The 126014-nt window shown below is 49.8% G+C and overlaps 3 protein-coding genes across 4 annotated transcripts; 2 read left to right on the forward strand and 1 right to left on the reverse strand.

Annotated features, from left to right (window-relative positions):
- The first annotated feature begins 11708 nt into the window (after window positions 1-11708).
- Window positions 11709-69316, forward strand: Rhpn2 (rhophilin Rho GTPase binding protein 2). The gene is made up of 15 exons (XM_021641994.2): window positions 11709-11859; window positions 31363-31478; window positions 37883-38011; window positions 40351-40426; window positions 47509-47586; window positions 47864-47988; window positions 48760-48926; window positions 53015-53202; window positions 53621-53777; window positions 55294-55413; window positions 57772-57966; window positions 60866-60942; window positions 61457-61603; window positions 61995-62150; window positions 67588-69316. Exons 1-15 carry the CDS (start codon window positions 11791-11793, stop codon window positions 67846-67848), a joined length of 2061 nt encoding a protein of 686 aa, XP_021497669.1. The 5' UTR covers window positions 11709-11790; the 3' UTR covers window positions 67849-69316.
- A 50-nt stretch (window positions 69317-69366) lies between these two features.
- Window positions 69367-74681, reverse strand: Faap24 (FA core complex associated protein 24). The gene is made up of 4 exons (XM_021642505.2): window positions 74147-74681; window positions 73193-73332; window positions 72907-73059; window positions 69367-70068 (listed from the first exon to the last, which is right to left on the reverse strand). The coding sequence occupies exons 1-4, from the start codon at window positions 74250-74252 to the stop codon at window positions 69808-69810; spliced, it is 660 nt and encodes a 219-aa protein (XP_021498180.1). The 5' UTR covers window positions 74253-74681; the 3' UTR covers window positions 69367-69807.
- Window positions 74682-74949: 268 nt separating this feature from the next.
- On the forward strand, window positions 74950-120461 carry Cep89 (centrosomal protein 89). 2 transcript variants are annotated; one of them, XM_021642007.2, is made up of 19 exons: window positions 74950-75092; window positions 77614-77720; window positions 80959-81117; window positions 83580-83772; window positions 86655-86754; window positions 92254-92282; window positions 93285-93324; window positions 94979-95197; window positions 95524-95666; window positions 97332-97382; window positions 98316-98399; window positions 101021-101124; window positions 106043-106158; window positions 108923-109103; window positions 109585-109752; window positions 111079-111220; window positions 114647-114736; window positions 117272-117441; window positions 120107-120461. In XM_021642007.2, the coding sequence occupies exons 1-19, from the start codon at window positions 75054-75056 to the stop codon at window positions 120345-120347; spliced, it is 2376 nt and encodes a 791-aa protein (XP_021497682.1). In that variant the 5' UTR covers window positions 74950-75053; the 3' UTR covers window positions 120348-120461. The 2 variants fall into 2 exon arrangements, with proteins under 2 accessions (XP_021497682.1, XP_021497689.1); XM_021642014.2 differs by lacking the exons at window positions 114647-114736; window positions 117272-117441; window positions 120107-120461 and adding an exon at window positions 111954-112441.
- Window positions 120462-126014: the final 5553 nt, after the last annotated feature.

Genomic DNA, 126014 nt, shown 5'->3' on the forward strand with positions numbered 1-126014 from the left:
GTCCTGGAACTCACTGTATAGACCAAGCTGGCATCCGCCTGATAGTGATTTTTGTGTGTATGTGTTTTGTTTCATGTAGGTGGACAGGATGTTGACAGGGTCTCACTACCTACTCTTAACCTAGAACTTGATACGCAGACCAGGCTGGCCTGGAATTCACAGAGATCTGCCCGGAATTAAATGTGTGCACACCACAGGAGTCAGCTGTGTTCTGGTGCGAGGATATAAAAATAATAATAATAATAAAGAAATAAAAAGGAAAGGTCATGACTGCTGCTCCTAGGTATGAGGGAGGAGAAAGTTTATTTTAGGTGAAAGGGAGGACGTAGCCAGAGGAAGAGACATTGGGGAGAGTCCAAAGTGGACATGCCCCTGAGCCAGGTGAAGAGAGGAGGAGGGGAAGGAAAAGGAGAGAGAGGGGAGCCAGGTGCCAAGAAAAAGGACAAAAGGTAAAAGAGGGCGGGAAGCCAAAGTGGCTGGATTATATAGGGAGGAGCCTCTGGGGGAAGGGCAGCCCGCCTCCTGGGCTGCAGACTGGGCGAGGGGGAGGGGGAGGGTAGAGGGCGCGGTGTGCCAACCATACCCGGTGAGAAGTAGGGACTGAGGGCTGTTTGGAGAAGCTGGAGGCCAAGTCCGCTTTGCTACGTTAAATAGGTCGTGTGGTTTGAGCGAGACTAACGGGGTTGGGGGGAGCCACAGAAGATGACCATCACCTGTAGCGTTCCGGAGCCAAGCCTAGGGGTTGCCCGAACAGCCCCTGGAAGAAGCGCCTAGCCCTAGGCCCGGGTTTTCAAAGGGAAGGCGAAAAGACAGAACTCTTGAGCTCTCGCTAGAAGGTTCCTCTCCTCCGGACTCCACCGCAGGCAGTGCGGCCCCTTTCCGCAACGGGGACAACTCCGTGAGTGCACTCAGCTGTCTCTCTGCTTGGAGTGCCCTTCTTCCGAGTCACGCCTCACTGCCTCATCCCCTTCGTGTCTGTGCTGTAAAGGTTACTTTGTCTGAGAAGCCTTCGTTAACCCCGTTGGAAAGAATATTCTTGGCTGGTGTGCAGGACAGGAGCACACAGCAGCTGTCAATACACGCCGAGTGAATAGGTCATGGGTTTTATCCTCCCTGATATAAAATTAAAGTGCAAAGCAATCACCCTATTCTCCCGTTTCCACAGCATTCACTACCTCCTCACATACTATATAATTTAATGATGCTGTTATTACTATTCGTTTGTTAAAAGATGTGTTGTTTGTGTTTTATGTATCTGAGCGTTTGCCTGCATGTGCGTATGTGTACCAAATGTGTGCCTGGTGCCCAGGGACGCAAGCGAACTGTATCAGATCCCCTGGAACTGACGTCACAGGTGGCAGGGAGCTGCTGGGAACTGAATCCGGATCCTCTGTAACAGCATCAAGTGCTCTTCACCACGGACGCATCTCTTCTGCCCAAATCTATTCAGTTGGTATTTTTCTTGTCAGTCTCTCTCCTATGATATGTCAGTACTTAGACCTTGCAACAGAGTTAAGTTAGCTTGTTGTTAGCTGTGTGTGTGTGTGTGTGTGTGGTGACACCTTTTAATGCCACCTTTTGGAGGGAAGCAGAGGTAGGAGGATACAAACTTGAAGCCAGCGTGATCTACATAGCAAAGCCTCATAAAAACCAAGGCTAAGTAAGATAGCCATGATGACTCAGACCTGTACTCCCAGCACTCTTATCCACTGGGTAAGAGTGGAGGCAGGAAGATCAGGAATTCTAGATCACCTGTGGCACGACACCCCGTCTTAAAAAACATACACAGGTGGGGCTGGAGAGACGGCTCCGTTTTTAAGAGTATTTGCTGCCCTAGCGGAGAACCCAGGCACCGTTCGTTCCCGGCACCCACAAGGTGACTCACAACTGTCTCTAGTTCCAGAGGACTCAAACTTTTTGGGATTCCCTAAGCACCAGGCAGCCAGCGGAGCTCATACACATATGCAGGCAAACACCCCTACACATAAAACAAGGATAAATAAGTGGTAAACACAGCCACACAATCAAATGAATGAATGTTTTTAAACTGACACATACGAACATTAAAAAAAAAATAGAGAAGTAAATGTGGTACCGTGTGCTTTTTCAAGGATGTATTTATCTACTTTTATGGGCGTATCTGTGTGCCTTTGTGTGTATGAGCCATTGTGTGTGCCCTCTGCAAGAGCAGCAAACGCTGTCAGATGCGGAGCCATCTTTCCTGCTCCAACCTCACCTCCATCCTGGAGTGACACAGGAGTACATTGTATCGTATTGTCTGTGTCTTTAGTTTACTTACAAAGGTATCTAGTATACTATATGAGTTCAAGAGTTCAATCCATTACATTGTGTAATTTACACATTGTATAATTTACATATTGTATAATGTGGTGTAAATCAGTATAGACGCATCTATCGTCCCAAACATCTGTCATTTGTTGTTTGTTTGCTTGGTTGGTTTAGTTTTGAGACAGGGTCTTATACAGATCAGGCTAGCCTGGAACTTTCTGTGTAGCCATGACTGACATTGAACTTCCGTTTTGTTTCATTTTGGGTTTTTTTTTGGGGGGATACAGGCTGTCTCGGAACTCACTCTTTAGACCAGGTTGGTCTGATGCCAATTACTGGCCCTCTGTGTAGACCTGCTTAAGTCATTACACCTGATTGGCTAATTAAACAGCCTATACCTGAGCAGGCAGAATGGGGTAGGCGTGGCTAAGGTTTCCAGGCTTTCGAGAGGGGAGGAAGGAGCAGGCCAGCATTGGGTTAGCAAGGAGGGAAAAACCAAAATGGGACAGGAGAAAGGGCTCCAGTGATGGCGTGGAAAGGCCCAGATAAGGAATAGAAGCAAGTACCATGGAGTCATGGATGAAAGGTAGTCCAACTGAGGAAGAATAAGGCGGATGGCATTGTGTGGGGGCTGGGAGATGAATGGTGAGGATATTGAGACAGCGCAGGTGAAATATCTGCCAGGCCCAAGGTAAATAAGGCAATTATAAATCTAACAGGTGTCTGTGTCTGATTATTTGTGATAGTGGGTTAGATAATCTTAGGGCAAATAATAATAAACATTTTATAGCCCAACACCCATTTTACCTTAATCTTCTACAACACTGCCTCTGTCCCCACCCCAACCCAGTGCTGGATTAAAGACATGAGCTGCTATCGACTGGCTTTTTTTTTTTATTATTATTTTCTTGGGGGGAGGGGCAGAGAGTATTGTGTTTTACCTGTATGTGTGTGCGCTGTGAGTGCATCTGGTAACTGTGAAGCCAAAAGAACACATTGGAACTGGAGTTAAGGACAGTTATGAGCTGCCATGTGGGTCCTCTGGAAGAACAGCCAAATGCTCTTAACTGCTGAGCCATCTCTTCAACCCTTGACTTGGAATGTTTGATCCTACTGCCTCCTTCCTTCAAGATGAAAACGTTCCAAAAACCCTTTCCCCCTAGTTTTTTGAGATGCACAGTATATTATTGTTGTCTTGATTAGTCAGGCCTTACAACAGCAGGTGTTCGGGATCCCAGTGTAGGCCTGAGTTTTTCTCAGGGTGAGCTGTTAAGCGTGAAAAACGTGTCCTGAGTTGACAAACTTCAGCTAACAAAAACAGCCAGAAGTGTAGCTACAGAAGCCAAAAGGCCGGGTTGGTACATTTAAAGATTTTCCCAGAAGTATGGACTTGGGTGGATGAGGTGTTTGCTTTCACTTTGGCTGGTGGTGCTGGCTACATGCTGAGTTTATCAGCCTGTGTGGCATTTCCACCATGGAGTCAGTCGTGCTAAGCTCTGGGGGCTTGTTACACAGCAACACACTGGAACTTCTTGATCCTAGCTAAGTGTACCTTAGTACCAGCCTCTCCCCATATCACCTCCTCTCACTACTCTTCCTTCCCGGGCCTCTAGTAACAACTCTTCCGCTTTCATTTTCAATGAGATCACTTGTTAGGATTCCACGTATCAGTAGATCTTGTGGTACTTGCCTTTCTGTGTCCGCCTTGTTTTATTCAACAAAATGCTCCCTGGTTCCATACACACTGTTGAAGATGTCAGGATTTTTTTTTATTCGTTCATTTGTTTTTATTTGAGACAAGTGTCCTTGAACTCACTAGGAAGCTGAGGATGACTTTGAACACCTGATTCTCCTGCCTCCACCTCCTAAAGGGGCCCAGCAGAATTTCGTTCTTTTCTTTGTTTTGTTTTGTTTGAGACAGGGTTTCCCTCTGTAGACTTGGCTGTCCTGAACTCGCTTTGTAGACCAGCCTGGTCTCAAACTCACAGAGAACCACCTGTCTCTGCCTCCCTGAGTGCTGGGATTACAGGCCTACACTACCTCACCCTGCTTCTTTTGATTTACTTTTTTTTTTAAGATTTATTTCTTTATTATGTATACAGTGTTCTACCTGCATGTACACTAGCACATGCCAAAAGAGATCTCACTATATATAATTGTGAGGTATCATATAGTCACTGAGAATTGAACTCAGGACCTTTAGGAAGAACAGACAGTGCTCTTAACCTCTGAGCCATCTCTCCAGCCCCATCCAGCTTCTTCTTTTTTTTTTTTTCTTTTAATGTATTTATTTTTATTTTATGTACATTGATGTTTTGCCTGCATGTGTGAGGGAGCTGAACCCTCTGGAACAGGAGTCACAGATGGTTGTGAGCCATCATGTGGGTGCTGGGAATTGAAACTGGTTCCTCTGGAGGAGCAGCCGGTGCCCTTAAGCACTGAGCCATTTCTCCAACCTCCCCCACTTCCCTGGAAAGACAAGGTCTTATATGCAGTTTGAATGAGAATGTTCCCCATAGACCCGATGTTTGAATACGTTTGAATATGTGGTGCCTATTTGGTGGCAATGTGTGAGGAAGGTTTGGGAGGCATGACCTTACTGTGTGTGAGGAAGGTTTAGGGGGCGTGACCTTACTGGGGCAGGTCCGTCACGAGGAAGTATATCATGTTCAGGTTTCAAAGCCCTGTGCAGTTCCCTGTGTGCTCTCTGCTTCCTGCTTAGAGTTCAAGGTGTAAGCTCTTAGCTAGCTGTGTACAGTTACAGTCCCAGCACTCGGGAGGCAGAGGCAGGCAGAACTCTGAGTTCGAGGCCAGCCTGGCCTACAGAGTGAGTTCCAGGACAGCCAGGACTACACAGAGAAACCCTGTCTCAATAAACAAACAAACAAATAAATAGGAACCCTGTCTCAATGAATGTATGAATGAACAAACAAACAGACAAAAATAAATAAATGCAACAAAACACTCTTTTACCAAGACCTGCCATCATGGGCCAAGTTTATATCAAGACAGTGAAGAAGGCAGCCCAGGTCATCGAGAAGGGACTGCAGGGGCCTGGGTATGGCTTCCCGCCAACAAGGTGCGGAGTTCGCCAGCCATTTCCCCCAGCAAGCATCTCTGCAGCAAGATAGCCAGCTGCATCGTGCCTCCGATGAAGCGGATTCAGAGAGGTCCTGCAAGAGCTTTCTTTATCAAGTTGCAGGAAGAAGAGAGAGAGGAAAGATGATTACGTTCCTGAGGCTTCAGCCCTAATTTAGCAGCTCGCTGAGGTAGACCCTGACACCAAGGGAACGCTGAAGCTCTGGGCTTTGGCAGTCTTTCCAACCCGCGGGTCACTCAGCCTATAAAACGCCACGTGGAGTTGTTTAAACCTGTTGCGTTTTCAAAAAACAGGAAAACAGAAAACAAAACAAAATGGGGATGAGCATATGTGTCTGTGGTACACAAACACGTGTGCAGGCAAAACATTTATACACAGAAAATAAAGTTTAGGTGTAAACTCTGCAGTCTGTGCTGCCTTTCCTAGCCCTCAGGAACCAGAGCCTGGTAGCCTTTTGTTTTCTGTCAGTTGCCTTGGTAGCAAGAGGTTTTACCACGGCAACAGAAAAGTTAACTATTGGCTGGCCTGGAACCCAGAGAGATCTGACTGCCTCTTTGTCCAGAAGGCTAGGATTGAAGACACACGCCAACATGGCTGGACTTCTTTTTCCTTTCCTTTTCCCCTTACCTGATTTCCGATAGGATTTCTCTGTGTAGCCCTGGCTGTCCTGGACTTGCTTTGCAGATCTGGAACTCACAGAGATCCGCCTGCCTCTGCCTCCGCCTCCCTGGGTGCTGGGATTATGAGCATGCCCCACAGCACTCGGCACGATTTCATTCTTTTCACGGCAGGATAGCATCCGTTTGTGTATCTGCACCACATTTTCTTTTCAACCAAGAATCTACCGATGGGAATGTCTGTCGTTTCCACTTCCTGCCCAGCGCTGAACAGTGCAGCAAGGAACACAGGAGGCAAGTCCCTCTGACACCCTCTTCCTTTCCTTTTTAATTTTTTTATAGTAAATATGCATGACTGCTGTTAATTATAAGTTATAGCAGTGACATTATAAGTACAAACCAATGTTAATGTAACGATTGGAGAATAAAAAGAAGATAAAAAGAAGAAATATTTAATTTGGGTCTTCTGTTTACTTGAACACATAAAACCTAGGGAGAAGATGCAGAAGTGAATCACAGAAGTCCGGAACGTTCCAGGCACCTTCTCTTCTCTTCCATGTCGGTATTTTCTTTGCCACTTGACAGAGGCAGTCCAAAGCAAGAAGCCCCTGGTGGTTTTCTGAATTCTTTACTTGTATTTATTCCAAACTTCGTGGTTCTCATATTAAATCCGTCTTCATCTGTCATTGATGAGACATGCTCCTGAGAGAGGCTCTGTGAGATGTTCTCACATTATTGGGTGGGTTTTTGGGAACCATCTTCACTCAGAGCTTTGGTTTCTCCCAAGTCTTCTAAGGAGGCTTCTCCTCCATTTTCTTCCAAAAATATGCTCAGTCCATTCGCAATTTCTTGCCTGCTTCTTAACTTGTCCTTCATCTCTCTAATCTCCGTCCGGGGAGCCAGAGCCTCTCTGTCACTGTCTGCGTCAGCCACGTTTATCTCCTTGGCTTCTGAACTCAGGAGGGGATCGCCGTACCATACCATAGACCTTTAACTTTTCAATGTTTATTTAATTTATGCAAACCAACCTTAGGGAGTCAACTCTCTCCTCTACACTTCCCTTTGGTTCCAGGAATTGAGTTCAGGTTGCCCGGCTTTGAGGCAGGTGCCTTTACCTGCTGAACCCTTGTATAGTATTTTATGTCTGGCTTCCTTTGCCTGGCGACACTGGTGTGAGATCCCCTGTGATTCTTTACATAAAAGCAAGGTGTGGGTTTTACTGTTTGCAGTTTTCCATTAAGCGACCTTGCTGTGCCTCACCCAACTATTATTCCACTGTGGATGGACTGTTAGGAGGTTTCTTGTTAGGGAACTAGATAGCTTCTCAGATAGCACATTCAAGAATATTTTATTTCTCTTTTTTGTGAGTGTTTACATATGTGTGGTACAGGAACACACGAGTGTGTGTGTGTGTGTGTGTGTGCAGGCCAGAGGCTAAGCTTGAGTGTTCTTCAGGAAGACTGCCCACCTTGTAAGTTTTTGTTTTGTTTTTGTGACAGAATTTCAGGAAGCCTGGACTGGCCTTGAACTCACTGTGTACCCAAGGATGACTTTGTATTTCGGATTCCCTGGTTTCCAGTTCCCAAGAGTTAAGATTTCAGGTATATACTACTGTCCCCTGTTTTATGTGAAGCTGGAGATGGAACACGAGACCTCCTGTGTACTAGTATGTATTCCTCTGCCAAATGAATACAGTTCTAGTCCCCACTTTGGTTTTGTTTTGTTTTGTTGGTTTTTTTTTTTTTTTTTGAGACATTCTTTCTCTGTGTAGCCTTGGCTGTTCTGAAACTCACTATATAGACCAGGCTGGCCTTGAACTCACAGAGATATGCCTGCCTCTGCCTCTGCCTCCTGAGTGCTGGGATTAAAGGCATGTACCACAACCAACCAGCTTCTACTTTGGTTTTTAAGACAGGGTTTCTTACTAGGTCCTGGGGCTCACCGATTAGGCTAAGCTGGCTAACCAGTGAGCTCAGGGACCTTCCTGTCTCTGCTTCCCCAGTGCTGAGATTACAAGCGTGCTCCACCATTTTCAGCTTTTACTTGGGTTCTAGGGATGTAAAACAGGCCCTTGTGAACGGAGCCATCTCTCTACTCTTACCTTGAACTTCTCATCCTCCTGCTTCTACCTCCCGAGTGGGGATTTGAACTCTTGATACTCTTGCTTCAGTCCCCCGAAGACCTGCCCCACCTTACACAGTTCAGTGCCAAATCTTTGTTTCATACCAGTTGGGACAACAAGGAAGGCTGCTGTCTCTTCCCTATTGGGTCAGCAGTAACAGGTCTCATTTCCTGGTCACAATGAGATCAGGGTTATGGGAGAGAGATACCTGTGGGATGCTGTGCAGTGAGTCATGAGTCGCTGTCTGGCTGTCTGAAGGTACTTCGTGGGGATGGATGCTGGGCGGAGGTCGTTTTAGGTGGGCTGGTATGTCTCTAACAGCCAGCTTCCTTCTCTTTTTCCTTTTTTGTCTGTCCTATGCTAGGCATTGAACAGGGCACCTCACGTATGCAAACATTCTACCACTGAGCTACATCCCCAGATACTTCTTCCTTAACAAACTGAGGCAGCAGGAGAGGAGGGTGATGTCAGAGAAGATTAAATAATAGACTTTGGTTTTTATTGCATTTACTTTTTACAAGTCTCTCTTTATGGGGCAAAGTACAATTGGGTTTCCTCTTACGGGGATGACGTAATTGCCTTTAAAAATAAAAACTGAGTCAGTCCTGGTGACTGTAATTCTAGCACTTGGGAGGCTGAGACAGTAGGCCTCATGGCCTTACCCAGGGAGTTTCAGGACAGCCTGAACTATAGAATGAGAACCTGTCTCAAACAAAGATGGTCCGAGTATCTCTCTAAAAGACTATAAAGGGCCTGGAAGGACGGATCAGCGGTCACTACTTGCTGTTCTTGCAGAGGAGACTTGGTTTCCAGCACTCAGAAAGAGTGGCTCACAATCATCTGTAACTCCAGTTCCGGGGACTGAGCACACACACATACATACAAGTAAATAGAAATCTTTAAGAAGACTACTAAGTCAACACCAGTATGAGTTGGTTTGTATGGGCAACAATCTGCGAAGGCGATCCGAGCTAGGCTTGGCGGTGGGCACCTGTCATCCTAGCTATCCTGGGGCTACACAGTATGTCAGTATTTAAAAAAAAAAAGGCAACTTGAACTTCAGTCTAATAGGAGATGGCATTAAGCATGACAGGGAAGAGAGGAGTCTGCAAGCCTGGGGTGCGGGAGGCACTAACGGGGAGGGTGTCCTTGGCCACTTCTGTCTTCTGACCAGGTCTGTCCCCCTCAGGAATGAAGATCCTTTAAGTCTGGTTATGTGCAGAAGCGTTCCGGGACTGAAGCCCGGTATCTGTTTAACTTCTGGTTAGAGCTGAGGTTATAGTATTGCTAAGTTTATGAGAATTAACGTGGTAATGTTTTGACCCACTGCTCTAAGAGCCTGAACCAAAGTGGCTGCTTTTAACCCTCGGCCCCAGGCCAGCACATTTCCAGGACAGTGCATGAAGCAGTGCATGTCCCAAAAATCACCTTGATACTAGATTGACTTAGGAAGGAAGGAAAGTTTTTTAATTAGCCCTTTCCAAAGCACCTGCCCCAGAGTCCAGCTGGTTAGGACTCTGTAAGATTTCTTCTTTTCATTCTTTATCTTCTAATCTTCTGTCCTTTCTTTACTGGAATATGGACACAGGGTCTTTCCACTGAGCTCAAGTGTGGTGGGTTGATTTTTTTGTCAGTCTTATACTAGGTAGAGTCATTCTGGAGGAGGGAATCTAACTGAGAAAATACCTCCTTAAGATTGGTCAGTAGACAGGTTTTGGGGGTGGTTTCTTAATTAATGACCAGTGTGGGAGGGCCCAGCCCACTGTGGGTGGTCCTAATCCTACCCTGGTGGTCTAGAGTTGTTTAAAAAAAAAAAAAAAAAAAAAAGGGCAGGCTTCGGGCCTGAGAGGTGTCTCAGTGATTGAGCGAGCTCAGGCTGCTCTTCCAGAGGTCCTAGGTTCAATTCCCAGCACCCACAGGGTAGCTCAAGCCATCTGTAACTACAGTCCCAGGGGATCTGGCACAGGTATGTGACCTCCATGGGCACATGCGTATGGTACACAGGCATATATGCAGGAAAATAATCATAAGCATAAAGTAATAATAATTAAAAAAGAAAACAACAACAACAACAACAAAGCAGGCTGTGCAAGCCGTGGGGAGCAAGACAGTAATTTGTGCTTTTTCACAGCCTCTGCTTCATTTCCTGCCTTGAGTTCCTGAGCCGCTTTTCCTCAGTGATGGATTGTAAGGTATAAATCAAATAAACCCTCCCCACCCCCACCCCCGCCCGCCAAGTTCTATCCATCAGGTTTTAAATCACAGCAATGCAAAGCGAACTAAGACATCAGGCTAGCCTCGAACTCAACAACACTGCTGTTTCGGCTTCCTGAAAGGCACTTGGGCTCACAGGTGTGAGCACCTTGGCGTCCTCCGACAGGATCTTTCTTAGCCCTTTCCTCCGGGCTAGGCGGGTTTAAAATTGTTATTTATTAACCTATGCTAAGCTGCCGCCGTTGTTTGTTTATTTTAAGCACCGACTGTAAAACGACCCGGGGATGGAGCCCAGGTAGTCAGGTTGAGCGGCAGCCGCTCTATCCGCAGACCCAGCTCTCCAGCCACCCTTAACACACTTTTTAAAGGGCACGGAATAAGGCTGGTTAGTTTGGAAAGCTGACGGTGTCTTTACCTGACCCACCCACCGCCAAAGGCAGCAGACAGGTGTTCCTCGGTGGTGACGGCGAGGGGCGACGCGGCTCTTCGGGCTGGGACCTCTAGGCTTCTGCAGCCGGATCGTAGCCCCCTGTGCCACCAATACCCAGACCCAGTCCCCCTCTCTCGGTGACTTGCGCCACCCACTACGGCTGTGGCCGACCCAAGCGCGTGGCTTGGCAGTCTCCCCTCCTGCAAGCAGCTTTCCTGACCTCCCGGTCAGAGCCCAAAGCTGCCGAACAGCGGTCCTGGATTCTCCCCGTGCGTCCGAGTCCCCTGGGTGGGAAAGCGACCGTGAATCACCCGCGCACTCTCTGCAGCCACTGCTCCCCCGGGCTCCTTTAGAGAAAGGGGGCAAATGCCAGTTTGGGTTTCGCTACGGTCGCTGAAACCCCTCTCGCATCCGCTGCACCACCTCGGCACTCACAAGGTAGAGCTGCTAACCGCGCGCGGATTAAAATCGGAGGCTCAGCAGGCAAGCGGCGCGCCGGCGCGCCATCCTGGAGCACGCCGCCGGCAGGCTCCAAACAGCGGCGTGGATGCTCGGGGCGTGGCCTAGGCGCGCGGGGGCGAGGCTGGAGGAGGACCACGCGTGCGGAGGGCGGGGCTCGCGGAGGGCGGGGCTCCAGAGAGACGGGTTTCGGCCTCCCGCAAGACTGGAAGGCGGAGAGAGGGCGGGGCCTGGACGAGATGGGGCGTGGCTCACCCTCACTGCAGGGGCGCCGGACGGCTGCAAAAGCCCGGGGCCAGAACTCCAGGGCTCGGGATTGGCCTCTGGCGGGGCTGAGGGCGGGGCTTAGGTGGCGGAGCGGAGTTCCTGGGACCCGCCTACGGCCGGGCCTTGCCGGGAGGGGCGGAACTCCAGATATCTGGCGCTCTAGGGCTGGGGCGGGGCTGCAGCGGGGCGGGGAGGCCAGCGGGGCGGGGCGGCGCGGGGCGGGACCGGGCTCCTTCTGGGGCTCCTGGTAGCCGCTGCACCTCAGTTCACCGTCGGCTCCCTCGCCGCCAGCATGACCGACGCGCTGCTCCCCGCGAGTCCCCAGCCGCTGGAGAAAGAGCGAGACGACTACTTTCGGAAGGTGGGCGGCGAGTCCGCAGACCCCCCCCCCCCCGTCCTCTCTGTGTCCGCACAAGCTGCGGAGCACGCTTGATGGGGCTCGCGGCCGGGGTCGGCCTGGACCGGAGGGGGAGGGGAAGGGGAAAGGAGGGGGCGCGCGGGAACGGTGCGGGCCGCGCGGCGGGGAAGGACGGCGCGGGGCTGGGCGCCCGGAGCAGATGGCAGCCGAGCCGGGGCGCGCAGGTGCACGGGCGGGGCGCGCGCAGGTGGGAACCTGGAGGGGTGATCCGGGTGGCCCTGCCAACCCTCTCGCGCCGGTGGGGAGAGGACCTGCCGCTGGCCACGCTGGCGAGCTTGGTCTCTTCGCGCTGCGACCGGAGCGCTTCCCCATGGTGCAGGCGGAGGGCGAGTTTTTGCTCTTTCGCCTCCCAAGGCTTCCCGGTAGGTTTAAGGGAGGGTAACTGCCGTGAGGGGAACCTCGGGCGCGCCTTGCTCATTTGTCCTCGCGTCGCCCCAGAGAGCCAGAGAATCGGGAGTCTCACCCCTTCTGTATTTGGTTGTCCGAGAGACCGAGTGGGCGAGACTGGGCTCTCCGAGTTTGGCATGTCCTGGCGCTCCTCGGCAACTTACCCGATTGCCTTTCGCCCTGGAGCTCAGTTCCTCAAGAGCGACCCCAGCAGGCGCCCACAGCAGCGCTGGGACTGGCTTACAAAGACGCTTTGCAGGTGCGAATCACGGTGACAGGCTCACCTTCCTTTCTGGTCCCTAGTGAGTCTAAAAATAGCCTTTGGAGTTTGGCCAAGAATCACCTGGTGGATTGAGAGATCGTCGTGGATATTTTTCTAACTGATACGATCGAAGGCACAGTGAGTGATCATGAATAGGGAAGTGAAACTGCTTCCCACAGAGCAATCAATTCTTAATTGTTCAATGCTACTTCGTTAAATGGGCTTGGCAGCTTCCTTCTCCCGCGGGACATTGCCGTCTTAAAGAGTTTTTTTTTTTTTTTGCTTACTCGTTAAGAAGTTGAACAGGAGGGGAATCTGGAGACAAGTGGGGACAGTGGGCAATTTTTAAAGTTCCTTTTGGCATTAAAAAAAAAAGTTTTAAAGTATAGTTAAGTTGAAAGATGTCATCATGGAATTACAGGATTATAACTTCTAATTATGTGTGGCATTTGGGCCAGAGGATCACAGACCAGAATTGCAGGAGGTTGGTTGGCCTGGGAATCTCAAGATGTCCAGCCTAAGGCCCCTAGGGCCTGACTGCCACCCCCACGAAATTGCTTTACAGCCTTCAGCAAGTTGCTGCCTCTTTCTGCAACTTCAGTTCTTGCTAGATTGTTTGGTGGGCCTGTGACAGCTTCGTGGGGGGCGAAGGGGGGGGCAGGTAGTCAGGATGAAGCGTACCTGGGAGGTTATCAAGCCTTTCAGAACAGCTTCTCCTGTGGTACCCTATCAGGGCTGAGAGAGAGAGAGAGAGAGAGAGAGAAGGTGTGGGGGGGGGGGCATTGGGGACATGGGTGGGGAAGAGAAAGAGAAAGGATTGGAGCCTGGATGTCTTTTTAAAGGCTTAAGTGTTCCAGCGCACACGCCTGCATCTTGACTCCAAGGCACCCTAGCAGTGATTACCCTAGGAGAGGACTCAGGTCCTTGTGAGAATCCACTTGACGAGGGTGCTAGGAACCGAACCTCTGCAGAAAGCACTTTTAACCGCCCACCCATCTCTCGATGTAGCCAGTCTTTGCTACTCTGGGCTCTTCTTTTTTCCACCCATTATTCCCCCCTCCTTTCACCCCCTATTTCTACAGAGGAGAGAAAGAAAGATGGGGGAAGGGAGAGAGATCTTGCCTTTTGTTTCTTCTTTGAGCACAACTACTAGTAATCTTCAATCAACCCCCTTGAACGACCAAAAAAAAAAAAAAAAAAAAAAAAAAAAACACCAAGCACCACCTCCCGAGGCCCTAGCATTTGTGTGCCCTCTGAAAAGTTCCCAGAATTCCACATGTCACACAAGCTCAGAGCAGAAACTACCTGCAGCCGGTAGGACCATGCCTCTGCTAGTATCATAGTCAGTCAGCTGCTGCAGACAGCCCGAAGCCGCCCCACATCCCCACGCCTGGGATTAAGACAAAAAACACTTGTAATATTTTCTGTGTTTTTTAAGGAAACCGAAATTCCAAAATTGTCGCTACCCTCTTAGGTGCAGTTTCTCCGACACAGACAATGATGAATCACTGTCTTACAATGAGAAGCATCTTTCTAAAAGCAAAACAGCTGTCAGGATGATTGCGTTGTGCCTAAGTCGTAGCAGTCTGAAGAGTACTGTCCTTTGTGTGAGGCAAATAAAAAGTTTTGGAGCAACTTTTTGTTTTCCCTAATCTGTCACCTGAGACAGTTTGGTGTAATGATGAACGAAAGGTGGATGTTAGACCATGGAAGAAGATTGGGGAGGAGCACTGGAGGCGAAGGGAACAGCCCGGGAAAGGCAGAGGACCCTCAGGGAGTAGAGGTGCATTTGGGAAGCCGGCAGTTTCAGATTACGTGTTTCCTAAGGAACTAGGGAACGCTGGAAGTCTGTGGAAACATTTTGAGCAGGTTCAGTCATGTGGGATTTGTACTAGGAAAATCATGTTGGCTACCTGAGTGGTTAGCAGTGAGTGGTGGAGAAGCAGAGTGAAACTGGGCAAGAAGGAGTTGTGCTCGTTTAGATCTGTGGTTCTCAAACCTCCCCAATGATGCTGAGACCCTTTGATACGGTTCCTCATGCTGTGGTGACCCCCGACCCCGACCGTAAAACATTTTCGTTGCCACTTCACAACTGTGATTTCGCTGTGGTTATGCATTGTAATGTAAATGCCAGATACCCAGGATTCACAGGGTGAGAACCACTGCTTAAGCCACTGTGGTCCCAATGTCTTTCTCTTCCCTGCTCTTGTCCAGGCCACTGATGGCTTTGGTCAGTGTGCAGTCCCATTTCTGGGTGGGGATGTAGCTCAGCGGGTAGAGCACTTGCCTAACACACATATGATCCATCCTCTGCACTTTGAAAATATAGATTAAAAAAGCCTTGTGTCAGCATACTCAGGCTCACCACGGCTTCTACTCCTAACTCAGACCGTGCATCCAGACTGAAAGCTGGGATGGCGGGGAGGCCAGTGGGGAGGCCGAGACGATGGGTTGGGCCCTAAACTGCCAGCTGAGGACTGGCGATGCCATTTGGGGAGTCACCCGTGATAGACATCGTGGATACTGAGTAAAGAAGGCCGGGACAGAAACACCTGGATTAAGGGAAGGAATAGGGAGAAGATAGATCAAGAAGGCCAGGAGGCTGGCAGCATGGAGGAAGTTGACAGAAGAGGCTGACGAGCCTGAAGAGTGCTGGAGAGGTCTAGATTATCCTTAATAGCAGAAAGGAAGTGATTGGGAGGTGGGAACAAAGACCAGTGTGCCTGGTTGCTGGAGAGGATGCTGCAGGGAGATAAGTGAAGAAGATAGGATGCTGTGTGTGTGTGTGTGTGTGTGTGTGTGTGTTCCAAGACATGGTTTCTTTGTGTAATACAGCCCTGGCTGTCCTGGAACTTGCTCCGTAGAACAAGCTGGCCTCGAACTCACAGAGATCAACCTGCCTCTGCCTCCCTAGTGCTGGGATTAAAGGCCTGGACCACCACCACCCAGTCTGAATGTTTTTTTTTCAATTAATTAATTTTGTTTTATGTGCATTAGTATTTTATCTGCATGTATATCTGGGTGAAGGTGCCAGATCCCCTGGAACTGGAGTTACAGACAGTTGCCATGTGGGTGCTGGGAATTAAAGCCAGGTCCTCTGGAAGAACAACCAGTGCTCTTGACCACTGAGCCATCACTGCAGCCTCCCTTGAATGCTTATTTTTAGAAAGATTTTTTTATGGTGCTGGGGATGAAATTTGGAGTCTCTTATACACCTCACATATACTCTATTTTTGTCTGTCTTTCTTTCTTTTTTTTTTTTTGGATAAAGAGTTTGAATTCTCTATTGTCTTTCCCTCCCAGGTACTTGGTTTACAGGTATGGACTTCCTTACCCTGTTAGAGTCTTCTTAAAGTTTTGTTTTTCTATATACAGCCCCCAGGGCTTGCTCCTGCCTGGTTAGTACTCTATCTCAGCCTCCTGAAGCACTTTAAAAGCTGAGAATGAAGAGAAAGAACACAAAGCAAACTTGTTGCCCCGAGGCCCCTCCTTCTAAAAGGGTGGATTTAGCTTTGCTTTCTAAGATAAACCTTGATTAGTTGCTAACCAGACAAAACCAAACAAAAGTGCGGGGAGATGTGATAGCGCACACCTGAAATTCCAGCAATCGGGAAGCAGACCTGCCCGGTCCGGGGTGAGTTCCAGGCCAGCTTGGACTAACTTGCCAAAACCCTGTCTCTAAAGCCAATCTGAAAGAAAGGGGAGAGTGAAGAGGTCAGGTGTGGGGGTGCTTTGAGATTCAGGAAAAGGATAAGCTGGCTGATGGGAGGGAGGTGTGAGGTTTGGAAGTATTGGGAGGGTGAGCCAACCAAGGGGAAGGGAATGGGCACCTCAGAACTGGAAATGTAATCAGGACCTTATACAACCACCCTCAGGTCACAGTTCTCCACCCATGTACTTGTGGGATGGGGATTAGATCCTTATCTGCCCAAGACAAACTTAATTGCTTATCAGTTCTTTGTCATCACTTCCTCTTGTCTTGTCTTTCAAATGCCGTCCTGTTGACTATGGACAGCTACAGCTGTTGCCAGTGGCTCATCCTAGCTCAGGGACAGACAGTTAGAGCCTGATTCCCTGAACGCCCCCCTGACCCCTGGGACATAAGCCTAGAGCAGAGTCAGCAAGCTCTCCACCTCAGTGACAGCTCCAGTCCCTGGGCCCTGCTGTTTAAGACAGGCCTCATTTCCTGTGTTGCTGAGCAGGGCTGGGAGCTGAGCCTCTGTCTGCAAAGTTTAGGCGGAGCTTGACAGGGGGCTGTGGTCAGCTCTGTTGTGTGTGACCTGCACACAAATGGGAACCTAATTGCTCACAAATCCTTATGCAAGTTGGTTGTGGATTTAAAGCATGTAAGGTAACAGGGAGGGGATTCTCTGGTGCACCAGGGGCTCTTCGGGATTGAGTGGAACCTGGCTGTACACAGAACCCCAGGACAGGACATCTCTGTCCCTTTGGTCTGGAGGACAACTGGAGGCATATCTTAAAAGACACAGAACTTTCCGGCCGTCTCGGTGTCATGTTTTCTCTTTCTCTGGCTTCTCACTGGGCTTTTTTTTTCCTTCTCACTGAATTTTATGATACGTACATTAAAAAAATGTGATCTTATAAGATCACAGGAGATTCCCTTTTCTGTTTTGTTTATATACTAAACTTTTTGTACTGTTTCTGTTTTTATTTATATACTAATTTTTTTTCTTTCTGTCTTAAAAGGATGAGATCAAATTGCTGCCCCCTCCCTCCAGATGTTTAATTCTCCGGTCAAAAATGCTTCAAAGAAAGTGTGTTTAGACCTGCTGTTAATTGCAGAGCCACGTGAATTTCTGTGGCTGATAACAGACCCCTTCTCTGGGGCCTCCCCCCCCCGCCCCCAGGGGCTGTAATCCTAAAATCCCCCAGAAAACCTCTTTCAGCTGGGAGAAAAACAAAAAGGAAAATACAGCAAACCTTTCCCCGGGACTTTAGAATGGCTCCAAGTGGGAGGTGTCAGGCCTGTGTGCCTGGTGCTTGTGGACAGTGGGGCTCTGTCCCCTGTTATCTCTCCGCCTCTTCTTCCCCAGGGAACAGTGTCCATTGTTTTTACTCAAGAGCTGTAGGAGCAGTTGATTGTTTGTTCTCTAAACCTGCTGGCTGGACAGGGCCCCAAGGTCCACTGTGTCCTGGTTTATGGCCCTTGTTTACTCTCTGAGCTTCCTGGAAGCCCCAACTGGAAAGGAAGGAGGAATAATCCTTCATCTTCCTTCATTCCTTCTTCTTCTTCTTCTTCTTCTTCTTCTTCTTCTTCTTCTTCTTCTTCTCCTCCTCCTCTTCCTCCTCCTCCTCCTCTTCCTCCTCCTCCTCTTTCCTCTTCTTCTTCCTCCTCCTCCTCCTCTTCTTTTCAAAACTGAGACAGGGTCTTACTATGTAGTTGTGACCAGCCTGGAGGTCACTATGTAGACCAGGCTGGCCTCGAACTCAGAGATTAAAGGAATGACCCACCATGCTGGACTTTTTTTCTTTTGAAGCCCAGACTCCTCTTTTTTCTGTGCATTAGGGGATCTAATTTCAGAGGAGGGGCATAGGGGGAATTCTTGTTTCATTGTGTTGATGTTGATGCCGGAGGACTGAACTTGGGGCTCTGGTGTTGGAGGCAAGCACTTTACCACTGAGCTACACCTCTGTCCTGTTCACTTTTTATTTTGAGGTGAGGGCTGGCCTCTCCACTCTGTATCTCAGGTAGTCTTTGAACTTCGAATCCTCTTGCCCCCGGGTTGGCTTTACCAGTCACAGGGGATAGCAGCTCCAGTCTTATAGGTTAATGGTATTGTCCAGGCCCTTGGAGCCGTTGTCTTTTCCCAGGTGAGGGAGGAGAGAGGAAAGAGAAGTGGTGTCTACCGTTTGCCGAACCTGTTTCTCACTAGCTCAGTGCTAGAGGGCTTGCAAGGACAAAGTCCTGGGTCTGGTCCCCAGCGCTATAAAACAAATGAAATACAGAAGATGCAAGCCCTTGGCAACCAAGGCCCCCTCCCACTCTTACTATGGATCTAAAGGCCAGGCTGGATGCAGGCTGACCATGGCCTTCACGAGGGTCCCAGCTTGCAGGTGCGCTCGCACAGTGCAGAGGGCCTGGCAGTGGGATTGTGGCCAGGAGGAGTCCCCTGGCAGAAGGAGAGTTTTCAAGTGACTCAGAGGAGAGCCGGTGTGATGAGCCACCCCACTGTAAATGTCCCTTGTTTCCTGGGGCTGTTTGGCCAGTTGCCAAGGCACCACCTGATGCTGCTGGGCATCAGCTTTCGCTGGATCAACACTTCCTCCTGTGGCTCAGGTGTGACGTCCCTGGACACAAAGGCTGCATTGGAAGTGGCTACAAAGAACAGAGGGCGCTCAGGTGCCTGCCAGCCACAGGACCGCAGCGTGGGCAGCGTGGGCTGTCTGCGGTGCGCCAGGGAAGGAGAGGAGGTGGCGAACCCTGTGAGTTCCAGCTTCCTCAGGGAGAGCTGGGAGCCCATGTGGCCCCTAAGGCTTTGGAAAGCTCCCAGGTTTCCACCTGCTTATAAAAGAGAACACAGGGACCCAAACAGCCTGAGAGGGGCTTTGCTTTTCTCCGTTGCTGTTTGCATTTTACGGTACCATAAGTTGTCATAGAGAAGGCAATCACAGCAGCTCACAAGTTCAAGGTCGTAATATCCCCTAAACCCACCCCCTGTCCCCACCCCACAGCCAAACTGTTCTAAGGACTGTTCCTGTGGTGTGATTGCCGTATTGGTTAGAATAAGTGGCCATGGGGTGTTTCCGAAAACTACAGTTCATTTGTGGACATTTTGATGATGGTGTGATGGACATACAGTAGATGCTGATGTGGGTTTTTGGATCTCGCTGGCAGGAGCTTGTAGTTAATAGTCTTTTATTTTTTTTGAGATTTATTTATTTTTATTTTATGTATATGAGGGCTCTATCTGCATATACACCTGCACGCCAGAAGAGGGCATCAGATCCCATTTAGATGGTTGTGAGCCACCATGTTGTTGCTGGGAATTGAGCTCAGGACCTCTGGAAGAGCAGTTGGTGCTCGTAGCCACTGAGCCGTCTCTCCAGACTCTCTGTGGGTGCTCGGAATCAAACCCTGGTTCTGTAGAAGAGCAACCAGGACTCTTAACCAATGAGCCACGTCTCCAGCCCCACAGGAGGGCTACTTATAAAGTCAAATCCCTGTTTTCATTTTGTGTTATTGTCTCATTGGTTTTTTTTTTCTTTTGTTGGTTTTGATTTGTTTTTTTGAGCCCAGGTCTTGCAGTGTGGCTCAGCTTGGCCTCAGACCTAAGATATTCTGGTCTTACTCTCCCAAACAGGGAGATCACGGGCCGGCACCATTTATTTGTTCCTTTGTTTATTTTAGGGATGGAAATCTAGGCTCCCTACCATCCAGTCTCCAGCGTGGCGAGAAGCGAAATGAGCTGTGTGTAGATTGCAGAGGCCAGTTTGCTATTTCCGTACTTTCTGGCTGACAGCTCTGGCAAAACCAGAAACAAACAATTCTTGTTTTCCAGATTTTAGTGGTTGAGTAAGGGATTATGCAAGCAGGAAGAAGCAGGGAAGGCAGAGAAAAATATCCTTGCTGGAGAAACACGCGTGCCCTGTGTCTCTCTGGGGTCTCTGGCTCTTCCAGGCCCACCCTGTCTGTCAGTCTTGGCTGCTACATCTCGAACTTGCGCATTGCCCTGAAATTACCAAAACTTTTATATGTACAAGCTTTTTCTGGAGTCACTCATGCCTTCCAGATGAAATACCTCCAGTGTTTTCCCCAGGCAGTACTTTAAAATAGTGTTTTACAGGTGAACAACCTTGTGAGTCATCAGAAAAAATGAACACACCACGGGATAGCTCTACAATGTCTGTCTGTCTGTCTATGTATGAACGTATGTAGGTACATATGTATCTATCTATCTACCTATCTACCTATCTACCTATCTATCTTCAGACCGGGCTTCCTCTGTAGCCCTGCCTCGCTCTTGCCTCAACCTCCTGAGAGCTGGGGCGCCAGCGTGCACCATCATGCTTGGCATCCCGAGGTGGAATTTTACTCGGCAGGAAGGAAGGAGCAGATGTTGGTGAGCGCAGCATCATGGACAAATCTCAAGACGTGTTGTTGGGCAAACTAAATGTACGTGTCTATCCCATTTATGGAGTTTGAGAACGCACAGAAAATGTCAGGTGGTAAGAAAAAGAGTCAGGCCTGTGAGATGGCTCATCTCTTAAAGGCTGCCAAATCTAGTGACCTGTGTTTAATCTCCAGAATCCACAGGATGAAAGGAGAAATGATGTCCCTCTGCCCTCTACACAAGTGCTATGACATGTGTACACTCACATATGTGTATGTATATATGTGACTATATATATGCTCATTTGCATGATTGAGAGTGCCCGCACACATAAAATAAAATTTAATAAAAACATTTTAAAAGAAAGCCCTGTATTGAGCTGGGCATGGTGTCACAGACCTTTAATCTCAGCTAATCCCGGCACTCTGGAGGCAGAGGCAGAGGCAGAGGCAGGTGGATCTCTTAAATTCAAAGACAGCCTGGTGTACAAAGCAAGTCCAGGTTAGCCAAGGTTACACAGAGAAACAAAACAACAACAAAACAAAGCACAGTGTTGATGGCCTGGGATCATGGATGGAAATTTTTAAGATTTTGGGTGGAATGGTGATTGTATGTCTGTTGTCCAGATGCATTGAACTCTGCCTTTAAGATTTGAATGCTCACTAATGTGGAAATTAAACTTCAGTTAAAAAAATAGCATAGGCAAAGAAGGTAACAAACTGTAACTGAGAGGTTACAGAGCAATGGCTTCAGGTCTGGCTCGATCTGGGGTACAAATGCTGTCCCTAAAGTTTTCTTCTGGTTGCAGGGCAGTGGTGGTGCATGCCTGATAGGGTTAAGCTTAGCATTCTCTGTGAGTTCTAGGCCAGCCTGGTCTACCAAGTGAGTTCCAGGGCAGCCAAGGCTTCCTCTTTCTTTGTAGGTTTCATTTCTAGGGAGACTCTCTCCTACAGCGTCTTAGTCCCCTCGCCCCCTTTTGAGGTATGGTTTCAGTGTGTGACACACAGGGATCCTCCTGCTTCTGAAGTGATTAGGATTGTAGGTGCACACGCCACACTCAGCAAGGGCCGCTTGTTGATGAGCTCTGATTGGCATCCCCGGCTCCTGTACCTTTTCCCTGATCCAATCTTCGTTCCAGGGACTTGATTTCCAACCACCCAGGCATGAGTCTGATGTTCTTCCTCCTGGGAAGCTGGTGGGAGAGCAGGGATGTATATCCCTGAGCAGCCCAGGTTCTGAGGAGGGGGGCGCTCCCCTATACAGTGTGAGGTGAAGCCCAGAGGTCACAGGGTTGGCAAGTAGGCTGCCTGAGCCCCTCCACAGCTCTGCTGTCACACCACCTCCCAGCTTATCTGAAAGGGGCAGGAAGGACCGGGCTGAGGCTCCATTCCAGCCTGCGCCCCACCACTGTTTGGGGGGCCGAGGGGGAAAGGGGGCTCCAGCTGCCCACTGTCCTCTCTGCTTTCCCGTTGTTGGGCCCCGGGTACCGTACCAGCATCCGTGCAGGTGGCCGACACCTGGGAAATGGCCCTAAAGCTAGCAACGAACACTGTCTGATGAACATTCTCTCTGAACTTGCTTTTTTTTGGGGGAGCTAGCTATCTGGCCACCCTTTCAAAAATTTTAAGGCTTGCTTTTGTTTGTTTGTTTTTGAGACAGGGTTTCTCTGTGTAGCCCTGGCTGTCCTCAAACTCACAGAGATCCGCCTGCCTCTACCTCTCTTAGTGCTGGAATCACAGGCGTGCACCACCACATCTGGCTACTTAAGGCTTATTTTTACTTTCAACTGTGTGTGTGTGTGTGTGTGTGTGTGTACATGTCTGAGTGTGTGTGTACATGTGAGTGTGTGCTGGAACTAAAGGTGTGTCTTCAGCAAGAGCAGCAAGCCCTCTTAACCACTGAGCCATTTCTCTGGGACGCCCTACATGTTTTAAGACTAACCGAGCCAGTTGCCGGTTGCAGTGGCACAAGCCGGTAATCCCAGCTCTCAGGGAGGCAGAGGCAGACAGATCTCTGTAAGTTTGAGGCCAGCCTGGTCTACAAAGCAAGTCCAGGACAGCCAAGGCTGCACAGAGAAACCCTGTCTTGGGGTGGGGGTGGGAAGAAGAGTGACTGAAATGTCCAAATCTAATTTTTGAGGGAACTAAATGCACTTGTGTAGGACACTCGCTTCTTTGAAGGTCTCTTTGTGGCTTATTTTAACTTTGTCTTTTAAAGGAAGCCCTCTGAGGTAGCACAGGCTGGCTCTGTCCTCTTCCCTTGGCCTTCCAAGTGCTGGGGTTACAGGCTGGCACCTCCGGCCTGGAGCTCACCGTAGGCAGGGTTCTGAGAGAGTGGGGACTCTTCATGAGCAACAAGACAGGTGAACCCAGCTGCGTCTGAGTTCTAGGCCAAGCTGGTGAGAAAGCTGGCCCTCTGGTGACGTGGAAGGGGCAGTGAGCTGGTTGGAAGCCATTTGTCCAGAGATTCACTATCAGACAAGACCAGAGGGCCAGAGTTGTTCCTCAGGGGTAGTGCCTCAGATCCCATCACAGCCACCAAAACACACATGCACACACACATGTACATATGCACACACACAAAGGAATGAGAAATGAGTGGTGGGTTTCTAAACCAGGGAAAGGACTCACCCACATGCAGTAGGGGTTCCTGGGTGGCTCAGCCCTTTGTGAGTCCAGGCTTCTTTTTTGCGGGTCGGAGGGGGGGTCTTGCCTACATTTACCTGTCAGGGAACTCCACAGGCAGCCAAATGGGTGGTTTTCGTCAGCTGCAGCGGCGCCCAGCATTCCTACCTGTCAGCGGAGGTTTGAGTCCAGTGACTCATCCAGTTCAATCCCCTGCATTCCTGTGCCTTATCTAGAAACTGGACCCTACGTTTGCAGGCTGCTTAAAGCAGAGGCTCCAGAAGTTGGTTGAGGGATGGGAACAGGACAAAAACGAAACAAAACAAAACAAAACAGTTCTTCATAAAGCGTCCTTAAATGCGATAGCGTTGGCACGTCGGGGCCTTCCGAGGCAAGACGGATTTTCAGCCCCCTCCCCTCCTTCCCAGTAAACACATTTTCCTTGGCTGGAGAAAGGCTTAGCAGCAAGGAGCACTTGCTGCTCTTGCAGCAGACCTGGGTTCAGTTCCCGGCACCCATGGCTGCGTGTGACTCCAGCTCCAGGGGAGCTGACCCCTCTTCTGTCCTTCACAGGCACTGCACGTTTATGCATATACATAAGCAGACATTTGCACATGGGAAATGAAGATAAGCAAAACTGAAGATGTCTTAACAGTTTGGGGTGTATGAGAAAGACATTCTGTGCCCCTTGAAAGGGTCCCATGTAGCCCAGGCTGCCCCAGAAATTCTGATCATCTCGCCCTCCCCTTCAGAGCGTTGGGACTGCAGGTGTGTGCACACGGGGCTTCACTCATGCTAGGCTCAGAACGCCCCTCACCAACTCAGACCTGATCTCACCCCCCCTTTTTTTTTTGTCATGGTCTCCCTGTCTAGTAAAGGCTGACTTCAAACTCACTGTGTAGCACAGGCTGGCCTTGAACACCGAAACCTTGTGTCTTTTAGACTCTTAAGTGCTGAAAACAGATCCCTCATTTCAAGTTTAAAAGTCAGGAATAAATAAATAAATGAATGAATGAATTAAAAAAAAAACTTGCTTTAAGATCCACTCCAACTCAGATTTTTAATATCTTTGCAATTTAGAAGGTAGCTATAGGGATGGAGAGATGACTCAACAGTAAAGAGCACCGACTGCTCTTCCAAAGGACCTGGGTTCAATTCCCAGCACCCGCATGGCAGCTCACAGCTGCCTGTAACTCCACTCCCAGGGAATCCGACACCCTTACACAGACATACAGGTAGGCTGTACAGCAATCCACAGGGGGGATAAAAAGGCAGCTGTGTGTACCACCATGTGATATGAGCAATTTGATTTATTTTAAATTTTATTTACTTTTATTTTATGTGCATTGGTGTTTTGCCTGCATTGTATGTCCCTTTGAGGCTGTTGGATCCCCTGGAACTGGAGTTGCAGACAGTTGGGAGCTGCCATGTGGGTGCTGGGCGTTGAACCTGGGTCCCCTAGAGGAGTGTTCTTAACCTCTGAGCCGTCTCTCCAGCACCACCACGCCAGCAACTTGAATACGGGGAAAAGCATCATTATGGAACTGAAACCTGAGTGGGGTGGGAGGGTGGAATCTTTGTGCTGGAGGGGTGGTAGTTCCCTCTGGGAAGAGAGAATGAGACACTCCCAGAGAAGGAAGGTAACTCACTTCTCTCTAGTCCAAAGGCCACATTCTGGGGCCCCTGAGCAGGTTGGGCTGTAGATAATTTGCCTCTCCCTCCCAGGGGTCCAGACTGTGGGTGCCGGGGTGTGGGTCTGTGTGTGTGTGTGTGTGTGTGTGTGTGTGTGTGTAGGACAGGAAGGATTGTTAGGTGTGAGGTTGTTAGGTGTGAGGTTGTTAGGTGTGAGGTTCCTGAGTTACCCTGAGAACACTGTCTACCAGAACACTCCCAGGGAGTCGCCACTGGCCCCACAGATAAGCCTCACCAAGGAATGTGGTCCTCACTCAGACCCCGCCCGTCCCAGCTAGGGAGAGGGCCGTGAGGTTTAAAGGAAACTGTTTGCCGATCCGAAGCCTGGTACGCGATAACGCAGAGACCCTAGGAGGGGCTGGTTGTAGAGCACTTGCTTAGTCCGTTCAATTGCCAGCACCTTGAAATGAAAAAGGAAAATAACAAATACCTCAGGAAATCGCAGGCAGACACGGATACGAAAATCTAAGTGATCAGCGCATGAAAAAAATGTTTACCCAATAATAAGGCCCGAGTCCTGTGAGGCTGAGTTTCTGGTTTTTCAAAGGTGAAAAATAATGCCTTAGGGGTAGGTCAGAAGGCTCAGCAAATAAAACTGATTGTTGACAACCTAAGATTGAGTCCCAGGAAGAAAGAGAGAACTGACTCCCCAAGTTGTCCTCTGACCTTTGCATTCGCATCATGTGACACCCCCCTCCCCCACTAACAATAATAAATAGTACTTTTGGAAGCTAGGTATGATGATGTACACCTATAATCTTTTTCTTTCTTTTTTTTTTTTTTTTGACAGGGTTTGTCTGTGTAGCCCCAGCTGTCTTGGAACTCTTTTTGTACGCTAGGCTGGCCCTGAACTAAGATTCCCCCTGCCTCTGCCTCTGGAGTGTTGACACCTTTTAATGCCCAGGAGGCTGAGACGAGAAGAGGGATGTAAATTAGAAGCTGACCTGGGCTGCATAGAGAGAGCCTGTCTTAAAACTAAACGAGAAACACATTGAAAACAATGTGTTGAAACCCAACAAATAAGATAACCAACCCAGTTTCAAAATGGGCGAAGGTTTTCAGTCAATAACTTCCCAGAAAAAAAAAATGTAGAAACAGCTACAAGCCCATGAAAAAAAGACTCAAGGTTTTCTGGACCGGATTTCCACATTGAGGGCCACCTAGGGAAGATGACATGGGATGAGAATTCTCACTGACTTAGTCAGGGCCTGAGGCCTCCAGCGATAGTCTCTGCAGTGCCTAGCATGATTTGATTTGATTTTCTGTAGCGGAGGTGTGCAGCACTAGAATGGGACTCAGGCCTGGCACATGCTAGGAAGGCCCTCCGTTGTTGAGTCATCTCCCTAAGCCACGCCAAAGAAACAGTTGAGTCACGGTGATACACCACGCACACACCGGGATGGTATGCTGGCTGGTTTGATGTCAGTTTGGCACAAACCTAGACGTATCTGGGAACAGAAAATGCCACCATCAGACTGACTTGCAGGCCAGTCAGCGGGGTGTTGCTTGATTAATGATTGAGGATGCCGCTGGCTTCCGCTGTAGTTCCCACCATGGCGAAGAGAGTGATGATGGATTGTGACCAGAGAGTTACAGGATGAAATAAAACTTTTTTTTCCCACGTTGGCTTTTGGGCATGGTCTTTTATCACAGCAAGAGAAACCTAAGACAGATGGCTGCCAAGCAAACAAACAAACAAACAAACACCACCACAGTAGGTCTGGGGCTGCAGTTCAGTACCTGATTTACCAGAGAAGGGCTGGGCCGTGTCTTGGTTGTAGAATACTTGATAATGGGAATATAAAATAGTGTAATGGCTTTGACAAATTATCTGATAGTTTCTCACACGGTTGACATAGCGTTAACCACATAACCCCTAGGTAGATATATAAAAAAAAATCAGCAATGGCTATTTAAAGAACAACTTAAATAGAAAATGTTATTTTAGGGGCTTTGTTGTTGTTTCTTTTTCGAGACAGGCTTTCACTGTGTAGACCTGGCTGTCCTGAAACTCACTCTGTAGGTTAGCCTACAACTCAGAGATTGGACTGCCTCAGCCTCCTGAATGCTGGGATTAAAGGTGGGAGCCATCACAGCCCCGTACACACGCGCGCGCGCGCACACACACACACACACACACACACACACACACACACACACATACACATACACAGAGAGTGTGTGTGAGAGAGAGAGTGTCCAGCGACTGGTGAATGGTTAAACAGAACAAATGTTGTGTGCTTATGTAAGGATGAAAGAGTAAATTGGTTCAGGCTGTGATCTGGGTGAACTCTGAAAACAATATGCCAGGCAGGTGTGGGGCCCTGGGCTGTAAATCCAGAACGTAGGGAGCTGAGGCAGGGGGACCACAGATTAATGCGATAATTAATACCCTTTCAAACAACAATGAAACAAGGATGTGGTAGGGGAGGGAGAAGAGAAAGCTAGTTGGCAAAGTGCTTGAAGGACTAGTGCCCGTATGTACACATGGGTGAGCGCGCCCCCCTCCCCCCCATACCGAATAGTCCCATTTATGCGAAATATCCACAATGAGCAAGTCTGTACAGACCAAAGACAGCTAGCAAAGCTCGGGGATGAGGAATGGGTGCTAATGGATGCTCAGTTTCTTAAGGGAATGCTAAAATGCTCCAAAATCAGAAATATGTGACTGCCGGGAAGATGTTTAAAAAGCAAATGAAAAACACTGACTGCTCTTTTATTTACTCAGCTGGGGACTGAACCAGCTGAGCATGTGTTCCCTTCTGAGGGCTGACTCCAGGTCCTGGGTGTTTTAAATGGTTAGGTGGTGACGTTTTTTTCTGTTTTGCCACAGGTTTTCACTGACACTAGGTTCTGGAACTCTTGACCCTCCTGCCTCAGCTGTGCTGAGATTACAGGTGTGTTCAGCCATGACTGGTCAAAAGGTCAACTGTAGACTTCAAAAACAATGAAGTCTTTCAGCTCTGTGACTGGATAGTATCAGAGAGGGAACTATTTACACGAATGTACCTGTACAGTTACTGGGTTTTGTTTTTGTTTTTGTTGTTGTTGTTTTGTGTGTGTGTGTGTGTGTGTGTGTGTGTGTGTGTGTGTGCATGTGGTTAAGAGCAACTAAAATCTCATTTCTCGGGAATCTCAGATACAGTGTAAATCTTCCCTGTCTCTGTGTTATATCTTTTGGCTTTTTCAAGACAGGGTCTCACTTTGTAGCTCTAGCTGTCTTGGAACTCATTATGTAGACTGTCCTCAAAGGCAAGAGGTCCTCCTGCCTCTGCCTCCTGAATTCTGCCCTGCACACTGGCATCTTTTTAGACTCTTGATACACGACTGAGCACTCTCCAAATTGTTTCATTTTCCAGCTCCACCATGGTTGACTTCACTTATCTCTGTGTGTGGCTGTGGGGTTCTCCATATACCTGAGTTCTTGCAGTGCTTCTCTTCGTGTGTTTGTCGTGTCTGTCCTGTGGCGAACGACAGGCTCTCCTCTGATAGTGCATTCCAACGTCCCATCTCTTTCTTTCTCCTGAATGGGTGAGTGCTACAGTGTGTGTCTCTACATAAAGGAAGGAAAGGGAAACGGAGACGTAGTCCAGTGACGGTGAGCAGAAGGGTGACCACAAGGGTAAATCTGTGCGCTCTTCTTTCCTGGGGGGTAGTTGGCTGGCTCTGGGGTAGCGTTAACGCGGGTCTAGACTGACTGCCCTAGACATACACCTTAGAGAAAACACTCAAGACTTGTAAAAGACTTTAGGAGGGCACCTGCCTTGCACACACACAGATCCCGCCCAGCTTGGATTTCCAGCACTGATAAGTGATTTTGTTGTTGTTGTTGAGACACGGTCTCATTCTATAGACCAGCTTGTCTTCCAAATCATGGGGAATCTGCCTGCCCTGCCTGGAGCGCTGGGGTTAATGGCATGCACCGCCATGCCTGGCTCAACCCATGTTTTTAAAATTGGAGACTAAGAAATAATCTGATAATCCAACTATAGGGAAGTTATAAGTCTTTCATAAAAATAGGCAATCTTGTTTTGGATTTTTGTACAGTTTTTTGAACATTTGTTGTTGTTATTTTGGTGTTGTGTGCGAGCTATGGTGTGCCTGTGGAGATCAGAGGTGGTGTGGTTATTATTATGGTGTTGTCTGTGTGCCGTGGTGTGGCCGTGGAGGTCAGAGCTCAACTGGCAGAGGCTGGTACTCGCCTTCCATCACGTGGGTCCAAGGGTTTGAACTCAGGTCCTTAGGCTGGGCAGGAGGTGGCTTTATCCAGTGAGCCAGCTCACCGGCGTCTTTGCCTTTATATTCTATTTGTTTGTTTGTTTGTTTGTTTGAGAGAGGGTCTTGCTCTGTAGCTGGGGCTGGCCTCGAACTCCCAGAGATCCTCCTGCCTCCATGAGTGCTGGGATTACAGGAGCACGCCACCACCTCCTTGCGAGAACACTGTATTCTAAGGGGGATTTTTTTTTAAAGATTTGTTTATTTATTTATTATTTATACATCATTCTTCCTGCATGTGTGCCAACATGCCAGAAGAGGGCACCAGATCTCATTGTAGATGGTTATGAGCTACCATGTGGTTGCTAGGAATTGAACTTGGGACCTTTGGAAGAACAGCCCAGTGCTCTTCACCCCTGAGCCATCTCTCCAGCCCCTAAGGGGGGGGGGTTATTTACTTATTTTTTAAAAAATTATTTTTTAAGTCTGTGAACGGGTGTGGCCATATGTGGCGGTACGTGCACATGAGGGCAGGTGTCTGTCAAAGCCAGATGAGGGTGTTGAATCCCCTGGAGCTGGAGTTGAGAGGCGGCTGGGAAGTTGTGTCATGTGGGGGTGCTGGGACATGAACTCAGCTCCCCTGTAGCAGCAGCAGCACAAGCTTTTAACCTCCATCTCTCCTGCCCCGAAGGGGAAATCCCTGAGAGGACAGTGAGAAAGTGCAGCAAGCTGTGAGTGCCACAGGCTGTTTTTAGAGCAGCTTGCGGTGGGCTGGACTGGCCCTGGCTGGGGTCCCGTAGCCAAGCTATTAGAGGGACTGGTGAGGTCTGTGCGCTGTGCTCCGACTGGTTCACCATCACTGCTTTCTCTGTCCTGGATTCTGGAGATGTGGCCTGTGCTGGACAGTGGGGATCTTCGGAATGAGCTCTCGGGGTGTTGGTTTGAGATGCTACAAAAACACATCTACAAACCAGCCAACCAAAGTTGGTGCTTTTTTTTTTTTTTTTCCTTTTCCATTTTTTTCAGAACAGGGTTTTTCTGTGTAGCCCTGGCTGTCCTGGACTCGCTTTGTAGACCAGGCCGGTCTTGAACTCACAGACATCTACCTGCCTTTGCCTCCCCGAGTGCTGAGATTACAGGTGTGTGCCACTGTGCCCCGTTACGTTGGTGCATTTTAATACTGGGGAAGAGGGTGGTTTGTGCCACTGTCCTAGTGGCAGAGATGAGACTGGGGCAGAAGACACCAGCTCCCAGTGTCTGTTTGGGGGCTGTGTTATTATGATTTTTATGTTTATATTTTATGAGTTCTCTTATTTCCTACACTGTCATTAAAAAAAAAACAAAAAAAAAAACAGTTTTTGAGATTACAACTGCCACATTTCTCCCTTCCCTTTCTTTCCTCCAAACTGTCCTTTACGCTCCCTCCACTCTCCTTCAAATTCCTGGCTACTTTTCCACTAATTGTTATTGCAAGCATGTATGTATATGTACACACATTTATATTCCAAAATATAACCTTTTCAGTTCATATGTTACTGGTGCGTGTATATGTATATGTGTATATATATATATATGTATTATATAATAATACATAGCAGTATATATTATTATAACATATCATATATATTTATACCATTTTATATAATTAAAAATATATATATGTACATACACACCCTCTCTGCCTGAGCACAGAGCACCAACTTCACCAGTCCTTCTAAGAGCTGGGCTCCCAGACACTAGCCAGGGAGCTAAAAGCACCTGCCACATGCCACACCTTCTCTTTCTGGGCTCTTACATGTGTATCCTCAGAGCCCTAGACCACACCCCTCTCCATGCCAAACGGTTGCCAGCTGGCAAAGACCACGCCCCGCAGGAGGCAGTTATCAGCTTTGGACAAACTAAAGCCCCAACTAAAATGCCTCACTTGGGATTGAACAAAAACATATTTACATAACATAACTGAGTTTACAAAGAACCCAAAACTTCCATTACATCTTTGTGTGGAGTTGAGACCTCCCCGGCTTTCCCCTGTCCACTTTGGCCTGTCCATTGATGTCCTTGTTCAGCTCATGTTTGGGCAGTCATGTTGGTGAGATATTAGGGGTTGCTTAAGCATATTTTTCCCTGTTCTACAGAATGTCATCATTTTTGGTGTAACCGATCTCTGAAGGGGTGTCTCTTCTTTCCCACTCAGGGTTGTAATCCCCTTGCACAAACTGGCCGGAGCAAGTTGCAGAATCAAAGGGCTGCCTTGAACCAGCAGATCCTCAAGGCTGTGCGGATGCGGACAGGAGCCGAAAACCTTCTCAAGTGGGTACCTCTGTCCTTGTTGCCTCGGCCAGGAGTCCTGGCTCTCCTGAGGGCCTGTCTGTTTGATGGACAGGCAGAGCCAACATCCTCGCCTGGTATCTTGCTTGGGTCCTCTGCAAGAGCAGCCAGTGCTCTTAGCTGCTAAGCACATGTCCAGCCCCCAGTGGTAGCCACGTTGTTCAGAAGTCCAGTTACTGTCTTAGCATTTGTTTCTGGGCACGACTCCCTTCCCCGCTGCCCAGAGTTGTGCCTGGCAGGGAGAGTCGGTGCCTGGTGAATGCGTGTGCGGCCTGGATGAGGGCGGGGAGGGCCGAAAGGAAAGAACGTGGCATTTACATCCCTAGCGTCTACCTTTCTAGTGAGAGGAGTCATAAACAGGACTCGCTGGCATGGACCTGTGATTCCAGCGACTTAAAGGGCTGAGGCAGGAGGATTGCTTGAACCCTGGAGTCTGAGACACCTGGGCAAAGCAGCAAAACCCTGTCTAGGGAAGAAAAACAAACAAACAAACAAAGGAGAGTTAATGAGAGAGGCAGAGCCGTTGTATTGTTCGCACTGCCCTGCCTGCCATGGGGATAAAATAGTTACCTATCAAGGCAGAGCCCGGGGAAGCTGTGCAGGCGTCTAGACAGCTGCCAACCCTCCCCACGCCCTTAAGTGCAGTGTGCCAGCTGCTACCCGTGCAGTCTCTTCCCTCAGCAGACAGCCTTGGGCTGGTGGCTCTCGCCTTCCACCTTGTTGAGGCAGGGTCTCGTTTCTGGCGCTGGGAGTTACGCAGCGAACCCAAGTCGTTAGGATCGTGTGGCAAAGTGCTTTCAGGACCTCCCGGGGTAGTCCTTTGGTTTTATGAGGCGGGGGGTCTCATCCAGCCCAGGCTGACTTAAAGCCTGCTAAATAGTCAAGGATGACCTTGAACTCCCAACTCTCCGCTTTTACCGCTTTGTCCTTGTGTGTGAGCATGCGTGCGTGCATGCTAGCTAGCGTGAGTGTGCCCATGCGCAGAGTATAACTTTGCTCAGACAGTTCCCCCCTTCTGCCATGCGAAATCCTGGCGGTTGAATTGTCAGGTTGGCAGCAAGCGCCTTTCCCTGCTGAGCACCTGGCCAGCCCTGTTGGGGAGCTCTCACGGCAGAGACGAGGGCTGCTTAACAGCACCAGCTACAGGTTCTCTGAGGCCCAGGCCGGTTGGTGGAGGGTGGCAGCTGGTAGGACAGGGCGGTAAATGATTCTCCTAGAGACGGCTAAGTTTAAAGCACCCCGGTTTAGAGACTGTTGTCAGAGGAAGCACTAGGTATTTATTAATCGGACCCGACTGACAGCAAAGCTTCCTGAAATCGAGGGCATCGGGCCAAGCCTCGCTCTGGGCCCACGGATGTCCCCGGCTGCCGCTACTAGCAACAGGTAATTACTGTCATACTTTGGGCACGGCCGTCCTGCCCTCAGATTGCCAGATGTCCCGCCGAGATTTCGAGATGATGCTAGAACAGTTACGACACGGGCAAGCGGGCATTTGGGGAAACGTCCCCAGAAGCGCGGGCTTGGAAATGAGGGTCCCAGCCATTCGCTGTACAGACTTGGCCGAGGCTGGGCTGTGCTTGGAGCGGTTTCATGTCCCTTGAAGGTCCTCCCCTTGCCTGCTCCACATCAGCCAAGAATCGGTGAGCTTCCTGGAGCTTGCTGGGAGATAGCGGGTTCTTTGAAACATCGCTCCCGCCTGGGCGCTGGCAGTGTCCCGCCTCCCATTTTCTTTCCCTCCCTGGAGAAAGGTGAGGCAGAAACCAGATTGTATTTCCGAGACAGAGAGATGAGAGCAAGTTACCAGGTTGTTCGGTTCTAACTGACTAGTTTTTTTCGTTAAAGAATAGGCTGTTGAACCATTCTGGTTAGGCCTTCAGGTTGCCTTCCTACACTGCTAGTTAGGCTCAACCGGGAGTGCAGCCTCACTCTGAGGCCTCTGTGTGTCCGTGTCCAAGCTGGGGAGTGAATGGGCTGCAGGCAGTGCTCCATGATGGGAGCTGTGGGGAATGCGGCGAGTACCAGCATAGAGCCCAGGCTGGCCTGGGACTTGGGAGACTGCCCTGTCTCAGTCTCCTTAGCGCTATTACAGCACACAGGCAATTTTTTTTCTTATTTTTTCTCCTTTCTCCTTTCTTTTTTTAAGATAAGGTCTCACGGTGTAGCCTTGGCTGGCCTGAAAATCACTGGGTAGCCCAGGCTGGGTCTTGACGTTGTGAGGGTCCTCCTGACTCTGCCTCCCCGGTACTGGGGTTACAGGTGTTCCCTGCCACACCCAGGTTTCATGGATGGGCAAGCACTCTTGCCAGCTCAGTCCTGTTTTTTGTCTTTGTCTTTGTCTCACCTTGTATCCCTGGCTGGCCTGGAACTCAAGATTCTCTTGCCTCTGCCTCTCCAGATCCTGGGTTTTATGCCTGGGCCATCATGCTAGGGTTTTAAAATCTTAGGATTGCTGTATTTTTAAATATTGGCAACCAGTTAAGGGGTGAAAAAGCAGCACACCGACAGCCAAGCGAACAAGTCACTTTGTGACAGTCAGGCCGAGGGTCAGCCATCTGGGGTCCTAGGCTGTAGTCAGTTAATGACTGCTGTTGTGGCCAGCTCCTCGGGTCTTGAGCATGGCTATGCAGTGGGTTCTGGAGTCTCCTTGGTCTTCAACTGATGCCTGAACCTGTACCTGCCTTCTTCCCGCACTGGGGACTGGTCTGGATCCTTTGGCCAAGGGTCTGTATAGGGTACAGCGAGGCGAACGCCTCCCACACACATACACACTTGAACCCCTGGCAGAGTTGGGATGTGGGAACAGCTCTGGGGGTAGTGGTTAAGTTTTCCCAACATGGCCTCTGAGGCACTCGAGAGACTTGGAGTCAGCGTGGAGTCTGTTCTCAGAGGGACAGTTTTACGAAAAGGTTTAGAAGAAAATGAAACGACCCTAAACCAGAAATAAAGAGCTAATGTCCAATCATAGAGCTCTGTGTACCACATAAAAAGGAATAGGGGCACGTGGATTAGAATGTGAAATTACCATTTAATTTTAACATTGCTGTGATAGATACCTGAAAACAAAAACAAAAAACAACAACCATAACAACAACAAAAAAACTACTTCAAAGAGGCTGGATTTAGCTGGCGATGGAGGTGCATGCCTTTAATCCCAGTGCTCGGGAGACAGAGGCAGGTGGATCTGAGTTTGAGGCCAGCCTGGTCTACAGAGGGAGTTCCTGGATGGCCAGGGCTACACAGAGAAACCCTATCTTGAAAAAAAAACAAAACAAAACAAAAAAACATCGAAAGAGGCTGGATTTTGCTAGCTTGTTGGAATTTCAGTCTGAGGTCAGCTGGATGCGTTGATTCTGGGCCAAAGGAAAGGAAGAATTAGCCTGGGTCAGGTGCCTGTGCCTTTATGGCAGCTGGGCCATAGAGTGTGATTGACAGGACAGAGGCGGGGACAGGATAACATCTTTCAAAAGCATGCACCTAGAGACTTTCCTCTAACCAGGCCTCGCCTCCTAATGTTGCCGCCACTGCTCCAATTTAAAGTACCTTTTATTCACCTGATTTAATTGTCATCTTGAAAGCTTACTGCCTCTGTCTACTAACCTAGACCTAGTCCTGGAAGATTCTAGCTTCCATAAGAATGTAACCTAGGCCCAGAATGCTTCAGCCTCTAAGACTTATTGCTGAGTGAGCTCACTCTTACTAGTTCTTTCTGAACTCTGGCTGGCTGGTTCAACTCAGCTGGTCTGGCTCAGACTCCTCTCCAAACTGACTGATTCACTCTGGCTTCTCTTGATTTCTAACTGAATTGCTTTGCTTGGCCTCAAACTAACTCTAGCAATCTGTTCTAATCTTCTGGCTCCTTCTCATCCTCTGGCTTGTTCTATCTTCACCTGTGTTTAGCTTATTCTCTCTTCAATCTCTCTCTGTAAAACTCTTCTGTGCTTCTGAATTCCACAAACTGAACTGTCATGAACTTAGCTTCACTGCCCCACCTCTCAACTTACTGAACTGCCTGAACAGAACTGACTAGAACTCAGAGATCAGTATGTCTCTGTCATGCTCTGTGTGTGATTAAAGTGTATACCACCATGCCTGTACTTGAAACTTGCTCTACACCAGGCTGGCCTTGAACTCAGAGCTCTGCTTGCTTCTGTCTCCTGGGATTAAAGGACGTGTCTGTATTCCAGCTAGATCACACAGAGACCTAGAAGGTCTTTGGATGTGATCTCTTGCCAGAGCAGCCATGTTCTGAATTGATGTTCCTCTACAGCCCCAGAATCCCATCACATTATGAGTCTATTGGTGGGTTAATGTTGATGAAGTCAGAGAGCTGATTCCTACCCTTGTGACACAGGTCACAGGGAGTCCTGGTGGTGGTGGTGTACCTTTTCTGGCCAAGAAAGGGCCAAAACACTCTTTGCCTGCTGCTTCTCAGACGTAGTTCAGTTGCTAGGCCACAGCAGCCTCAGGGAGATGCACATTGGAGCGCTGCTGTAGAAAGGCCAAGTTCCTCAGAGAAGGTCTACTGAAGCCATTTGTTTTCATTCAGAAAAGCAGCCTGGGTACACAGCGAAGGAGCCGACAAACCCAAACCTCCACCCTTGCTCCCTGACCTGGGCCCGATGGGTCTAGATTTGTGCATCTCCGGCCTGGCCCAGAGATCGCTGGGAACATCCTCCATCCTGCCTAGGTTCACCGTATTTGAGAATGCTTCTTCCGCCAAGGAGTCGATGAAAAATCCCACCTGTTCTAGGAACAGCTCAAACTTCAGGTTGATTTCTCAGTCATCTTTGTCCCCGAGGGTCAAAAGAGTCCTGAAAACAAAGCCCAGAACCCTCCTGGCCGCCAGCATCTGATGGGAGTCTTAATTGCTTCACCATCATTTACTAAATGCTTCTCTCCACAGCCGCCCCAGCTATCTCGGCATTTTCATCAAAATCAATTGACCGTAAATGCACAGACATATCTGCAGTGCCTGTTCCATTTCAGTCTCTGTTCTAATCAGTACCATGTTGTGCCAGGTTTGGCTTTGCAGTCACCTTTTTTTTTTCTTTTCTTTTTCTTTTCCTGAGACAGGGTTTCTTTTTGCAGCCCTGGCTATCCTGAGCTTGCTTTGTAGACCAGGCTGGCCTCCAACTCAGGAGATCTGCTTGCCTGTGCCTCCCGAGTGCTGGCATTAAAGGCAACACCAGCACTGCCCACTGACCAGTGACTTTCTTAGTCAGTGCATGTCCGCCAGCTTCACTTTTCTTTCTCATAATCATGTTGGCTCTTTTTGGTTCTTTGCATCTCCAAATAAATTTTAGGAATCGTTTCTTTTCTTTTTTCGAGACAAGGTTTCTCTATAGCCTTGGCTGCCCTGGACTCACTTTGTAGACCAGAAATCACAGAGTTCTACCTGCCTGTGCCTTCTCCAGTGCTGGGATTCCAGGAAAGTCCCCCCCCCACACACACACACTTAGGAACAATTTCTTGCCTCTTTCTCTGTTCTCCTGCTTCTTTTTATCTCCCCCACTTTTCTCTCTGTGCTAGAGTTCAGCACATTACACGACCAGGGTTGTTAAATAAGCTGGACTTGATGGCTCAGCCTGTCGACTCAACACTTGGGCGGAAGGAAGGAAAGAAGGGAGGGATGGAGGGACAGTTGAGAGTGTACCTCAGTAATACAGAACTTGTCCTGCATGTACAAAGCCCTGCGTCCATCCCTAGCACTGAAAAAAGGAAGAGAAAAACAAAAAACTTCAGAGTGGCTTTATTTGCTTTGTTCAGAAGAGGAAAACAAACAGTCTTTCACCAGTAAATATGTTAGCGGTCAGCTTTTATAGATAGTTGCTCTTTGTGACAGACAACTAGGATGGCCACCTGAGGTGAGCACTGGGAATCCAACTTTGGGTCCCCTGCAAAAAGGGGTATGGGCTCCTAACCACTGAGCCATCTCGCCAGCCTTGTGCGTGATCTTATTTATGATCTAAGCTTTGTTTCGATTCAGTTTTTGGTGAGTCAGCCACACTCCATTGCCCAGGTGGGCCTGAAACCTTAGTCCTCGTGTCTCTGCCTCCCAAGTGTTAAGGAGATAATTTATGACCGGTTAGTGGATGATGGAGAGAAGGGTTATTTGCCTCTTGGTTTGGGTCTTCTTAAGGATAATTTCTCTCATGGATCTCTCGGGATGCCAGCATGCCTGGGTCCAGCAGCTTGCCGTGTTGCCGGCCACATCCCAGGTCCGTTTGCTGGTTGGTATGGTCAGGATGGTGCTGGTACCCAGGGTCTCTGAGGTTGCTCATCGGCTAGCCATCCCCTGAGAGTCCTTATAAGGATGGCTCAGCAAGGACACTGGCTGAAAGCCTCTCTCTCTCTCTCTCTCTTTCTCTCTCTCTCTCTCTCAACAGAGTTGCCACAAACCAGAAGGTGCGGGAGCAGGTTCGCCTGGAGCTGAGCTTTGTCAACTCAGACCTGCAGATGCTGAAGGAGGAGCTGGAGGGGCTCAACATCTCCGTGGGGGTGTACCAGGGCACCGAGTGAGTGAGCAGTGCGTTCGAGAGGCTCTCTGAGCCGGGCAGCGTGTCTGCATCCAGGATGCTACACCAAACCGGGGTAGTGGACCAGCCAGCACCGCTGGGGTAGAAGGGATGAACTTGGGAGCTTTGCAGGGACGGAACTGGAATGTGGATTGAATGCCAAAAAGCATAATGTGCTTTGATGCACATGCCACGCCCTGAAAAATGGAGGGCCCATCTGAATTGTATGGGGATCCCTCAGAAATGGGCCCTGTCAGGTATTTGAATGCTGAGATTCAAAACCATTCCTCAGGGCTATTTGAGATACAGGTACTCAGGAAACCTCAGAGATTCCTCTGTTTACTGTAGGTGAACCATCGGGGCTAGGGTGGAGGGACACCCATGTATAAGAAGAAATAACCGACAGGGTCTGGTAGCTTGGGGCAGTAATCTCAGCTAATCAGTAAGCTGAGACAGGAAGATTATGAGTTTGAGACCAGCCTGGGCTACGTAGCAAGATACTGTGCCAAAGTAAAAACAAAATGGGCAGGTTGTGTAGCTCAGTGGTAGAGCTACTGCCTAAAATCCCTCAGTGAGGGCCTGGGGGGATGTGGCTCAGTGGTAGAGCCCCTGCCTAGAATTCCCCAGTAAGTGGCTGGGACATGGCTCAGTGGTAGAGTACCTTTCTTAGAATACCTGGTGTGGGGGGAGGGGGGAGTGGTAGGGTGTTACCTAGTTTGCACAAGGCCCATTCCCGAGTGTCACAACAAAATAACCAAAATGCTTCAAGGAAGTAGCTTCCACGCCTTACGCGCAGGGAAGCCGTGCCTTCTCAAGAATCGGGTCAGCCCGAGTGGAAACGAGAAGCAGTTTTCCTGCAGTAACAGAAGGAAGATGCTAGAAAGTTGAGACGTCACCTTGGAATGCAATGCGTATTTCCCAATACTAATCCTTTGCATGTCACCTCGGGTGGGGCCGTGCTCAAAGGTCAGAGCCAGCATTCAGTGCCTGGAGCCGTGCTGGCTATTTGGCCTGTGACGTCTGTGCTTGTCTTGCTTACCTGGGTGCTCCTGCTGCAGTTTCAAAAATCCAGGGAGAACAGACAGCCCCCTAAGACCCTCTCCGCCAGGTTCTCTCAGCCTCGCTCGTGCTTTAGATCCTCGGTCAGCTAAGGGGCTCAAGCGTTCCAGGCAGGGTGGTGTGGGCTGGCAGTGTGTGCTCAGCCTGCCCGCCTGTTGCCGTGCTGAAGAGCAGGGCTGTTCCTCCTACAAAGTGGGCGCCTTTAGCCCCACGTGGCCACCCCTCACAGGGGCTGCAGTTAGTCGCCTGTGTCACTGGAGAAAGACACGAGGATTCCCGGTGACACCTTGCAGTTTTCCCGTTGTGCCCTTCCCGTAGTGCCTTAGGCCTTTCAACCAGTCCGTGAGGGGCGCAGAGAACGCATGATGTCAGTGTGCAAATGAGAAAACTCAGAGCAGGCCAGGCCACAGAAAGGCGTGCTAGTGCCCACGCTGGGCCTGGAGGTACCCGCGTGTCTTGGGTCTTCAGCATACCTGTGGTCCTTCTTCTCACTGGGCCTCACTGAGCACAGGAGGACTTGGGGGTGCGGGGCTTGAAAGACCTGGACTTAGCTGCTTCCACCAGAGTTCAGCCTTCCGGGAAGGCTTTGGGGAGGCTACATACCTGGGTTGGGGGTCACCTGTCTTTCACACCATTGTGCCACAGGGGCAGTTTCAGCTTTCAGCCGGGGTCCACTCAACCCTGCCCAGCATTCCTGGCCTTCCCCCGTGGGCTGGGCTCAGCAGCCCATGGAGGTCTCCTGTTACAGGTCAAAGAGCTAAATCCCTATTTGCAAAACACAACACTTCCTTCTGGCCCTACCCTTAGGAATGTAGGTTCAGGGAGCAATTGCAGGTCAATCTGCCAGGTGAGAGGGTGGCCTCTGGTGGGTATGTTCAATAAGACACGCGGCTTGACGAGAGCCCTGAGAGCCCCGAGTTCTAGCCTGGGTGACAATGGGGGCCTGGAGGGCGCTAGAGGCAGGTCCAGCGTAGCAAAGGCGCAGGCACGCAGCTAACGGAGCAGTGAGAACGCCAGGCCTGGCCTCGTGCAGGTGGGCAGTCCTAATGTTAACCCTCGCACAGTCGCCCGTACAGGGCAGGTGAGAGATGAAGTGTAGCAACACAGTAGGGCTCTGTTGAGTGAGGCTGTGCTGTCCAGCCTCCTAGGATGCTTAGAGCCGTTTTCAAACAGAAGGGAGGGATGCTGGGATGTGGTTCCGGGACCTGGGAGGCGAGGCCATGGGTGCAAAGGGGCTGGTGTGGGGCGGACTGTTCACAAGCCCTGTGTGTTCTCTCTAGGGAGACATTTGCTATTCCTCTGATTCCTCTCGGCCTGAAGGAAACCAAAGAAGTTGACTTTTCGGTCGTCCTCAAGGTAAACCTCAAACTCTGGGCACTGGACTCAGGGGGTGGAGATGAAATGACATGTTCATTGCAGTGGCTTCAGGCGCCATGATTCAGAAGTCAGTCGATGTCTGCTAGGTGACCCTGAGACCTCTCTCAACCACGCACTAGGAGAATTTTGCGTATTCGCTTCTCCTGGAACTCTTGCTGTCATTTCTGGTGGCTTCTGACACCCTGTCTGTCCCCTATGTCCCGGGAGTGGAACCCAGGACCTTGTGCATGCCAGGCAAGGACTCTACAGTGAGCTGTGTTTAGTCTGTCTATGGTGACTGTTTCCTTTCGTGTCTCCTTTTGTGTGCCTGACAGAAGGCAGATTGTGCTCTGTTTTGCTGTGTATTTTTAAAAAGACTAAATTTGTATTTATGTGTGTGTGTACATGCAGACGGGTGGACATGCAGCATTCATGGGTGTGTGGTGATCAGGGTACAGCCTACATCTGGGTGGTTCCTCCCGTCTTTGGGGTCCCAGGAACAGAACTCAGGTCAACAGACTTGGCAGCCAGTGCCTTTACCCTAGACACCACCTCACTGTTGTTGGTTGACACAGTCTCTCTATGTAGCCCAAGCTGGAACTATCACATACATGAGCTGGCCTTAGAGGCCGGCCAGAGGGGATAGGATCCCCTGGAGCCAGACTGACAGGCAGCTGTAGGTTGCCTAATGTGGATGCTAAGCTACCGAGATCCTCTGTAAGAGCAGCAAGGGCTTTGAACTTCATAGTCCTCGCTAGCTGCTCAAAATGTATCTTTTGTGTTAGTTAGCTTGAGACAATGTTTATCTGTGTAGCCTTGGCTATCCTAGTCTCACTTTGTAGACCAGGCTGGCCTCAAATTCACACAGATCAGCCTGCCTGTGCCTCCCTGAGTGCTGGGATTACAGGAGCATGCCAACAAGCCCAGTTTCAAAATGTATCTTTTTAAAAAATTTATTATGTATACAATGTTTTGTCTGTTTATACACCTGCACACCAGAAGAGAGCACCAGATCTCATGATAAATGGTTGTGAACTACCATGTGGTTGCTGGGAATTGAACTCAGGACCTCTGGAAGAGCAAGCAGTACTTTTAACCTCCTCTCCAGGGCCCCCAAAATGTATCTTTTGAGAACAGTTGGTTAATACTTTGAAAACATCTCTCAAACAGAGACTGTCATCTCTTGTTATAAATAAGCCTTCACCAGGACATCTAAATTACTATTGTTATTCATAATGATAATAATAATCATTATTATTAATGTGTGTATGGTGTTTGCCTGCACGCGAGCATCACACACATGCAGTACCGGTACAGGCCAGAAGAGGGTGGTAGATCCCCAGAACTGGACTTAAAGATGGTTGTAAGCCACGGCCCTGTGGGTGCTGGGAAATGAACCCAGGTCCTCTGCAAGAGCAACAATTAGCCACCAGAGCCATGTCTCCAGGCCCTCCAGGGTTTTGTTGTTCCTCCTCCCCCACCCCCTACACTGAGACAGGGTTTCTCTGTGGAGCCCTGGCTGTCATGGAACAACTCATTCTGTAGACCATGCTGACCTCAAGGGCAGGGACTAGAGGCATATGTTACCACACCCAGCACCCACGATTGTTGTTTTGTCTTAACTTCTGCTCTGCTCTGTTCAAATCCAGCGGCATCCCTGTCAGAGAGTGTGTACTCCATTTGGAGAAGGGCAGATAGTAGCAATTTAGACCCGGAAGTCATCAGAAAAGGTGATTTTCCGAGTGGCAGCTGCCTTCTGCTGCCCTCTCACAGGTGCGAGAGCTTCCCGGTGTGACCCGCCACTGCTCTGTGGGACGGTCCGCACGCAGGTTTGGAGGGATGCCTTTAGTTGTGTTTGTGGCTTTGTTTCTTTAAGATTTAGCTTAGTGCCAGAGTTGCAAGAATGCAGGCATGTAAAAAGGAGACTTGTGTCATAGAAACCTGGGGATTTTATGGCATCCAGTAGAGCTCCAAGGAGGTCACGTGCCAAATTCCACATTAAAGAGAGTAAGAGAAAAAAAAAATCCCATGTTGTGGACATGGCCAACCACTGCTCAGCTGAGGTTTCCAACCATGTCATTTTAGCCTAAGAGGGAGTCCACAGATGTCAGTCATGCAAAAGTGAGACCGGTTAGCAGACTTTCAATTTTCTCCATTCCACATTTATGCCTGAGAGAAACACAGCCCCCACAGGAGTGGCCGGGCCAACTTGATCCGGGCGGTTCCATTTCAGACCTGCCCCGCGTTCGTTTCTTTGGAATGTTAGGTCAGGCAAGCTTCATGATGTGATGTGCCCTATTTAAAGACCTAGGCTTTAAAGACTCCATATTCCTTAGCACGCAGCCCCGGGCCTGGAGCGTGTACCTCAGTGGAGAGTGCTGGGCTCTATTTCCAGTGTTAGCAGATGGGGGAGAGGGGTGTGCCATCAAAATAAATGCTTTTCCTGAGCAGTTTAAGGATCTTTTGGTTTCCTTTGATTTGGTTTTTTTGAGATCGGTCATATGTGGCTCCGTCTGGCCTTGAACTCCTGGTCCTCCTGCCTCTGCTTTTCAAGGATGCCTCCACACCTAACTTTCTTAACTTTATGTTTTAGCAGTACGGGAGACTGGAGCCGGGGCTTCCCGGTGGCTCATTTCCAGCAGCCGCTTTTGCTTTTATTTTCCTTTGAGACTGTGTCTGTGTAGTTGGTCCATCACCTGGCCGCTAGGCCTACAGGTGCATACTGCCACACCTGTCTGCCCCACACACGTGTTTCCCCCAAATTGATTTCCCCCAAAATGTTGCTTTTATCTTTCCACTTGTGACTTTTAGTTCAGTTTTTATTCTGTATGTTTGTATGTGCATGTACTTTTGCAGCTGTGCTTATCTGTGCATATGTGAGACGAGGGGTTAAAGCTGGGTGTATCATACTATCCATATGACACTATTAACTCTTGGGGTATCCTGTATATTCACACGATGTGTTTTGATCATATTCACCCTCCGACTCCTCCTCCCAGCTCCTCCCAGATCTACCCCCACTCCCCCCGCCACTTCCCAAGTTGATGTTTTCATTTTTATAATCCTATCTGAGCTGCCCATAGACTTCATGGAGGTAGGGCCACCCACAGGGTCATGGTGGGTGTCCTAGGAGCCACACTCTTAAAGAACCGCATCTCCCCACCCCCAGCCATCTGCTGTCAAGAGCTTCTCAGCTGGGGGTGGGGGGCCGTGAGCCCTCCCTGCTCTACAGGAGTGTTGACTGGCTGATCTTGTGTCGGTCTTATGCAGGCGGCCACAGCACCCTCGGGTTCACAAGTGCCCTGGCCAGCCTGGTCCTCCCTTGGTCTAGGCTTCCCCGATCCACCTCATTGTTGTGAGACAGGCTCTCTCATAGAACCTGGAGCTTTTTTTTTTTCCTTTCAGAGTAGCAGGCCAGAGAACCCCAGTATCTAGTGATCTGGACTTCTCCCCCCAGCAAGCCCTTTGTCCACAGACTCTCCTCCCCACCCCCTGTAACATTTTCGTCCCAACTTTTATGTATTTTTATTTCCTACATGGGTGTTCCGTCTGCCTGCCCCCATGTGCGTGCCTCCTGTCCATGGAGGCCAGAAGGGGCCAACAGATCGTCTGGAGCTGGAGTTACAGGTGGCTGTGAGCCACCCCGTGGGTGCCGGCAATCGAACCAAGTCCTCTCCAAGAGCAGCCATGTTTCTTCACTGCTGTGCCATGGCTTGAGCCCCCACCCCCAACTTTTATACAGTAAATTTTAGGCCACTTTAGTAAATTCTTACTAATTTAGCAATGTTCCAGTTGCTGTTCTTGGGTCTTATAATTTTTTTTTTCCCCAAAAGAATTTTGTACCTTCTTTTTAAATAGTTACATTATTTTCCTTAATTTCTTGCCTGGAGGATGCCCAGACGACAGTGAGGAATAGCCCTAGTGGCAGAAGCCATTGCTTTGTCCCTGCCTCTTCCCCAGGCGTGCGTCATGGCCCCAGCTTTTCCCGGGGCACTCGGCATGCTAGCCCAGGCCTTCCCAGTGGCCCGCATTTCATCAGCTTCCAGTAAGGCCAGAAAAGGCTGGCCTGGTGAGATGTCCCAGCACTCAGGAGGCTGAAGCAGGAGGATCACAAGCTCTAGGCCAGCTTGGGCTACCTAGTGAGATTTGCTTCAAAAATAAAGAAGCCAGGAAGACACTTAGAATTCTGTCACAATCCTGTTTTATTTTTATGAGGTGAAGATGAAGTTTCTCTTAATTTTTTTTTTTAATTTTAAGTGTAATCTCTCTGTCTGTCTCTCAGAATTTCAGTTCAGATTTGAACTCACTATGTAGTTGATGACCTTAACTTCTGAAACTCTGTTTTTTTTTCTCCCATGGGGTGTTAAGGGCCAACAGGATGGCTCAGTGGTTAAGATCTGGTGCTACTCCCGCAGAGGACTGAGTTTGGTTTCCAGCACCCACACTAAACAGCTTACAACAACTGTAACCCCATCCATCTGCTGGGGACACACCACCTCTAGCCTCTGAGGGCTCCTGCCCTATGAACACACACACACACACACACATATGTGGAACATCACCACACATGTATACACCTACATATATTTGTTAAAAAAGAACAAAGTGAATCTTAAAAAAAGCCAAAAAACCCTGGGGTTTGGGCATCATGGCATACATGCTTAATCCCAGAACTTGGGAGGCAAAGGCAGGTGACTCTCTGTGAGTTCAAGGCCGGCTTAGCCTACAGAGTTCCAGGACAACCAGGGCTACACAGAGAAACCCTGTTTAAAATACAAACCAACAGAAGACAACCTGGGAATTAAGTAAAGTCTTGGCCTGCCTCGAACACTTGAATAACATTTTGCTTTGGAGGGTTATAAACCCATTAGAAGTCTTGTTGTAGAATGTCCTATGTCCCATGAAAATGGCTGACGTCTTGCCAAGTTGTAAAGATGAGCACACCTAAGTTATTCAGTAGACCTCATTTGTGTAGAGCTGATGTAGGTGTAGTGTACATTTGTCCAAAGATGTGTGTTTCTGTGCCTGGCACACACAAAAGGCCGAGGAAGGTTTTCAAGAACCCAGTGTGTAAAGTCAGGCCCAGTGGGCATGTGTCTGTAATCTCAGCCCTCAGGAGGCGAAGGCAGGAGGATCGTGAGGCCAGCCTGGGCTACATAGCAAGACTGAATCAGAAACACAAACAGAACAAAAAAAAACAAAACAGAAAACAACGAAAATCTCACAGAGATTTGGGGAAGCATGGCCCCCTGTTCGATCTTGTTACCTTCCATACGGCACTTGCGGAGAATTTCCAAGGAGCATCAGCCGGGCCCCATGTGTGCCTCTTAGGTTCTTCCCCCTGTCATCCCTAACATCGTCAAATTCAGGGTGAGTGTCTCCCTACCTGAAAACCCAAAGCGCTTCAAATTCTGTAACCTTGAGCAGAGAGGACAGCAATTCCACGCCATTAAACTCTTACGAGTGTGGTATAAGATCACCGTCTGGCCACGCATACAAAGTGTGCATATAAAACAGGGCCCTGGAGCTGGCATGATGTCTCAGGGCTTGCAAGCACTGGCTGCTCTTGCAGAGGCGCCTGGTTCAGTTCCCAGCACTCTTTTGAAATGGTGGCTCACAACTATTTGTAACTGCAGTTTCATGGGATACAGCGCCCTCTTCTGGTCTCCTTGTGCACCAGGCATGCCTGTGGTACATATATATATATATAAGCATATAACTATATATGTATATAGACACATACATACATGTAGAAAAACACTCATGCCCATCAAATAATATATGTATATGTCACATATTTTTCAAGACAGGGTTTCTCTGTGTAGCCCTGGCTGGAATTCCCTCTGTAGACCAGGTTGGCCTCGAACTCAGAGATCCACCTGCCTTCAGGGCACCGAGATTAAAGGCCTGGCTATAAAAAAATCTTTTAAAAAGAAAAAAAAAATCTACAACTAACTTTTAAGTTTAGATCTGGGTTCCAAACATAGTATGTACATGATCTGAAAAAGCCAGAGGGAATAACAATCCCAAGCGTGCTAGATACAGGTGTATACTGTTAAGTCTGTCGTGGTGGCTCGGTGAAGGAGAAGCATCTTCAAACAGTGCCCGGCCTACAGCAAGTGCCCCCTGGTGTTTGTTGAATGACCACATGAGCTTGATGCAGCTGTCAAACTTGCTTGCTGTGCACTCCAAGTTTTGCACTGGGGTATCTCACTTCTCTAGTCATCAGAGCCATTGTCACAGTGGTCCCTGTCACATCCTCCAGACCTCCTGAGGCCCCGGGCTTCCTTGGCTCAGACGGCCATGTGTCCAGGTACCGAGGCAGCACAAAGGTGGAGGTCTGTCAGAAGTGGTTGACCTCACTGTTACGGAGACACTTTCTCATTCAATTCTTTTCTTTGCATTAATATATATATATATATATATATATATATATATATATATATATATATAATTTTTGCCAGGCCTGGTGGTGCACACCTATAATCCCAGCACTCGGGAGGCAGAGGCAGGCTCTGTGAGTTTGAGGCCAGCCTGGTCTACAGAGTGAGTTCAGGACAGCCAGGGCTACACAGAGCAACCCTGTCTCAAACAAAACAAAATAAAACAAAACTAGAGATTGTGTGTGATAGTAGCTTGTGCCCTGGGAAGCTGGAGGCATCGGATCCTGCGGAGCCGTACGTACAGGAAGCTTTTGGTCCACCTAACATGGGTTCCGAGAAGTGAGAGTATGTCCCCTGCAAGAGCAATGCACACGCTTAACCACGGAGCCAGCTCTCCAGCCCGCTTGGATTTTGGTTTCTTTAAGGCAGGCTCTCATACTGTATGTAGCCCAGGCTGTCCTAATATTCAGCATGTAGCGTGGGCTGCCTCGCCCTTGCCAGGCCTCTGCTCCTCAAGCTCCAGGATTGCAGATGTGTGCGCAACAGCAGGCTAGATCTACAGTCTGGCTCAGCGTGTTTCTCCCGCCCCTCGACAGAGCCCAGGGCCTTATACGTGACGGGTTCCCCCTCCTCCTGCCCCCAAGTTGCAACCCCAGCTGTTGGCTCGCATGCTTATCTTTTATTTTTTCTTCTTTTTAGGATTTTATTTTGGAACATTACAGCGAGGACAGCTCCTTGTACGAGGATGACATCGCAGACCTCATGGATCTGCGACAGGTGAGCGCAGCGGTCGGGGAGTCAGCCCTGTTGGCGGGGGCGGGCATGGAGTGCCTCAGAGACTCCAGGATGCTGGGCGAGGAGAGGGGCCTGCGGGACCATCTGTGGGCCTTGCCGTGGATGATAGAAACCATAGGAGGAGTGAGACCTGCCCTCGCTGGCTGGGGCAGCACTCCGGGATCCCTGACTCTGTCTCCTGGAGTTCGTGGGACCCCCAGTGGGGTTGGGTCCTGGGCCTCGCTTCCCACCCCGCTCACACCCCCTAGTCGTCTTCCAGGCTTGTCGCACCCCCAGCAGGGATGAGGCGGGCGTCGAGCTGCTCATGTCCTACTTCATCCAGCTGAGCTTCGTGGAGAGCCGGTTTTTCCCGCCCACCCGCCACATGGGGCTCTTGTTTACCTGGTAGGTGCTCTCCCGGGTCCCCTCTGCTGTTCACGCCCTCATTCTGACTGTGCTGTTTGCCCAGAGGGTCCCAGGGGCGGGGACTGTCCGTAAATGGGTGTTTGTGTAAAGGCCTGGTGATGGAAAGCCACAACCGACTGTGGCTTCTTGCTTCTCAGAACAAACCGGCCATAAAAGAGACCTTTTTTCTGTGGTCACTGGGGAGCGACAGGGCTCTCAGGTGGAACTAATGAGAAGATTCTTTTCTTACATGGGGAGTGGTTGTGGGTGTGAGCTGGAGTTGAGCTTGATCCCAATGACAAAGGCAGCAAAAAGAAACAATTTTTGTTTTGTTTTCAAGACAGGATTTCACTACCTAGTCCCAAGATCTCCTTAAAGTGACCACAAACTGGCTGCGATCCTCCTGTCTCTGAAACCCAGATGCTGTGATTATAGATGTGTTCCAGAGAGGGATTTTAAAACTTGAAACACAACGTTTGATTCTCTTTTTCCATGATAATTTAAAGACTAAGATGGTTTCTTAAGGCAGCTTCTTGCTGAGTGACCCAGACTGTCACACTCACCATCCTTCTGCCTCAGCCTCTTGAGTGCTGGGGTGATAGGCATGAATCCTGTCTATTCAGACCCGTCATCTTGCTTGGAAACAAAAGGCTGATTGCCTGCGCGTCTTTGAATTTCATGTGAAAAGTGAGCTTTTTGCTCTTGTGTGCCCAGAAGTGGCATTAGTGAGCCGAGCCATCTGTATGATAGGAACGTATTTGTTTCACACAGGTATGACTCCCTCACTGGGGTTCCAGTCAGCCAGCAGAACTTGCTGCTGGAGAAGGCCAGCATTCTCTTCAACATCGGGGCGCTGTACACGCAGATCGGGACCCGATGTAACCGGCAGACGCAGGCTGGGCTGGAAAGCGCCGTGGATGCCTTCCAGAGAGCTGCAGGTGAGTGTCCTCCAGGTCAGCCGCCGCACAGTCTTCAACCCGCCAGGTGGCACAAGAAATGTTGCTTCTGTCCCCAGCTGAAAAGTCTCAGTTGGGTCCTCTGCAGACCCACCAAGTACTAGTGCCTTACAAGCCTCACAAGGACTGGGATCATGATTCCAGACGTAGAGCCCCTGCCTAGAATCCCCTAGTGAGGGGCTAGGATTTAGCTCAATGGTAGAGCCCTTGCCTAGAATCCCCCAGTGAGGGGCTGGGGTGTGGCTCAGTGGCAGAGCCCCTGCCTAGAATCCCCCAGTGAGGGGCTAGGATTTAGCTCAATGGTAGAGTCCTTGCCTAGAATCCCCCAGTGAGGGGCTGGGGTGTGGCCCAGTGGTAGAGCCCCTGCCTAGAATCCCCCAGTGAAGGGCTGGGGTGTGGCTCAGTGGTAGAGCCCCTGCCTAGAATTCCCCAGTGAGGGTTTGGGGTGTGGCTCAGTGGTAGAGCCCCTGCCTAGAATCCCCCAGTGAGGGGTTGGGGGTGTGGCTCAGTGGTAGAAAGCTTGAGGAGCTTGAGGGAGGCCCTAGGGTCAGTCTATCATCACACACATGAAGGAGGAAGGAATGGTCCTGTCACTTCTTGGTTGGGAGATGTACTCAGTGGTTGGCATCATGTGGTTTCAGTCCAGCAGGGCTCATGTACACAGTGAAGCTCATAGTTAATGATTAGTATTTTCCAAGTGAGTGGTTCCAGTGGTGACTGTGAATGTGAAGATTTCTCAGTGATGGGACTACAGTGACTTGCCCTGACTGGCGGAGGTGTACCCTTTGGACTTTCCCGGTAGTTGTTACTCCACCAGTCAGTACAGAAGCGACACGTTCTAAGACATGCGTGTGTGAAACTACAACCAGTCCGGAAGCTTGTATGAGGGGGGCTTGGGGGGGGTTGGGGGTGCTCAGGGGTAGCACACTGCCCAGCACGTGTGAGGCTCAAGGTTGACCCCTAGTACTGCAGACGAATGACCTGGGGAAAGGAGAGGAAAGAAAAGACAGAAAGAGCTCCCGTACGTGTCACTATCTACTGTAATAGGGCAGAGTTAAAGATTAACAGCTAACAATACAGTAGAACGGTGATAGCAATTCAACGTGGTAAATGTCATGAATTGCTTGTTTCTGGAATTTTCCATGCAATATTACCGCATTCCAGTTGGCTGAAGGTAGCTGAGCCGGAACAGAGCTGAACCTCAGATAAAGGGAATTACTGTTACTATCTGCACTTTTGTATTATGTTTAATCTGCCAAGTTTGCAAAGCCTGTGGTTGCTGATTGTCCGCCGTCAGGTGCCTCATACCAGGAGCCACCTGCTGCTTCTGTCGCTTTTGGAGATCGCCTAGCACTCCCAGCCGCTCTTTCCTATGGCGCTGGGGCTGGTCTGGAACTTGGGCTCCTCCTGCCTCAGCTGGGTGCTGAGATGGCAGATGTGTGCCCTTACAGTCAGTGTGTCTTCCCTCATTTTAACTTCATCACCCCTGCAGCTCATCCTGGTACGAACTAGAATCAGGGTCAAAGAAGAAAACCTGCTCAGCACCAAGCCTTGAGGGACTGCAGGTCCTTGCAGTCCATGTAGCGGGCCAGCGTGGTGCAGACTGAGGCATCAGGGGTTCTGTGTTGCTTCCTCCTAGCTGGGCCTGTGTCTGCAGGAGCCTGAGCTTGCAAACGGAGGCTGACAGCAGCAGTTGGGGCACAGACCACAGTGTGACCCTTTAAGCAACTTTTTTGTTTTGTCTTTTTTTTTATTCCAGACAGGGTTTCTCTGTGTAGCCTTAGCTGTCCTGGACTCACTTTGTATACCAGGCTAGCCTTGAACTCACAGAAATCCACCTGCCTCTGCCTCCCTGAGTGCTGGGATTACAGGCATGTGCCACCCTTCCAGCACTTGATAAAAAAATTTTTTTTTAATTCTTTGAGACAGGTTGTCACTCTAATCCAAGATAGCCTTTAACTCACTGTGTCAGCCATTCTGATTTTTGAACTTGATGCGGTCATCATGCCTTCGCCTCCTGAATGCCAGCTTAATGTCCTTTTGTCCTCTGTGCTCATCACCTGCTCTCCCTGCATGAGCCTGTGTGGAGATTATCACCCTGCTACGGTGAAGTACCACAGCTTTCCCATTTGGACTCATGGAGGCATGGTCTTGTTAATATTTAGCTCAGGCTAGCCTCTCAGTCTCCGGCAGGTTGGGACTGCCAGTTTGCTTTTTGTGCTGGCTTCTGAGCAGTCTTAGGGAGTCACACCTTGTGTGACTGCCTCCGAGGTTCCAGAAATACAAACAAAGAAGTTTAGAAACAGGACAATCCAGGATGAAGGAAGGCAGCGGGGTCAACTGCCTGGAGCAGACACCACCCTTTTCTGGGGCAGCAAAACCAGAGGAACCAGTTGGATGGGATGCATGCTGTCCAGTCTGCTTCACCTCCAGGTTAACTGTCAGCCAGGGCTTGCTACAGTTAACTTCTCTGAGTTGTCGAAGTAGCCGAGGGTGGCTGTGTGGGTGTGTCCGTCGGGAGGCATCACCCCTGGCTCACTCGCCCATCATGGATGGAGTTTCCCAGGTAGGACAGAACCTAGGAGAGCCAGCTGCTTCCCTTGCTTTATGAATATGCAAATGCTTCAAAGAGAATCCAATTCAAAAAATTGCGGCAAGGTATAGCTATGAGGAGTCACAGCTTTTAACTTCCTTGCTGTGGTAAATACTCGTGGGTATAGTCGTCTTGTTGACAGTTTCCTAGTGTGCAGCGCAGCTGTGCAGAGCCCCCTGCGCAGCTGTCACTGCCCTCCCGCCCCAAGCGTGCCCTCGCCACACCCACTGGAGCCAGCCCTATCTATTCATGCTTCTAGTCACTTTTCAAGACAGGGTCGAGCCGGGCGTGGTGGGGTGGGGAACTCCTGTAATCCCAGCACTCAGGAGGCAGAGGCAGGACAGCCGGGGCCACACAGAGAAACCCTATCTCAAAAAACTGAAAATCAACAACAACAAAAGACACGGTCATCTGGCCATCCTGCTTCACCCTCCCAAGTGCTAGCGTTACAGGGGTGTGTCACCACACCTGGCATCTCTGTCCCTATTACCCGTAGTGGCCCTTTCCTTGTACTGCAGCTCCTGGCCACTTCTGTTCTACTTTGTGTCTCTGGGTTGGACTATTCCAGGAACCTTACCAAATGGAATCCTGTGCTGTGTCACTCTGTGGCTGGCTTATTGTACCCGGCAGAAAGTCTTCATTCATGTTCTCCTGTGTTTTGAGACAGGGTCTCACTGTGAAGACCTGGCAGGCCTGAAATTTCACTCTGCAAACCAGACTGGCCCGGAACTCACAGGGATCCCCTCCCTCCGTTTTCCAAGTGCTAGAATTAAAGTGCTAGAATCCAAGCCAGCTAACTCCTCATTTTACTTGGGTTAATTGACGTCTCACATTGTAAGCACACACTCTGCCACTGAGCTCTCTGTCCCCTTAGCCACCTCACCCTTACCCCCTTTAAGGCTGAAGAATATTCCTCTGTGTCTGTGTGTGTGCGCGCGTGCGCGCAGATGTTGTGATCACGAGTTAATCCGTCAGCGGCGTTTGGAGTGGCCCACTTGCTGGCTGTTGTGACTAGTGCTGCAGTGAGCATGCAGTCAGGGCTTTCATGCAGCTGTTGGGAGGCTACACAAGGAGTGGAATGGCTAGATAGCACGGCAGATGAGAGTCAGAGCCCTATCATCCAGAATGTCTCTGAACTGTCCATCCTCCTCCAGTCCCCTGGTGCTGGGATTAAAGGTGTGCACCACCTCACCTGGCAAATGCAGATTTTTTTTTTTCAAGATGCTTTAGGACTATGGGGGTCTGTCATGTATATATATGTGTGTGTGCATATATGATATAAAAGTTGTATATGCACATTAGAGGGATGGTTGATAGACAGATTTCTTTGCACAGCTTGTGGCTTACGCTCAGGGCTTCCTGTGTGCTCTGTAAGCACTCCCCTAACCCCAGTTGTATCTTCTTTCTTCTTTCTCTACAGCAGCATGATCAAATAAGTGTGATTTCCAACTAATGAGCCACAAATTCTGATCCCTAGGGGTTTTAAACTACCTGAAAGAGACCTTCACTCATACTCCAAGTTACGACATGAGCCCCGCCATGCTCAGCGTGCTGGTCAAAATGATGCTCGCCCAAGCCCAGGAGAGCGTGTTTGAGAAAGTCTGCCTCCCGGGGATCCAGAATGAGTTCTTCATGTTGGTAAAGGTGGCTCAGGAGGCCGCCAAGGTAAGGCTTCTTAGTTCCTGTGACTTCGGGGTGGCCAGGATCCACCGCTGCAGGTTCTGGGAGCAGCAGAAGCGTGGGGCGGGGGAGGGGGCTGTCACAGCAGCAGCTCACGCACAACCCGAGCAATGTGCCATTGCCACCGAGGTGGCTGGCCTGTGCTTACTTGGCAGGTGCTGGTGTTCCAGATACGGATCACCGAGTCCATCTGCAGCTTAGCTGAAAAAGCAGCCTAATGACAGTTGCTGGGGCCTCTGTTAGCACTGATGCTGACAGCAGGAGGACTTGGCTGGCTCTACGCCCATATTCTGGAGCATTCTCCAGCAGGGGATTTGGCCTAGAAGAAAGGACTCTTTCTCTAGAGCCAGGCTTGGGAGGGCCCCGAGCCTGGCTCTCCTTGCCCATCTCCCTTCTATTTCAGGTGGCAGAGGCCTACCGGCAGCTGCATGCAGCCATGAGCCAGGAACCAGTGAAAGAGAACATCCCGTATTCGTGGGCCAGCGTGGCCTATGTGAAGACCCACCACTACGGGGCCCTGGCTCACTACTTTGCCGCCACCCTCCTCATCGACCACCAGTGTAAGGCTCAGGCTCGGGACGGTGGGCGTGCTGCCTTTGGGGGATGCTGAGCTGAGTGGGAACCCTGTCCTCCACCAAGGAACAGGTGGAAGGGACATGCTGATCCTATCACACAGGCCTGCGGAATTCAGGGTTGACTCTAATGGGACTTGGGGGGGGGCAAATAACATTTTAAAGAATTCTTTTTAGAATTTTTTGTTTGTTTTGTTTTGTTTTATCAAAACCGGGTCTCACTATGTAGCCCTGGCTGTGCTGGAGCTCACCGTTCCAACTCACAGATCTAACCTGCCTCTGCCCTCCGAGTGATGTAGTGTTTATTTTAGTGCATTTAATTATTTATCTTCTTAGAGATGAGGTCTCCCTGAATAGCCTAGTCTGGTCTTGAACTCAGGCTCCTCCTGCCTATATATAGTGTATGCTTCCACTCCCATCCCCAGAAAGCAACTTTGCTCTGCTGTGTTTTGTTGAGACTGGACGTCACGTAGCCCAAGCTGGCCTGAGACGCCTGTTCTTTCTGTCTGGCTCTGAAATGCTAGGATCACAGGCTGTGCGTGGTGGTGCGTGTCTTAAGCCTCAGTGTTCTGGAGGCAGAGGCAGGTGGATCTCTGTGAGTTTGGGGTCAGTCTGGTCTACACAGTGAGGTTCTAGGACATCCAGGGCTGTAGAGAGACCCTGTCTCAAAAAACAAAGTACAAAAAAAAAAAAAAAAAGGCATCAAAACAGGGATCACACAGAAAGTCGGTTTGAGCCCTCGTGGAGTTTAGTATGAAAATAACTGGCGTCCTATTTTGTGAGGATCTTTTTTCTTCTGTTTGAATAATCTGCCACGTGACCCGGGCTGGCTGGCTTCAGGCTCACGGTTCCTGCCTCAGCCCCTCACTGCTGTGTATAAATCGCCCACTCTACTTTATCCCTTCATTTTGATGTTCTAAAAACTCACGGGGTGGGGTATGTTCCCATCCCAAGCACCACATACACAGCGCTAACCCTCACAGGGGCTGGGCATGGGGCTCTGTAGCTAGGCCGTTTGCCTCGTATGACCGAGGCCCGGGGTTCAGCACTGGTCCATGACTCTCGCAGTTGGAAAGTGGAGGCAGGAGGATCAGAAGTTTAAGGTTTTCCTCAACTACATAAGTGTCAGGCCAGCCTGAGCTACTAGAGAGCCTATCTCCCACATTAACCAAAAAAAAAAAAAAAAAAACTTCTCCCAGGGTGGAAGAAACAAAGCAGAAGGATTATAGGGAGCCATGGCGGCCCCTGGGCAGAATGCAGATGGGGCAGCCACTGGCTCATCGCTAAGTAATGTTCAACTTGGAGGGCAAGGTAGAGGAGGTTGGTCCAGGGTCAGATCTTCAACCCCTAGTGGTGCAGCTATCCCCTTGGGAGCTAAGGCTTTGGGCCTGGTAGCCTGGGTTATGCCCTGAAGCCAAAACTATCTTGGTGCCATTGTTGAAATAGGACTCGGGTCTGGGGCACTGTCCCCAGAGAGAGAGCGTAACCGTAGCTGTCTTTGCAGTAAAGCCGGGCGCAGACGAGGACCACCAGGAGAAGTGCATCTCCCAGCTCTACGACCGCATGCCGGGAGGGATGACACCCCTGGCCACGCTGAAGAACGAGGGGCAGCGCGTGCTGCTGGGTGCGTAGCCCTGTCCTGCGGCTGGGCTCTGCTCGCTCCTCAGCCGATCCTGCGCACAAGCACCCCGAGACGGGGCCAGCCCTAGCTGCAGAGGGCTTTCCAGAGCTATGTTCTTACAGCTTCCCATGTCCGAGGGGTCCTTAACTGCCTGCTAATCCTGTAGCTGTCCGTGGTTGGCGTCTGTCAACTGCTATGGGAACTGTTGCTCCCTTCTGCTCCCTCCCCCTCCTCTCCACCTCTCCCCTTTTCTTTAAGACGGGTTATACTGTGTAGCCCTGACTGGCCCAAACTGGCCTTGAACTTACAGAAATCTGTCTGCCTCTAGTATTTCTCCTCCTCTTCCTTTTTTTTTTTTTTGAGACAGGGTTTCTCTATATAACAGAGCCCTAGCTGTCCTGGACTCAGTACTTTATAGACCAGGCTGGCCTCGAACTCACAGAGATTCACCTGCCTCTGCCTCCAGGGTGCTGGGATTAAGGGCGTGTGCCACCATGCCGGACTGTTTTCCTTTTTTAGTTCATTTGTTTGGTCATCTATTTCCTTTTGAGACAGCGACATCTCTCTGCAGCACAGCCCTCTCAGGCTTGCAGTGATCTCCTGCCTCAGCTTCCTGAGTCCTCCCTCCTTCGTTTTTCAGAATTGGGGATTGAACAGAGGGTCTCATCTATGCTGGGAAAACACATTACCACTGGACCAAACTCCTGATACCACTGTCCTGTCTCCCAGAGTGCTGTGATTACAGGCACCTGGCTGATTTTTTTTTTTTTTCATTTAGGGGGCAGGTTGTTAGTAAGCCACCCAGGCCAGCCTTGACCTCGCCATCCCCTTGCCTCAGCCTCCCAAGTGCTGGTATGCCCTGGCTCCCATTGTTGTTTCTATGCTTCACCAATAGTGAGTGAATGCTGGGATGGGGGATCCTGGCTTAGTTCTCCGCCCCGTGTCAGCGTGACCATCTCCCCATCTTGGTGAGAGTGTTGGCGGCGTTTGGTGTTCCCACCTGCCTCTTTCACCCCACCTTTGGCCAGCAAATCACGCGGCTCAGCTCCTACCTCCTCTTACCCGCTGGGATACTCTAGCTGAAGTCACACCAACGGAGCCCACCTAATCCATGGTGACTGGATTAATCCCCACACAGCCCTGTGACACAGGCCTGCTAGGACCCCTGTTTCCATAGCTGCTCTCCTCACTCCTCTTCCTACGGAACCTGGCCACCTTAGTCCTCTGCTCACACCCTGAGGGGCTCCTCCCTGGCCTTCCCCGGCCTTCCCAGCATACGTATGGTCAGGAGGGATCTGGCCCTTACGCTAACCTGTCATCCTACCTTTCTGTCCGCCCTCTCTCCAGTCATAACCTGCCTTCTTTGAAGACCTGGTTGTGCTCCTGACCCAGGGCCTTTGCACTTGTTTTTCTTTCAGGGATGTTCTCCTGTCACGTATCCCCGAGACTGCTGCTTGACTCAGAGCTCTGCTCAAAGTTAACCTAGCTGTTCAGTTGGCAGAGCCTCGCCTAGTGTGCCTGCAGCCCTGGGTGGGTCCCTAGCACCACTTAAACACAGGCAGAGCATGCCTGTGACCCCAATACTAGGGAGATGGAGGCAGGAGGATCAAAAGTTCAAGGTCAAGCTTTGGCTGCAGAGTAAGTCTAGCCTGGGATATCTGAGAATTAACCCCCACCATCACCAAAAGAAAAGTTACCTCATCAAACATTCACACACACACAAATTTCAAGTTACTTGTTGCAGGATATTTGATCCCATTGTGAATCCAAAAATTGTGAACTGTAAAACCCTGTTTCTTGTTTGGTTTGGCTGAGCCATATCACACACCTTTTATCCGAGAACTTTTATTGTAAACAGGTGATTATGATGTTTACCTGGCTTTAGCTGTAACTCTGGGGCATTTCTTTTTTGGTGGTGTGTGTCTTTCCTAGGGCAGAATGGTTTTCGGTGATAGATAATACATTATCTCTCAATTGAAATTTAAAGAAAGTCCTTTTGAAAATATGAAATTAAATATGCCTAAAGATATTAGATTATAAAGGCCATTCATTCTAAATTTTAGTCTGCCTTTTCTAAGTGGCTTTTAAAATTAAATCATTGTAATTCCTTTGTGCCTGCCTGTCTCCCAAGTGTTGGAATCAAATTCATGTGCCTCCCATGTGCTGGGATTAAAGGTGTGAACCGCCCCCCTCCCTTGTTACCCTAGACTTTAGAAAGCAGCTAACTTACAGGGATCTGCCTGTCTCTGCTAGGACTAAAGGCATGGGCTTCCACCGACCTGCTCCACATTTTTACCTTAGCTCCAAATGTTGCTCAATCAGAAAAGCCTTTCTTGGTCTGGGAGATGTTTCTGTCTGCAGGTAAAGGACATCTGCACCGGGCCATTGGCTACCACGAGGAGTCGCTGAGGGAGGCCAACCTGTGCAAGAAGCTGCGGGACATTCAGGTGCTCCGGGATGTGCTGTCCGCTGCGCACCAGCGCACTCAGCTCAAGTACACCCAGCACCGAGAGGATGACGACCTGCTCAACTTGATTGACGCTCCCGATGTCCTCCGTGAGTGGTGGGGACTGGTCAGCCCGCTGTTGGGCACCTGCGGAGTGTGTGTGTGTGTGTGTGTGTGTGTGTGTGTGTGGTGGGGTGGGCTAGTGGTGCCTTACCTCAGCTACACAGGCCTGTATTTCTTTGGCCATCTGGCAGGGCTTGTGCAAGGCCTGGATGTAGTGGTTTACCTGTAATTCTAGTATTGAGGTGAGGCGGGAGGATGCCATAAGTTCAAGGTCAGCCTTGACATGGGCTGTATAGTAAAACTCTTATTTCTACCAAGGTGGGATGGGGGTGACAGGTCCTGCTCTTACCCTTTTTACCTTTTTCTTCCCACCTTTACTGTAGAGCCTCTGTCACCCTCAGTCCCCGCCTCCCCTCAGTCCCTGCCTCCCCTCCGTCCCCTCCTCCTCTCAGTCCCCGCCTCTTATCAGTCCCCGCCTCCCCTCAGTCCCCGCCTCCCCTCTGTCCCCGCCTCCTCTCAGTCCCCGCCTCCTCAGTCCCCGCCTCCTCTCAGTCCCTGCCTCCTCTCAGTCTCTACCTTCTTTCAGTCACCGCCTTCTCTGTCTCTTCTGTGCTTTTCCTGGCATTGTGGCTCTCGCTCACCTGATCTTGTTTTGCTCTAGTCTGCTTTGCTCTGCCCTCTGCTGACTTCTTGTCCAGCCCACCCTCCCACCTTTCCCTGAGCTGTTTCTCTGAGTTGGTTTGGGTATACCCCTCCTCATTGTGTCTCAAGCCTGCTCTGGGCTTTGCTTCTTGGTCTGAGGCCTGCAGCTTCCACCACGGACTACGCTGGCTGTCATCTTTCGCTTCTGCCTCCTTAGCTTGGAAGCCAAATGTACACACCTGTTTGTACCTCTGGCCTTGCTTTCTCACTTTTTTGTGGCCCCAATATTTCTAAACATCTCCCCAGCTGTCCCTTATCACAGTGGTGAGGTGGCCTGGACAGTTATTGCTGTGCTGGGAAATGGCAGTCATGTCTCTGCAGGACCTCACCAGATAGGTTGCTCTACAGTAGGGATTTCTTTTTATTTTGTTTTGTTTTAGAAAGTAGAGGTGGGAAATGGAGGGTAATCCAGTTGGGCTGGGACCCTCCTGAGGATGTAGAGGAAAAGCCGGCTCAAGCGGGGCATGTGGGAGCCTCTGCAGCGCTACTCCCTCCAGGGTATGGGGCAGGTCCCTTTGGAATGGAGAGATCTCATGACCTGCTAGCTGACAAGCATTGGTCAGAGGTCCTGTGGCCTGATCCTACACAGAAAGATGAGAGTTTTCATGATTGCCTGGAGGACAGGAATTTTAGTTTCTATAGCCCCGTATGGGGAGGGAGTTACGAACCAGGAACTGTGTGTGAGAGCCAAAAAATATATGTATCGCCGTATCTCTCACCCTCCCTGTTTCCTACATCTCTGATTTTGGTCTCTAGAGTTGCCCCTAGAACTAGGGAACTTCTCATGCTGGAATCCTGGGCTCTTCTATATCAGTATTAGCATCTGAGGTCTGCCAGCCTCAAAGGTCCCATCCGTATTAGCACTGAAGATGGTGCTAATATTAGAAATACCGGGTCCCTGGCTCAGTGGTAGAGCACCTGCCTAGAAGCCCCCCAGTGAGAGGCTGTGGGTGTGGCTCAGTGATAGAGCTCCTGCCTAGAATCCCCCAGTGAGGGGCTGGGGTGTGGCTCAGTGGTAGAGCCCCTGCCTAGAAGCCCCCATTGAGAGGCTGTGGGTGTATAGCTCAGTGGTAGATCATCTACCTAGAATCCCCCAGTGAGGGGCTGTGGGTGTGGCTCAGTGGTAGAGCCCCTGCCTAGAATTCCCCAGTAAGGGGCTGGGGTGTGGCTCAGTGGTAGAGCACTTGCCTAGAATTCCCCAGTGAGAGGCTGTGGGTGTAGCTCAGTGGTAGATCACCTGCCTAGAACCCCCCAGTGAGGGGCTGGGGTGTGGCTCAGTGGTAGAGCACCTGCCTAGAAAACCCCAGTGAGGGGCTGGGTGTAGCTCAATGGTAGATCACCTGCCTAGAATTCCCCAGTAAGGGGCTGGGGTGTGGCTCAGTGATAGAGGCCCTGCCTAGAATTCCCCAGTGAGGGTGTGTGGGTGTGGCGTAGAGCCTCTGCCTAGAATCCCCCAGTGAAGGGCTGGGGTGTGGCTCAGTGTAATTGCTGGCATCTCCAGCAAGGACAAAATACAGGCAAGGAAGAAATGCTTAGGGATTCAAGTCCTTGTCCCCAGTCATCCCACCTCTGGTGTAAGTACAAATGGATTCCCTTTGGCTGCTGTGCCCCTCTTCTCAGGAGGTAGAGCGTTATACTCCATGGCAAGAGGGAGGACTCCGGCTCACAGGAGGGTGCTGCAACTCTAGTAGCACCCTGTTAATGACCTTAAGAGCTGGCAGAGTCATCGTGTGAACGGAGGGAGCCTGCCTTGGTGTCCAGCTGTCTGCTAGAACAGGCAGTTCTCAGCCTGTGGGCTGTGACCCCTTTGGGGGCGGAACAGTCCTTTCACAGGGGTCGCCTAAGACCATCGGAAAACGTGCATATTTACATCGCTGTTCCTACCAGTGGCAGAATTACAGTTACGATGTAGCAGTGAAATAATTTCATGTCTGGGCTCACCACAACATGAGGAACTGGACTACAGGGTCCAGCACCAGGAAGGTCGGTAACCCCCGCATATGAACAAGCTCGGAAGGCAGAGTTGTGTCTGGTCTTCGGTGTCCCGGCTTCAAAGGGTTTAAGACTCCTAGGAAGTGCCCAGAGGAAAGCGTGGTCACCTGGGGCCAGGCTGGAGGGGGTTGCCGTGTGTTTAAGCCAAGGGGAACTTGGTTGTTGTCTTTGGGGAGAGGCCTTGAGACCGAGTTTTCGGGAACTACTTTCCGTGACACACCCGCTTACCTGATTTATAATCTTCTTTTGTAGCAAGAACGGAGCAAGAGGCAGGAATAACGGTCCCCCAGTTCTCCAGAGTGACGGTCACAGACTTCTTCCAGAAGCTGGTATGTTGACCGTGTCATTTATTTATTTCACTATTTTTGGGTGGGGGGGCGTTATTTATTTGTTTGAGACAGGGTTTCTCTGTGTAGCCCTGGCTGTCCTGGAACTCACCGTGTAAATCCGCCTGCCTCTGCCTCCCGGAGTGCTGGGATTATAGGCGTGGGCCACCTGGCCTGGCCTGTTGAGATAATTAGTAGGTTTAGGGTATAACTTAGTTACAGCGGGCCTGCCTAGCATGAGCAAAGCCCTGGGTTTGAACCCCTGCAGAGAGAGACTATGAATGAATTTCTGTAAGGTAATCTTTGATACACTGGCTATATTAGAGACTGTGTAAATACTGTTCCCACACGATTGCGCCAGCTCACACTGCCCCACGTGACGTTAGGCGTAAGGGAGCTGATTGAAGAACAGAGGCAGGAGCAGCGGCCTTTGAATCCACGTGTTTGAGGCTGGCCTGGGCGGGGTAGCAAGTCAGCCTCCAAACCTTCATCCACCTCTTGACCCTCTCTTCCCAAGGGCCCGCTGTCTGTGTTTTCGGCCAACAAGCGATGGACGCCTCCTCGAGGCATTCACTTCACGGTGGAGGAAGGAGACTTGGGGTTCACTTTGCGAGGGAACACCCCCGTCCAGCTGCACTTCCTAGATCCTCAGTGCTCCGCTTCGGTAAGTGGGAGGACCCACAGGGAGCAGGGAGGACTCAGAACCAGCAGCCTGGGCACAGTGGCCGGGTGGTGGAGGTTTGGGTTTGGCCACGTCAGAGATCTGACTCTTAAGCGAAAGGCCTTCTGGGTGCTTCACACCCACCACTGCCCTTCAGATGAGTTTTTACTTCTTGTAGTAAACTTTAAGTAAATGTAGGGCTCAGAGCTGGAGCATTTAATTAGCATATGGATACACCACACACACACACACACACACACACACACACACACACACACAATCAAAAGACAAAACCAAACAGACTTACACCAGTGGCTGCTTGGAGCAGGAATCTGGGGAGAGTTCTAGAATTCCATGAGTAATCCCTGACAGTTATTCAAATAATTGTTTTTAGCTGGCAGGAGCCAAGGAAGGAGACTACATTGTTTCCATTCAAGGCGTGGATTGTAAATGGCTGACCGTGAGTGAGGTCATGAAGCTGCTGAAGAGCTTTGGCGGGGAGGAGGTTGAGATGAAGGTGGTGAGCCTCCTGGACTCCACATCATCCATGGTGAGTGCAGACACCTTGGTGGTCACTGACGGGCGGGGGGCGCTCAGCGGGAGTTGGGCTGTCTCCTACCGGCACATGGCAAGAGCATCGAAAGCCTCCTCGCCCTGGGGTGACTTTTCTGACTAAATTCTGTTGACTCACAGGAATAATGCAATGAAAGTGTTCAGATAAAGCTGAGCACACTGTGTCTCAGGAAGCCTGTCACCTGGGAGTGCGAGTGCGAGGTGGGAAGGTTTGAGTTCCAGGCCTGGGATACAGTGTGCGACCCTGTGCCAGGTTGACGGTGGGTGCAGACAGACAGAGGGCAGGCAGGCGATAGGGTAAACAAATGGTTGGTTTATACGGAAGGGCTGAGAGACGGTGATAGCCATTTCCCGTGAGATCTTAGAAGTGTTTGATGTGTCTGTGGATCCCTGTGGGAAGTCAGAGCCTTTGACCGTTTACCCAGCGGAAGGAGGTGCGCTAAAGTGTCAGCTCTCCTCTGCACTTTGCCACACATAACAAGGCACCTTAGACCGTTCCCAGTGTAACAACTCTTGTTCTCAGTACTCTGAGCCGATGCTTGCGTCTGCTAGTCAGCTTTTCACTACCGTGACAAAGGACCTGAGGCTAACTGCTTGTGAGACAAAGAGGTTTGTTCACTCACAACCTCGGAGCTGGAAAGCCCAGATCCAGTGGCCCCTTGTTCCAGCTACTTGGTATGGTTGATGGCGTCTGGTAGGTGAATGTGAAAGGGGCAGACAGTGTAGAACCGGAAGCCAAGGCTACGAGGGTCCCAGGGGCTCTCCCCAGCTGACTCAAGAAGCCCCGTGACGCCTGTACAAAGCACAGGTGTGGTTTTGAGAAAAGGACTAACGTGGTCCAGATTCCAGCAGTGGGTACAAAGGCTGAAGAGATGGCTGGGCTGGAGAGAGGGCTCAGCAGTTAAGAGTTAAGTGTCTGCTCTTTCAGAGGTTCAATTCCCCGGCACCCACCTGGTGGCCCTCTTCTAGTATCCAGGTGTTCGTGCAGCTAGAGCACTCGTCTACATAAGAAGTAAATCAATGTGGGAAAAGAAAAAAGAAAGAAAACAAGGGCGTGCCAAGGATGGCACCAGCAGGAGCACAGACTGTGCCAGCGGGACAGGGCAAGACCTTCCCTCAAGCGCGGTGACCAGAGTCAACTGCAGGAAGTAGGGCGGGGCTTGCCGACAGGGGTGGAGGTCGGGAGCCATTCTGTGTTCACGGACCAGTGATTTCTGCTGCCTGGAGGTGGGCTGTGAATGTGAATACCTGGCCAGGTGGTGTAGACTGTGTGTGTGTGTGAGAGAGAGAGACAGAGAGACTGAGAGGGACAGAGCTCATAAGCAGTATTTCTCAGCTGTATTAACTCCATGTTGCTGTGACCGAAATAAGGACAGAAGTAGGCGACTTGGAGGTGGCTGGGAAGGTGTGGCAACTGGAGCTGGCCTTGGCTGGCCTTGGCAGACCTCACCTGCAAGGCTCATCTGAGAACATCCGTTCCACCAGCTAGGCCACAGTGACAGTTGGCATCGCTTCACAGCATGAGGGCAGCCTGGAAAGAGCCAGCGATAGATAAACGCAAGCAGTTAAGTAGAGACCAGGGGATGAGGAAGTGTAGACCCACAAAACGCTGGAAGGAAAGCCTGGAAAATGCCTCGGGGTGGACACACACACAAGGCCCGTGGTGTTTCTGGACAGGCAGTAAAGTCCCCACCAGGAAGCCTGAGAACAAACACACAGCTGCGCGTGGTCTTGAGAGTCACCAGGAATCTGGACACACAGAGCTGGCTCTGCTCCCATGAACGATCAAAAGGTCTCTCTCTGCTGCTGCCCGGCCTTTGAACCAGGCCAACAGCGTATGGTTTTAAAAGTAGCCGCTCAGCAAACAGCCCAGCCGCATTTGAATTCTGGCCTGAACCAGTCAGGGGCCTTGGGTAAGTCCAAGAAGAGCTCTGACGCTCAAGATGGTGGGAGAAGAGGACGTGTGTCCCGGAGTCCTAGTGTAGTTAGTGAGTTAGTGTAGGTAACTCGGGTAGAGCAGGACAGGAGCCATTTGTTTATATGATAGGTGTGACAATAATACCCATCATTGTTATGGTCATTCTTGGTAGCCAAGGAAGACTTCAGATGACGGCACTCGACCACTGTGGTTATTAATTCTAACTATATGTAGGTAGGTTTGTGTCTGCGTGTGGGTGTGGACTCACTCGTGAGTGAGGGTGCTGGGGCCACAAGCCGCAGGCTCCTTGGAGCTGGAGTTACAGCCAGTTGTGTGCCCTCTGACGTGGGTGCTGGGAACCGAACTCAGGTCCTCCCAGGAGAGCGGCAGACGCTCTTCCCCCTGTGGCTCGTCTGTTCCATCCCCCTTGCCCAGCCGGCTCTCTAGCCCCTGAACATCGTTTCTAACTGACTTTCCTTCCAAACAGAATGTGGCTCAGGATCTAACACTTGCTCAGCATGCCCTGGGGTCCTTCCCAGAGAGGAAAAGATCAGTAAGTGATGAGAACAAATGACGGGCTGGGCTTGCCTGAATCACTGCCCGCCACCCTCTGTTCTGACTGGTGGGATCCCTGCTCCTCCCCAGAGCCCTAGGAAGAATCCATGCTTTTCGGTGAAGAGCTAGAATCAGGCCCCGACTGTCAACAAGCCGAGTGGCTTCAGCCAGTTAATACCCTCTCTGGGCCTTGGTGCCCTTGGCAGTAAGTTTTAGGAGTTAGAACGATGCAGCATTTTCAGAGGCTTGGGGAGTCAGTAGTGGGGAGCACGCTGTGCAAGAACAGCAGAAAAGAAACCCGGAAAGGAGGAGGAGAGCTGGGAAGGGAGCAGACCCAGGAGCAGGCCTGGGAGGGGGAAGGGTCGCTGAAGCATCTCAAAGAATGTGTGTGGGGGGGGTGTGCTTGCAGACCACGCATGGACAGCAGAGTGAGCCTGTCTGCTAGGACGGGTCAGGATGGAACGCAGGGTGTGGGCTGGTACCTGGCAGAGAGGGAGTGGAAGCCAGGAGCAGGAGGGCCTGTTCTTTGAGGCCGACACAACTGCATGTAGAACGAGGCTACATATGTGTTGAGTGGTTGGAGGTGAGCAGAGGGCATTATAACAGGCAGCTAAGCGAAGGGCTGGTCATTCAGAGCCACAAGGTCAGAGAAGCCAGTGAGTTCGAGGGCATTTCTCAAACCCTTTGCAGCTGTTTGAAAGACGGGGGAGGGAGGGCAGGCACATGGCAGAATTTAACCGGAGCTGACATCCTGCCAGAGGGGCAAGGAAGAGAGCTGGCAATGTGTGCAAGAAAGCCAAGTGACCATTGTAAGGTTATGGTACAAACTAAGTAAAGACGATTAGACGTACGACAGATCTTACACAAAGAGGTTTATTAGGTGGAGATGGAGGGAGGGAGAGAAGGGAGAGCAGAGAGCAGGGAGAGCAGGACATGATGGGGGAGAAGAGAGAGGGGGCGCCCCATGGAGAAAAGGGGAAAAGGCCAAGAGGCCAGGAATAAGAGAGACCAAGAGAGAGAAAAACCAGGAGAAGGGACCACGTGTCCAGTTGTCCCTTTAAGGGGCAAGGTAACCATGCCTTCCAGGTGTGGCCACCTGTCCAGCAACACATGATGACATCATAAGTTCTAGGCAAGAAGCAGCTTTTGTTCCAAAATCCTAACAGCCATGCCAGAAGGCAGACTCAAAGAACGGGGAGGTGGAGGTGCTCCAGGTGCCCCGAGAGCTCAGTCTCATTGTTTTAATGACACTATACCTCACTGCATTCTAGGAAAGAGAGACTCCTGACCCAAAATTACCAGAGTCTAAGGTGCCCTAGGTAGGGTTACTGTGGCTAAGACGAAGTGCCATGATCAGAAAGCAACTTGGGGAGGAAAGGATTTGTTTTATTTCACTCACAGTTCCACATAACAGTTCATCAAAAGCTGTGAGCACAGGGGGGCTGGAACTCGAGCAGGGCAGGAACCTGGAGGCAGGAGCTGATGCAGAGGCCATGGAGGGGTGCTGCTTACTGGCTTGCTCCCCCTGGCCTGCTCGGTCAGCTTTCTTATAGACCCCCGAATCACCAGCCAGGTACCAGGATGGCACCATCGGAAATGGGCTGGGCCATTAATTACTCCCCCATTAATTACTAATTAAGAAAATGCCCTACAGGCTTGCCTACAGCCTGAGTTTATGGAGGCATTTGTATCCTTTACTCATCTGAGGTAATTATCTTAGAGGCTTTACTGCCTCTGTCTGCTAAACTAGGCCTAGTCCTGGAAGCTTGTAGTTTCTGTACAATCTAATCCAGGCCTAGAATGTTTTCAGCCTCTGAGATGTATTGCTGAATGAATGCACTCTTTGTAGTGTTTTCTGAACTCTGGCTGGCTGGTTCAGCTCAGCTGTTCTGGCTCAAACTCCTCACCAAGCTGACTGATTCAATCTGGCTTCTCTCAGTTTCTCATTGAATAGCTCTGCTTGGCCTCATACTAACTTTGGCAATATGTTCTAATCTTTTGGCTCATTCTGTCTTCACCTAAATCTAGCTTGTTCTCTCTTCAGTCTCTCTCTGTAAAACTCTCATGGCCGTGGTAAAATGGCCTCTGAATTCCACAAACTGAACTGCCACAAACTTGGCTCTGCTGCCCTGCCCCTCTACTCACTGAACGGTACTGACAAGAACTCAGACCTGCATGCCCATGTCTCCCGAGTGCTGGGATTAATGACGTGTGCCACTACGCCTGGACCTAAGCTTTTCTTTACCTGCAACTTGCTCTACACCAGGCTGGCCTTGAACTCAGAGATCTGCTTGCCTCTGTTTCCTGGGATTAAAGATGTATCTGAATTCCACCCAGAGTAGCCAGGTTGCTGGATTAAAATTCCTCTACAGGCATTTTCTCAAAGTGAGGTTCCCTCTTCTCCAGTGGCTCCAGACTGGGTCACGTTGACATCAAAATCAACCTGATTTTTTTTTTTACGTTTATTATCTTGTGTGAGCACACTGTAGTGTGCATGCAGAGGGTTCAGAATGAACTACAGGAGCCATTTTCTCTTTCCATCTGGACCAAGTGGTCCAGAGGATGAATGTGGGTCCCGGGCTTGGTGGCAGGCACTTTTACCCACTGGGTTATCTCGCTGGCCTCCGTCACCCTCACTTCATGAGCCTCAGAATTTTGGGTTTTTTGTTTGTTTGTTTGTTTGCTTGCTTTTGTTTGGTTTGGTTTTTGTTTTTTTGAGACAGGGTTTCTCTGTGTAGCCTTGACTGTCCCGGAACTCACTCTGTAGACCAGGCTGTCCTGGAACTCACAGAGATCTCCCTGCTTCTGCCTCCCAACTGAAACTTTTGGTTTCTTGCACAGTATCTGCTGTGACTCCAACTCATCGCAGTCTCAGACTTGCCCGTCATTACTGACTGTCTTGTAACGCCTAACACGTTTCTTCTTCCTTCCCCACGGACAGCATAACAAGTGTGCCACTTACTCTGTGGGGATGCAGAAAACCTACTCCATGATCTGCCTGTCCATGGATGAGGACGATAAGACTGACAAAGCCAAGAAGATCTCAAAAAAGCTCTCCTTCCTGAGCTGGGGCACCGGTAAGAACAGACAGAAGTCGGTCAGCACACTGTGCCTCCCTGAGGTTGGCCTGGCGAGGCCTCACACCAAGAAGAAGCTTCCGACTCCCTTCAGCCTGCTCAACTCCGACAGCTCTCTGTACTGAAGGAGGAACCAGAATCGGTCAGCCCGAGGCTGGATGGCCGTCTAAACACCTGTGCCATGATAGGAACGTTCTCCAACCCCATCTTCTCAGAGTGGAAGCTTGCGTCTGATAGGCCTAAGAGAGTGAGAAGAAAGCTCTAGAAGTTGGTGGAAACCCAGCCGCGTGGGGATTTTCACACTGCTGCGGTTATTTATTCTATAAAGCAGGGGAGAGAAGAGCCTGGACGCATTGGCTGTTTTCTGTTTGGTTTTTGTTGTTGTTTTTCTTAGATGAGTTTTCTCTTTGTAGCCCTGCCCATCCTAGAACTTGATCTGTAGACCAGGCTGGCCTGGAACTCATGGAGATCCACCTGCCTCTGCCTCCTGAGTGCTAGGACTAAAGGCTTGCACCACCATCGCCCAGCTGCTATGGCTGTGTCTGTTTTGTTTTTGTCTTTTTAAGTATGAGTATTCTAGCTGCATGTACACCTGCAGGCCAGAAGAGGGCATCAGATCCCTTTAGAGATGGTTTCGAGCCACCATGTGGTTGCAGCCAGTGCTCTCAACCACTGAGCCATCTCTCCAGCCCCTGCTCTGGCTGTTTTTCTGTGGTGATGATATTCAGGCACTGTGAGAGATGAATTAGGGCCTACCTGGGTACTGTTTCTGAGTGTCTAGATTTGGGGGATAGTGATTTCCTGACCTTGAGTTCAAATGACCCTTGGATGGAGGCAAATCAGAGGAGTTGCAAAAACCAGGCTGCTCAGCAGATCTCTGAGTTTGAGAGCAGTCTGGTCTATACAGTAAGTTCCAGGACAGCCGGGGCTACAGAGAGACCCTGTCTCAAACAAACAAATGAAAACAAAACAAAACAAAAACCCACACAGGCTGCTTTATCTACTTGGGAATTTCTGAAATGAGAGTGGTAATATCTTACATCATTCCTACATAATTTGAATGTTATTTCCTGGATGAAGTCCAGTCCCAGTTTTGCCCAGACTTAGGTCCAGGCTCTGCTTTCCCTCCAGTCCCATCACACTGACCAGTTGCTAACACAGCAGTGTTAGAACATACTGTCTACAGGGTAGATAATATGCTGTTTGATACTCAAAACGTTGCTCTTTTGGTCTAGAGTAGGAGGTATGTAACTATGTATTTTAAGAGTCTTGGTTTAAACAGTAGTTTTGCAGTTTACAAGGCAAAGACGTAAACTCACTCAAGTTGAAACCTCTCCTTGACTTTTGAAGAAGTATCTAACTACCAGCTTGACTTTGGGGCTATCGGTTGGATGACACTGTGACTGTTTTCCGAGTCATGGTTGACACAGTTTAAGTGATGTGCTTAAAGATATAGCCTGTGGATCTTAATTTGAGGATTTAATATTTTTCTATTGTGCAATATCTTGAGAAAGCAAATGCCTTAAGGAAAGTGTGCCCACTATCCCTGGGGCTGTGTTTGTATAATATTTAAATAAATAGTCATGTTCATTATTTGAGTTAATTTTTTTGCTTTTCTTTCATCTTAATTACTTCATATCATCTAAGGCACAAAATAAATATATTTTTATTGTGTTGGGAAGGAGGGGAGATTGGGGAAAGAAAGGTGTGTTTACGTGGCAGCAGCTCTGGAGGACGGGCTGTGCAGTGACCTGGACTGCGGCTCTGACACGGAGACAGGGCCACTCCCTATACAGCGCCAGGTCCTCACAGCCGCCACCTGGAACGTCACGCTGCCACTGAGGCTGAGTCTCTGGCGCTCTTGGGATGATCCCCCACGGGATCCTTTCCATCCTCACAGAAAGTGGCAGTGCCACCCGCAGCCCCCGAGGCCCACAAGGTCACTGCCCGGATGGACAATGAGGCAGGGTGACTGCATCAGCCCTCTCCCTGTCTTTAGCTCATTGCCACGGAGAGGGGAACTTTTCCTTCCTTTTAAAATATGAAAGCCAGACCCTGAAGTTTGTGGTCTGGAGGAAGAAAAGTTAGCTGCGGGGCTGCTGTCTCCGGGTGAAGAAGGTGTGGATTTGCTGTGCTACCGTGGGCCCGACCACCTCCTCCAGCTCTTGGATGGAGGCGTTACTCAGTTGCTGGATGCTTGGAAACTTCTGGAGCAGAAGTGGGGCCTTAACCTTTCCAACCCCTGGGATCTGCTGCACAGTCTGAAGGAGGGACAGCTCAGAGAGCGCGGAGCGCTTTTTCCTCAGGAAAGGGTTCTTGCTGGGTTCTCTGGTTTGCTCTTGAACCTATATGGGAAAATTAAAGGGAAAGTACGTCAGCGCCCTCTAGTGGACAGGTAGTTTCTGTAAAATTTCTGTGTGTGTGTGGTGTATCTATGTATGTACACTTAGATACACAGCAATGCACATGTACAGATACATACATACACATGTACATGCCTGCGTGTGGGCCAGAGGTTGACATTGGGCGTCTTCCTCTGTTACTCTTTATATTTTGAGGCGGGGTCTCTTAGGAAACCCAGAGCTCACCAAGCTGGCTCGAAGGCCAGGGAGCTCCGAGGCCCTTCCCGCCCTCACCTCCCCAGCACCTCCGAGGCTGGCTTTTACCCAGCTCTGGATCCTCATGTCTGTGTGGTAGGTGCTTCACTTACTGTGTCATTCCCAGCTGCTTAAAAGTTTTGCCATTTAGTTCAGCTGTTGAGTTTTCACATGCCAGAAATGTAAGTGCTTAACTGTCGGTGAAATTATTTAAATATAGACCATATGACCATGAAAAAGAAAAAAAAATTCATAAAAATGGAGTTTTCAGAATATTTAGGGTAAAATTAGTCAAAACCATGAAGAATTTACATACTTATGATCTATTCAGAACTATTTCAGTCCAGTGGTGACATATATCTTCAATTCGAGTGCACTGCAGAGGCAGGCGGATCTCTTGAGTTTACACTCAGCCTGGTCTACATAGTGAGATTCAGGACAGCCAGGGGCAGAGAGACCCTGTCTCAAGAAAACAAAATAAAACCCAAAACAACCCTGTTTCAGAGGACTGGAACTACGGCTTAGTGACAGCATGCTTGCCTAACATGCATGAGGTCTTAAGTTCAACTCCGAGCTCTGCAAATAAAGAAATAAGCAAGCAAGTAGGTAAAAATCTTGGGCTGGTGAGATAGCTCAGTGGGTAAAGGTACTTGCTGTCAAGTCTGGCGACCTAAGTTCAGTTCCCATAAAAAGGAGGAAATAGAGCACAGACTCCCGGAAGTTGTCTTCTGATCTCCACACCCACACATACACACACATGCTTCACACGCACCACACTAATAAAAACAGTAGATTAAAAAGAGTAAAAAATACTCCAGAGGCCTGTTTCCAACAGGACCTACAGAAGCTTGCCTCACGAAAGAACAGCCTGGGCACATGAGGTGGCGCGCGCCTGCAATCTCAGCACTGAGGAGACTAAGGCAGACAGAGCTCTGTGAATTCAGGGCCAGCCTGGTCCACATTGTGAGCTCTAGGCCAGCTAGAGCTACACAGTGAGACCCTGTCTCAAAACACAAACTAGGATGTGAAGACAATCAATTGGTGCCACCTGCCGTTCCATCCTTCAAAGCACACTTGGCTGGAGAGGACAAATGTCTCCACAGACATCGTTCTGCAGTCAAGAGTGAATTCCACGACCCTGCTAGAACCCCAGCAGGCTCCCAGCGGGGGGGATGGGCTCCTCAGCTGTAACTGGCGGTTACAATGGGCAGGCAAGAGCATTCTCTCACAGACAGGAGAACACAGGAGGGGATGGAGAGGAGGCTGGAAGCCACGGGCCTGCTGGCATTTCCAGTTGGTTCTCAGCCCTAGATGCTCATCCGCTTAGCAACAGAAACCCGGGGGCCTGCGGTGCGGCTCAGCAGGAAAAGGCGCTTGCTGCAGCAAGCCTGCTGGCCTGGGTTTGATCCCTGGAATCCAGGCAAAGGGGGAAGGAGACTCCCGACCGCACAAAGCTGCCCCCTGACCTCTGCAAGCATATTATACAATGTACATACAGCACACACACGAGAATAGATAAATAAAAATAAAAGCCCTAATGGCACAATAACTTACATAATCAAAACCACTCAGGCCCTTTCCTCGGCAGAGCTAAGCCTCAGCATGACTTCCTTTCTTCTTTCCCCGAGCTAGGAACTGAACTCGGCCTCAGGTGGTCTACCTCTGACTTAGAGATACTCTGATCCTATCACTTTTTTTTTTTTCCTGAGAGGGAGTCTTACTATATAGCCCAGGATAGCCTCAACGTTACGATCCTCCTGCTCCTGAGGGCTGGAATTGTAGATGTTCCATGAACCTGCCTCTTGACACTATTTTAATTAATTTACTTATGTATTTACTTACTTGATTTCTGTGAGTTTTTACTGGGGTTTGTCGTGGGTGGGGAATGCTAGTTTACATTATTTGGGGAGCAGCATGCATGTGACCGACACAGACAGACAGACAGACAGACAGACAGACACACACACACACAAAACCAAACAAAAAACAAAACAAGAAATACCGATACTTAAACAATGGCATGAGAGAATGAGGCAAAGGCTCTGCCAGGTGCTGTTTTCATCATTTTTCCCAGCACAAATGCGGGGTGACAAGGAGGGCAGCCTGGAACCCCAAACCAGACCTCCAACTTGTTCCTTTTGCTACAAACTTGCAAAAGTCAAAAGCAAAAAGTTTCAGGACAGGTGTCACTTGTTTGGTAGAGCATTTGCCTTGCTCGAAGGAAGCCGTGGGCTCAGCCGTCAGCACTGCCTAAAACCCAGGGCGGCCATTCATACCTGTGATCCCAGCTATTTGGGAACTTGTGTCAAAAATTATTTTGAAGCTGGGTGTGGCATCACACGCCTTTAACCCCGGCACTCCAGAGGCAGAGGCAGGAGGAGCTCTGTGAGTTCAAGGCCAGCCTGGTCTACAGAGTGAGTTCCAGAACAGCCAGGGCTACACAGAGTAACCCCGTCTTGTGGGGGGAAAAATACTATTTTGAGAAGCCACCACCATGGTAATAAAGGCAGCTTTGGTAAGCAAGGGTCTGAGGTAAACTGAGACCCTTCGGGACAGGACACTGTAAAGGAGGAACTCGGTACTCACCAGCTGGATGATGAGGCAGGCTGCTTCTGACTGGTTGGCTACTGGAAGCAACACCATCCCGAGGTCTAGCACAGCAAACTTCTGGGCTGCTGGGAAGTACTGGTCACTTGTCTGTGTTTTTTCAACTATAATAATCCCTTGAAGATGTCCAGACTTTAAAAGAGGAGGATAAGGTTTGGTAAGACAATTCCTTTCACAGTTCAGGAAGTTATCACTTAGTGCTTGGGAGTGTTGGGCGATGGAGACGCAAGGAGTTAGGTGTCAGCACCTCCAATTCAGTACTTACATTTCTAAGACGAACAAGTCTCTTTCTGTAGCCATGTCCAGCCACCAACTCCGCTTCGGTGACATAGAGAATGCAAGATTTACTGGACAGGTAAAAATCTGCTGATGCCAGGCCCTCCTGGAAAATGACTCTAACTTTTCCTTAAAACACAGACAAGAAAAAAAAGAAAAAGAAAACAGACAAGAAAAATGAGTTTTTTAGAAATTCCAGATAATAAGTCAGCAATAGAGTGTGTTTTTTAATCTGTATGAAGACTCATTTTTAAAAGTATTCGTGTGTGTGTGTGTGTGTGTGTGTGTGTGTGTGTGTGTGCAGATATCCTGAGCGGCCAGAAGAGGGCATTAAATCCTCTGGAGTTGGGATCACAGGCACCCAGTGCACAGAGCTGGGGAGCCAGCCATCTCTAACACCTCCCCCCCTTTTAAATTGGTTTATTTTTCATTATGTGTATACGAGGGTATATGCACATGAATACAAACACCCATAGAAGACCAAGGTCTTAGGTCCCCCCCTCCAATCTAATGTGGGTGCGGGGAATCAAACTCAGTTCCTCAGGAAGAGCAGCATGTGCTCTTAACCAACGAGTCATCATCTCTCCAGTCTCCTTTTATTTTATCTATGCAATTATTTTGAGACAGGCTGTCACAGCCCAAGCTGGCCTTGAGCTTGCTATGTGGCCCAGGCTTGTCTCCAACTCAACAATTCCCTTGCCTCAGCTTCTGGAGTGCAGGGATTACAACGGAACATCATCATACCCTTCTTCAAGACAAGGGCTCTCTGTGTAGCCTTGGCTGTCTTGGAGTTGCTTTGTAGACCAGGCTGGCCTGGAAGCCTCGAACTCACAGAGATCCGCCTGCCTCTGCCTCCCTGAGTGCTGGGATTACAAGGCGCGAGCCACGCGTCTGGCTTTAATGTGTTTAGAAGAAAGGACTGTGACAGAAGCAGCCCACTGACCTTGCATCTCCTGAGCCAGCTGGGACCCGCGCCATTTTTCATTAGCCACAATATACCCCAGCGGCACGTGGATAGGACCTGTACCGCCAAAGGGGTTCCTCTCCATCTGGGATTTTGGTCTAATGAGGAAAATGCAAGACCCCGCTAGAGCAGTGGCTGTTGCACACCGTCCGGATCTCTTTGGCAGGATCTGTAGAGTGGCTTTTCAGGCATTGAACTACTTCAACCGAAGTCTAAATTCGAGAAGTTCATTTATTTAAAAAAAAAAAAAAATCAAGCTAGTTGGCTAGTAGCTCAGGCTGGACTTGAACTCAGCCTCCCGAGCGCTGGAATGACAGCGGGGTGCACCACGCCGAGCCAAACCCAGGAGATGCCTGTCTTAGTGACTCCGTCCGTCTTTCCAAGCACCTCCCGGAGCTCTGGTGTCCTAACGGGGAGCTTACGGTGGCTCCTCCACTCGGTCCCTGTCGGAGGCTGTAGCCGCGGGGAACCTCAGCGTGCCGGGATCTGGGATCTCGGCGGACGTCAGCCGAGGCCGCGCCACTTCCGGGTTCTCACGACCCGGCCAGCCCCCTTTAAAAGGCCGCTTGCCCTATCCAGCGTCGGATTGGCTGAGGTGGAGAAGACCGACGTCTAACATAGCCAATAATAGGATGGAATGCTCAGCCTGCTTCCTCACTGGCTGGAATTTGAACGACGCCTTGTTCCGTTGTCAAGAGCGACGGTCGGCAGTGAAATCAACGCTGATTGGTCGAGGCTCAAACCGGAGCCAATGCGAGACGTGCTTGTTGTAAAGTCGCTGGATCCACGGGAGCTTGGCTGTGGGGAGCGGTCTGGGCTGCCGGGCTCTCTTCCAGCCAGACCAGCACCAGGCTCCTCAGCCCGCAGCCCGCAGCCCGCAGCCGGGATGCTCCTCAGCTTCCGCAGGAGCCGCCGGGGCCAGTTCGTGAGTAATTCCAGGCCGTCACGTGCGGCTTTTCAGGCCTGATGTGGGAGCGAGGCGGCGGAGCTATCAGGCAGTGTTCAGTTCCAGAAGCCCTGACTTCGTGTTCCAAAAGAATCCTTCATCTCCAGAGTCCGCCACAGTCAGGAATCACGGCCTCCCCGTCAGGATTCTCCCCTTGGCCGGGAGTTCACTCCTGTCTTGCTTAAAACTGCTGCATGGCCCGATGTCCCTGCAGGGACCCATTCCTGGTTCCTCCCTGCACCCTGCACTAAAGTACCCGCCTTAGCAGGACCATCGCGTCTGCCCACCAGATCCGTCTTCAGGCCATCCCCACCCCGACCACGGCCTCTAGCTACCCGGACTGCTGCCTTATCGGATCTCTCATAGGTTCTCTGTTTTCACCTCAGAGGTCTCCGAGATTTGCAGTCTGTAGAGCAATACCGGGCCTTTTAAAAGTGCAGATCTGATCCACATACCACTGCCCTTAGAGGAACCGACCGGCCCCCATCCTACCACACACTCACTTGCCGGCCACACGGCCATTTTCTGTTCCTTGGGCCCGGGTATGTCCTTTTCAGATCTCTGTCTCACTATGTGCCATGTATTGTCTTCTGAGTTCATTCTTTGACCCCCTCCCTCCCCTTTTTTCCCATCTTCTCATCTGTTTGGTTTTGGTTTTAAAACAGTACCTTACTATGTAGCCCAGAAAACTCCCCAACGGTCGTCTTGCCTCCGCTGAGATTATGGGCTTACACCATCACTCTTGCCTTCTTGCTCATTTTTCCAGGATCTTAGTCCAGCAGTCTATGGACACATACCCCCTTTCCTCTCACTCCAATCTGTTACTCATACCAACTATCCTCAGTGTGCTAGGGATCCATTTCAGGTCCCGGAGGCCAGGAATAGTATAGCACACACCTTTAACCCCATCACTCTGAGGGCAGAGGTACACAGACCTCTGTGAGTTCAAGGCCAGCCTTGAATATGTAGTGAGTTCCAAACTAGTGAAAGCTACACCGTGAGACCCTGTCTCAAGGGGCGCGGGGGTGGGGTGGGGGGAGGAAGTAGGGAGTAACTATTCCAGGTCCTTTTAGACAATAAGCATACGTTCTGTCACTGAGTTATAACCTTGCTGCAATAACCTTTAAAAAAAAAAAGATTTATTTTAAGTCATGAGTAAGTGTCTTCAGTGTGAGTATCGGTGGTGGGAACTGGACTCAGATCTTCTAGAAGAATAGTACATGCTCTTAACTCCTGGGCCATTTCCCCAGCTCCGAGAGATAACTTGAAATGATCCACCAGCTCCTTATGTCCTCTTCTGCTATAAGTCGCCTGCCACTAGTGTTCTATCAGTTCTGTTGTTCATGCTCCTCCCAGTGTGGAGACAGTGGCCACCTCTGGAGACCCACTATTAATGCCTCTGTGACCTTTTCCCTAGGGAAACACTTGAAGTTTCCTTGCCGGTCTCAAAACCTGAAGAGCTGGAGAGCTGGCTCAGTGGTTAAGAGCACTTGTTGCTTTTGCAGAGGACTTAGGTTCCGCTTCTGGCAGCCTCATGGTCTAGTAGGTGTGAGTGAGAGGCTGGTGCCCGGAAAACAAAGATTGGGCAGGGTTCAGAAACCGGAGACCCCCCCCGTGCCCAGTTACTTAAAGTGGGGTGGGGTCCTCTCTGACTTTCATCATTTGTAGCCCCCCCCTTACTGTGCATCTTTGAGACAGGCCACCTGGAGTGACACTCCTATCAGACTCGAGTCAGTATGCTCAGTGCTAGAGTGCCAGGGTTGATAGGGATAAGAGAGGCAGTGTTGCTCAGGAGTGTGAAGACCTGGGTGACCCCACTGGGGACAGTGCTGTGTGTTGGGAGACTGGAAGGTCATGGCCGGTGTGTTAATTACTTTTTCTCCTTGGCCTTGACCTGACAAGAAGCAGTTTATGGGAACAGAGCTTTACTTTGGTTCATGGTTTCGAGGGGACATGTTCTATCCTAGTGGAGAAGGTGTGGCAGTGGGTGGCTCCGTGGTGGCAGGAGCGTGTAGTGGGCGCTCACTCACATCTCAGCGAGCAGGAAGCTGAGGAAGGAGAATGTTGCTGTTCAGTTTCTCTCCTCTTTCCTGATTTCTTCAGTCGGAGTCCTCTGCCCCCGAGTTGGTTCTCTTCATGGTTAGGGTGGGCTATCCCAGCTCGGTCAACCCTCTCTGGAAAATCCCTCACACAGACATCCAAAGGTGTGCCGTCTCGTAATGCGCCAGGGGTTGATTAACCCAGTTAGGTTGACAGTGAAAATCTGTCAGGAAAGCTGCTGTGAGCAGGAAAGCGGGATAAGACTGCCTCAGTGGACAGCCGTGGTGGTGTGTCCAGTGAGAGCACTTGCTTCGCCAATGGGACTCGGGAACAGTGGGGGTGGGGAGGGCGATTGGTAGGACTGGATCCCTGGTGTGGACTCAGCTCGGGAGGTGCTGGTGGGACAGGACCCAGGGGATGCCCTCCTCCCAGTGACCCACCCTGGGTTTCCTTTGTGCAGAATCACATCCTCCATGGCTTACTCCCAGCAGCCAGCATTGCTCCGAAGCCAGCTGTGCCACGCACACCTCCTCCCCGAAGCCCCAACCCATCTCCAGAGAGACCCAGGTGAGTCTCGAGGTCAGCAGCGCTGAGGGTCACCACTCTCCCTGACCATCAAGTACCAGACCCTGGAACTGATCACAGTGGCAGAGAGGTCACAAGGAGGGGGGCTGGACCCACGCTCTTTGCAGTGTTAGCACTGTTCCAAGATGCACTTAAACTGGCTTGAGGAATAATGGATTCACTTGGGGTCTGTCTCCTTCAGTGTAGGATCTCGGATTTCAGCATTGGATGCTTATTAAATATAAAGCACTGAGGTTAAGTTGATCCCTCCTTCCCTGCTTGCTTCTCTTTCTTTCTTCCTGGGAACAGAAGCCAGGGCCTTGCACATGCTAAACATGTGTTCTACATCTTGGCTCTGTGTCTATTCAGGTTAGTAGTGCTTTTAGGAGAACTGCACAAAAATTTCTTTCTAGATGCAATTCTGCCTTTTAAAAGTTCCCTGCCAGGAACTGGTGCTCCTAACCTTCTAGTGCTCTGCGTGCCAGTCGGCTGGCTCCTTTCATTCCTGGGACCACCGCCTAGATCTGCCAAGATTTTAGATACCGGGAAACATTAGACTTGGTTTTGGTTTGTTTGTTTTTGTCTTCTATAGGGACTTGTTTTGTAGCCCAGGCTGACCTTACATTCAAAGCAGTCTTCCTGCCTCAGCCTCCCAAGAGCTGAGTTTCTAAGTATGAGCCACCATGCTTAGCTAGTCTGATTTTTTAATTATTGTTGTTTTTTAAATTTTTACTTATAGCTGGGTAGTGGTGGCACACATCTTTGATCCCAGCACTCGGGAGGCAGAGGCAGGCTGGTCTCTGTGAGTTCGAGGCCAGCCTGGTCTACAGAGCAAGTTCCGGGACAAGCCAGGGCTCCACAGAGAAGAAAAACAAACAAAAAATATGTATAAACTATGTGTATATGTCTGTGCATGCATGTGAGCATGAGTGTCTGTGTGTGTGTGTGTGTGTGTGTGTGTGTGTGTGTGTGTGTGTGTGTACTTGGATGTGGGTTCCCTTGGGATCCACAAGAGGACACTGGGTCCCCTGAAGCTGGCATTACAGGTGGTTGTGAACCACTCAGTGTAGGTTCTGGGAACCAAGGTCAGGTCCTCTGAAGAGCAGTGTGCATTCTTCAACCACTGAGCCATCTCTGCAGCCCAGTGCTAGTCTGGGCTAGTTTTCAATCCAGACTTGGTGATTAGCCACCAGGAGGACTTCAGAGTGCCACTTTCGCTTTGCTCTTCTTCGGCACTGGTACGTTCTGTGCATTTGATTAGAACATGAGCTCTGGGGCTGGAGAGATGGCTCAGAGGTTAAGAGCACTGGCTGTTCTACCAAAGGTCCTGAGTTCAATTCCCAGCAACCACATGGTGGCTCACAGCCATCTATAATGAGATCCAGTGCCCTCTTCTGGCATGTAGGTGTACACGCAGGCAGAATAATGTATACATAATAAATAAATCTTAAAAAAAAAAAAAAAAAGAACATGCGCTCTGAAGGGCTGCGAGTAGGGCTTGGTGAGGCAGCGCTGGCCCAGCATACGTGAGCTCCCGGATAACACTGGAGGAGGAAGGAGTCTGGGTGAGTTAGGGTTTGATTCTGCCGGCAGCACAGTGTCCGCAGCACAGCCATCTTCAATGGTCACTGTGGCTAGTGAGTGCCGAACAGCGTCTCTTTCTCCCTCTCAGTAACACTGTGAGAGCCCTGCGGTCTTCTCTCTTTTGGGCCACCTGTGAGGCTCAGGTGTCGATCACTGGCCTCGAATGTCAGGGCAATGGCCCCCTGTACAATGTGGTCTGTCCAGCTCGTCAGCGCTTGTGTTGTGACACTGACCCTTGTGTTCATGCAGCCTGGGCAGCTAGAGGGTGAGCACAGTCGGCAAAACAAAGAAGAAAGTTGCCTCGTGTTAGCATGTTGTGGGCTTGCTGGAAAGTCCTTTTCAACAAGGGCCTGCTGTAGAGATGGCTCAGCTGGCAAGAGCATGTACTGCTCTTGCAGCAGAGGACCCGGGTTCAGTTCCCAGCAACGGCATGGGGCAGCTCACAATCGCTTGTAACTCCAGCTCCAACATTCTGGCACTCTCGGGAACCTGCACTCACTACAGATTCCCGCACACACGCATAATTAAAAGTAATTTAAAAATGTTTCTAAGCGCCTGGTTGCATACCCTTGTAATTTCAGGACTCAGGAGGCTGATGCAGGAGGATTGAGAGTCCTGGACTAGCCTGGGCTACATAGTGAGACTCTGATTTTAAAACTATTATTTAAAAATCTTTTCTAAGGTTTGTTTTATTTGTATGAGTGTTTTGTTTGTGAAAACTAGGGATCAGTGACACAGCAGTGCTCAGCGGGTGTGGAGTTTCTTGCTTTGGTGTGGATTTGTGGTATGTTAGTGTGCGCATGTGTGGTGTGTGGTTTATATGCCTGTGAGCGTGCAGTTGGCCAGGTGATGTCTTCCTGTGTTGTTCTTAGTCTTACGGATCTGGGACAGGCCTCTCACCGAATCAGAAGCTTTGCCTTTTGGGCTAGGCTGGCTGGCCAGCTAGCACTGGAAATACAGACACATGTTCTGTTCATTTCATTTTGGTTTTTTGAGACAGTGTTTCTCTGTATAGCCCTGGCTGTCCTAGAAATAACCATGTAGACCAGGCTGGCCTCAAACTCACAGAGATCCACCTGCTTCTGCCTCCCAAAGGGGACCTGCTAGGATCAAAGATGTGTGCTGTCATACCTGGCTCAAGTGTTCCTGTATCTCATCCTTTCATTTCATTCTGATCCTTCATTTTAATAGGAAAACTATTTGAATACAGGCTCTGCATGCTGACTCTGTAGATTGGCAGCCTGGCGTCACATCCTGTTGGCCAGCTCGGCAGTTTTCAGTCCATGGGTCATGACTTCTTTGGGGCTCACATATGAGAAATCCTGCATCAGATCAGATATTTATGTTACAATCCATAACAGTAACGGAATTACAGTTATGAAGTAGCAATGAAATAATCTTACGGTTGGGGGTCACCACAGCACAAGGAACTGTGTGAAAGGGTTGTGGCGCTGGGAAGGCTGAGAAACACTGGGTAGGTAAAGTCTTTACAGATTATTCATTCGGACCGCGTAAGTCTGCTTCGCACAGTCAGTGTGAGAGCTCAATGGGGATTCTGGTGGGCATCGTGGTCTCTGAGTTAGCTGACGCATGTCTGTTCAGCCTGCAGCTTGAATGTTTATTGCTGAGTGCCTCTGTGGGGTGTTTCTGGTCATAGGTCTGCTCTGGCTGCAGCCATCCTGGCGACCACATTGACTGGCCAGACAGTTGCCATTCCCCAGCCTCGCCAGAGATCGCGGTCTGAGAGTGATGCCTCCTCCGTGGAGAAGGACAGCGTCATTGAGCCCTACGCCACCACTTCAGAGCTGCGGCTACGGTAGGACCGTCACAGCTGTGCCCTCTCGGGGCACCGCGTGGCCACTGCCTAGGGGGCCACGCGGTGATGGTAGTCACCAGGCTTTGGTCACTTGTGTCCTGTATCTGTTTGAGACAGGGTCTTTCTGTGCGGACCAGGATGGACTCAAACCATGCTGCCAATGCTTTATGCTCCCAGGTAGCCAGGACTACAGCAGTGTGCCATGGGGGGATTTTACATTTCAAGTTGTCTCTAGCCAGCTATAGTGGCTAAGGTCTCAGCTGGGGCAGGAGGATCATTTGAACCTGGGAATTCAGGCCTAATAGCCTGGACAACATAGCTGGACCAGTATCAAAATAAAAGAGAAAAAACAAAAAAAAAAAACCAAAAAAACCCCTTTGACTCCATTTTGAATATAGCTAGTTTTTCTTCTAAGAATTCCATATTGACTGACTTGAACTGAAAATGAGGAAGGGGAGTGGTTATAAAGTTCACTGGAAAGATAAGGGAGGTAAAACCATCACGGGGGGGGGGGGGGGAGTCCGGGTGAGGGCTGCACAGCCCTGCTGTTTTGAAGCACAGTGCTGAAGCAGTGACAGCAGGGTGGGGCTGCTCAGCTCAGTGGCGAGGGGTGCCAACACACTAAGCGGCCAGGGAGAAGGCAGGACTTTCAGCACGTTGTTGGCTTTGAGCCTTGCCGGGTCCTGCACCACAGCCAGTGCCTTTGGGATGAAGCTGTTGTTGCTGGTGTTCACGTATGTAAGGCCGTGAAGAGTGCCCAATCGAATGCCATGTCCTTCTAAGCTAGGAGTTTAGAAGGTAGAGTAAACTGATTTGGGACGGGGGGTGAGTTGGAGGGGGGACTGGGAATTGTGGTTTCTGTAATCCTAGCATCAGGAGGCTATCATTGGCCATATAGTAAATTTCGGGCCAGCTTGGGCTACATGAGATACTGTCGAAAAACAACAAAGGTGGTTATTTTGCAGTTCTAGAGGATCGGCCCTGGTTCCCTCTATGTGCTAGGCAAAATCTGTGCACTGAGCTAGGCCCACAAACATTTTGTTTTAAAATCATCTGCCTTAGTTAGGATTTTCTTGCTGTGAAGAGATACCATGAGCCATGGCAATTCTTTTTTTTTTTTTTTTCTAATTTATTTTTTTATTTATTTCTTTTTGTTTTTTCTTTTTTTTTTCTTAATTTTATTTTTCTCATTAGTTACATTTTGTTAATTCTGTATCCCAGCTGTATCCCTCATTCCCTCCCCAATCCCACCCTCCCTCCCTCATCTCCTCCCTGCCCCTTTCCAAGTCCACTGATAGGGGAGGACCTCCTCCCCTTTCATATGACTCCGTTTTGTCAGGAAGGCAATTCTTATAACGGAAAACATTTAATTGGGGCTGGCCCCAGAGATTTGGTCCATCATCATCACGGTGGGAAGCGTGGTGGCGTCCAGGCAACAGTGCTGCTGAAGAAGGCGCTGGGAGTTCTTCCTCGTGATCTGAGGGCAGCAGGGAGGAAACTGGACGCGTTTCTCACTAGGTGGCGCTTGACCATTTAAGACCTCAAAGCCCGCCTCCACAGCGACACACTTCCTCTAACAAGGCCACACCTTTTCCAACCAGGCCACGGCTCCTAATAGAGTCACTCCCTACGGCCACGCATTCAAACACAAGAGTGTGTGGGGGCCATCCCTATTCAGACCACCACAATATCCACATCATCCATGTGCTAAAAAGACATACATACTCTACCATCAAAATGCTGACTGGAAGGTCTTAGCAGTTGCTGGCTGTGGCGGTGTGACTGCAGGTGTCCCTCCCACACCCCACCTCCCGAAATAGTGATCTGAGGCTATTATTTATGAATAAATGCCCAGGCCATGAGCTTTGGCTCGTTTCCCGACTAACCCTGAATGTAAATCGTTTCTTCTATTCTGTGTGTGCCACACAGACACATGTGTGTAAACAAGCATAAAGCTCACTACCAGCAGATTCGGAGAGATGGCTCACAGGTTAAGAGCATTGGCTACTAATGCAGAAGACCCAGGTTCAGTTCCCAGCACTCACAACCTCCTTTAACCCAGCCCCAGGGGAATCCAGCACCCTCTTCTGGCCTCTGCTGATACCTGCATGCATGTTGATAGACACATACATGTGCACACACAAATAAAAATAAATCTTCTTAAACATACTAATCATGAGGTGTGTATGTATAGAGTATGAGTGTGAAGACAAGTATGAAGATGTGCTCGGGGGGGCCAGAGGCAGGGAGCAGAGGCTGTCGTTCAGCTTCCGTGTATTTTACTTTTCTAATACTTTTTCTGCACGGACTTGGAGACAGTGCACTTTCTGTGTTTAACATCTTGGTGGGGTGGTGTATGCCGGAACTCCCAATACTTGAGAGACTGAGGCAGGGGGATTATGGGTTTGGGCCAGCCTGAGCCCAAAGTGAGATCTCATTCATTCGTTAATGACCGAACGCAGGCATAGCTGGCAGATTGGGCCGAGAACTTCCTTGCCGTCCTTTGAGACGATAGGCTACGCGGAGGACGAGGATGCGGAAACACAGGTGTCGACCAGCTACAGGGAGACCAGCTACAGGGAGTCGGAGTCCAGCATCAGGAAGGATGTGGGCCCTGGCAGCGATGCCGTGTACGCGGTGCCTCACAGGAAACAGGTGACCTCCGTGCTCCCAGGCTGCCTCCCCACGTCCCCATGGGAAACCGCCCAGAGCGACGAGCATTGCATTTCATCGCTTCCCCATGGGAAACCTCCCAGAGCGACGAGCATTGCATTTCATCGCTTCCCCATGGGAAATCTCCCAGAGCGCATGAGCGCTGCACTGCAGTTCCTTGCTTCCACCTGCCCCGCCCCTTGCTTTTCCCTAGTGTGTTCAGCCTTGTGTCTGTCTGGAGGGTAAAGCTTAAACTTCTTGATTTGTCCTCTGAAGTCAAGTCCTTTAAAGGCGAAGATAAACATCTTTATGGGGGTTTGTGAAATGTGTTTGTGTGTGGTGTGCTTGTGTGTATATGTGTATGTGTGTGTGGTGTGCTTACCTGTGTGTATGTGTGTGTTTGCATGTATGCTCGTATGTGCTATGCTTGCATGTGTGTGTGCTTTTGTTGTTTGTTTTATTGGATTCTTTTGAGACTGGATATAGCCACAACTCTCAGAGATCTGCCCGCCTCTGCCCCCTGAGTGCTGGGGTTACAGGCATGCGCCACGTTACAGGCATGCGCCACGTCAGCTTTTATATTTTCTCGTCTCAGTTTGCCTCGGGGCGGCTCTCTTCATGGCATTGCACCTCATGGCACATGCTGCATTTGGGGAGGCTTGTGTTCCCAGGGCTGTGTCAGGAGACTAGCACATAGCCCCGTGCTGGACGCTGTGCTTTATTGGGGTCACTCAGTGCTGGCTGCTACAGTCACACGCTAACACAACGGCTTTCTTTCATCAGGCCTTCTAGTCTTTTGTTCCTAAATCTAGCACTCCGACATTACACAGCTTCTACGGTCTCCAACTCAATGTACATGGAAATAGAATGTGTTCATCCAAATGACTATTATTAGATGTATGACTTTGAAATATCTAAATATGCATTTTCCCCTAATAACGTTCTTTCTTCGACTTAAAATGAGTGTTTTGCCTGTGAGTTTGTTTACCACATGCATGCCTGGTGCCCGAGGAGGCCAGAAGAGGGTGTCAAATCCTCGGGAAGTGGACTCACAGATGGGTGTGAGCCACCACGTGGGTGCTGGGAGCTGAACCAGGGCGCTCTGCAGGTGTTGTTAATCACCGAGCCATCTCTGCAGCCCTCCCTCATAGCCCCTTGGCTGATATTCTTTATCTTCCTTGTGTTTGGTTATCTTCGTGGCCAGTTTTTTTCTTATTACATGCATATGTGTGTGCTTGTATGATGCTTATGTGTGGGTGCACATACTGTGGTGTGCCTGTGTATGGAGGACAGGCCCTTGTGTGGAATCCATTTTCCTTCTACCTTTAAGAGGGTTCCGGAGGTTGAACTTGGGGCACTGGGCTTGCACAGCAAACACCTTTCCCAGGCTTTTCCCCAACCCTGCCATGTTTTCATCTGTCTGTCTGTCTTTTTTTCTTTTTTTTTTTTAGGAGTTCATAATTTTCAGGACACAGCCATTATATATTAATTTCTTTTTTAAAATAAATTTACCTTTATCTTTGTGTATGGTGTTTTGCCTGCATGTATGTACACCACATACAGGCAGTTCCTACAAAGTACTAGCTCTTTGGATCCCCTAGAACTGGAGTCGCAGATGGCTGTGAGTCACTGCGTGGGTGCTGAGCATCAAAGCTGGGGCCTCAGGAAGAGCAGGCAGTCCTCTCAACGCCTGCGCCATCTCTTTTGGCCCCTTTGACCCCCTTTTCCATCTTTTGGTTTCAGCCATCCTCTCTCTGCTCAGACGTGTTTCCAGTCCTTGTGTGGTAGTGGGTGGCTCTCTGTTGCCGTCATTTAACTTTCCCTCAGTAGCCACACCTCTCCTGTTCGTTTTGCTGCTGGTGGCTCACAGTTTTAGTCCCTTAAGAACAGTGCTGAAGGAAGCATTCGATGGCCTCTGTGTCCTCTGATGAGCACGTGCCATTGGCATGTTCTTATCAATTCCACACTTGCTGTGACTGAGTAGTTTAATGTGCCTTTCCCACAGGCTGTTAGCTCCTGGGAGATAAAAAGCAAGAGGTCCCTTTGCTTCTCCCCCTCTGAAACAAGAGTACATTGGGAGCTCTTGTTCACCCTGAGCCAGGTCACCCTGGAGCCATGTGCAGAGCCTGTAGCTGCAGAGGCTTCGGCTCTTGCCTCCAAAATGCCCTTCCTATGATCATCTTGCTACCAACTTCCTGCCAGCCACAGGGTCCTGGTAGCCCCAAGCTCACCAGGGCTAGGCCGTGCTGACCCCAAGCAAGCTTTTGCTGAGGAAACAGGTGAGCAAGACAGGCGTACCTGAAGGGCCTGGGTGCTAGTGACCCCGCAGGATGTGCTTCCCCGCGCCTCCTCTCGGCCAGCTGCCCTGTGGTCCTGTCCTCTAGAGCCCTGCCACCACGCATGGTGCGTAGCTCCTGTGTAAGGGGCAATCAGACAGTGGAGAGGGAGGCCTGTCTCGTCAGGAAATGACAGCGACAGTGACTCATGTAGGGATCCTCCAGCCCTTGGCCCCAGCCAATTGTCCCCGTGAAGTTTCTCCAGGCATGGCCAGCACTTCTTGTCTCACACACAGACTTTCATGATGCAGAGCTAGTGCTGGGTGCCATGGCACCGGGTGCTGTCCTGAGCAAGCGAGAGGCAGCCCCTTTCCTGAGCTGCTCCCTGCAGGAGTGTGGAAGGACCAGGCGGTATGGGATAGCCTAACCACATCTCCCGTGCTGTTGACCTTCTGCGCAGGCTTTTCACAGGGCCTGTGGTTTCTTCCTGCTGCAGCCTGTGCAGCCCTTCTCGGCGTGGCCGGGGTGGGGGTTGTGTGAGGTCAGGCAGTTAGGAGGACGCATACAGCTAACCGGTCCTGTGCGCTTGCCCCTCTCTCATAACCCAAGGGCCTGTCCTCACAAAGGATAGTGACAGCAGATGACGCTTCTGAGCAAGACGGGCTTTCAGACTCCTCCTGCTCCACACCACAGCACACGCAGCAGAAAGGTAAGGAGAGGATTCAGAGCGAGAGCACTTCCGGTTACCGACTCCGGGGCCGTCACACCTCTGCACTGTGGCTCTCAGATTCCGACGAGAAGAGCACTTGCAAGTCATTCTTACTGCAAGCGACTGGTCGCCCGGACGTGAGGTTGCCTTGACCATATTAGAGACTCACTTAGTGCCCTCGTTGTCTGTTTTGTTTGTCTGGGCAGAGGGCTCCAGCTCAGGCGGTGACTGTGGATATGCGCCTTTCCCTCCGCTCCTTGTCACCGTGCTAGCAGCCATCAATGAAGGGCTTGTGGGACGCACGAATGTACAGATGTTTCCGGCGTAATTCTGGAAATTCACATCACCATTCTTGCTATATCTTATTTGGCACAGTGAGAAGTCCGCAAAGATAGGAAGGGGTTTTGAGCGTCCCTAAGGAGAAAGGGAGACGGCGAGCCTGCCAGGCAGTGGACAGCCAGTAACTGCCTTGGCAGGGCCCCTGAGTTGCTTGAGCCTTGGGATGCAGCTGGGGTATGGGCTCATACGGCTGCACGCGTGTGTGAAGGTGCGCCGTGCGAAGAGGCCAGAGGCCAACTTGAGGTGCCGGTCCCCAGTGGCTGTCCACCCTGTTCTTCTGAGACAAGGTCTTGTGTTGGCTGGGAGCTCTCTGATTGGGCTCAGGCTGGCTGGGCAGGGTCCCTAGGGGTCCTCCCCAGCGCTGGGGTTCCAAGCATGTGCCATCACGCTGCATTCCTACGGAGGTTCCACAGGAGTCGACTCAGGTTCTGACGGAGCTGTCCTCGTAGCTCCCTGGGACACCTCTCCTGTAACTCAGTCTACCCGGTGCCTGATGGGAAGTAGAATGCCAGCCTAGGAAGACTTGGGCCGGAAGCCTCCCCTTGGTTAGCCAGCCTTTCCCCGCCTCTCTTTTGGGACAGCCTTTTGGTATAGTCCAGGCTACCTTGAAACTTGACGCATTCCTGCCTCAGCCTCCCAGTGACCGGCATGACGGACACGCACCCCCACACCCGGGTTTCTGGCATCTCCTTCCTTCTAAAATCCATGTTGTGTGGCCTCATGGATCACACACATCAGCCGAATCCAGCCGAGAGACAGAACCAGACACAGGGAAAGACTCAAGAGTGTTAATCTAAGGGGATTGCCTAAGGGGTAGAGAGGACACTCCAGATGGAGGAATCGGAAACAGGGCGTAGCCCACAGGGCGCCTGAGGAAGGAACAAATGTGCCAGTGCCTCCTCACTCAGAGCTGAGGCCCAGGCCTCCCTGCCGGGCTGTGGCTCTGGCCTGCTGGAGGCCAGGTTTGCTAACGTCCTGCTCTCTGGGGTAGGGTACCAGGAAAAGCCGCCCGTGGGGAGGTGCTTTATGTGCTGGCCACCTATAAATGGTAAGATAAAAGCAGAGCCAGGAAGCAAAGCTCTGTTAGTGCCTGTCCGGCACCCTCTACTGGCAGTTTTGCACAGTGCCAGCGGCAAGTGGAATTGGCATACCATCAGCCTGCTAGAGGGTGTGTGTGGAACCCACGGATGTGCTAGCCCTCGCGTTGACCTCACTGGCTTGGAGCACAGATGTGGGGTAGGCAGGAGCTCAGCGCCTGCAGTGCCTCCTGGTTCTTGTTGGTTACAAAGGCTCTTAGGCACTTGGAGAAAAGCTTCGTAACCCAAATTCTAATTAAGGGGCCCCAAGAGGGGCCCAGAGGCCTGTGTTTCTAGCAAACTCCTTGGGAAGCCAAGGTGCGTGGTATGCAGAAAACCAAATAGGAAGCCTGGTGTGGTGACACATGCCTGTAATCCCATCACTCAGGGAGGCAGAAGCTGGTGGGTCGCTGTGAGTTCGGGGCCAGCCTGGTCTACAAAGCAAGTTCCAGGACAGCCAAGGCTACACAGAGAAACTCTGTCTTGAAAAACCAAACGAAAGGCTTGGCTAAGCTGTGCCCTTGGCCCAGTCTGCATTCCAATGTGTCCTTATCCACCTCATGACAACTACTGTCTCAGCCAATGCCAGAACATGGCACCTTTCTGCCATTGCCAGACCCCTGCCTGACTGTCTGTCAGGAGCATCATCCCTTCTCTCAAGGTTTTGTAGACCCTCCTGCTCTCTCTGATGAGAACAACCTAGAGAGGGAGAGTTTGTTTGGGCTCACGGTTTGAAGGAACACTCCATCATGGCGGGGAAGCCATGGCAGCAGGGATGTGCAGCCAAGTGAGGAAGCAGAGAGATGGGAGCTGGTACCCAGCGAGCTTTCTCCTTTTCACAGTCCAGCACCCCAGGCCGTGCAATGCTGCCACCCGCATCAGGCTGGCTCTTCCCACCTCAACTCCTTCTCGAAACCCTCTCCCATGCCAGGAAGCTTGTCTCCTGGGCGGCTCTGGGTCCCGTTGGCTTGACAGCATCAACCGCCACACTGTGTGGGCGGGCTCTGTCGTCCTCGTCATCAGGGAGTTTCGATTTACCTGGAATTTTGACGGCGAGGATGTGTTCATGTGTGGATTTTCTCACTGTGAAGACCGGGATAGAGCTAAGCACAATGTGACATAAGCTAAGAAACTTTCTTAGTTGACTTGTTGGACTCCTCATCCGTGTGGAGAAGAGAAATGAGATCGCTCTGAGAAGTGTTGAATTAGAAGGGCGCAGCCAGGTATGGAGGAGAGGGGGGTGGAGAGGCAGGGGTCAAGCTCAGCCTGGCTGAAGAGTGACGCCCTGTCTCTGTTGAACACTCTGGCCAGCGGCGGCCTTTCTGAGAGAGAAAGGGTTTTTGGATACTCAGGAAGACACAGGTTAGGCGGATTGACAGACAGAGACCACACTGAGGAGTGCTTTCAATCTGCTGTAATTTTACTGAAGTCAAGCTAATAATTTTATAATAATTACATGAGGAAATACCTTAAAGTTGGCATACTTCCTGGAACATTTAGACTTTTACCAAGAATACAAAGTTTATATTTTAACATAGGGCAGTGCCCACAAGAAATCTTGGCCTGAAAACTTTTGATCAAAGCAGACAAAGGAAAAGAAACCTCAAACCGCAGTTTCATTATTGCTAACCAATGAAGAGGAAAGTCAGGAGCTAAGTCAGATACCTGCCAAAATCTTTCTCTGCGTCAAAATCTAAATACATCTTTGTTAACCATCCTCCCATATGTCTTGCTAAAAATTTACAATCCTCCTTAGAAATAAGATACCAAGGGGAACAGGCTCAAGCTAGCTGTACTTTCCCATGCTCTGTACTTTCCCTAAAGAGGAGTCCACTATTTTTTTTTTTTTTTTGCTATTCTTGTAATGCTTCCTGATACTGAATCTGATTCATTACTTCTCTTAAGATTATTTTTCTTTCATTTTATTCTTGTTAAAGCTTTTAATAATCTATCAAAGATATGTTTCCTTGAATAGTTAATTGTGATGTTCCAAGAATCATAGAGAAAGATCAAAAGGCTCATTAATCCAACTCCATAACCACAACCGAGAAAGCGTAGAAATCTCAGAATACATCTTTTTGGCTTAGGTGGTCGGGGAACACATTGCCAGGGACCACCAGGGAGCATATTCCTGAAGAAAACGTATCTCCCGTCTAGTAGCACAATCTATAGATATGCTACACTGACGACGCTGGAGTGGATGTAGCAATTCAAGCTCAAAACTGCCCATTTTGAGCTCGAATTATAATAAAAAGTAAGTGAGCCCCTCCCTGTCCCCAGCAGCCGGAACCACTGGCATCTTACCTTCCAGCCACACTTGGGAAAGGCAGTAGGTCTGAGACAGCACCGCAGGACACCAAATCAAGACTAACTGAAAAATGTCCCCAAGTATAGATACTGTGGGTGGCGCAGCAGGCCCTGGGCCCCAGCCCCAGTGCTGAAAGAACAAAAACAACAACAACCTCTTAGCCACTTGCTCATCAAAAATGTACTCAGTGGCCAGCAAGATGGCTCAGTGGGCGAAGGTGTGAACATGAGGATTTGAGAGTGTGTGTGCATGTACTAATAAGGGATGGAGAGATGGCTCAGTGGCTAAGAGCACTGTCTGCTTTTCTAAAGGACCTGGGTTCAATTCCCAGCACCCACATGGCAGCTCCCAACTGTCGGTAATGCCAGTTCCAAGGGATCTATCACCGGCACACTAATGCACATATAATACAATTAAATAAATTATTTAAAAAATAAATGCACTAATAAAAATAGAAAGGTGTTCAACACCAACCAGATGACAGAGATGGTGTCCCATGGGCTCATCCCCTCATGTTCAAGCTGTAGAGGAAGTGTGGAGTGCCAGGACAGGTGGCACAGTGCCCCAAAATCAGGAGAAGGAGGGTGGTTGCACCTGCCAGGTGGCCAGGAGATAAATCTGCAGCCAGAGACAGGGCTGGGTCTCACCATGCGTCAGGTGCGTGCAGGTGGTCCAGGCATTTGGCTGAAAGCAACTAATTCAGAGCCGTTGCTAGTGGGGCGGGGCACAGCTCAGTTAGTGAGTGCCTACCTAGCATTTGTGAGGCCCCGGGTCAGGGCTTCGTGTAGCAGCACACACCTGGAACCCAGGAATTCAAGGTCATCTTTGGCCTAGAGTGTCCAGGGTGAGCCCGGGCTACGTGAGACCCCATCTTAAAAACAACAGAACTCAACTGTTAAAATTAAGCCCTTCAGTGATGAACACTGGGAATGTTACTGAGTTAGGGATTAGATTTAGAATGCTGTGTGCATCAAGCTTCTTGGTTGGTTTTATAAACCCTGTAAGAGCTTTTTTATTTTCTGTCTTTCACAGTGTCTGCTGTTCAGTGAGTTGTTTATACTCTTCAGATCAGTGGTGGGGAGTTAGAAGCAGCCTAGGTTTCCAGCTTGCTACCAGAGAGAATTGTCAGCCAAGTCAAGTGAAGGATGCCTTCCTAGGGTACCTCACTTACCACAGGAGGACAAGGCCACTGTCAGATCTGTTTCCATCTGTATCACTGAGGCAGTTTGCCATTTCTTTTTTTTTTTTTTTAAGATTTATTTATTATGTATACAGTGTTCTGCCTGCATGTACACCTGTGTGCCAGAAGAGGGCACCAGCTCTCATTATAGATGGTTGTGAGCCACCATGTGGGTGCTGAGAATTGAACTGAGGACCTCTGGAAGAGCAGCCAGTGCTCTTAACCTTTGAGATATCTCTCAAGCCCCTAGTTTGCTATTTTTATGACTTAATTTACATGCTCCTATATAGGCATGAGGGGCAGAGTGGAGTCAGGCGTTCCCTGTCTTCGGCTGCAGGAGAACCATGACTGGGGAGGTAGGGAAGAGCGCAGTGTGGGAGCCCAGTGTCTCAGACTCCCTGAGGGGTTTGGCTGTGGTTCTGGGATGACGGGGTCCACTGCAGGGACTTCAGAATGAAGGTATCAGAGAGTGATGGCCCAGTCAAGGTCAGGCTGTGCTTGGGGACAAGGTTCGTCCCTAAATTTATGAGTATACTCTTCTAGCATGTCAAGTTTCTTATGCTTTTAAAACTTTCCATTTTCTCTTTTTAAAACAGATGGAAAATATTCTGTTCTGAATCTAGAGGTAAGCTTTAAGAATTTCTGTTTTTAAAAAGTAGACTTTGCACTATAGTTAGTCTTTTCTTTCTTTCTTTCTCTCTCTTGCTTTATTTTTAAACAGTGTGACTTCTATCTTTGACTCTGAACTGTGACTGCATTTCCTAATTTGTACAGTTTCCCTTGCTTCCTTGGATGGGTTAAACCAAGCTTAATCCTGATTCATGATCTTATTTCATCTTTATAACACACTTACGTTAAAACATCTTCTTATAAGAGTTCTTTCCTGCCACGAGCTTCAGTGAGTAACTTCTCCACGGCAAGGTGTTAGACGGGAGTGACTCAGGGGACACTGAGGTGGACCACTGGGGAGGAAGGGTTTATTAGAGCTGTTACTGCCATGGGCAGACAGACAGACAGGGACGGCAGAGCTCCAAGGAGAGTCCAGGCCTGAGCACCAGAGACAGACGGCATGCTGGAGTTGCCAGAGTGAGGAGTCTGGGGCATCAGAGCCCGCACAGCAGAAGCAGGGCTTCCTTTCTATACCTTAGGATGGGGAAGGGTCTAAGCAGAAGCCGGTACCATGCTCTCTCGCTCCCAGGCAGGAGGCAAGGGAAGGGGGGTGGCAGGCTATGTGGTCATACCCACCTTGGCGTAAACTCACCTCTGAGAGGCAAGCCTGAGATCTGTTTGCTCAGCAGTCAAAGCCCCGCTTTGCTGTGGTCACCGGACCTTCTCATGAGTGCCCTGTACTCATATGCTTTATTTACAAAGGGAAGGGACCTTCTGTGAAGATGCGGGCGCTGAGCACACAGGCAAGAGCAGAAGCCAGCTGGGGAGCCCTCCAGGAGGGGCTGCCCCGAGTGTGTGCTGTTTAACTGAAAGAAAAGCATGGGGGTTAAACTCAAGGGAATGGAGAAAGACCCTCCAGAGCCAAGGCAAGAGGAAGCTCTGCCTCTACCTGCAGGCCTCACCCAGTGCCAGTCCCCTGATGCTCACACACTCTCACACTCTGCCTTTTCCTCCCTAGGATGAGAAACCATTGCGCGAGAAGCCTCCTCCCTCCCCAGGTACTGGTGGCCTTTTGGGGTTCACTGTGATGGGCATGCTTAGTGTTTGCAGAGTACTTAGAACAGTCTCGCCTGAAGGAGAGTTTACAACTCCCCATGAAGGCTCTGGCGGCTGCCCCTGTGGTTAGGTTTCGGAAGTGAAGGTGTTAATCACTGAGTATTAATCGGATTAAGGATGGGCCTGTAGGCAGAGCTCAGGTCTGGGGTGAGGGTGGATCTTTGGGGAGACCTCAGGGCCGGGGTGAGGGTAGATATGTGGGAAGAGCTCAGGGCTGGGGGTGAGGGAGGGACACGCTGAGGCCTTGTGTGGGAGATGGCCTCACAGGATGTGCCTGAGGCCAGCCTGTCGGTGTGTGCAAACGGGCTGGGTTTGCGGGCTCGGCTCCTTGGGGCTGCCCTCCTATATGGCTGGGGAAGCGGCAGTCGCGTTCAGAGTGGGTTTGTAGTTGTTTGGATTTGTCTTGTCTCCCATCACTCACCTGAAAGTACTATTCTGTCTTTAATTTGGATTAGCTGCGTTTGCTCTCTATTGGGGATCTTGGTTCTGTGTTCTGAGAGCGCTGGTGCCCTAAGTTCTAGGCCTCGGGCCCTCTGTCCATTGACAGCAGTGGCTTGTGCAGCCTGCCTGAATTGAGGCAGTCCATCACAGTGACATGCAAGAGATTCAAAGTAGGGTCCTCAGACCTCCGTGCACACTGTGGTACTGTGTCTTCACACCTGACCTACACATATCATGTATACACAATAATAATAATAATAATAAAACGAAGGAGCCAAATCCATATGGAAAAGAAGAAAAATGTGTATTCAGTGCGCCCACTTTAGGAAGAGGGACAGAGAGTTCCAGTGACTGCCCCCCAAACACACAAGCACAGCTTCAGGGTCTTGACACAAAGCGAGGTTTGAAGTAGAGGCCTAGCTACGTGTGAAGTTCATCTGGGAGATAGGCTCCTTCTCTGGGTGTGCTAGCCCTCAACCTTGTCCTTCTCCCAGCATGAGATTCCTGAGGGGATTTCCCGTTCATTGAGGTCCATTTTCTGATAGCCAAAGTGAGAGACACACTCGTCTCGTTAGTCGGTAGGTCCACTGCCGGGCAGTGCCCACTCTATGTAGCGACTTGCTCCCGACACACGCTACCCAGGAGCTGTGGCTTCTGCTGGCAGACTGCGCTCTCACCTCACAGGGAGTAACAGGTAATTTATCCTGAGCCAAACACAAGTGACCTGGGCATGGAACATGGGCCCAGGCCTGAGTGACATTATCCAGTATGCAAGCTGCTTTATGAGCTTTCGTGGTCATCAAGTACAGCCGTAAATCAAGGCCTTCACCAGAGGCTCTGAGCAGGTTACAGACAAAGCCAGGCAGCCTCTGCTGTCACTCAGACACTGTTTGAAATCACCCTCAGCTTGAGAGCTGGTGGGGGCTAGAAGCTTACCAGGTCACTCTGATAGTCAAAAGGGTGCTAAGCCTGCAGTGTGAAAGCTCATGCCGCCTCTCTACCTGCTGACCGTTGTCCCTTCCCCTGGGCACCTAGTCTTTTCAGACACCAGGGACACGGCTGTTCACATTGTTATCAAGTGTTTTTGTTTTGTTTTGTTTTGTTTTGTGCGAAGTGGTTGCTTTAATTATGTCGGCTTTCCTCTGTACCCTCTAGATGTAGCTGGTAGAGTCCATCAAAGATACGCAGAGATAACCAAAGAAAAGTTTGAGGAGCTAAAAGAAGAAACGGTGCATCTCCACGCCACGAACCATGCCCTCAGCCTTGAACTGAGTGCACTGAGACAGGAAATGAAGGAGTTGCAGCTGAAGCTCAAGAGGGTGGAAAAAGACAGCAGGAGGCTGAAGGAGGAAGAAAAGCCATCCTCTCAGGAAGGTGTGGCCCCCATGCCCTCATTCCCAAGGCCTCAACCCACTCTTTCTTCTGAGAGCCTGCTTCCTGTTGCACATGGGTATATGTATGTTGTAATAGTTAGGGAGAAGCATGGTGCCCTTATGCTTTTTGAATTTTTACCTTTTCTTCTCTAACACTTTTGTTAAATGTCATAACTAATTTCTGTAAGTTATTATATAAGTTATTATACACTTTCATTTACGAACAGTTCATTGCAAGGGATCAAAAGACTGACTAGTGGTTCATATAAAATCTTGCTGCCTTTGATACGATTGGTTGTATTGTAATATTAAGCCGATGTTTTTCAGTCATCACTCCTGAGTTACTATGCCTAAGGAAGCAAGGCGAAGACCTGGCGGATGAGAACAAGGCGCTGAAAATGATTGTCCATCGTTTGAACGTAGAGCTCAGTCGCTACCAAACAAAATTCAGGCCTTTGTCTGAGGAAGAGGTAATGTTTCCAACTCCAAAAAGCCGCTTTGCCTTTAGTCTGGTACTGTTGAGTTGATCCCTGGTTCTCGAGAGAGTCTTGGTAGTCTGTGCCTTTAATCCCTGCATTTGGCCTCAGAGATCCACCTGCCTCTGGTTTCTAAGTGCCAGGACCAAAGATGTGCACTACCATGGCCAGCTAAAAACAGTAAAAAAAGAAAAAAAGAAAAAAGAAAAGAAAAAAGGCACAATTGATTATTCCATCCAAAGAAAGTATTAATTTCTCCTTTCATGCCTATGACAGGTTACTGATAGGAACAGCCTAAGGGAGTAGAGATTTATCTTGCCTCATGGTTCAGGGGCTACAGCACAGCATGACTTGTTACATCTCTGCAAATCAGGAAGCCAGGAGCCCAGAAACGGTCTCAGTCTGCAGCCCAAGCAGGGACTCAGCTTGGAGCAACAAGCTCTTTTTCTAGCTTTCTAAGTGCTGGGATTGTAGGCATGAGCCACACCAGCTCCCAGTGTGAACTTTCATTTAAAGACTTATTAATTTTATGTGTATGAGTGCCCCTCTGCATGTATACCTGCATGACAGAAGAGGGCACCAGATCACATTATAGATGGTTGTGAGCCGCCATGTGGGTGCTGGGAATTGAACTCAGAACCTCTGGAAGAACAAACAGTGCTCTTAACCACTGAGCCATCTCTCCAGCCCTCCAATGTTAACCTTTTTTGTTTTGTTTTGTTTTTTCAAGACAAGGTTTCTCTGTGTGTCAAGCCCTGGCTATTCTGGACTTGCTCTATAGACCAAGCTGGCCTTGAACTCACAGAGATCTGCTTGCCTCTGCCTCCTAAGTGCTGGCATCAAAGGCGTGCGCCACCATGCCCAGCTAATGTTAGCTTTTTAATAACAGAATTAAGCTAGGGAGCTCACCTGATCCAAACACATTGCCTAGACCATGTCCTTCTGTAGTGCTGTGGGTGGGGCAAAGCACGCAGGTGCAGTGACAACTTTATTGCTACCGCTGTGGTTAATCCTTGCATCTACACTCCATACACTTTTCTTTTGACCTTTGCAAATGCCACATTTTCTATGACATTTTCCTAGTCACTCTATCCAGATGTGAGCGTGATCTCATTTATTTTGGGGAGGAGGAGCATGTGCACACTCATGTATGCATGTGTGTATGTATGTGTGTGTAGGTGTGTAAGTGCTCATGCATATGTACACATGAAGAGACCAAAGGAGGATGTCAGTGTCTTCTCTATTTCTTTCTTTACTCTTCTCTTCTTCCCTCCCTCCCTTCCTTTGTCCCTTATTCCCTTCCTACCTTCCTTCCTTGCTTTTCCTTCCTTCCTTCCTTCCTTCCTTCCTTCCTTCCTTCCTTCCTTCCTTTTTTTTCTCCTCATGTGGAGAAATTTGGAGATATCTGAATTATGTGTCAATGTTCCTTCCTAATGTTTATATAGTACTATGTTAATTAAGTGAATGTTTTGGAAACATGTTATGGTATTTAGGGGAAGAGAGTCTCACTGCCAAACACTTCCAAGATTACTTCACATGCTTAGACACACATGTACAGAGAAGGGTGATGCCTGTTCTAGTTCTAGACTAAGAATGTCTACCATGTGGAGCCTCAGACAGCAGAGCTGACTATGTCTTCAATGTGTGCTTGGTTTTCAGAGTTCCCATATAGAAGGCCTCCCATCAAAGGGCCCCACACCCCCCTGGCTGGTAAGTGAATGGTAATTAATTAATTTTCAAGACAGGGTTTGTCTGTGTCCTGGAGCTTGCTCAATAGACCAGGCTGGCCTTGAACTCAGAGTTCTGCCTGTCTCTGACTCCCAAGTGCTAAGATTAAAGGTGTGTGCTGCACTGGGGGTCTTCCCTTTCCTCCATCCCACGAGGGCAGGAGGAGCGAAGGCAGGGCCAGGGCTCGGAGGGCTGTGAGCACAACAGAAATGACAAACTTCTATTATCAGTGACAGGGTGACAGACAACTTTACTCCAAGGGTGAGGAGAATATATAGGGAAAGGGGAGCAGCCAGGAGGTCCTCTGACAGGCGCTCACAGTGCCCTTCATTTGCATTAAACAGCACGGTCCTACGGCCTGTGCAGGGGCACGCTACCTGATCATCATATGGGGATGGAGGGAGAACATTCTGCAGGAAGCTGTGTCAGAGGCTACCTCTAAGATACGCTCAGAGACATCCTCCAAATAAGATAGTAGGAAGCCCTGCTGGGGGAAGGGAGTCCTCCATCTTGTGCTGAGCTCAGAGAGCTACCCGGTCATGGAGGCCGCAATCTTCAGCAGCAAGGCCCTCCAACACGCCATTACCTCCTGGCTAAGTGAGAGTTATTTAATCTCAGCCATATTCTCTGGCTCTGTCAAATACTAAGAACAATTCCCGAATAAGTGTGCCATTTTGTCCTTTAAAAAACATGAGCCAGGCCATGGTGCTGCACACCTTTAATCCCAGCACTTGGGATTAAAGTGGGGGGAGAAGCAGGCAGATCTCTGAGTTTGAGGCCAGCCTGGCTTACAGAGTGAGTTCTAGGATAGCCAGGGCTACACAAAGAAACCATGTCTCGAAAAACCAAAAAGAAAAAAAGAGAAAGAAAGGAAGAAGTATGTTAATCTTCTTTTACTCCATTGCTCCCCCTTAGGTGGATGTAAAGTACCTGTCACCACTGTTGCTGGCTTATGAAGACAGAATGAAAGAGAAGGACACACTCAGCGCCACCCTGGAGGTATGTCGGCAGCTGTCTCAGACACAGCTGTATCAAATCAGACCATTCAGACCGCCAAAGCAGCCCGGAGCTAAATGTGCCTAACGTGGTGTTTGCGCTAACGTTTGTCGAAGGAAGAAGGAGCACGGTGGGCAGCTGGGACGGGGAGAAGGAGAGAGGGAAGGTGGGAGGAAGGCCTGTGTGTTTGGCAGAGCGTGAGCAGACGTGCCGGGATGCAGTGGCCTTGGGAAGCTGTGGTCTGGGGAGCGGTAGCTCCCTATGAAGGGAGACCTCGGGGTGCAGAGGAAGAGCAGGGGCGGAACATCATTCCTGACTGCAGCTGTGGACACCACCACCAGAGCAGATCCGGGGCCACCGAGATCATACCCAGGCTTTCAGGGAAACAACGCCCCTAACTCCTAGGAAGCGCTGACCCCAGAGGCGCAGTTATTGGCAGGGTTAGAACAAGGATTTGTCCATTTCTCTCTGTTCACCTGTTTCCTGAGAATGGCAATGATTCCAACTGTGACTGGACCAGGCCTGGGCATCATCAACACCCCAGACCCTTCTGTGCCTCACACACACTCCTGACATCTTCATTAGGCCAAGTAGGTGTCTGCACTGGAAGGATCCAGGGAGAGAAGGGTTGACCCGTAAGGGAGAGGTCCTGAGGGGGACAAATCCTTTAAGAGACCAGCAACCCACTACCTGCTCCATCCTGTGAGTCTTATGACATACTACTGGACATTGGATTTTTAAGAGCATAAATTATCTTGTGTTCACAGGCCAAAAATCAATAATAAAGTTTCTGTTTAGGTACTCTTGTTAAATCAGGGCCATCCACATTTTCTCTAAAGACCCAGTTAATAAGTATTGCAGGCCTTGTGGGCCATGAAGTTTCTGTCCACAGATGCCTGATCTGTGGATCATGATAGCAGCCATAGATGGCATGTCAGTGATAGCTGGGACTGTATTCTAATGAAACCCAATAAAAATGAACAGCTGTCCTGAAGGCTTCAGTTTGCCAAGGCAGTTAAAAATACCCATATAGACTGCAGGCAGCTAGTGAGTGTGTTCTGGCCAGAGGTGAGAGGAGGGAAAGGTGCAGGCTACACTGCTTTAAGAGAGAAACAGCTGGACATGCAGCTCCTGCCTAGCATACGCCAACCTCTGGGTTCATTCCTGTCCTGAAAATGAGTCAAACAGGAGACCATTTCAGAGAATTTCAGAAAAAAAGTGGACACCCACAGTTCCCACCGAAGGTGAGCACAAGCCAGTAAGTGCCAGCTGGGACACCAGAAACAGGCCCAGGTCAGGAGTGTCTGTCCACGCCACATGCATCACGGTGTCCAGCTGATGCAGCTGATCCCCCGGGCTGGGGGCCCTGTGCTGTGCAGACACAGTTAGAAAACCCTCACTAACACCCTTAACTGCTCACAACCTTCCATCTAGGACCAAAGGACCAAAAATTTTTTTTACATAAAACTCTGTTTTACTTACAGAGCTAATTCCAGGACAGACAGGACTACACAGAGAAACCTTGAAAAAAACAAAAAACAGCCAACAACAACAACAACAACAAAGAACCCTTTAATTTTCCCTCTAAAATCTAAACAAAGAAAACCTTCCAGTCTGTGGTCTCTTGATTTATTTATTGATTGATTTTTCTAATCCTTTCCTTTAAATTTTTCAAGTATTTGGCACTTGTAGCACTTACAGCAAAGAGGGCGTCAGGTTAGGCTTCAAGTAATCAAAACTCTAACTGCTTTGTTGTCATACTTTTTAAATCTGTTTTATTTGGGTTTCTTATGCTTCTTCCTCCCTTTTCCACCCTAACATACCAAGTAGGAGAGGAAGGTTAGTGGGGAAAAGGGATTGGGGTGGAAAAGGGAAGAAGAGGCATAAAAAAACCCAAATAAAATAGATTTAAAAAGTATACTCCGCGTTGGGCGCCACTTCTTCCCATTACTTTTTAACTATTTTATTTACCTTTCTTCATATCTCTTCCTCTCTTCTCCACCCCAATCCCTTCCAACCCCAGCACTGGGCAGGAGAGAAAGATTGGTGGGGACACAGGGCATAGTTCTCTTAGGCTCCTTCCTGCTGGCTAGGGTCGTTGGGTTCCTAGGGCAAGCCCAATCCTCGTTTCAGGATATCCCCAACTTTGTCATCATCCGGCTGCAGCAGCAGCAGCAACAGAAGCAGCAGGGAAAGCACCAGCAGCCTTCTCTCTTGGAGCTCCCTCCATGCTCTGGGATCTGGCTTTTAGTCCCTCTCAGAAGCCTCGGAATTAAACTATCTGCAGCTGGCAAAGGGCCCGTCTCAGAGCCTGCACGAGGTACATAGTTTGATGTTGTGGACATCTGAATCAGTCCCACACCCTACACCTGGGGTCAAAACAAAAACATTTACACCCACAACAATTCTTTGTCCCTGTGTGCAGCGACACTGCAGTGCCTTGGATGTCCTCTCAGGAAGCTGTGCCCCTGAGGACACGTGGGGCCTCTGGGACGTGGAGGCGGAGCCTGGGGCTAGAGCAAGACCTCCCAATGGCCGTTATGTTTGCTTTCGCCAAGAAGCGGCATCGCAGCAGATGCTAAGGGTGTGGGTATGCGTGACAGTTTCCATGCATTTTATTTCAGGAAGAAATGAAAACCTTGAGGATACGAGTTCAAGAAGTGGTGACAGAAAATGAAGAATTGTACCAAGAGTTAAATAAGAGCAGCCCCATTACCAGCGAGGAATGGCAAGTGGTGTTTGCTAACTTTTTTAAAAAAGACTTATTTATGTAGTGTGTATACAGCATTCTTCCTGCATGTGTGCCTACACGTCAGGAGAGGACACCAGATCTCATTATAGATGGCTGTGAGCCATCATGTGGTTGCTGGGAATCGAACTCAGGACCTCTGGAAGAGCAGCCAGTGCTGTTAACCTCTGAGCCATTTCTCCAGCCCAGTATTTGCTAGAATAATAGGAACAGATGTCATGACATCACTAAATGCATAATGCACTTTGTTTGGTGTTGTTTTTAAATTAAGTACTTTATTAAAAGTCTACACAACTCAGTGAACCCCTGTGCAGTTAGAACAGGCATTTGGGACAGAAGCTTAGAGCACCACATTAAAATGTACACTTTCAGTATCCAATATATTACACCACTGTCTACCAACCAAACCCAAAAATCCATGACAGAACTAGATCGAGAAAAACTATTAGCTTTATATCTCTTTAATAATCTGTGACCACCTGGTGGTGCACGCCGTTAGTCCCAGCACTTGGGGAGGCAGAGGCAGGCAGATTGCTTTTAGTTTGAGACCAGCATAGTCTAAAGAGTGAGTCCAGGACAGCCAAGGATACACAGAGAAACCCTGTCTTGAAAAAAAAAAAAAAAAAAGTGTCCACTCCATAACTTTACAGCCAGGTTAATTTTAGTGTGTGATGTTTTTATTTGTTTGCAAGGTTTTCAGATAATAAAGTAATAAAGTTTATAATTTTTCAAAGACAGGAATAAGATACAATTCCAGTAAACACTTCTAAATTGGACTTAATTTATTTTTTTATTTTTGAAGTGCTAAGGATGGAACCCAGGGCCTCGGGCTGGGTTGGGCAAGCACTGTACCACTGAATCACACCCCTCACCCCGGCCTTTGAAGACAGGCCACAATGTGTAGCTCTACCTGGCTTCGAACTCTGCAGTCCTCCAACTTTCCAAGTGCTCAGCTCACAGCCGCGTACCACTGCACCTAGCTCTGAATTGGTATTTATAGATCTTGGGCCTGTCCTCAGCGGTAGAGCGCTTTGCTCCCAACAGAGGCCCTGAGTTCAGTCGTATCCCTGAAAGAAAAACTCAGACTAAATGAGTGAGTACATAAATAAATAGGTTTTCAAAGCAGAGGCTCATTTGCCTTGCCGGTCTGTGTTGTGATCAGACCTTTCCAGGGCAGTCGTCATTACCTGCACACCTTGGTGACAGGAAGGTGGGGCTAAGGCTGCTCAGTGAAGCCTCTGCTCTCCTGCCCTGCTTCCAGTGCCGCCAGCCCCACTCCCACTGCGTCCCAGCCTGGGGCTCCTCCTGGCTGGCTCTGCTCCCTGCTGCCATGCCTTTCCCTGATCCTGTGACCTTTGCCCTCTATGAATTAGGCCTCTGGTCTGTCACTGCACACCTTCCCCTCTGTCCCTGTGCTCTTCTCCATCTCCCCTCCCTGTCCCCGCCTCCGAGCTGTGTGAAACCCCGCCTCCACACACCAGCAACAAAGCCGTGAAAGCCATAGAGACAGTTTCTAGGTGAGACTGAGAACAGAAATGATTAGCTTTTAGTGGACATGTTGTACCTAGTATCTTTTTTCCCCCTTTCCCGAGACAAGGTCTCACTCTGTAGCCCTAGCTGGCTGGCCTAGAACTCTGTATAGGCCATGTGTTAAAGCCACTAGCACAGATTTTAAGCCAAACTTGAAGTAATTAAGCCTTATCAAATACTGGTCAGGACAATGGACACTGGCTAGGTCCATACCTGGGATTCCCAGAGCATGATGCCAAATTACATTAGTCAGAGGCTTATAAAGGAAAAATCTGCACTTTCATCCAACTGGGGGCAGGCATACATGCTGACATGCTTACCGCCTCTGTGGACACACCTCCCACCTATGTGTGACCTACATGTGACCCAGCACATCCTCTGCAGCGGGGGCAGTCAAGCTGGTTTTCAGAAGCCAAGACACGGGCACCACCAGTCTAGGAAGTGATCTGTCCTTGGGCAAGTGGGGCTTACAGATTAGAGGCATTTTTGCTTATAACTCTCTTAAGCACAGTAATTTAAACTTAAAACATAACATTAGCCATCACACAGGCTATCCTTGAATGGCTCTGATTGCCTCTGATGGGAATCAAAGGTACACACCACCAGCCTGGGAATGTTTAGTATGTTTTATTTGTTATCCTTTTTTCTTTTCTTCTCTTTCTTTTTTTTTTTTTTTTTTTTTTTTGAGACAGGGTTTCTCTGTGTAGCCCTAACTGTCCTGGAACTCACTCTGTAGACCAGGCTAGCCTCGAACTCACAGAGGTCTACCTACCTCAGCCTCCGCTGGGATAAAAATATATATATATATATATATATATATATATATATATATATATATATATTTTTTTTTTTTTTTTTTAATATAGAAACTATATATATATAGTTTCTATATTCAGCATCCAAGCATTTGGGAGTGAGTGCGTGTTGCCTGACTGACAGACTGGCTCTTCTGAGATTGTGACTGACATGTCCTTCAGGTGGGCTTGAGCAGCTTGCTTCCTGCTGCCATGCCCTCGTCTCACCTTTCCCCGATCCTGGTTCTTCACGTGACCTTTGCCCTCTGGTGGCTGTTGAGGAAGGGTGAGCTTCACACTCCCTTGCCTCCTGGCTGCCCACTCTACTGCACAGCAGCCTTCACTCTTGAGTAGCATTGAGTAGCATCTTTCTGCTCCGTTCCCAGGACCTTCTCACTGAAGTCCTTGACCACGTCTATGCTCTTCATTCTGATTCCTAGTTTCTCCTGGCTGGGGAGCTTCAGGCTTAGTGGGCTCTGAAAAACACTGTTAAACTGATTCTCAGGTTTTCAGCTTTTTTTTTTATAATTATTAAAAATAAATTCTTTCCTCATATAATATATCCCAACCACAATTTATCCTCCCTTCACTCCTCCCAGCTCCTCCCACCTTCCCTCTCTCCTCTGTTTCCTCTTCAGAAAAGAGATAACCAAACATGACAAAACAAGATATAAGATAAGGCATAAGCTCTCCTGTTGAGGCTGGGCAAGGCAACCCAATAGGAAGAAAAGAATCTCAAAAGAGCAGACAAAAGAGTCAAAGATATGCCTGCCCCACTGTTAGGACCCCACAGAAACACCAAGCTATGGGCCTGGAGAGATGGCTCAGAGGTTAAGAACACTGGCTACCCTTCCAGAGGTCCTGAGTTCAATTCCCAGCAACCACATGGTAGCTCACAACCATCTATAATGGGCTCTGTGCCCTCTTCTGAACATTGTATACATGATAAATAAATCCTTAAAAACAAAAATAAACAAAACACCAAGCTATCAGCCGTAACATATGCAGAGGACCTGGTGCAGACCCATGCAGCCCTGAGCCCATGCGAGCCCTGCTTTAGTTGATCCAGGGGGCCGTGTTCTCCCGCTGTCCTCCACCCCTCTGAGAACTACAGTCTTTTCTCTCCCTCTTCCACGAGGCTCCCAGTCCCTGTGGGGACCTCCAGTTTAGACTCTCTACATATAACTGGCCGTGGGCCTCTACCCCCCTCCCACCTGCTACCAGAGGAAGGCTCTGTGACTGTGACTGGGCAAGGCTCCACTCTGTCAGCATAGCAGAGTAGCATTGATATTTTTTTTTCCAGTCATGTTTGATTCTATCCTAGGTCTCTGGTTTCTGGCCATCCAGGCAGTGTAGGGCATGGGCTCCAAGTTAAACCAGACATGGGTTGGCCGCTCCCACAAGTTCTGTGCCATCCTGCCCCAGCACGTCTTGCAGGCCGGACGGATTGTAGGCAGAGGGTTTCTCTTTCTGTAGCCTGCTGAGACTAGAGCACGGGGTGAAGGCTCCGTGCTCAAACCAGCTCCGCCGCTGCACAGTGAGCCATGCGGATGTTGGCCTCAGCAACCGGGCCAGACGTCAGTTGTCGGAGAGCAGCCTTCTGCCCTAGCGTCAGCCTGGGTCAATGGCTCAAAGGGAGGTAACCGGGTCCCACCACTTGCCTAGCCACGAAAGATGCCACCGATGCCAGCCTTCTCACTATTGTGGGTAGTAAACACTTAATGGGGCAGCATCTAAGGCTCTTGTTCTCTTTGCAGCTGGAATTTGGAAGTTGAACTGATAGACAATTTACAGTGCATTGCACAAATAAATAGGCGGCTTTCTCATAGGAAGATTGAGGCTGGGGTACGTTTGTATAGTTTTAAGATACTTTCAGAGCTACTAATGAGTTTTTTCATAGCTCGTTTTTAATCTTTATTATTTATTTATTATTTATTCTTCCTACCACCCTCCCGTCTGGATCTACTCCCTTTCTGTCTCTCATTAAAAAAGAAAAGGCTTCTAAGTCATAACAAAATGTTTTTGATTGTTGTTGTTGTTGTTGTTGTTTTTAATAGCCTCACTGGCAGTCCATTCATTTTTATGTCTTGAGAGATTAAAGTCTCACAGTATTGTCTAGGCCAGCCCTCAGGCCCTGGACTCCAGCAGTCCTGCCTCTCGGCCTCAGGAATCCTGGGATTTGTAAGTGTGGCTACCGTGAGCAGGTGCTGCTGATTATGACTCAATGGTTTCAAAGTAAAATGGGGCCTGCCAGCATCCAAAATGTCCTGTGGATTTCAAAACAGTTATTTGCGTGCAGGGATTGGATGCGTCAGTATAGGAAACCAAAGTGGCCACTCTGACTGTCTCACTGAGTGTCATGGCAGGTCTTGGTCCTCCGTGCGTACATTATCATCGTCATCTCCTGCAGTTGCTGACGCATCGTCATTCAGCATTGGCACTGTCCCCTCCCCCAGTCACTGCCCATGGCGGCACTGGCTGTGTCACTGACATGGCGTCGACCCACACTGTGGTGTATTTCTGTGATCTCTCAGAACCTGAGGGCAGTGCTTAATCTTTTGAATCAATCATAGGAGGCAGCTTCAGACACAAGCGGAGCTGGTTCTAGATGAAAACAAGCTGTTGATAGAGCAGTTGGAGATCCAGCAAACCAAAGCCAGGGACACCCAGCAGGAGCACCTCCAGGAAGGTGAGTGATGCTGCTGTCCTAGGAAACAGGGTGGGCGGCATATTTTCCAGAACTGTAAGATGGTCCATCCATCTAATTCTCAGTCGGTCTGCAGGCAGCTCATGTGTTCTCTGATCCGTGAAGTGGTCAGCTGAAGTGGCTCTAGGGTAGGATTGCAGAAGGAAGCCTTTGAAACAACCTGAGACTGTTTGCACAGATATTTATTGACTGGACAAAACAAGTAGGACTTTACTGTCCTCCCTTCCTACCCTCTGCCACCCCGGGCATGGAAAGAAGCACTTTTGCATTGAGTTATAGCCTGTCCTACTCAGTCTTCTATTGCTGGGAAGAGACACCATGACCAGGGCACCTCTTATAAAAGAACGCATTGAATTGGAGGCTGGCGCCTAGAACAGGGCCACACCTCCTAATCCTTCCAATCCTTTAAAATAGTGCGACTCCCTAGTGACTAAGCATTCAAACATATGAGCCTATGGGGGCCATTCATATTCAAATCATTAGATATCCCTGACCCCAGGGTTGTGAGACTGGGTCCACTGTGTAGACTGGTTTGGCCTGGAACTTGCCACAGAGCCCAGAGTGCCTTAAAAATATCAGTCCTCCCACCTGTACCCCTCCAGTGCAAGGATTATAGCCCCACCCCTCCTGGGGCTAAGGACATCATGTGTTAAACTGATGTGGCTCTCCAGGACTTCCCGTGAATATCCCTTCTCCCGGCATGGCCCTCCCTGGCCCTCCCTGTGGCTACCTTAGCAGATGACAGTGGTCTTTACAATGAGCCAAGTTGAGAGTTTTTTCTCCTGCTTTGACTAAAACCAACTCTGAGCCCCCCAAATAGTGGCACACTCACCGGTGCTTTACACCTTGAAGACAGGAGTCACAGGACAGGAGCCTGAAACAGGATGTTTTGCCTGAGCCCTGTGAGCTGCCCTGTTCTGCCCGGCTCAGGGAAAACTCCCAGACTCTGCTTCTGCCTCGTTCAGCCTCTGTTCAGCTCGTGCTGCTGGGCCACCGGTCTGGGTGCCCAGTCACAAGGCTCTGAGTCCAGTGGGAATCCCCTCTACAAGCCTGCTCCAGGGACCTCTGTGGCTCAGGCCCTTCTAACCCATGGACCCGAGTCCACTGACCTTGTTATCTTCCGTTTCCCCGGGGCTAGCTTTTCCCCTATGTGTCTCCGTGTGCCCAGGGAACGGCTCATTAGTGTGGGGTCTGTCATCACGGTGAAATTCTTTCAGTTAGACACAAATCCTGATACATGCTTGCACATCAATGTATGATTTGACCCCGAAGTCTTTGGGAAGTCAGTTTCTTGAAGGCTAGATTCAATCTCATTTAACATGTCTCCACTAAATATTGCAGTGAGCCATGGTAGCCCACAGACAGCCAGAAGCACACATACAATGGATACCAAAATACATAGCCTTAAAAAGTCCCTGCTATAGAGTGCTGCGGTAGCCACGCCTAGCCTACCCAGATCCTGCCACATGCTAAAGAGCGGCTCTAGACTAACTCTAAAGCCGAATGCGATATGAATTCTCTGTAAATAGCTGTTAGGACATGCTGTCTAGGGTAGCATGATAAGGAAGAGTCCACATGTTTGTTATAGAAGCAGACTGTGTGTGTGTCTGTGTGCGTATGTGTAATCCAGAGGACAACCTTGGGTGTCATCGCTCACGAGCTGTCTACCTTGTTTCTTGAGACAGCGTCTTTCACTGGCTTGGGGCTTGCCGAGCCAGCTAGGCTGTCTGGCTTTGGAGCCCACAGAGACCCACCGGTCTTCAGCATGGGGATGACAGCTGTGCACCAGCCTTCCTGGCTTTTCTCTTGGGTTCTGGGCATAGAAGTCCAGTCCTTACACATGTGAGGTCCTTACACATGTGAAGCCAGCATGTCACCAGCTGAGCTGTGTCAGCACCCCCAGATGCAAATATTTTCCACCCACAGTTGAGGGAGTCAGCTGTGGGATCTACCCGCGTGGAGGGCTGGTGTCGTGTTTGTGAACGTTAATGTCATGTTAAGTGAAAGCTAACACAGGGACAATAACTTCTGTGCATAGGCCTTTGGTATTAAGGTAAAACTCTCCAGCAGTTTTTTTTTTTTAATTTTTTTTTTTTTTATTGTTTTTGTTTGTGTGTTTTGAAACAGGGTCTCTGTGGCTCAGGCTGGCCTCAGAGCCTGCTGAGAATGGGCCTGGGCCTCTGATCCTGCTGCCTCTGCCTCGTTTTACCACGTCCGCTTGTGTTGTTTGCTTGCTCTTGTGTGCCGTGCTGGGGATGGCAGCTGGGACTCATGCATTCGACACAAACAGTCACCAGCTGAGCCACGTCTCCAGCCTTAGAAGGTCGTCTTTGGAAGCTGTTTCATTTAGTACTCAGTCTCGGGCCTTATGCCAGCTAGGCAAACACCATTTCATTGAGCCTGCACACCTACCGCCCTTCTTTTTGTGTTTGTTTTTCCAGACAGGGTTTCTCTGTGTAGCCCTGGCTGTCCTGGAACTTGCTTTGTAGACCAGGCTGGCCTCAAACTCAGAAAGCCACCTGCCTCTGCCTCCCAAGTGCTGGAATCAAAGGTGTGGGCCACCGTAGCCTTGCTTCTCCCTTCTATTTTTAGGATAGCTTTTTGAGATAGGACGTCAGTAGGTGGCCTATCCTAATCAGAGCTCACGATCCTCCTGCCTCAGACCCCAACATGTACTGCCATGCCTGGCTAATACTCACATCTTAATCTGTCTTCTCTGCCAAGTCGTTATCTTGTTTCTTTCCAGTTTCTAAGCTGACCAAACAACTTATGCTCCTGGAGGCAAAGTCTCAGGACCAGGAAAAGCAGCTGATGGAAAGCAGGGAGCAGCTGGTGGGCTTACAGGCCAGATGCCAAGAACTCGACACACAGCTGGACAGCAAGATCACGGTAGAAGTCCACACGGCAGTTGTCAATGAACTAAAAAGGTGAGGGGTCCCGTCTTCCCGAGGAAAGGTGAGGGGTCCCGTCTTCCTGAGGCTGCTTGATCCCTCTCTGTGAGACGGACACAGGAGACAGGTGCTGTTTTGTGGTCGCTGCATTTTGGTTTTTGGGTGTCCACCAAAAACAGGGCCTGGAATCTGGCTGTCAGTCACCTGCCCCCTTTTTGTCTCACTCGAGTTTCTGTGGGTTCACTGCACCTGTGGTTCGCTGTGCCCACAGCACACTGCATGGGTGCACTGTACCCGAGGGTCATTGTACCCACAGTGCACTGGACACGGGGTCCACTCTACCATGGTGTACTGGGTACGGGGTGCGCTGTACACAGGGCGTGTGTACCCACAACACTGTACACGGGGTGCGCTGTAGACTGTACACACAGGCGCTGTGCACGCGACTGTACATATGTGTATATGTGTGTATACATGTACATATGTATGTATGTGTCTGCCGTTTCTTGGCCGTCAGCCAGTTGCAGAAGGAAGGAGAGAAAGCCAGCGCCGAGCTGGAGGGGCTGATGGGGAAGCTGACCGCCCTGCAGGCGCAGAGGAAGAGCCTGCTCCTGGAGAAGAGCAGCTGGAGCGCCAGGAACAGGGCGCTGGAGGCCGAGCTGGAGCACGCGCGCAAGGCAAACAGGTACCGCACGCGTGGACGCGGGCCGGTTCCTCTTCACCTTCCTTTTGCTTCCTTTATCTTTCCTTTCTTTGGTAGGGGCAATAAAACGGGAAATAGTAACAAGGGACAGAATGACCTTCCTGTGGGCCTCTGACTCCCAGTCTGTGGGTCAGGTAGTGACACACAGGGCGGCCCTGGGCCCCAGCGTCTCCTAACACCTCAAAGCCCGTGTCTGTGTCCCTGTGGCCCGCTTTCCTTTCTTTTTCCTTTTTTGTTTGTTTTTAAATACATATACATTTACTTCTTTATTTTTAACTATGTCATGCATGTGTATATACACTGAATCTTGATCACCTCTACCCCAACTCCTCTCTTCCTTACGCACACACACACACACACACGCACACACACACACACACACACGCACACCAGCACACCCCCTCCCACCTTTCTATCTGGATCCCATCTTCAAAAATATCTTCTAGAACATGAGTCAAAAAGTTAGGAAAATGGTATTTATTTAATTAGCTGATTTATTGCTAGGCATGTTGTGAGTCCTAGTTTGTTTGTGACAGCCACGTTGTAGGCAATGCCGGCCTGGAACTCTAGTCACTGTACCCAGAGTGTGCTGTCTGCAGCTGCGCTGTCCGTGGCTGCGCTGTCCCCACAGTCTTCCTTGTGTGGGGACTGTAACCTGCACAGTTGGCCTTTGTTCATGGATCTGGACGCAGTCATCACACCTGGCTTCACGTTAGAGTCACTGACTGCTTCTTGAAACTTAAAAGATGTGTGTTGTTGAACGGAAGCATTTAATTAATTATTTCTGTGGTGTCAGGGGCTGGGACCCAGGGCCTTGTGCATCCAAGCCAAGCACTCTATCACTGAGCCACGCCCCAGGCCCGAGTGTGGTATTTAAATATTAGCTGGTTGCCAAGTATAGGCCCTTAATCCCAGCAGGCGGATCATCGTGACTCTGAGGCCAGCCTGGTCTACAGAGTGAGTTCCAGGGCAGCCAGGGCTACACAGTGAGACTGTCTCAAAAAGGGGGGATGGGAAGTTGGTGAGAATAAAACGCCTGGAATTGGCTAGAGATCACCTACAGATGTCACACATGTACATACACACACATGTATGAGATATATATCATGCATATATATGTATCGTAAGTTTGAGGCCAGCCTAGGCCTCAATGATATGTGTGTGTGTGTGTGTGTGTGTGTGCGCATGTGTGTATGTGTGTGCATGTGCGCACGTACATATGTGTGTGGTTTTGTATACATAATATTTACTCTGCCCAAGGTACATAGGCTCACGGGTTTTCTTTTCCCGCCATGTGGGCCTTTGCAGGCGATACCAAAAGAAAATTGATGTCCTCAGAAAGCAAGTAGAAAAAGCCATGGGGAAGGAGATGTCTGCACACCAGTACCTGGCGAACCTGGTGGGCTTGGCAGAGAACGTCACCAAGGAGCGAGACAATCTCAAGTATTTGGTGAGTTTCCTCAAAGTTATATAAAGTTAAGCTTCATATGCAAATGTGACTTTAAGACTTTTTAAAGCAAATCTATATTTAAAAAAGAAATTCATATTTTAGTATTTTAACCACACTTCCAAAGTCTCCAAAATTTCATCTTTTAAACATGGGCAAGAATTTTTGATTTGTTTGTTTGTTTTGAGACAGTCTTCCTCTGTGTAGCCCTGGCTGTCCTGGAACTTGCTCTGTAGCCCGGGCTCATCTTGAACTCAGAGCTCCGCCTGCCTCTGCCTCCCGAGCGCTGGGATTAAGTGCGTGCGCACCACCACAGAGCGGCTTTTCTTTTTGAGACACGGTATTGCTGCGTAGCCAAGGTTAGCCCCAATCCAAGTACTGGAATTACAGCTCCACCGAAACATGCTCTAAGGAAAATCAGCCACAAGTTCTAAATACCAGCAAGTGTTATTTTAGAAGGCAAACTGTGGGGCTGGGCTGGTGGTCCCCGTGTCCCTCACACAGCAGCAGGGGACATCTGTACACCCCCTTCAGTCACTGCCTGAATGGCCTCCTCGGGCACATGAGTCTGGAGGATCACAGGCACGCTGGCCGCGCTCGCCGCAGTGAGCGTGTGCAGGGCCCTGGGTTTGGCTCCCAGCACCGAGGGAGGGCAAGAGCAAGCTCCTGGAAATAGGTAGCTCACCTGCAGATGCAGGAGCAGGGAAGGGAATTAAGTCAATTATCGGTGTCCTAGATGCTGGAGCAGCGCACAGCCAGCAAGAACCTGGCACGGTTCTAGACTTTCCCACACCGATTCAGAAAGATGCCTGCAGCAGAGCGCGTGGTCCAAGAAGACAGCCGCTCTGTGTCGAGCCATGCGCACCGAGCAAGGTCTGATAGATCCCCCCAGGCTCTGACAGAGCCGCCTCCAAGGGGCAGACTACCAGGTGATGTTTCTACAAGCCTTCTCACTTACCTGAATTTCCTCTACTGTGTGTTTTGGACACATAGCACTTCCCTGCGTATAAGCATGTGTGGGTTTTCACCCTCACAGTGGCTAGAAGGCAGAGGCTAGAGCGTGTCCTGAGAGAGACAGGAGGGAGACATCATGAGTCAGAGACGGGTGGAGGGTTACGGGAAGTCCTGGGAAGTTCCCTCCCAGGGCAGTGGGCCCTTGCTTTGAAGACGCAGTGGGAATAGCCGGGGAGCTTGAGGGGCGTTGCTACTTATTTTTAATAAAAGAAATGTTAATTGGATGTGTCTTGATACCGTCTGTACGTAGTGTTACATGGCATTTTTCACAGTGTGACAGTGGCTGGCAGGCTCCAACAAGTCTCATTGTACATTACTGGCAATTTAAAATTAACGTTATTGTGCAGGTGTGAGCGAGTGTCCATGTGTGTCTCTGCACACGAGTGGCACTCAGCAACAACTGTCTCTGTTGCACTGGGCACCTACTGAGCCACCTCCCAGGCCCCGACTTTGGCCCAGCGTGGAAGAACCTTGACGCCGCTCAGGTCTTCTGACTCAGGCTTCTGAAAAGCTGCTGTCGAGGCCACAGTGCTGAGGTGCCCCACCTAGTGCCCCCGGCCTTCCTCGTGCCCGCTGGGCTGTTGAGGGGCAAGCAAAGGCCTGTCAGAAGGTGAAGAGCAAAACTGCTCACCTGCCGTTCCTTCCCAGCCTGTGTCCGCCACGCAGTGTCACTGTAAAGCCATGCTGTCCCAGGGCCGGGCACGCGGGGTCCCCGGGACAGGACCCTCAGCCCTACTTAGAGTGTCACCGTCTCTTGTGGTGCAGTGGAAATACTTTCTGACTTCAGACGGCCCCTTCAGCCCCCCACCTCAGCCCTGTGGACCCGACATGGAAATACAGCAGGAGCCACATACTCTGTGTATAAATAGTTAGAAGTTGTAAGTTGAGCCGCCTGATGTTTGTACTGCCTGAAAGGCAGGGCACTGAGTCAGCACCGGGTGGGGGCAGGGGTGCTCTCCTGACTCCCCTCATCAGCAGGGCCTCTGACGGACCAAGACCCTGTGACCCCCGGGGAGGAGGGAGTGTGGAAGCTGTGGGCACTCAGGGTCCCGTGTCACTGACATGAGGCGATAGCAGCTTCCCTGCTGGTCACATCCCTGCCGTCTGCTGGGCGTCACGATCCTCCCAGCCTTGCAGTCTTTAGGAAGGGCCTCCACTCTGCTCTGGGCAGCGAGGGCTGGTGGCTAGTGGCCACCTGTAACTTAACAGTTCGCCGTTTGGTTTCACCCACTTCATTTACACCTTTCTGAGGGAGACACAACAGTCTAAGGCATGGACACCACAGCTGCCAACTGGGTGCTTCTTCCTGTGGCTCGGGGAAGGTTGCTTAACTTGCTCTGTGGGATCCTTCTTTCTAGATAATCCAGCTGCCTCCAGGAGACCTGAGGAGGAAGGCGCCCACACCTTTGCCTTTAGTTGTAGCAGCTGAAAGCTTAATGGTGTGTGGGAGCTTGTTTCCATCTGAGTATGAGTGCCAGCTACTCATCTGGGTATGAGTGCCAGCTGCTTGGTTTACGTGATGTCCCTCTTGGCTTTAGCACCCGCCTGTTGGTCTGAGAGGGGCGTTGTGTGTTTATATTATTCCCTTAGATTTTGTTGTGATCATATTAGCCAGGTCACAAGCTTGCTTTATCACAGAGAGTATTCCTTGAATGCCGTTGAAGGAACCGTGACCAAAGCTACTTATGGAAGGAAGAGTCCATAATGGCAAGCATGGCAGCAGGCAGCCAGACAGGAAGCTGGGAGATCACATCCCAGCCACACACAGGAAGCAGAGTGAACCGGAAGTGGGCGAGGGTCTAAAATCTCAGAGCTCACACCAGGGACGCACTTCTGGCAGTGAGGCTCTGCCTCGGAAAGGTTCCATAACTTTCCCAAACAGCATCTCCGGCTAGGGATCAGGTTCCTGAGCCTCTTCGGGACAATTTCCTTCTCACACCACTACAGGAACGGTAGGTCGGCTACTAGAGAGCAGTGTTTGAAGCGATTTACAGTGTGCCCTGAGGGGACCAGATTCTGCTTTCTTACCTGGGAGAGATGCTCTCTGTCCTTGTTGGTCCAAGCTCTGCCCAGGGCCCCTCAGGGAGTGACGGGTCCAAAAGTGGGGCAGGTGGAATTAAGTAGAGTGGAGCTTGTTTGTGAGCGGGCATGTTCTCTGCAAACATTTTGTGTGTGTGTGTGTGTGTGTGTGTGTGTGTGTGTATGCTGTGTGTGTGTCTGTGTGTGTGTCTGTGTAGGGGTATGTGTACATTTGTGTGCCTGTGTATACATGTGTGTTCCTGTGTGTGTACCGGGGTTTGAGCCTGGGGCCCCACAAATGCTAGGTAGGCTCTGTGCCAGCGTGCTACAATCAAAGCAACTGTAGGACTTTCTGTGCAAGCTAAAGTAACGCTACCATCTCTGCCCTCTCCTCAGGCTCAGTGTTTGGAAAGCGAGAAGCATGGCGTCCTCAACAAAATCCTGAAAGGCAACATCCGCCTCGGAAAGCTGGAGGAGAGGGTGAAGGTGAGGGCCGTGGGGGCAGGACCTGTCGTCCGTGGGAAAGGGCTTGAGAAGGACAGTCTATGCCACGCCTTGTGTGTCACACAGGAAGAAAAGCCGTGCGGGCCCCGCAGGCAGGGGGACTCCCTTAAAGACCCGTGGTTTGCTGTGCAGTCAGACCCCATGCAGCTAGTTGTCCAAAAACCACGGGGGAGTGTGCAGGCTTGTGCCTAGCAGATGTCACTGCAGAGAGTAGTGTTCTTCAAACCTGGCGCTGTAAAAGCTGCGCACAATTCTTTTCCAAAAAGAGATCTGGTTTATTTTTATCCTACGAGGGTTCACCTGAGTGGAGGTCTGTGTACCGTGTGCATGCCTCCTACCTCGGAGGTCAGAGGACAACCGCTCCCTGGAACTCTGGAGTGACACACATTTGTGAGCCATGTGGGTCCTCAGGAGGAGCAGCCCGTGCACCCATGTGTACTCCTAAGTGTAGTTTTTACTATTTTCATCTTGTGTTGGTTTTTCGAAACAGTTTCTTTGGTGTAGCCCTGGCTGTCCTGGAACTCACTCTGTAGACCAGGCTGGCCTTGAACTCAGAGATCCCCCTGAGTACTGAGATTAAAGGCATACACCTTCACCCAGCCATTTTTTTTAATTTTTATTTTTAGATTTATTATGTGTACAGTGTTCTGCCTGCATGTACACCTGCTCACCAGAAGAGGGCACCAGATCTCATCTTAGGCGGTTGTAAACCACCATGTGGTTGCTGGGAATTGAACTTAGGACCTTTGGAAGAACAGCCAGGACTCTTAACCTCTGAGGCATCTCTCCAGCCCTATTTTTTATATATTATTTGTATATGTTTGATTATCTTGTCTGCATATCTTTTCCCATCATGTTGGGGTCAGATCCTCTTTAACTGGAGTTAAAGGTGGCATGTGGGTGTTAGCAATCGAACTGGGGTCCTCTGCAAGAGCAGCAAGTGCTCTTAGCTGCTGAGCCACGTCTCCGGCCCCAAGCTCTATTTTTAAAACTTTATTGTACTTAGTGTCTGTGTGTGACGCATGTGTGCCTCGGGTGCATGCAGTATGCATGGGTGTCGTAAGAAAACTTGGTGTAGTTAGTTCTTGCCTTCCAGCTTTACTGGGGTTTCCTGGGATCAGACTCAGGCTTCAGGGATTGTCACGTGGCAAGCACCCATTGAGTCACCTCACCAGCCCCTCTGGTCACTTCTAAAGCTGATGTCAGAGATCGGATACATCACTCCCACAGAACTGCCGTCCTAAAGTAACCCTAAAGATCAGTTTTCATCTTCCCTCCCCCTGAAGGGTTGGTTGGGGTGACTGGAGAGATGGCTCAGTGGGAAGCCTAAAGGTTTACACGAAAGGCCTAGGGGATGAGGACCCGAGTCACGGGGGATGGGAGGTGCCAAGCCAAGCTTTTATCTCTTCGTTATTGTTATTGCTGGGGCTCGAACCCAGACCCTTTTGCATGGTAGGCAAGCACCGCGCCCCTGAGCTACATGCCAGTCCTTGCTGAGTTCTCGTAAGAGGCAGCTTTGGTAAGGTAAGCCATGTTGGCAGCTGTGGACATTCTTGCTTAGCTTGCTAGCTGATGCCAGCCAGACCTAGGGCTGGGCATCAGCTCACTGGGCAGAGCTCGCCTAGAGAGCATGAGGCCCCACGTGGGATTCTCTGCCCTGTGTAAACTTGGGTGCACTCCTGTAGTCAAACACTGGCAGAGGAGCAGAAGGGTCCCGCATTCAGCATGGCCTTCTGCTGCTTACGGAATTTGAAGCCAGCCTGGGCTACGTAAGCTGTGCCGCAGAAAACAAATGAACAAAAAATTACACAGGTGAACTAATTTGCAAAAGCATCCAGTCTGTTCTGCGCTGCAGATATCTTATGTTTAATTTTTGTCTTCAGCACAGTACCCCCGTAAGAAGCAGGTAATATAGATTAGCAATTTGGTTTTCCTTTTCGAGTTTCCTTTTGTTTTAAATTATGTAAGTGTGTCTGTATGTGGGATGTGCGTGTGAATGCAGGTGCCCTTAGGAGCCAGAAGAGCTTGTCAGATCCCCTGGAGCTGGAGTTACGTACAGGCTGCTGTGAGCCACCCACATGGGTTCTGGGAACCGAACCTGGGTCCTCTGTAAGTATGTGCTCTTAACCACTGAGCCGTCTCTCAGGTTTTTTTGTTTGTTTGTTTGTTTGTTTTTTTAACCTGAAGTTCTTTTGTATCACTTTTATTATTATTACTTTCTTTTCTTGAGTCACAGTCTCACTGTGTAGCCCAGATGGCATCAAACTCATTTTTGCATCTGCCTCCTAAGTGCTGGGGTTAGAGGCGCACATGACCACACCCAGTTTTATGCATTGCTGGAGATCAAAGCCAGGGCTTTGTGTGTATGCCTGGCAAGTGCTCTGCCCAAGCTCCAGCTGTACCTAGTCCTTCACTCCTCCTAAGACGAAGATTTGCCTTCCAGTTCAGCGTCGTCCGAGGCGCACTCAGCCAGTGGGCTCTGACTTCCAAGAGGCTCACTGAGTTCCTCCCCTGCAGGGGTACAAGAAGCAGGCTGCACTGAAGCTGGGGGACATCCATCACCGCCTGGTGGAACAGCAGGAGGACTTTGCTGGCAAAGCAGCTCAGTTCCAGAAGGAGATGAGACACCTGCACCAGCTGCTGCAGGAAAAGCAGGAGGTCCTAGACGAGGCTCTGCAGCAGAAAAGGTAGGCACGGGAGCAGCACAGCATCGGCATCCAGAAGAGCCGCCTTCTCTGTCACTCCACACCTGTTCCTTTGAGGCAGGGTCTCTCCCTGACCCTGGGCTTCCATTTTCTCAGCTAGACTGGAAGCCGGCCATCCCCAAAGTCCCCTGTCTTTTACCTCCCTAGGGGTTAGAGTTATGTGTGTGCTTAGTGCCTTGCTTCTTACTTGGGACTGGGATTCAAACTCCAGCCTGTGTATAGTACATGCACATGTCTCATTGTTTCCCAGGATTCCTGTGGAACTCAGATTAGGTAGAAGTCAGGTGCTTGGTACTTGGTACCTTTCAAAGTTTTGTATCTGTTTGCTTTCCTGGTCATTTTTAGTCGTTTGTTGGTTTATTTATTTGTGTTCTATGAGACAGGGTTTCTCTTTGTAGCTCAGACTGTCCTGGAACTCACTCTGAAGACCAGGCTGGCCTTGAACTCACAGAGATCTGCCTGGCTCAGCCTCCCGAGTACTGGAATTTTTTTGTTTTTGTGTTTGTTTTTGCGGGGGTAAGGGGGGGGCTCAGTATTTCTATTTAATTCTGTTTTCTTCCATGCTCAGTATTGGGCTTTCCCAACCCTGAGGTTTTGATTCAGCAACCATGAGCTTTATTTACAGTTGTTTCGTTTGGGTCTTTGGTAAATCTATCTTGTCATTTTCTTTTTTCAAGGAAGTTCTTGGTATTTGCAAATTTATTGAATGGAAAAAAAAAGAATTAAAAAGAAAAAGACAGACTGTTCTTAGGTAAGGTGGAGGAGGTAAAAGGGAGAACAGAGACATCTGGGAGAGTCCAGAGAGGACATGACCCTGAGCCATGTGAGGAGGGGCAGGAGAGGGAGAGGGGACTGAGGTGTAGCACCAAGAGGGTGAAGGGCAATCAGAATGGCTGATTATACAGGGGAGAGCCTCTGGGAGAAAAACAGCCCAGCCTCTGGGCTGAAGCAGTTCAGGGTAAGGAGTGGGGTATGGCAGCCATACCCTGTAACAGGTAGAGACTGAGGGATGCTGGGAGAACCTGGTGGCCAGGTCTGCTTTGATGTGTTAAGTAGGAACCTGGGCCATTTGTCTCAGGGTTTGAGACTTGATATTTATAGATACATGTTTTGATTTTTTTATATTCAAGTCATAGTTTTATGTTCTATGTATGGTAGCAACATTTAAAAAATATACATAAGATCTCTTTTTACTTTATTTTCTTTTGGTCACTGTGTGGTCCAGGGAATGATCCCTGACAGCCATACTTTCAGTTTTGAATGAATGAGTTTATTAAGCATATGGCAAGCCAAAGTAAAAGAATCAATAATGGTAGGTAGGTAGGTAGATACATAGGTGGATAGATAGACATACATCAAATTGGGTGTTACAAATATGCTGCAGAAATTGAGTAAGGCAGACAGCTAGAGTCCTGGCCAGCGAAGAGCCCCCTCCAGTGAGGCCTCCAAGAAAAAGACAAGCTGCAACAATGGAGATGATGTGATCTGGTTGCACATTGGCAGCATCGAGCAGAGACCAGCTGCAGAAGTCAAGGCAGCCAGCGGGAGGTCATGACCTTTCTCTCCAAGGCTGACCTTCCTGTGCAAGCACTTGTGTAGCGTGGGTGGACGTTGTCACACCTGTCAGGAATGGCTCCCCTTCCGGCTCTTCTCACGGGCACCGTGGTTTCACCCTTGGTTCTTCCCTCCTGATCACGTAGTCAGAGGCCAGCCCAGCCCAGACAAGGGGCATACCTTGGGACTAATGTGGTTGGGACCGAAATGGCAGCCACTTCTCCATGAGCTCACGCGGTCACTCACCACTGTAGTGGGCATCCCCCAACTGAACAGATCAGTGGGCGCAGGGAGCTGCCTGACGCGCGGACATAGTGTGTGAGCTCAGCTCAGCGCGGCTAGCACACCTGTCACCTCTCCTGTTGTGGGAATCTTCCCGGAACAAGCACGCTGCGGCAGTGAGAGGTCACCAGCGGACCAGGACGGCCATTAACGGGCCTCAGTCAGGTGCAGGCTGCATCCTCATTTAGATGCTGAAGCACAAGGTGGGGCGGGCAAGCAAGGCTTTACCTGCCCTTGGCATGTTGTCAAGGGCCGCGCCCCATCGTTTCAGCTGTTTCTGTCGCTCTGCTCCAGGTAGCAGGTAAAGTCCTGCTTGGCAACGGCAGGCCAGGCAGTAAGTCTCCCCTGGCTCTTGGATCTTAGGCATCTGTCACTGGAGGTCTTACCGCTTCGGGGCGCAGAGGGGCTATTGACGTTTCTTTTCTTCTTTAAGAAAATAAAGAAGAAAGATGGCTGGAGAGACGGCTCAGAGGTTAGGAGCACTGTCTGCTCTTCCAGAGGTCCTGAGTTCAATTCCCAGCACCCACACGGTGGCTCCCAACCATCTCGGGGGCAGGTGTACATGCAGGCACAACACTGTATACATAATATCTTAAAAAAAGAAGTGCTGGCCCATGGGGACACAGGTGTACGGAGACTGGGTTTTGAGACAGGGCCTCACTGGACTCAGAGCCTTCCAGCCAGCTGGCCTAGTGGACCAGCAAGCCCCACGGGTCTAAACTCAGGTCCCGGACTGCCTGGGCCACCCCGCAGCCCTCGACTGCTGAACTGTTCTGTTTTCATCCACCCACTCCCCTCTTCTTTTCCCCAGAGAAATGGAAGGTGAGCTTGAAATGGTTCTGGAGTCCACTGCCAAGGAAAACAAAAGGATGCGAGGCCTCCTTCAGGCCACCCTGGAAAGGAGGGGCCCGGAGCACAGCCGAGCTCGCGAGGACACTTGCTTCCGTGGCATCTCTCAGGGAGACCTGCTGACTGGCTACGACTTCAGCTACGGTGACGTGCAGCCTCCTGCCGCCGCCACCCGCCAGAGCCTTGGGGAGTCTGTGGCGTAGACTGGGGTGTCTGCTTCCCCCGGACTGGTGGGCGGCTGTCTCCAGTCTGACAGGGAGGCCTGTGGAAGCCACTGAGCATCATAGGCAAGAAAGAAATAAACCAGCGCAACATCAGATGCTTTTCCACATTTCTGTTGCTTTTAGTTCTTTTTCCTGTATTTCTTTCTTTTTTTTTTTTTTTTAAGGGTTAGGTATTCAACCCAGGGGTCTGCCATGCGCAAGGCAAGCAGGCTGCTGCTGAGCTACATCCCAGTCCTGAGGCAGGGCCTCACCTTGCAGCCCGAGTGCTGGGATGGCAGGAGTGACCCTCTGCACACCTCTCCACGTTGTGTCTTTAATGATGCCCTGCATGTTTGTGAGTTCACAGCCTCTGGTCACGTTGCCTGAGGCTGGCTCTGGGATGCCCCATCGTCTCAAAGCTCCTGAGCGGCTAAGGAAGGCCCGGGAGAGGCGGAGAGGCTGTGCAATGCCCGTCAGCTGAGCAGTGCAGTGATCGACACCTGCAAACAGACCCGGCGGGTTTAAACCATGTGACATCTCCTGGGAGGGGACCTAGCACATAACTGATGTTTTGTCACCCACTGGCCCAAACCCTTAAGGCAGGTCAAGCAAGTCTCATGCTGTCGGGGGCTTGTCAGCGGGAACACAGCTATCGTCATGACCCAGAGAATGGCTTTTCATCGTACATTCTGAACATTCAAGTGGGGTGTCCCTGGGACCACACTATGACCTGGGAAGGGGTACAGGAGGCACAGTCCCTGTACGCTGTCCAGCGTCCCGCTGGGCCTTACTGGAAACAGGCTGAGCTCACAGCGCACAGGCAGCAAACAAAGCAGAGAAAGCAAGGCTGCCGAGGGGCAGACAGCCTGCAGGACAGGAGAGACAGGCACATCACGGGGGGAGGGGGCTGGAATGTCCTGGCTGTGCAGGGGGACAGAAGCTGCTGTGAAGGCCCTTGGGAGCAGAGGTGAGCACTCAGGATCACAGGGAGTTTTGTGGAGGACTGCTGGGACACGAGCCTCCGGAGCTGGCAAGGCCCTTGTCCATGGCATCCCAGCCATGTCCGGTCCGAACAGGAAACCATGCTGGTGTTTCTGTAAGAGAAGGTGGCCTCCGTTTTCATGTTGACCCACGCAGAAAAGTGTGGGGATCAGAAGTGATATCTTAGCCACTCACCTCAATTAAAGAAGTGACGAACCCGAGTCCTGTTCCTGCCAGATTCACTACCCTCAGCTAATGCCGCATGGCTGAACAATGGGCTTCTTTGGCTGACATGACTTGGCTCTTAAAACGCCTGTCAAGGTTCATGCAGGCAAAACATCCAGACACATAAATTATATTACTATATCTTAACAAAGGGGGCTGTTACAGTTATATTTTTATTTTGTTATTTTTTAATTTTCTCTTAGTTTCTCTCTTGACCTGACTATCATATAAATGAGACTCCATTATATTTAAGATCAAGCTTCCCAACACAATAACTGAGCAGAAATGAATCCATTCTTAACCCTCTGCTAATTTGGTTTCCTCCCAGGTACATCCCTGAATAACTGCACTTTGTAAGTTTCTTGCTCCAGCTCCTTCCTCCTACTGTTTTCCTGGACCTATCCCATGGCTAAATCACCCACTTCCTTCCCTCTAACTCCATCATCCCAGGCTGGCAGGAAGTCCAGCCCTAGCCTCTCCCCTCCTCACTGACTGGCTATAAGCTTCTTTATTGACATGTCAGGGGGCCATTGGGGAACAGAGTTTATACATGTTAAAACAGTCTCAGAACACACAGGGTACGTGAACTGCCGGGGAGGTGGGAAGATATTTGCATTATAAGGAGTGGGGAAAGAGAAGAGCAGGACACTGCAGAACAGAGCATCGAGGTTGCACTTGCCTGTAATCCCAGACGCAGGCAGGCGCCAGAGTCCTAGGTCCTCCTGAGCTACATAGTGACAGAGAGTGGTGCGGAGGGGAGAGCAGAAAGACTGGTTTAGCAGAAACTTAAGAAATGGTGGACTCTGAAGAAGCTCCCTAGCCCAGTGGTTCTCAACCTTTCTGATGCTGCGACCCTTTAATACAGTTCCTTAGTTATGGTGACCCCCAACTATAAAATTATTTTCATTGCTACTTCATAATTAATTTTGCTAGTGTTTGAATCATAATGTCAATATTTAATATGCAGGATATATTTTTGTTGTTACAAATTGAACATAATTAAAGCATAGTAATTAATTACAAAACAGTATGTAATTAAATACTGTGAAATATTTGTCTTTTTTTTCCCCCTTTGGTTTTTTGAGACAGGGTTTCTCTGTGTAGCCTTGGCTGTCCTGGACTCACTTTGTAGACCAGGCTGGCCTTGAACTCACAGAGATCTGCCTGCGTCTGTCTCCTGAGTTCTGGATTAAAGGTGTGTGCCAGCACTGCCCAGCTGAAATAATCATTTCTCATTGCAAAGAAGTGAAATGTTGTCCTGAAGCTCGGGTAGCAGCAGTAATCTAAATTACCTTGCTCAGTATATTGCTCAGTAGATTATTTTGGGACAGTATGCGTGAAAAGCCGACGTCAGGGGGAAGGTTGAGGATGCTTCTTTCCCACCAGGTCAGTTCTGAGGGCTGCCTTTGCAATTGCACAAGTCTCCTTCTATATTTGGACATGATGACCAACAAGCTGGAAAAACCCGCTTCACAGAGATAAGTTGTTGGGAATGGAAGAAGGCACAGCAGTCTCTCGGAACAGGGCACGGCTGCAAACACTTGCTCCAGAATTGTGCAGCTGGCCTGTGGAGAGGTCAGCATCGCTGTGAGTCAGCTGGGCTCCCCTTGTGCTGTCTCAGGGACGTTCAGCTGCGAATGGGCTTCCGGTGAGTGCAGGAAGGGGGCTTCAGGTGGATCAGGAAAATACCACGAGATTTTGTCTGCAAGCATGAGCAAGCGTTCTTTCACAGAAATGATCAACATGCTTTTATCTGGTTCAATGTCCTGTTCTTCCGAGAAGGCAGATAAGGTAGGCAACATATAAATTTTATTAATTCAATTTATTTTGCCAAAGCTGAAGTTTTCATTTGCCATGATGGTATCTTTTTTTATGTGTATATATATTTTTAATATTAATTACAGTTTATTTACTTTGTATCCCAACTGTAGCCCCCTCCCTCATTCTCTCCTAATCCCACCCTCCCTCCCTCCCTCATCTCCCTGCCCCTCACTAAGTCCACTGATAGGGGAGGTCCTTCTCCCCTTCCATCTGACCCTAGTTTATCAGGTCTCACATGATGGTATCTTTTGAGACAAATCAAGGCATGTTGCATTTGGTGCTTGCAGAGCCAAGTTTAACTCATTCAAGATGGCAATCAAGTAAACTATTTTCTACAACTCACTTTTATCGCTGAAGAGATGCTTTGAACTTCGGTCTTGCTGTCTGATTAAAAAACATTTTGAAGCCTGGCATGGTGATGCATGACTGTAACCCCAGCACTCGGGGAGGCAGAGGCAAGTTGATCTCTTTGAGTTTGAGGCCAGCGTGGTCTACAAAGTGAGTCCAGGACAGCCAAGGCTACACAGAGAGACCCTGTCTCAAAAAGCCAAAAAAAAAAAAAAAAAGGAAAAAAAAAGATTTGAGTTCATCACAAAGCTCAAAACAAGTTTTCAAACGTTTCCTCTCGACAAACATCTCACTTTAGTATGAAATAGCAGGGCTTTGTGCGGCACGCCCGACTCATTCGCACAGTCAGGAAAACAGCTGACTGTTTAAAGTGCGTACCTTTGCAAAATTGGCAGGACCATAGTGGGCGGTGGTGGAGCACAGCTTTACTCTCAGCTCTCTGAAGGCAGAGGCAGGCAGATCTGTGTAGTTCCAGGCTAGTCCCATCTACACACTGAATTCTAGGAACACACACACACACCTGTCTGGAAAAACAAAGCGAATGAGCAAACAAAATGGACAGAATTTATGATGCTTTTCATCATGTAACTGCTGTGGCAGCATCTTCATTGCCAGTACTTGCCACTGACTCATAAAGTGAGTTCTGATGACCTTTGGCAACTCATTCAGCACCAAACGTTGAAATCAAGAGCAACATCGTAGCACCGCTAGAGCACATCTGTGCAAACACCTTGAACTTTTCCCAGGAGATCTGTGCTCTTTAGAAACAACCAACTGTGTCAAATACATCTTGAGCAGGTGTTGAATTAAAGGTTCTTGTCCTCTCTAGCTCCCAAATAATGAGTTGGAGACCTGATACATTTATAACAAGCTTTAAAGCACTATAGCTGGGCAGATTCTCATGTATTCTGACCCTTCTGTGCTGGCCTGGCTACCTCTCAGCCGTGTGCCCCCTTACCTGTCTCTTAGTCTCACCCCTGCTCCATCCTTGTCTCCATGGCAACCTCTCCCACATGGCCAGGCAACCTTCTCTGTCTCTTCTCCCCTCCCCTCCTCTTCTCTCCTCCTCTGCTTTCCCCTGCTCTGCTCTCCTCTTCCTCTTCTCTCCTCCCCTCCCCTCTCTCTCCCTCTCTCTCTCTATCTGAGACCCTCACACTGGGAACAGAAGTCCTGCCTACTGTCTCCTCTGCCTGGTCATTGGCTCTTCAGCTTCTTTATTAACCACTCAGATAATTGGGGGGCATTCTTTACACAACACTAATACAGGAAATTCTCCGGGTACAGAAATCAGCATCTAAACACACAGTGTACAAGGCCAATCCCGTGTGTGTGTGTGCATGTGTGTTAAGTGTGAGGCAAGAGAGGAGGTGACAGGGTTTCTCTCTCTCTCTCTCTCTCTCTCTCTGTTTCTTTCTTTCTCCCTGCTCCCACCCCCACCCCCAGGACAGTCTTGTTGGAGGCTGACAGGAGAGAAAGTTTGGCTAATTTAGAAGAGAGCAGAAGCTGTTTTGCTGTCAGGCGTGAGGGTCTGAGTTCAATTCCCACCCCCAGAGAAGCAGAGTGCAGGTAGATGCCTGGACTAAATACCAGCTGGGCCAGCCTCATGCACAGGCGCCAAGTCAGCAAGAGACACCTGTCTCAAAATAAAACAATGTGGTCCTAGGGATCGAACTCAGGTTGCCAGGCTTGCTGGCAAGAGCTCTTCCCTGCTGAGCCAAAAGCTGACCTCTGACTCCACAATAGACACAGCACACACCAGAACAGAAAACCTCGAGGCTGACCTCTGCACCCTCACTGGCAGCCATGTTCAGGTTTATAAACACAAGAAATGGACAAGCTGGAGGACTTGGAGATAAAAATAGGATTCACTGCCCTGGGGAAGGACAAGATGACAGTTGTGGGGGGGCACATGGCAGTTGTGACAGTGACAAGTTGAGTGTCTAGCAAGCATACTGATTTCCTGGTGTCCAGAGGAGGACATAGGAAGAGAAGAAGGGTCAACTGTTACACTTGGAGCTCTAAAGCCAGGCTAGCAGAAAAGTGTAGATAACTGCATCCAGGGAAGGGGCTTGGGGCATTTAAAACAAACCAAAACAAAGCAAGTCCTTCACAAACCCAAACCAAAACAACAACAAAGCAACAGAGTTCTTAGATCCCTGGCTCTGGGACAATTAGCATCCCTTGTCCTCCAGAAGGCCTTAAGAGAGAACTATGAAAAATCTGGGCCCCCTTCCCTCTCCTGCCCTGCCCTTTGGTCCCATCCCACTCTTTGGGGATTTTGATACATCAGCT

Source organism: Meriones unguiculatus, chromosome 14 (genome assembly GCF_030254825.1).
Source record: "Meriones unguiculatus strain TT.TT164.6M chromosome 14, Bangor_MerUng_6.1, whole genome shotgun sequence".
Taxonomy (NCBI): Eukaryota; Metazoa; Chordata; class Mammalia; order Rodentia; family Muridae; genus Meriones; species Meriones unguiculatus.

Coding starts and splice junctions, on each gene's coding strand:
- Rhpn2 (XM_021641994.2), top strand. CDS start 11,791: ATGACCGACGCGCTGCTCCCCGCGAGTCCCCAGCCGCTGGAGAAAGAG. Junction 53,203..53,620: donor TGGCTCAGGAGGCCGCCAAG/GTAAGGCTTCTT, acceptor CTTCTATTTCAG/GTGGCAGAGGCCTACCGGCA. Junction 60,943..61,456: donor CAGACTTCTTCCAGAAGCTG/GTATGTTGACCG, acceptor TCTCTTCCCAAG/GGCCCGCTGTCTGTGTTTTC.
- Faap24 (XM_021642505.2), bottom strand. CDS start 74,252: ATGGAGAGGAACCCCTTTGGCGGTACAGGTCCTATCCACGTGCCGCTG. Junction 73,333..74,146: donor GCTGGCTCAGGAGATGCAAG/GTCAGTGGGCTG, acceptor CTGTGTTTTAAG/GAAAAGTTAGAGTCATTTTC. Junction 73,060..73,192: donor GACTTGTTCGTCTTAGAAAT/GTAAGTACTGAA, acceptor CCTCTTTTAAAG/TCTGGACATCTTCAAGGGAT.
- Cep89 (XM_021642007.2), top strand. CDS start 75,054: ATGCTCCTCAGCTTCCGCAGGAGCCGCCGGGGCCAGTTC. Junction 109,753..111,078: donor CACGCGCGCAAGGCAAACAG/GTACCGCACGCG, acceptor GGGCCTTTGCAG/GCGATACCAAAAGAAAATTG. Junction 114,737..117,271: donor AGCTGGAGGAGAGGGTGAAG/GTGAGGGCCGTG, acceptor CCTCCCCTGCAG/GGGTACAAGAAGCAGGCTGC.